This window comes from Diceros bicornis, chromosome 33 (genome assembly GCF_020826845.1).
Source record: "Diceros bicornis minor isolate mBicDic1 chromosome 33, mDicBic1.mat.cur, whole genome shotgun sequence".
Classification (NCBI taxonomy): domain Eukaryota; kingdom Metazoa; phylum Chordata; class Mammalia; order Perissodactyla; family Rhinocerotidae; genus Diceros; species Diceros bicornis.
In genome coordinates this window covers 33,790,205-33,934,383 of record NC_080772.1, presented here as the reverse complement: position 1 = coordinate 33,934,383, position 144,179 = coordinate 33,790,205, and the positions used below count along the sequence as shown (strand labels likewise).

The following is a 144,179-nucleotide window of genomic DNA, read 5'->3' as shown; positions in this document are numbered from 1 at the left end:
AGTTAGCTTTTGTTGGCCTAAACAGAATTAAATAAGTTTACCCATCATAACTGCTTTTCTTAAAATTTTTAAAAACCTAGCAATCGAGTTTTTTCCCTCAGATGTTGAATGCCTCAGAAGTCTGAGGTTTTGTCTAAGTACTTTCTGTATTCTTAACTAATGCCCCCACTTTTATTGTAATTTATATGTGTATATCCTGTCTTCCCAGGTAAATTATTACCTTTAAAATGCAAGCATACTTGGTTATGCATCTTAGCATCACATTATTGGAGAAGAAAGCTATATGTAAAGTAGGTTTTCATAAAATTATTGGCATTTCTCATCTACTTTCAGGATGGTAGGAGTGTGGCAGAATGGGACAAGGAATACCATGGGCAGTGGCTGACACAAAGAGTTAGGGGTTATCTGAAACTAGAATGGGATATAGTGTGTCATTCATTCTCAGCTGTAGACTTCAGTCATCAACTCTAGAAAACAGGAAAATATCTTACTGGGCATCTCATTTCATCCAAACAAAATAAGGGCAGCATAAATACAAACCACATATCAACTATTGCTGCACAGAAAAAATAGATAATATTCCTTTGCAGCATGACTAGAACATGCTAAAGCTGTATAAAACAGACTCTGCCCTCCTCGTATCAAATGTGAAGGTCTCACGTAATTCCACTTCTTATGAAAGTTATGTGTGTATTTTTGAACTTATCATTTTGAATAACAGAAAAGATTTTGTAATTCCATCAGATATTTCTGACAAGCCACTATGTGTAATTAGCAAGTGAGTTCAATGTTAATTTCTAGACAATTTCCAGAAATTCTGTGAGGTTTCCAAGTTCTTAATTGAGATGGGAGAGGGAGCATAGAAGGGCAATATCCATTTTCATTGAATTCCTTTTTTTTCTGTTTTTATGAGTATGTGGTATATTAGTTGGCATTCAGTAGAGGGGGAAAATATATATGTATATATATATATGGAGAGAGAGAGATTTATTTTAAAGAATTAGCTTACGCAATTGTGGAGGCTGGCTGGAGGCCCAGGGAAGAGTTGATGTTGCAGCACAAGACTGAAGGCAGTCTGGGACAGAATTCCCTCTTCCTTGGGGGACATCAGTTTTTCTTCTCTTAAGGCCTTCAGTTGATTGGATGAGGTCCACACACATTATGGAGGGTAACCTACTTTAATCAACGTTGACTGATTTAAATGTTAAGCTCAGGGCCAGCCCGGTGGCGATGTAGTGGTTAAGTTCTCGAGCTCCCCTTCGGTGACCTGCAGTTTGCAGGTTCAGATCCCGGGTGCAGACCTACACACCGTTCATCAAACCTGCTGTGACGGTGTCTTACATACAAAACAGAGGAAGATGGGCAAAGATGTTAGCTCAGGGCCAATCTTCCTCAAGGAAAAAAGAGGAAGATTGGTAGCAGATGTTAGCTCAGGGCCAATCTTCCTCACACATGAACAAAAAAAATGTTCATCTTATCTAAAAAATACCTTCACAGAAACATCTAGACTAGCATTTGACCAAATACCGGGGTACCATGGCCTAGTCAAGTTAACACATAAAATTAACCACTACATCTGACATTTTGTTATTTTCCAGTAGGACTATCTTATTTTTCTCCAGGTTCACTTCCTGAGTTGTAATGGTCTTTCTGCAGGCCCTTTTACCAAAGGAAGCAGCAGTTGAAACTAAAGTTTTCCTGGCTATGCTATTGCTGTTGATCAGTTCATACCCACTTACATAAGCTGCACTTTATGCAATAGAGGATTGACCATCTTTCCTCCTTGATTGATAAGTTGTGCAGTGAGAATTAGGAAAAGGAGAAATCAGAAGGTGGATGAAAGATAGGAATTGAAGTTAACCAATGAGATCAAGAGAAATACACTTAGAGTTTACACAGGAAGTGAAGATGATTACCTTCCATTTGACTTGTAGGAGGATAGTGTTGAAAACCTTTGGCAACGGGTAAATTGGACAGTATGAAACTTGACAAGACGAAGGGGAAGATTTCTAATGTAATCACAGTTAGTTTGATGACATGAAAAGATTTCTGAGGATTTGACCAACGTTATATATTGCAATTCAATAAATAATTATATGTATATATAGAGAGAGACTGCAGTCTCTTTTTTTTAATTTAACATATAGTGTTCTTCTCTGTGCCTATTGAGTTTACTTTGATTCAGAATAAGATGATTTTACCCATGACAGTCACTTTGAAAGGTGATTTATTACTACCAAGTACTATGATCTATATATGTATATTTTTAACCTGAGTTCCAACTGGTAAGTTTTCATGTATACACATCCACCTTTAACTTCTACTTCCACACTGATTAAAGAAATTCTCTGATGGTTTTAATTTTAGGTGTAAGAACAAATATTTTGTGTACAGGTAGATGATTTTAAATGCAAAAGTTTTGAGCAGGACAATGTCTGGAACTTTTATAAAGAAATTGCCTAGAAGAAGCTTTATAACTTATTTTTCTGAAGAAAGAAATCGAGACAAACTCTAAATTCTCACACAGTGAAATGGAATACAGGAGCCCCAGGCTTTACCCAGGAGGAGGAGGGAAGCCCGATTATGCGCTCTTCTTGCCTTGAAGTCTGTAAGGCACATCATTCAGGTTATTGAAGCTCATGGGTAAGGTCATTATTTTCTGCCCAAAGTCTGCACAAAATCATTATTCTGTATTATACTTAAATTGCTTAAACACATTTCTTAAAATAAAGCAATTCAGAAGACATTTTGAGATACTTAAGTATAACTCTGTCAATGAAATTTTATAGTGGAAATAGATCTGAGTTCTACTTTTTAAAGTATATCAGTAAATTATTCTTATTAGAATTTCATCTGAAAAGTGCTTTTTATTAAAACAATAAAACTATGTTTGACCTGTCATTTTTAGTAAAAACTTTATGAAGAATACATTATATTCTGTTCCTCATCTACATTAACGTTTTCAGTCGATCATCAAAAGCTTAAATTCAATTTCTTTAAACAAAAAAAATTTTTGAGAATCTTTGGTACATAATCCCTACGTGCCAGACACAGAAATAGGAGGATGTGTACAATAACTCCCACTTCAGGTTATGACTGAATAGCTGTGTATTAATTTTCCATTGGTGCTGTAACAAATTACTATAAACTCAGTAGCTTAAACACACCTTAAATTTATTATCTGAAGTTCTGAAGGTCAAAGTCTAGAATGGGTTAGCAGGGCTGCGCTCCTTCTGGAGACTCAAGGGAGAGAATCTATTTCTTTTCTTTTTTCTGGCTTCTAAATCTGCCCACACTCATGTGTGGCTCATGGCCACATCTCTCTGATGACTATTTCTGTAGTTATATCACCTTTTCTGATCTTCTGCACTAAATACTCCCCCAAATCTTACAGTCTATGCTAGTTATATTACATTTGCCTCAGCTGACCTCCAGCAGCCAACGTAATTACTGTTTATTCACTTATTTCCAGTGTTAATAAAAGGTTATGATATTGCTGTGAAGTCCTTTCATACTAAACTGGATGTATGATATTTCATCTGCCGAATCATCAGCAATTTTGTTCTTTATTAAATAGAACTTACAGGAGGATTAATTCCAAAACATTTCCTCTGCATTTATTCTTTGTCACCTTCTCTTTCTTTCTGTTCACAAAGAATACACGGACAAAGCAGAACATATCTGTGTGAAGTAAATTGCTCTCTGAGAGGACTGTGTGGTTGTAAAAAATATTCTAGAGACAAATGATCAGTAATGTGTTTCTGCAGTGGTCTCTAAAAATAAGAAGACTTGTGAACATTTAAAGCATATCAAAGAAAATTTAGTGTGCTGCTTTCAGATCATTATTGAACTTTTACGTGTGGGAGATCAAGATTTGGCCACCCTGAAATCTCTCTCTTTACCTTGGTTGTTTTCTCTGAGGACATTTGACCTCCCCCACTCACTGCCTAAAGAATTTGACATGGTGGCTTCTTCCTGGAACAGATCTATCATGATGGCTGTAAAGATAACGTAGGGTAAATGTTACAATAGGAAAAGCACCAACAAGCCCCTCTTATCAGAAGTTCTGTCTTTCTGGCCACATTCTCTAGATGACCCTGCGAGGAGTTGCCAGACAGTCATTTACATTTATAAGGGAAATCTCCATTTGTAAAGGTGTCTCCCTCTCTGTTTAGAGAAGAGAGGGGGATGAGCTCATTTCTAATGACTTATCACTGTGGAAGGTGAGGCCTTGAGCTACATAATAAACCTTACTCTTGTTTACTGTGCTTTAGTGGTAATCTCCTGTAACTGACTCCCCCCACCCCAAAATCCTCCTTTGTCATTGGCTGAAAATGATATTTAAGACGAAAATTTCTGCTATTGTGTTGAGAAAAGCAGTGTCCTTGCTTTCTCCCATGTATACATGTTATTAAACTTGGTATTATTTTCTCCTGCTAACCTGTCTTGTTGATTATTTGGCCAGCCAGAAGAACCTTAAGGGAAAGGGCAGAGGGAGATTCTCTTCCCCTGACATACGAAACAATTACAATTTCAAATAAAATGTTGCATGAAATATTTAAAATGTTTATGGTGACTCTAAAATATTTTAAAACCCTGAAATAAAATCTATTCCCTGAAAACAGTATAACCTTTGGAAATTTTGGTCAATGCACTAAAATAATAAATGTAATTATGTGCTGACTCTTTTTAATCCTAATTTAGTTAGTGAAAAGAAATTCTATTCTATTCTATTTTGGCTTTAATGTTATTTGATACCTATGTCTTTTTATACAGATGCTCTTTTTACTTTATGTGGAAGCTCTAGAGCTATATTTACATATGACATTTTCCAAATTGAGTTATGATGGAGTTAAACCAATATACACAATAATCTAATCTTTTGTATATTTTAACATCTTACATTTTGCTGTTGACTGCATTTTCATGCAATTCCAGCAATAATAACAAAATAATTCTTAATGTTTTTTATCCTCCCCCTCTCACCATGGAGATGCAATGAATTTATAGCATGCTGTGAAGTCTGAATTGTGCCTCAGAGCCGTGCTCGAATGAGGTCCTCCTGAAGAAACCCTATCACGCTTGACTCTCCTATCTTGTACAATATCTCAGTAAGAGCTACCTGGGGTCATATTCTGTATTAAGTAGTTTTAATTTGTTAAGACACTGAATTATGTCATGAAAACAAATTTACTTTGTGTAGTTAACATGAAGAAAGAAAATGCAATCACCCACAGCTTACAATAACCTAATCTAGAGTAAAGACATTTTGGTGGCAATGGAGGGGAAAGAGTGTGGATAAATACAATAAATCATGTTTAGATGAAAAAATATATATGAATTATAGGAAAACTCAAGAATAAGAAAATATTTACTTTTAAAGATGGTAATTTGAAAACGGTGCGTTAGCAATGAACACAAGTAACGATTAGAGCGATTTTGGATAAATATCTTAATTCTCGGCCCTTCAGTTTCCTCATTTACTAGTACATTACTTATTTTCTTTTTTAAAGTCAGGTTAAAATGAAGTAATAGAGCACCATTAAAATATTATATTGGATAGCATCTGACAATTAATTTGGCTTATTAATAATGATATGTTGTATACTTGAGAAATCAAGTCCACTCGACTTGCGAGCTTGCTCCGGGCAATCTGAGGCTTCTCACCTCCTCTCTGGTCCTTGGAATGTACGTGCTGCCTACTGTTCCCACAGTGGAAGCCATTTTCAAGGATGCAGCCTTGAGAGAGCAATGTGTTCTTGAGACCATCTGAACGGTATAGTGACTGAACACAGTCAAGGCCTCTATATAAACTTTTAAGATTCTGACGGACAAGTGCAGAAATCTGTTTGTCTTGCAGCTGCCCAAGGCAAGACTTGTATGTAAGTTTCCTTGTTTATTAAACCTGCGGCCTACCGATCTGGAGTGCCCTGCCTCTTTCTTGAATCTCTCCTTGCCCTCCGTGTACGGAGGTCAGTTTCAGATTTCACCCGGGAACCTCCCAAGGTTTCAAACCAACAACTGACAAGCCAGCCAGGAGAAAACGGGTCTTGAGAAAGAGGCATTTCCAACTAGGAAATCCCTAGTTGACCATCAACCTTTATGCGGGAGGGGCTGGCCCATAGGTTAGATGCTTGTAGACCCCCGTGAGACTACAGGAACACCCTGAAAACCCCTACTGGTCTAGTGCGTTTATTGGAGGAACCAGGCGTAGCGCACTGCAGCAAAGAAGGGAAATGAATGGCTGCTGCAGTGGGCTAGTCTCTACTGTAGGCAGTTCAGCTGGCCACTGAAGAGGCTGAGACTCCAGTTAGACAGTCGGAAGAAGAGCTGAGGTTAGAGAAAGATGTGTGGGTGTCTACATCTCTGCTGGCTTCGGGACCAGCAGACCAGGTGGGAGAGCAGAATGAGAAATTGGAGATCTCAGTGTGCCTTGTGTGAAGCTCGGAGGGCGTAAACTGCCTCTGATTAAAGTCCAAGTGCCTGTGACAAAGCCTGATTGAGATGCTAAGAGGTGGAATCCCTGGGGAAGTGAGGAGAGTCAAGAGGAGGATGTTGTGGTGATTGACAGTGAAAAGGGCAAAACGCCCCAAGCAGTCTGACCCCTAATACAAAGGAAAGGAAAAGCATAGCAACAACAGCACCGGCCAGGCCAGCAGGGCAGCCCCCAGTTCAGGAAACTTCATGATGAGAGAATATCCTCCCATTGAGCTTATTGATATAGCTGCCAAGTTCCAGCAAAGGCCAGGGAAAGTATTTAGGCATGGTTAGTGTGGCTATGGGATATGGAGGATGATGGCACTTCTCTGACAGGGCAGGAGGCAGAGAAAAGGAGCCGCATCACCTCACGCTTTGTTCTCTAGCAGCATCTGCAGGGTGCTCAGGGGCTTCAAGGTACTCACTGCCTTATAGATTGGATTATTCTAGCCTGCAGGGAGGCTTGGCCCAATGAGGGGGATCTCCCTGGGTATGCGGGACCCAGGAATTCTCTGGAGGAGGTACAGTAAGTTCTTACATGTGCCTGTATTGTTACTGTGGTATCTGCCTCCAATGCAGCCAGAGAGCCGCCAAACTAGCCACCTCCATGCTAATGAAACCCCTTGCTGACCACTCAGGATTGTGGAAGAAGAAGGGAGTGTGTAAGATCACAAGAGGCTGTGTTGGAGGAGCTCTTTGAGAGGACATGACCTCCAGTTGATCCCTGAGCGAGACCTGGGCAATCTGAGGCTCCTCACCCCTCCGCTGTCCTTGGAATGTATATGCTGCCCATCATTCCCACGGTGGGAGCCATTTTCAAGGATGCAGCCTTGAGGAATGTGTTGTTGAGACCCTCTGGACGGTAACTGAACCCAGTTAAGGCCTCTATATAAACTTGTAAGATTCTGACAGACGAATACAGAAATCTACTCTCTTATGGCTGCCCAAGACAAGCCTCATATGTAAATTTCCTTGCTTATTAAACCTGCCACCTACGAATCTTAAGTGTCTGCCTCTTTCTTGTATCTCTCCTTGCCCTCCAGGTACAGGGGCCAGTTTCAGATTTCACCCAGGAAATTCCGAGGTTTTGAACCAACTCCAGTTTCTTTAGTATTTTAAATACTGTTTTTTTAACCTAGTGGTTACAGAAATTACTACCTCTTAATGAGTCCTATTTCAAAGATTTTTGTTGTGTGATATTTTATCCCTTGTAACTATTACATGGATAGTTAAACTTTTAAAATACTTAAATTATTTTAAATAATTATCCTATATATAAAAGGTACTTTATTTAAAAAAAGGCAAAAGAGCAAAAAATAAATCTTCATATAATCACATCTAGAGATTAGCCATCATAATTTAAAATATTGTCTAAATTGTTTATTTATTCATATGTAGTACTTAATTTGAAAATTGGGATCATATTTATATACTTCTTTGAAAATATAATTTAAAAATATATTGCAAGCAAGACATTAGACATTGATTTGTAGCCTGATATTTAATCATCCAATAGAATGTCTTCACAGGAATTTGTCACAGTTTATGTAACACATCCTCTATTGCTGGCTGGTCAAATGACTCCAATATTCATTACTATTTAATAATGTTTTTAATATTGATGTAATATTCTTGAATATTTCTGTTTATTTCTTTAGTTTAAATTTTGAGTAGTGGCCTTACTGAATCAAAACTAGTGAATAATTTTAGGGCATTTGATGCAAATTACCAAATAACGCTGTAAAAACTGTAATATAATCACCCTTCTACTGCAGCATGACATTTCAAATATCCTACCATCATTTACAACACAAGATATTCTTAAGTTTATTCCTAAACTTCAGTTTTTCGGGTTTCTGGCTCTGCCAATATAATCTGTTTTTGTAACCATTTATCTTTATCAATATGTTTCAGTTGTAATAGTTGAAAAGTGAATTCTAAAATCTAGATCATAAAATCTATATATTATTTTTGCTTACTTTTCTTTTTATTGTTATTTGGATCTTTTACTTTTCCAGATATTTTTGAAGCATATTATCATGTTCCAAAAATCTCATGTAATCTCTGTTTATATCTGAAATTCAGGTGCTTAAAGGGAAAGTTTGATGTATTTATATTGGTAAGTCTTTCTTTCCAGGAATATGCTATTTTTGTAAGATAGGCAAATCTTTAAAATATCTTTCAATAATATTTTTCCTTTACATATATATCCTGAGTGTTTCTCGAGAATTTCAGTTTTAGGTCATTTTTATTTTTGTTGCTATTGTTCAACTGTTTCTGTTATTACATTGAGAAACAATTGAATGTATATATATACACATCCAATTATATATATATATAACTAAATTGCTTTCTTACTGAATTGACATTTTGTTGGGTTGAATATTTTGAGTTTTCAGTGTCGCCTAACATGTCACAAGAAAACGATGATATTTTTGTCGCCGCCTCTTCATTATTCATCTTTGTGTCTTTTATAATTACATTTATTTATATTTTCAGTATAATGTTTCATATTATTTTTAGTGGAGTCAAACTTTTCTAACTTTAACATGATGGCTTCTAATGTTTCTTTTTTTAAGTTTCACTGTAGTTTTTAGTTTAAGATGGTATTCATTATCATTTTATGGAAGTCTACTCTAGTTCTCAGTATTTAAGATGTTTTATCAGAAATGGCTATTGACTTTTATAAAATAGCTTTTCAGAGATTGCAGTTGTCCCTAATATCAGTTCTCCCTCGTGGTAATAAAATCCTTGATTCTCTGGGGACATAGCTTTCAGTATAAGAATTATATATTTTAGCACTGCTCTGAGTGTGTGTGACCATGTGACCAAGTCTAGGTCATAGAAATGTGAAGGGAAAGATGTGAACAGCATCCAGGACTCTTCCTTCCTGAGATCGGACGTGTGCCCTATTTCCTCAATCTTCCCTCTAACTGCATGGAATCAGGAAATAATAGATCCCCGATGTTGACCAGGAGTCCCATCTCAGAAAGGCTTGGCAGTGAAACTCTTGTTGAGCAGAGCCACAACCACGGCTCTGAGATACTTGCACCTGGACTGTCACAGGAGAGGGAAATAAATTTTTGACTGTTTTGGGGGAGCATCTTTTACAATAAACTAAATAGATATCCTAATCAAAGCCCATAGGACTTTCTAAATTTTATTTATTCATTTATGATATAGCCTAACAGATTCCCTAGATTGCCTCACATTAATTTATTATTGGATTCTTAGAATAAACATTTACAGGTGATGGTCTATATTCCTTCTCAAAACATCTTCATATTTTATTTATCACTTTTCAAGAATCTCAATAATTGGAATTATCTGTAGGTTTTGTTAATGTATGTATGGAAGGTAAGATATATGTTGTCAGACTTTAATACTAAAATATAGCTAGCATCAAGAAACAAGTTACATATTTTCTGCATTCTGAAAATGTATGAATACCATGGTGATGATGTTCAATGAATTTTGCAAGAACTCACTTCTTAAAATGTCTAGATGCAATATTTTCTGTGGTGATAATATCTTGAAAAATTTTGTTTTCCTCCTTCATACATGCTATAGCATTCAGTTGCTTTTTAAGTGAATTTTGATAACTAAAAATTTCCAGGAATAAACTATTCATCAAGAAACTGTTTTGAGGTCAACCATATATTTTAATATAAATGAGTGTTAAATAATGTAAAGGAATTCTTTTTCTATAAGACAATGTAATCATTTTGTAAAAATTACAGAACTGTTTAGGGACAAATATAATTAAATAATAAGTTTGCTATAAATACTAAAAAATCTCAGCATCAAATAAAAGGTTAAAAAGAGAGGATATTGGTCGTCACTGTCGGGACTGTGTTATGATGAGTCATTTTAAAATTCATTCTCCTTTGTATATCCATATCTATCTATCTCAAGATTATAGAGATATTTTAGAGATTATTATTAAAAGAAAAAAATTAATGGTAAATTAAGGATGAAACAAGACTTGAGATTTGAGTACCATTAATAAGAATGAGACCACGTTATACTGATCACAGCTCTCCTGGTTAACCAGGAGTCCTTCCAAGAAATCTGTCCAATAAAGCATGGTTTGTGACTTTAAAAAATCATTAACAATCAGTTATCCAATCCATATTTTCCTAAATTATTAGATATATAGTTATATCTGCAACAATGTTATGCAACAGACTAGCTCCAAACCTAGTGGCTTACAAGAAAAAGTATGTTTCTCTTTTTGGTGTCTCTTTTGTGAGTAGGCTTTAACTCCGCTGGGCTACTCTGGAGTTAGCTGGGCTTTGCTCAGGCTGTAGGTTGGGTTCTGCTCCACAAGCTTTCTCATTTTGTTTTTTTTGAACCAGTGTCTACTTGAGACCTTTCTTCTTACAGTGAATTCACAAGTGCAAGAGACCTAGTCAAGTCATGCAAGAATGTTTATTGCCTCTTGTTCATTGTATTTCAGCTAATACTCCTTTGACCAAAGCAAGTGACACGGCTAAGCTCAACATCACTGGGATGGAGAAATAGATACCCAAACTTCTGCAGCAGTAGGTACTGCTGAGCAATATGGCAAAAGGAATGGATGTATAATTATGTTATAAGGAGCAAATGAAGAGTGGTAAAAACAATAATCCAAGCTACCACATTATTTAGACTTGCATATTTCCTCTCACTTTAAGTTACCTTTGTTTCACTGATTTGTTGCATTCTTCATTCTCATCTCACACGCCATTTATTTTATTTTACCTCATTTTCTTGATTAGCTTTGTGAAGATTTTAATTGATAGTTGTTTAAAATGTTTACATATTGAATTATTCATAATTAATATTATATTATTTTCCTGCCATCTAAATAAATTTATTAATTTAATTTAATTAATTTTCTGTATGTCTGTATTTCTTAGAATTATGATCATTTAAAAATATTATCTAAATTGTTCAATTTTGTTTTTATTGATCAAGTTACATTTAATAATTACATTATTTATATTATTGATATTTAAGCATTGCTTTTTCTATCAAATACTGAAAAATATCTTAATATTCTTTTCTGCTGGTTTTGTTATGGTTATATTTTCTTAGATATTTAGTTTTTCCTTTACACATGTAGATGAATGTTATTAAGCACTCAAAACAAGTTTATCTTCACTGCGTATTTTCAAAATGGTCTCTCTTCCTTAGGTTGAAGCCATGGTGAGGTTTTATTAGTCTAGCTTCATATAACTTAAAGTTAATTGAAAAATTTTACTCCAAAGCTTATTTTAGGTGGTCTACCAGCCTTAGCTATTGCTTGTAATATGGATCTTTGTCATGGTCTGTATCTCCACGTGGAATTGAGTGGAACATTACTATATGATGCAACAAAGTGCTCCAAGTGTCATTTAAACCTCAAACACTAATATTTGAACACATTCCCCAATGTCTTTATAAAAGCATATATGTGTGTGTGTATGTATATATATTCATATATATGAAGTGCTCTAATAAATCATAGCTTTTATTTTATAGCCTGAATGACTTTTACTTGTTCATATCCTCCCTTACTAGTTAAGCTGTGCTTCTTTAGGAAATGAAATTAATTATCTATTTATTCTTTCTTGATCCTAGTGTTCAAACCTTGTCGTACCCATGATAAAGCCGTACTCCACATTTCCATTATTTTTCTTTGCAATCTCTAGTGTAGAACATGGTGACTTTTGTTTTTAATTATAAACATATTCAAATTCACTTTCTCTTCCTATGTTTTTCCCTTTATTGTTGCTGATACATTTTCCCATTCAAAGAGCTCTAATGGTTTATAGTTTAATAGATCTGATATGTTTCAGAGAAATTGTGTCATCTTTTCTTCAATAAGATATATTTATTCATGTTTATCTCAACAGACCTCTTTTAAAGGATGATGATAGCTCATCTTCCACATTAAGTATAAAGAGCCTTAATAAACTGTGCTCCCAAATTAGCTGCATGGGATCTATTATTTCATATTCCACTCTAAGACAGTAAAAATTATTTTATAATTTCAACACCTTATTTTTCACTTAAGCTATTATAATTACTTACTGCAAGTAAATAGTAAAATTACAATCCTTAACACAACTCTCCCAATCTTCAGTATAGTATTTAATGAACTAAGAAAATAATAAAAGCCAATTTTGACCCCAGAGCCTTTTCTCAGTAGGATGCTCCCTTTTGTCAATTGTTAATGGATCTCTTGGTATTTAAAGTCAGGCTGCCTCAAAAATGCTCGTGGATAATTAAAACAAACCCACACACAAACAAAAAGCAAATGTCAATATTAAGTTGGTGGCCTATGTTTCACTGAAAGGAAAATCACTATGTAAGATTGCTTTAAGTTGCCGGAATCTAGATGTTTTTCCAATATGCATAAAATGAGTGTTAACCTGCAGAACCAAAAGTTATTGAAGAGCAAGAAACCATTTTATTCCTCAAAATGACAGCCGTGTGTCCTAAAATAGTTAAAACAGATTCCGCTGTGCTTAATATAAAGGATGCACATCAGAGGAAATCCTTGGATTTGTGAATGAATTTATATAGTAGTATGAGGAAAGGAAATGACTTAAAGAATTGTCCCAGAGTGGTGTTCCTGGTTATATGTCTTAGACGATTTTTCAGTAGTATGTAAGGAATCGATGTCTGGTCCAAAACGAGCAAATAGCACATCACATCAAATTAAAGGACCTTGGCCTTTCAAGGCCAGAAGGCTAGAATGAACTAGTATAAGAGGAAAGAGGGAACAGGAAAAAAATGCTAGGTTTCCACATGTCTAGTTAGGTTGTTTCTGTGGATAAGATTTTGATAAGGATAGCCTATTTAGATAACCCTTGAAGTAGGTGTTTTCCTCTATCTTTAAGATTAGGGGATTTTTGAGTACTGTCACAAGATACTCATAAATACTTACCCACATTACAAATCACAATTGCATATCTCCAAGGTTACAGAATTTAAAAGCAGTAGTGTTATTTCTCCAAAGAACTCGGTAACTTATACAACTCATCAGTTCAACTTATTTATTATTCAGTGTGATTTAAAATTAGATGGAAAGAAAGCGGGACAGGATTGTCTGCCTGTCCATGATTATACTGAATTTTGCGCATAAATCTGCACATGGTTATAATGTGTCCATTCAGATGAATGCTTTTACTTAAAGAGATTGCTTTTGATTTTATAGAATATATTGCATTTTAGACTTAATTTTAACAAAAAATTCAACGTTATTTTTTAAATGTGCCTCCTGATCTATATGGAGGCTTTGTCTTTTTTCAGAATAAGGTCCCTAAAATCAGATTTCCCTGATTAATTTTTACATGTTATGAATTATTCATCATTTATTCATTATGAACCAAATAGGCTGATATTACAGAACTCATAAAACAAGATAGTAATGTAACACTAAATCAAAGCCAGCCAGTTTAAAGGCAGAGCTATTTTGCTTTCATGTGTTTCTTATTCTAGAGATGATGTCAACTGTGCTGCAACATTTGTATCAAATCAAAAAGCAGATAGAAATTTACGATATTATTTTCTTATTCTAGTTTACCATATACTCCAAGTATCATGCTTAAAACCACTGAACACACAGGTGTATAGATGCAATAAGATAGCTCTGTAAGCCAGGAGTGTGTTTTAAATAATTTTATCAGTTTTTTTATCATTACTTGAATTTCTTGTTCTTTTTGCTTCTCAAGTGAAAAATAGTACATCAAATGTTTATCTATTTATTGTTTCTGTTGTGCAACAGTCACTGAGTTTAATGAACTATGAAGTGTTGGGCAGTAGTAGCATAAAAACAAGTGCCGTTTCCCAGGTTAAAGGTAGCTTGTGCCTCAATTGGCAGAGACTCAACCCCAGGGCAGAGTTACGCACAGAGGGTGGGATTGGGACTTGGGAGACTCAGTTCTTGCTAAGAAGATGAACTCCAGACAATATGGACTTTGCGGGGGAAGGGGAGCCTGGCAAGATCTTGTAAAATTTCAGACATATTGTAACTTTTCAGAGAAAAGATTTCATTTACCTGAGTATGCATGTAGGCACGGCTATTGGAACATATCTGTACTCTATCTCATTCCAAAGCAATTTGAGGTCACTTCAAAAATTGTGTATTATATGAAGCATCCCCAAACTGATTAACAGCTAAAAAAATTATTGAGTGCTTACCAAATTCTAGGAATCATTCTTTATGTGAATTAATTCATTTAATTATACCAAAACTCAATGAGGCCAGTGATTTTATTATAAACACTTTACACACCTAGAAACTAAGACCTAGAGAATGTGTGCAGTTTGCCCAATATCACCCAGACAGCATGCTATAGGATGGGATATAAAATTAGGCATCTGGTACCAAAGATTGTTAATAAGGGAAAATAAGACGGTAATTATAAAACACATTATTTTTTTATTACAACTAGAATTTTGATAATAGTGAAGATGCAAAAACCCTTGATAACTATTATCTTGAAATATGGCGTTGGGTCAGTAGTTTAATATCTTGTCAGCTCTTCAATGGTTTTTAGCTTGATGATTTTTAAATATTTTTATCCAAATTTATAAATTATTTTCAGTATGAGTGTTGGTTCCACTAACTGTCCACTATTACTAAAAAGGGGGTCTCAATGTGTTCTTTCTGTGTATTCCACTAAAGACAGACCCCTTTCTTTAACATTTATCATGGATGAAGGAATTTTTTGCTTCCTCTTGTAAAAAAAAAAAAAAAAACTGATTCTACAATAGATGGCAGTCCATATCTGCAAAGGAATAGGTAGAAGAAATACCCGCTGAATACAAAGATTTACTTCCAATGGGAATTCTGAATCTTTTTCACTGGATGTCAAATAGGCACTAGATCATTGTTTCTAAAACTATGTTCATGGATAGCTAAGGTGCAAGTCAGGGGCAGCAAGGGTGGAATACGTGATTTGCGTGAGGGCAAAGTGGGTGAGTTGGGTTTCAAGTCTTGCTCTTTCTTTCGTTGTGAAGTTCCATTTAAGTTGTGTCATTGTGTAGAATTCCATTTAAGATCAAACTGATGAAAGAAATCAACTAATGAAGAAAATTAAATAGCTTGACATCATCTTCCAAATTCTTGGAAGGTAGTGACCAGAATGTCTCCTGACCTGAATCTACTCCCAGCTCCAACTCTATTCCTCTCACGAGCAAAGTAGATGACAGTTCTCTCAAGGCAATTGAGACTTGCAGTGTGAAAATGTGGCTTAGTGAGGTCCTGACTAGGAGAATTTCTGCAAATTCTTCTCATCCCTGGATTACATGAGATCTTGGGAACCAGAGTAAGGACACTGAGAATGAGTATTTGAATGCAGGGCTTCTGAGAAGGGCTTGGTTCAGAAGTCTCTGGACTTCACTGGAGAAGAGTGACATTTTCCCTCTTAAGTCAACTTGGTCTCTGGCTCACAAGAAGCTGAGAAGAAGGAAAACACATAGCCTGAAAGGGCCCTGCCATTAAGGAATGGAGCCTGAGGGAAGAGAAGTTCCTCCTGGTATCTAGGGACTTCATTCAAGATTAACTATTAATCCAAGGATTAAGCCATTGATGGAGAGATCATTGTATCGCAGACTATTTGCAGGCCTTTTGAAACTTTAGGTACTAGAGCTACACTACCCAAACCCCAAAGAAAAATAATGTATGTAAGAGGTCAGGAAAGACCAAGGAGAGTATTTGGAAAATGCCACTAATGAACAGAAAAGATAAAATCCAGGGGGACAAATAACTAAAATATCTACAGACGGTCCAGACAAAAATATTGTCTGCAACTAAAATATATACTCTATTTTTAAAAATCAGAAGATCAATTGAACGAGATGGTCACATTATCAATGTTTGACTTTAAATACTTGGAACATCGAATGGAACTCGTATCTCAAAGCACTAAAAGGAATACAAAGATATGGTTTAACACAAATTGCTGGTTGCCACCAATTATCCAATATTCCTTTTTCCTTAGTAATGAAAATCTCATTTTATTTAAAGTGATAAAATACCCAGTTTAAAGACTATTTTTCCCAGACTTCCATGCAGATAGGTGTGGCTATGCCACTCAAACCAGGCCACTGGAATGCAAACAGAATTGTTCTGTGGGATAATTTCTGGGCTAGAACACAATGGCCAGAGCCTTAGAAGACACTCTGGCCCATGAAGACAGAGACTGGTATTAGCATGGCAAAAAATGACCCTGAATTCCTTAAGACATCAGGGTCTCCATATCTGAACTGAACTACCTACCTTTGATCTTCTTTTATGTGAGAGAGTAATATGTTTTGTTTTATACAAGAAACTGTTATACAGCAGAAACCATTTGGAACTTATATGGTTGACAGTCATAAGAGAATTATAATAGACTTGCAAGAAAATGTCAAGAGATATAGTATGAAAAATCAGTCTTGTAGATAGAAAAAAATGGAAGACAAGAATGTGAAAGAATTAATTACAAACACAATGGAAGAAAATTCCCATAAACTGAAGAAATAATTGGGTCTGTAGTCTTTCCTGAAGAAATGAGTTACAGAAAGTTTTGTGAAGAACAAAAACAGATTAAAAAACAAGTTAAAGTCAGCTAGCAAATGGTAAAGCAAAAACTGTTAAAACAACTGGAAAATAAAATTCTAGAATAGCTTATATATATTTTTAACTACAAAAACAAGGAACAGTCAGAGGATTAATAAGTTAAAAATTTTAACTACTTAGAAGTTAAGAATGTAATCTTAGATAATACTTGATCACAGAGAATTTTATAAATTGCCATAATAAATTAAAAGAATGTTTCATGGGGTCCGCCCGGTGGCGCAAGCGGTTAAGTGCGCGCGCTCCGCTGTGGTGGCCCAGAGTTCGCCGGTTCAGATCCCGGTTCCGCACCGACGCACTGCTTGTTAAGCCCTGCTGTGGCAGTGTCCTATATAAAGTAGAGGAAGATGGGCACGGATGTTAGCCCAGGGCCAGTCTTCCTCAGCAAAAAGAGGAGGATTGGCAGATGTTAGCTCAGGGCTGATCTTCCTCACAAAAAAAAAAAAAAAAGAACCATTTCACATCAAAACATGAAAAATTGCAAAAATTTATGACTTTAAATCCCTTCTTTTTTTTTTTGGTGAGGAAAATTGGCCCTGAGCTAACATCTGTTACAATCTTCCTCTTTTTGCTTGAGGAAAATTGTCCCTGAGCTAAAATCTGTGCCAGTATTCCTCTATTTTGCATGTGGTATGCCACCACAGCATGACTCGATGAGTGGTGTGTAGATCCACGCATGGGATTGGAACCTGTGAACCCTGAATTGGAGCAGTGAATTTGACCACTATGCCTCTGGGCTGGCCCCTAAATGTCTTCATTTTCAAAGAAGACAGATGAATATTTTTTTAATTAGATGAGAGGCTATTAATTAAGATGAATTTAGAGAAAAAAATGACAGAATAAAACAAAATAAGCATGTAAATAAATAATAAAAAATAAATTAATAAACTTTGAATGAATAGTAATAGAATGTATACTAACAGTAAATATATCCAAAAACTTGTTCTTTGAAAAGACTACTAATATTTCCTTCCTTTATAGACCTTGTCCAAGCTAAAAGAATGAAGCATTAGGATTAAATAAGGAAACAAAACCACAGATATAAAATATTAAAATATTGTAAACAGATTACTATGTGTAAATTTATGGAAATTAATTTGTAAACCTGAATAAAACGGATAAATTTTAGCAAAATATACATTATGCAAATTGACCCTAAAAAGAATACAGAAACTTGAAAAAGACAAATTACTATAGAAGTGTTGAAAAGTAAAAGAGCTATCACTAAATAAGACAATAGGACTAGAAATTTCATATGTAAGTTGTGTCTAATCTTTAAAAAAGAAACTTGGAAATATTACATATATTATTCCACATTTAATAACAAAATATAATATGTTCTCTCAATTATTTTGAAGCTGGCTTCACTTTTATCCCCAAATGTTTAAATGCAGAAAGAAATCTAGAGATCAATTGTACTTATTACCATTAAATCAAAATTCTAAAGAAAATATTAATAAAAATGCCAGCAAGTATTAAAAGTATATTAATCACACTTAATTCCCTTTCACAATGTACCATGTTGGTTTGTGTGATAATAGAGTAGGGGAGACATGATGTTCCCTCACTTTTGAGATTAGGTTATGAAAGATCCTTGAGCTTCCATCTTGGTCATTATTTTTCTCTCCCTTCTCCACTCTCTTCTATATTTCCTCTTTTCTCTCTTCTCCCCTCCCTTGCCCTCCTCTTCCCTCCTCTCCCTCCACTCTCTCTCTCCTTCAATCTCTCTCTCTCTCTCCGTGCTTTTACTGAGGGTAGCCAGCTGCCATGGTGTGAGTAGTCCAATGAAGAGAGTCATGTCATGGGAAACTGAAGCTTTCTGTCAACAGCCTTGTGGGTGAGCTGGAAAGTGGATCCTCCAGCCCCAGTCAAGCTTTCAAATGACTCTGCAGGCCTGGATGACACCATGGCTATAGCCTCTTGAGAGAGGCTAAGCCAGTTGTTTCATGAGGCTGTTTGGATCATTCACCAATCCAAGGCTTAATAAATTGTGGACATATATTATGGTCATAAGACACAAAAGACAGCAACATATGTCATTTGATGACATACCTTAATAGAGGTATAGGCTTTGTTCAGAGTGGGCTATAGTTATGGGCGGGGGGGGCGTGAAGTCAAATCTAAGGACAGAAGAATTTCAAAAAGAAGAATAGAGATTTTTAAAGAGACTTTTGCAGCCCAACTTTCTTCTAATCTCATTCCTATGCCACTTTCTTGAAGTTTTATTCATCCTAAAGAACGATCTTTTCTATGTGAAATCTTCTTTTCCTTCTGCAAATTGATTTATCCATTTCCTTACTTTCACTTTAACTTGTAACTTACCTTTATTTTATTATTGGCAATATTGGTTGACATATTAATCTTTCAATTAACTGTATGATTAGGGCAATGTTGTTCCCATTACCTAGCATAGGATCTGGCACATAGCATATTCTTAGCACGTATTCCTTTAATTTAATAAAAGGTGGTATCAAGGAGGTTTGAAGCAGAGTGTGGAGATTCATCCATGAAACTCCAGCTCAGGAGCACAACTCCAGGTGTTGAAGGGAATAGCAAAGACAAGGTAGGGTCCAATAGGGAAAGGACACAAATATAAGTCACAAAATTTGGGGGTTGGGTACAGAAAGAATGTAGAAATTCTAGGTCTGAGAAGTAAGTTTGGTTAGCTGCTGAGTCATGTGAATACAGCAGTGGAGCTCTTCAGAACCCTTTACAAAAGGGCTGTATTGATTTCACACACTTCTGATGGGCTGAGTCAGCAGAAAGAGGAAGTGGGTTTAGCTGTGAGAGATTGGCAAGGGGGGAACCAGGCAGTTTGCTACACGTAGCTGAATCCGAGCAAAATAATTACAGATAGAGATACAATACTAATACCCCAAGAGATACAGATGTCCTCAATTTGAGAGCAATCCCCTCCTTCTCTACATTATATTAAGGGTTGTTACAAGAGCAACACAATTTAAGCCTCAGGTTATGCAATGTCTTTTTTTTCTCTGCAATACATATATTTTAGTTAAAAGTGAATCAACAGTAATACTTATTTTGACACTCACTTATTTTGACACTTACTTATTTTGACACTCACCAAAATAATCACCTGGAAAATCCACTTTTTGTGACAAAGTACAGAAGGCTTGGTCACATTTGAATCACCAAGAACTTGAGAGAAATATTCTTGCAAACCGTAATAGACATTACATCCACAGACATTTTCTGTCTTCATTGTAATATTGCACAGTGCAAGTGCTGCACAGCAAACTAGTGTAGCATAGAAGTAAAAGCAAAAACATGCAAACGAAAGAAAGAAAGCCTCAGACTAAAATGGTTAAACAGGTCGAGGTTCAAACCAAGTTCAAAATTAGCAGTAGAGATTTAAAAAATGGAAAGGTTTTGTTGCTACAGTGACATATTTAAATAGTCACTCTAAAAGAATAAAACATAAATATCTGGGGATCTGGTAAAATGTAATTCACAAAACAAAATAGTATTCAGTTTAGAAGTCATGCAGTTTTTTTTTTTTTCATTTAAAAGATTATTAAAACCAAGGAAAACTGGTAAAAAAATGGTTTCAAAGAGGGTATGCAATAAGGTTTTGAAAAACAGATTGATGAGATAAGACTTTGGACATGAGGCAAAGCAGAATACATTAATGAACCAAAGCATTAGAATAATTATGTATGGTTGGCAATTTTCATGACTAAAATCATTTTTCAATTCTGTAAATTATCGATTCATATCATTCACTAAGACTTTTAGTGATGTGCTTTCTAAGTTTCTCTTTTACAGGTGAAGTATCGGAAATGTATATATTTCACAAGACACAGTGCTGGTATTTTCCTAGTGCCCATATTTCAAGTTCTTCACTAAAAGAATGAAACAAAAGCATGGGTACCATTACGTGAACATCTGCTGTGGTGGCAGTAAGTCATCCCCAGTCCCACTCTTCCTTACACTTCCATCCGGAATAAAACAAGGGGAATTCAACAAGTGGATATCTGACATTTGACATGGATCTCAAGATCTCGAGAAAGCCTATTTTTGATGCAGTTGAATCTAAAAAGTGTTCAACGTGTAGCAGACCTTCCCCCCTCACTGTCATTGTCAAGCTTTTTCAACTAGATTGAAATGGACAATATATTATTCTTTTGTTTTTGGCATTATCAGTATATACATATTCCTGCTTTAATTTCTCCCTACCTTCCACCCATTAAAAAAAAGCACACCATGGCTAACTCCCATAAACTTACTATTTTGAATACATTAACAAAACATTTTTATTGTCATTTTATTGTTTGATGTTTTATAAAACATCATTTTATATATGTTTACATACATTTAAGATATCTTCTTTTTGAGTAATGAACCGCACTAATGATAAGGGAAAGCAGGAAGATTACAGTTTGCAGTGTGTATATCCATGAGATCTGTGTGGATAGACTCCTTTTTCTTAACAATTGAACCGAATGAGTCATTTGCTGTGAGGACCAGTTGTTTTCTCGTGTCCCTACTCAGATTTTAAATCAATAGATAAGTTTACTTGTCAGTGATATGTGGTTGGTAATGGTGACGGATGGTACCACCGACAATTTGGGGATTTTTTATTCGGTCTTTAAAAGCACCAGAGTAGATAGAAACTTGCTGAAATAGCACTTATAATTTAAAGGATAACTCTGGGTGAAACCACAGAGTGCAATAAGGGCCACTTTGCGTTTTATTCAGTGAACATTTCACTCCTAAAATATAGTTTAATCCATCTTAAAAACTGAGGCATAAACAACTGATTAGATCAATGAGCAACATTTTTGAGAGTTTTGATAAATCAAAGCAAATCCTCCTCTCTCTGAGGGACTCATATAATAGATGGATAGAGATTGCATGAAAATAAGTATGGGAAGTGTCTAATTCCATCTGATAAATGTTGAGGCAAATTAGAATTGATTAGAAGATAAACAGCATATTATAGACACACTCTGTCTTCTTGTGTAGTCTCAAACAAATTTTCTTTGTTACTCTATTAGAACTTAATTTCTACACACATTGATTTGAAGCATGGTTCTGCAGATCTACACTACAAAGTCTAGACTTAGTATTTAATATATTAATCTATTTATATTTTCCTTTTTTTCCTAACTCTTAGGAACACATACATCAAATTACGTTGGTGAATATATTTCAAACCCAGGGAGTTTAATGTCACATCACAAAGGAAGGTGAAAGGAAAAGAATATTATGGAGATAGACCTTCCTCTTCTGATAAATGTTGCAATAACTTTGAAAACCCAAATGATAAAATCTCAATAGAAATTTATCACAGTAGTCAATGGTATTAACATATTAATTTTTCAAATTCACTTTTCACATAATTTTCACTTCCTCTGATTATAAGCACAAGAGCCATTTCTACTACGTTATATGCTTGACTATACATGTATCCCACAGTACAAAGCATCATTTTCCAATTGTGTATATTAGAAAAGGGCTCAGTTGTAAAATAAGAAGCCTGGTTTTCGATCCTATAGACGTTCTCAGAATGTTTAATATGCTAATTTACATTGCAAATATCAAAAATTAAAAACGCATTCAATGTATCATAAAATTTATTTGGCAAAAGACATTTTATTTGTTGTGTGAATAAATTGACAAAATGATAGAATTTTGAGTGCAGTGTAATAAATATGGGGCTGTCATTTCTAATTTTAAATAATCCTTAATTTTACTTATATTTTTATGTATCAAGTTCATATGTTGTAAAAATATGGAAAAGTATTATTTGGAAGAAATAATTCCATATCATACCACTTAGAAGAAGCCAAAAATCTTTGGTTTTATTCTTGTCATACACATTCAAACTCTTCCCCACAAATATATTTAAATATTAAAATATACAAAACTATAAATATTTTATAGATATATGAATATTTAGTAGTTTTATAACCTTTCTTCTCAATTTAACATAATTTTGTAAGAATTTCTTCAGGGACTAACCTTTCAAGAAAGTGTTGTATAACTTACATGCAATGAAATAGTAAAGACTAAAATATAGATAAAATTCATTGGACAAATGTGAATAAAAATAATTCAGTGATCATACTATCAATACCACTCAGAGTAATATCAATGACTAAAAGCTTTGTTCCTAATGTCCTCGAATTGGAAATAATCCATATGCCCATCAGCTTTTGAAAGGATAAACGTATTGTGACATATCCATAGAATGAAATACTATTCAGGAATAAAAAAATTAAACTTCTTATACATGTAATAACGTGGATGAATCTCAAAAGCATTATAGTAAGTAAAAGAAGCCAATCACAAAAGACGGCATACTATATGATGTCATTTATATGAAATTCTAGAAGGGGCAAAATTATGACAAAATGCAGATTAGCATTTGTGAGGGGTGAAGGGATGGGATTGACTTTTTAGTCAATCCCTTTTTTTGGAGGGTGATATAAATACTCTATATCATGATTGTGGTAGTGCTTATATGACCGTGTATGTTTGTCAAAAGTCATAAACTTGTTTACTTAGAATTGGGGAATTTAATTTTATGTAAATTTACCTCAGTAATAGTGTTTTTATTTAAAAAATTACCTCTTCTATGTAGCATTCCTCACCAGCCCATCCCCATCTCCTGTAGTCCTGTTGTACCACACACATAGTTCTGTTAGGGTATTTGTATTTGCTCTAGTCTTTTAAAAAAATGTCTATCGGCCCCCACTAAGTTGTCCTTTTAAAGAAAGAAAAGTATTTCATCTACTTTTGTATGCCTAGAAAGGTTCCTGGAAATAAATAGTCACTAACATTTTAGAGAATAAATAATTCAGAGGAGGAAGTATCTGATGGCGTATAATGTTGTGCTGCTTGAAATGATTGATAGAAATTCCAGAGGAGTATTAGAGAACACATAGACCTTACTCACAGAATGGGTGGCTCTAGTTATGTGTGTGGGGCCAAGTACCTATAGTAAAGAATTGTGAAAAGCCCGTTTCAAAAATTTGTTACATTATTATAATTTTTAAGAATAGTCTACTTAATTGTGAATGCATATATATATACTTTTTTTCTGAAGGAAAATGTATAAAACTCTTTTAACTCCTTGTGAAATATCCTAGAACCTCTATACCAAAAAGATATGGCAGTTTACTAAATTGTTTTAAAAATGATCTTAAAAAATAAAGCCAACTGTTTATACAGTGGTTTCAATTGCTTGTGGCATCTGAATTTGTCTATCCTCAGGCCCAAGATGAAATCTTGGTAAGTCTGAGGGTCAGTATTTGCCTCTAGTTTGTTCCTGTTGCCGAGTGAAGGGTAATTATTTCTCTGCTGTCTCACACATGGATGCCAATCCAACATGTATTATACGTCCTTAGTTTTGATCAAAAGAAACCTTGAAAATGAACTCTACTTTATCAGAAGAATAATATCTATAGTATTAACAAATATAGTAATGACTATTTTTTTGTGAGGACAACAAAAACCACTATATTTAAATGATTTTAATTGTGTAAAATTGTATATGATGATTCAAATAAAGATGTATGTGTATATGTATATGTATGTATGCATGTGTATATATATATATCACAATTATATTAATAATAATTTTAACTTGAACGTATTAGGCATGTGCAATATGCCAGACATGCTGTGTGCTTTGAAGGTATAGCAAGGGAGTATTTTCAAATAGCATCTAAATTTATTTTTCATTCTGGGTAATTTTTTCCTCCATTTCAGTACCTTTTGCTGTTGAGAAAAGGCCATTAGGCTGAGGCTTATTCTCATGGGAACTGGAAAGAAAAATGGTATTTGGAATTAAAATGTCTTTCTTTTGTTTTGGTTTTGACACGATTTTTTTTCTTACCTTAGTAAAATAATAGTCTTGAAATTTCATAGGGAGAGAGATAGAGAGAGAGAGAGAGAGAATAATGCTTTCTTGGAATTCCTCAAATTCAAATTTTAAATATCATGACCAGAACTTAAAAGAAGGATCAGTGTGTAAACCATAACATAATAGAGCTAAAAAATATAATGTAAATGACATTTCTGCCTCAATGGAACAGTTCTGGGAAAAAAATCTAAGGGAACAATAAACAGAATAACAAAAAGTTAGACTCATGGATTTTGCCACTCTTCAGGTTGAAGGTTAAGGGTATATGGTAGCAATATCCAGATAGATTTGTGGGGTTAGGTAGTGAATTTCAGTGTCTTGAAAGCTTTCAAGATTTCCAGAAAATGCTCATAGTCAGTTTTGTCTTAAATCTAACATGGCCTGTGTGTGAAAGTGTTTCAATGGCTGTGGAAGGTACTAAGTAGACCAGCCTGGGTAAAACCTTAGTAGATTACACATTCTCAGTGTAGAGAATACAGTAGAATGGTGTCCCAGGGTTCCCAAGGGAAGAGATTAGTAGAACCGTAGATTTGGAAGGAGGTTGCTGCAGAATTACAGGGATCTCCCAACTGGAGTCAAAGGAATGTCTACGGTAATTAGCAACAGTGTCTGGCCCCAAATGCAAGTGACTTGGTAGGAGCTGGCACAAAAACAGCATGTAAAGGGTAAGATACCAGTGATGCTCTAGGCCAAACTCTATCAGAGTGGAAAAATAAAAGAAACAAAACAAAGCTAAATAAACATGAAACGGAGGTGGAAGAATGTAAGCCAAGTAGAATTAAAACTCTAACCAGACCTCAGGGAGAACCGATACCACTCAGCCAATACCCAGGTGGAAATTAAAGCTTCCCTGCTGCAGTACCATCGAGAAAAGAGAGACAAGGGACAGGGCAGACCTCTTGAAAGGAGGAAGCCCCCAAGGATGACTTTGTTTTAAACCACAAATACATTTAATTGGAAAGAAAAACATTCCTGCCATTCATTAGTGAAAATGGAAGTCTGAGATCAAAGAGAGTTACAAGAAGCAAAGGTTCTGCCCTCATCTGACTTCTGAATGTATGCCTATTCAATAGAATCCTTCCAATAATCTTGCCAAGTGAATGTCGTCGTCTTCCTGTCCTTGATAAAACCAAAACAAGGCTCCGATGGGTTGAGTGACTTTCCTAAGGGATCAGTGCAAAGCAAGAGGTGAAAGATTCAAAATCGTTTCTGCCAGGCTCTGAATCGTACCAGCTTCAACGGCACCTCAGTGTCTCTCTCCCCACTTCCTCTCAGCACAGTGGCTGTAATTAATGGCTGTGCTAGCATTCCGTGATCTTTCCACTCTGTGGAAATACCTGACAGAATCTCTGCAGCACAATTATTATGAAAAGATTATTTCTGCCTTCTTCCAGTAAGCCTCCAGCTATGTGGCTTGGGATTCAAAAGATCATGCAAGGACATGAAAGCCTTGGATGGTTGGGAACCATACATTGCTCCTAAGATTTAATGTCTGAAAATTTCGGTTTAATTATCGAGTCTTTGACTTCCTGGGGGTATGGACTTTGCATAATTCCTTTAAGGCTTAGGTGTTTTTTTTTTTTTTAATCTGCAATAGGGAGATGACCTATCTGTCTCACAGACTCATTACTTGGAGTAATGAATATTCCTTGGAATAGTGTGTGTAAAAGTGCTTTGTGAGTGCTACAATTCTAAATCTATATATACATATACACACATGCACACATATATACATGTGTATGTCTTACACATATATTATTGTTAAATATTGTTCAAATCATCTACACTTATTTTGTGGAGTTGATCAAGCTAAATAGGACTAAACCTAGACACTGGAATATATTGAAAAGGTAAATATTTTATGAAAATTATTTGAAGATATATTTTACTTATAGAAATCAGCAAATGTTTATGGAAATACTGAAAATAACAGGAAACTAATTCCATAACGTTAAAATATAAATTGCACTAAATAGCACTGATATGTTATGTTTTACTCATACTAATTTATATTCATATTATATAGTAGTTAAAATCAGTACCATAAGTTCTAAATATACAGAATTTAAAGGACAGACTTCAAGCTTAACTAGGGGGGATAAAACCTTGTAAAATGTAACGTGAATATAGATATATATATATTCTCCCTTTAGGCCTTACTGAAAATTGGATTCCAGTAGGACTCATGGGATAATTTAATTGTTAGCTCTCTGAATGACATTTTGGCTAGTTCTAAGAACAGGGTAAAAGTCTATACCGGAATTGGTAAGTCCTGCTTGAAGATGAGAAGTTAGATGAAATGATCACTAGGGTTTCTGGTGAGTTCTTTCATTATATTGTTTCTGTACTTTGCTTTGTCTGATTTGAAAATAAAAATAGGTGTAGAGTAGGGTACGTGGCCTGGGAAAAATAATAAACATCTAAATTTCGTTTGTAACTTCCTTAATCTTCTCCTGCCTCCCCTGCTGTACTCTTATAGATTTTTTTTTTTACCCTCACTTTCTCACATAGCTCCTTAAAGGATGCCGAAATCTGGGAATATATATGTAGGTTAACAAGCATAATTCTAAACGCCAAGCATAAACAAATTTCTATAGGCATTTTCCTCTTAATATTTAAGTAAGATTATCTATGTATCTATTTATCTATTTATCTCTCTATCCTTCTATCTATCATGGAAACATTGATCAGGAATTAGTTAATGGAATAAACATTGATTGAACTCATAGGATTTCACTAAACTCTGATCAGTGCTGGGATACAAGGATAAAAGTCATGGTACTCGACTGAAAGATTTTTATAATCACATAGATCATATAGTTGAGTGAGTCAGTTACGGTGCCAAGAGGAAAAAAGACAGCATACTCAAACAGGGTAATTGAGGAAAGATTAATGAAGCTTTTCTTCATAAGATGTGTGCAGGTTTAAAGGAAAGCAAGAATGAATGATGTGCAATAGTGGGGAGTCTACCAGTCCTAGCACTGGAGGGTAAATGGACTGAACAGTGACTGAAATCTAGAGGGAGTCTGTTGGACAGAACCAAGACCTTCAGCAGAGAAACATAGAAACTGCAAACTGTGACCCACTAGGCAAGGAGCCTGGGGAAAATATCATAATATGTCTCCTTTCAAATCTCGGATTTCCCATGTGACTCCATTAGCTGAACCACATCAGAAGACAGAGACCAAGGGAGCTCTAGTAATGCAGGTTATAGAGATGGGGTCCCCTGGTGTAGGACAGAGTGGAGGAGGTTGAAGAGCCAACTTGGAGGGACACCTGGACAACATGCAATGACTCAAAGAAACAAAGAATTATAAATACTATGTGATATATTTATAATAGAGATATAGAGAGGACAGAGATTGGATACAAAAGAGGGTGTATCAATTCTTATAAAGAGATACAGGGCAAACTTTATACATGAAGTGATACATCCACGGCTTCATGGTTGAAGGATATTGGGGATGAGTTGAGGACAAGACAGATGGAAGGGTCACTGAAATTATGAAAGGGAATGAAATTGCTCAAGGATACTGATAAGGATGAGAAGGTGTGGGGAGCAGGATGACGGGGATAGTGGTTGGGGGGAGAATGGTATTCAGCAGAAGAAAGAAATAAAAAAAAAGGTAGGTAAAAAAAAAAAACCCAGCAAGTTACTGCATATATAGGAGGGGATGATTTTGGGGGTTTGTAGAGGTATAATGTAAGGAAGTGGTGATGCTAGAGCAGTGTCAGAGGCATGGAGGGAAGCAAAACAAATAGTACTAACAAAGAAAAAAAATTAGAAATTAACAAAAAATCAGAACGTTTGGTTAAGGATAGTTTGTACCTAGGAAATGAGAAAACACTACATTATGAGAAACAGACCTTTGTTTAGCATTATATTTAGTTGATACATGACTTTTTAACTATTTATATCAGCTATTTAATCAGTATTTTTCTTAGGTATACTTAATATATATAAGAAAGTAAAAAGAAAAGAAAGTATTATTCATAACCCTACTTTCTAAGAACAACCACTTTTGTCATACTTCAATACTTAGGATTTTGAAAATTTTTATATAACATTTTATTAATTTTCAATGAAATTTAATCATCTAATCCATATGGTGTGAACTAGCATGTGTGAGATATTATAATTTGTTTAGTTTCTTTAGTTTCTTATTAAATCTAGCTCTATTAAATCTAATTACACAGCTTAAATATATAAGGATATGGAAAGATTTAAAGAAAACAATCAAAAACATTAACAAATGCAAATGTTAAACAAAAGAAAACAGTGTAGCTTTTAAGTAGACTTTATGGCAAAAAGAATTTCTAGAGATAAACGGGACTATTTTCTAATGTTAAAGGTGTCACTAAACAGTGGAGATATAATTCCAAATTTGCATGAAACCAAAAATAATGTTATGAAAAATATAAAAAGGAAAAATTGACATGACTGAAAAAAAAAGATAAATCCAAAGTCAGGGAGCCCTTAATGCATGTTTGTCAAAAGTTAATAGAGCAGATAAACAAAAATCAGTGTTTATAATAGAAAAGGACAACCAACTAACAAAATTTCCCTGTCTGATATATCAAGAACCGTTCAATCTACAACTACCAAACAAACAGGAAAATAAAAAAATTATATTATTTTCAATTACATGGGAAATATTTCCAAATGGGAGCATAAGCTGAGCTATAAAGCAATTAAAATCGTACAAAGTATGTATCTGACCAGAGTGGGATTAATTTAGGTAACAATAAAAATAAATGACTAGAAATTTCTGAATTATTCGGAAATCAAGCAATACACTTCTGAATAACCCATGATTTTTAAGAAAATCACAAAGAAATTAGTAAAATATTTCACCTAAATGATAATGAATATACAGATCATCAAAACCTGTGGGATGCAGTAAAAACCTTGAGTTGATGTTATTAACAACAAAAAAGGAAAGTTTAAGAATCAATGAAGATGTGATAAGGAAAGAATAACAAATCAGACCCAAAGTAAAAGAAAGGAAATGATAAGAAAAAATATTTTTAAATTAGAATGTGCAAATGTACAATGGAAAATGTTTTTAAAAAACAAAGCAAACATTAATCTTCATGGGGAAATATTGAAAGCTTTCTCAATAAGATCAACAAAGAGATAAAGATGCCTACTATTATTTTTTTTTTCAACATTCCATTTGAGATTTTAGGTCGTGCAACATGTCAATAAGTGAAGAAACATAGAAAAAATAATAAGACAAATTATTTTTAGATAATGCAACTATGTACATAAGTAATCCAAAATAATCTATAGAAAAACTATTATAATTTATAAGGAAATTTAGCAAAATTGATAGAAAAAAATCTGATTTCCAGAAATATGTCATATTTCTATGCACAGCCATAAACAAATGGAGAGATGAATTTAAAATTAAGGCCATTTAAAAGAGCATAACAATCACTATCTTAAAGAAATGTAACAAAACATATGCAAATTCTCTACCTGGTGAACTATGATCATGATTGAAACAATAAAGGTTATCTAAATTAAGGAAGTGATAAACCATGTTGATGGAACGGGAGACCCATTATTATAGCCATGCTGGTTATCTGCAAATATATTCAATGCAATTTCAGTCTAAACCACAGCAGTTTTATTATGGAAATTCACAGGCCGAGTCTAAAATTGATTTAAAAAATGCAAAAGTCCAAGATTCACTAAAACAATTTTGAATGAGACAAAAAAGAAGGATGTATAGTGTATCAGTACCCATTTTAAGTTTATAGTAAATAAGACAGAGTGGTATAGATGCAAAGATATGTATCTATATAAATGAAACAGAATAGAGAGTTTGAAAACAGAGCTATATGAACATAGTCATGTAATTTATTAAAAATTGAAACTGTCATGCAATGAAAAAAGGATAAATATTTCAATAAATGATGCTGGGTCAATTCCATATCCACATGGGGACACACACAAAGGGTATATCTCTTAGGCCAGCCCTGGTGGCCTAATGGTTAAGTTCAACATGCTTTGCTTTGGTGGCCCAGATTTGGTTCCCAGGTGTGGACCTACACCACTTGTCTATCAGTGGCCATGCTGTGATGGTGGCTCGCATACAAAATAGAGGAAGATTGGCACAGATGTTAGCTCAGGGAGAATCTTCCTTGGCCCAAAAAAAAAAAAAAATAGTATGATCCCTCTAATACACACATAAATCAAGTCCACATTTTATATAGAAAGTACTAAGGAATCCACAGAATCCTCTTGGAATAAATATCTGGATTTAAAAAAGAGGCACAAGGTCTGTATTCAAAAATCAATTGGGGCGGGCCCAGTGGCCTGGTGGTTAAGTTCACGCACTCCACTTCGGCAGCCCAGGGTTTACCGTTTTGGATCCTGGGTGCAGACCTACGCACTGCTTATCAAGCCATGCTGTGGCAGTGTCCCACATATAAAGTAGAGGAAGATGGACATGGATGTTAGCCCAGTCTAATCTCCTTCAGCAAAAGGAGGAGGATTGGCAACAGATGTCAGATCAGGGCTAATCTTCTTTACCAAAAAAAAAAAAAAAAAAAAAAATCCATAGTATATCCAAATAATGGATCATTTTGTTTAAAGTAGGAATAAAACAAAATTAATTATAAACAAATGAAGCACAAGATATGCAAAACCTCTACTTTGAAAAACTATAAAATATTGCTAATAGAAACTGAATAAAAAATCAATAAATAAAGTGCTATTTTAGGTTTTCAGATTGGAATAATTAATATTATTAGGACACCAATTATTTTCAATTTGATCCATGTATTCAATGTATCTCAATCAATATTCTAGCAAATTTTTTGATAGTAATTGACAAGCTTTTCTTAAAATTTGTATATGTATTTAGAATAGCCAAAAAATCTTGGAAAAATAATTTGGACAACTTAAACTACTTAATTCCAATACTTGCTAAAAAGTTCAGTGTTGTCATGTCATCAAGATAGATTTATAGAAGAAATGAACAAAAAAATGAGTCAAGAAATATACATACTTGTATAATTAATTGATTTAAATATTATGCCAAGGTAATTAAGGGAGAAAAATAAATATTTCAGCAAAAGAAGATAAAATAATTATTTATCCATATGGAAAACAATGAATCTATATACCCATCTCACACCAAACACAAAATTAGTCTAATTTAGATTGACCATTACTTCCCACACTGAACAAAATAATTGGAATTGTATCATACACCTAAAAGTAAAAATTAAACATATAGAGTATCTACAAGAAAAATATAGAAGAATATCTTCATTGCCTTGGGTAGGCAACTCTTTTTTAGAGATGACACAATTGCTCCTAAATATAAAGGAAAAAATGAAAAATAAGATTTATCAGAAATAAAAATTTTTGCTCATCAAAATACACTGTTAAAGAAAATAAGAAGTTCAGCCACAGATTGGGAGGAATTTATTGAAATATATATATCAGATATATTATGTATTAAGAATGATAAAGAACTTTAACAAATAAATAACAAAAGGAAAAACAACACAAGTGGAAATGCACAGAAGACTTGAACACACACTTCCCAAAAGGAGATAGACTATTGCCACAAACACATGGAAAGATATTCAAAACTCTTAGACATAAGGGAAATGTAAAGTACCATCACAATGAGATAGACTTCAGACTCACCAGAATGGCTTTTAAGAAAATTAAAAGAGTACGTCTCGGTGACTGGAACTCTCACAGATTGCTCATGAGAGAGTAAAATTGTACAACCGTTTTGGAAACTATTTGGAAGTTTCTGATAAAGTGAATCATGCATTTACCCTACGACATACCAAATGCAAAACTAAACAGTAATCCAAGTGAAATGGAACCATATTTCCATAAAAATACTTAAACATGGATGCTTATGGTAGGTTTTTACTTAATAGTCAAAAACTAGAAACAACCCAATTGTTCACGAATAGGAGAATGAAGAAAATTTTGGTATACCCATACAGTAAAATACTACTCAGCAATAAAAAGAATGAACTGCTGAAACATATAATTACATGAATGAATTTCAAAAACCCTATGCTGAGCAAGAAAATTCAGATATCAAAGAGTAGATACTGTAAGATTCCATTTATATGAAGTTCAGGCACAGAAAAAATTAACCCATGCGTCTAGAAATCAGAATGGTGTTTGTCTCGGGAGAGCAGGGATTGGGAGGGGGAAGTCAGTCAACTTTCCAGAGCGATGGAAATGTTCCATAGCTTGATAAGCTATTTGTTATACAATATTTTCAAAACTCATCTAACTGTATACTTAACTATGTATCTCAAATGCATGCAAATTTTACCTCAATTTTAAAAAGAGGAGTTTTTTTAACCTATAAAAATTAGTCAATTCCAGATGTATTGTAGATCTAAATGTGAAAGATGAATCAATAAATTATCTAAAAAAAGATTATAAACGTTGAAATGGCAAAGGTGTCATAATAAGGATACAAGAAGCACTACCTTTAAAGGGAAAAATATGATAAATTAGATAACATTAGATTTAAGAACTTCATTCCATTAAGGATACCGTTAAGAGATGAAAAATCAAATTCATATATATCTGAGAAATGAGTCAAATTTTGAATGTATACAGATGTGTTCTATCAATTTTTAAAAAGAGTAACCAATTAGGAGGAAAACTTAAACTTACAAATAAGATATCCAGATTTCCAATAAACCATGAACATGTTGTCAACACTATTAGTCATTCAGGAAAATACATGCTACATCCCTAGTGAAATACCACCACACAGTCACACAGATGACTAAAATTAAAATGAGAAAATTAACAAGAATATTGAGCAATTATAACTATGTTGGGAATTTAAATTGGCAATATCAAGTAACATATGTATAACCTACGATACAGCAAATCAAATCTTTGATATATAAACAAATATATACACACACAAACACACACATATAGATGGAGACAGAGAGAGAGAGAGAGAAAGAGAGACAGAGAAAATGAGAGACAGAGAGAAACATCTAGCTACATGTAGCTATTACATCTTGGCGTTATTAGTTATTCAAATTATTAACATTTCTCTGTGGTCCTATTCTGCTGTAACAAGATTTCTCATACTAGAGAGGAAACTATAATTCGGGAATTTGTTTTACTCATCTGTCACTACTGAGATTTGCTGTCACTTGTCATTAACAAATTCTTTTTAATTTATTTTTTCATGTTTTCTTATTGTAATATGTTTGACATATAACATTGTGCAAATTTAAGGTGTACAAAATGTTAATTTGATACATTTATATATTGTAATATGATTGGCATTGTAGCAATAATTAGCACCTCTATCAGGTTACATAATGACACTTTTTAGTGGTTTGAATCATTAACGTATAGGCTCTTAGCAAGTTTGATGATTGTACTACAATATAGTCTGTATTCACTACACTGTGCATTAGATCTCTAGAGCTTATTTACCACTTATTGAAAGTTTGCACCCTTAAACAACACCTGTTCTGTCCCCTCACCCCCCATGCCCTGGCAACTACCATTTTGCTTTCTGTTTTTATGAGTTTGACTTTTTTAGATTCCAACTATAAGTGATACATACAGTGCTTGTCTTTCTCTGTCTGACTTACTTCACTTAGCATAATATACTCAAGGTCCATCCTAACTTAGCATAATATACTCAAGGTCCATCCATGTTGTCGCAAATGGCAGCATTATTCACAATAGCCAAGATATGGAAACAATATAAGTGCTCATCAACAGAAGAATGGATAAAGAAGATGTGGTATATACATACAATGGAATATTACTCAGCCATGAGAAAGAACACATCCTGCCATTTGCAACAACATGAATGGACCTTGAACATATTATGCTAAGTGAGATAAGTCAACAAATTTGTATGGACTGGTTAGGATGGGATAGGCTCTGCTCTAAGGCCTGATTAACACTCACCTCAAAGTCCAATCCATTCTGGTACAGGATCAGCAGACTGAGTCTTCAATAGAGAATAATATGTTGAAAAGGTAAAAATCACTCATATATGCATAATTTTATTTTGGCTTTCTTGTAAATAAAAAGGGTCATTTTGTACAGTGTACACTTGTCATGTCTTTCCTTAAATGGCCTTGTTTATATTGATCAATATCAATACTCTTTCCATGATTAAAATAATATAAAGCTAAAGATGCATAATGCTTTAAAATTTATAAGACCCTCATATCTCAAAGTTCTGGTTTGCATTATCAGTCCCGTATTAGGGACAAGTGAAGTGCCTTGTCTTAATTACTAAAGACATGGATCTACAATTCACAGTGTTCTGACTCAAATCCCAACGAATATAAAGACAATGTCAGTAATAACAGGTAGATCACCAGAGAAAGAGACCATGTGGTGTCTCCTTCTTCATTTGTGACTCCATTGAGAGTCTTTTTCAAAGCTACCCTTTTATTTATAATTTCTTAAAAATTAAATTATTTATTTAACATAATGTAAACAATAGAGACCTACTTGAAAAACAAAAAGCATTTTTTTCATTGTGGTAAGAACACAACACGAGATCTACCCTCTTAAATTTTTAAGTGTACAATGCAGTACAACAGATCTCTAGAGCTTATTCATCTTGCATAATTGAACAGGGGATTTGCTGTTCAAAGCTACATTTTGAAGGCCTTCATGAGTTATAATATTTGGGTAGCTAACTGCCTCAATAGCACCTTGGAATAAGCACTCAGCATCTGTGCTTGGTATTCTCACAATTACATCACCACTGTCCCCTGGAACAAATTAATTTATCTTCCAACTTATTTTGTGAAAGAAGTGGGTAAATTGGTTCCATAATTCTCATATTTTATTCAACAATGAGTGCTTGTTGAATGCTCCTGTGCTTTGGGCATCATGTACATGCATGTGATAGAGGATGGAAAACAAATTTAGCCTGTCCCCATAGAGTTCACATTCTCCCTGGCCTTTTTCCTATAATTTCCATTTTTAAAATAAAGGAATGGATGAGAAAATCACAAATGCATTTAAGCCATAATTTATTGGTGGTTTTAAACGAATGTAAAATTTTGATTTTAATTTCAGGTGCTAAATGCCTCACATTCTTCCTCTGCTGACATCTGTATGTCCACTTTTAGAACATTATTTTTCTTAAAGTTTTGTGGGGGATTTATCTGGTTTGACAACTAAGCATGAGCTCTAATGTTGATGAAACACTATAAACAGACGTAATACACGAAATGTTAGCCTAAAATGAGATTTGCAGTTGTCTTACAAAAAAGACTACAATGGGTGTTCTTTATAATGCATGTTTTCCATTTGCATTAAATGTGAAACAGAAATGTATTCTTTTATGTGCATCATAACTCACATAAGCTGTAGTGATGTTGTTCCAGATTTCTCTATCACAATAAGGCAAGATTTGTAATGATACAAATGCGGTAAAGAATGCATCAAGTTTCCATTTACCAAGAACTGACATATATAAAACGAATATATCAGGAATCAACTCAACCAGCGTGTAGTCGCTGTTTCTGATACTATTACCTAGAGCTTAGTAATGCTGGGTCTCCTTTGCAGTACAGGCATACCTCGGAGACATTGTGAATTTGGTTCCAGACCACCACGATAAAGCAAATATCACAATAAAGTGAGTCACACAAATTTTTTGGTTTCCCAGTGCACATGGAAGTTACGATTACACTACACTGTGGTCTATTAAGTGTGCAATAGCATTACATTTAAAAAAACAATGTACGTACCTTAATTAAAAAATACTTTATTGCTAAAAAACACTAACCATCATCTGAGCCCTCAGTGAGTCGTAATCTTTTTGCTGGTGGAGGGTCTTGTCTTGATGGCTGTTGACTGATCAGGGTAGTGGTTGCTGAAGGTTCGGGGTGGCTGTGGCGATTTCTTAAAATAAGACAACAAGGGAGTTTGCCCCATTGATTGATTCTTCCTTCCATGAATTATTTCTCTGTACCGTGTGATGCTATTTGATAGCATTTTACCCACAGTAGAACTTCTTTCAAAATTGGAGTCAGTCCTCTCAAACCCCGATGCTGCTTTATCAACTAAGTGTATGTAGTATTCTAAATCTTTTTTTGTCATTTCAACAATCTTCACCACATCTTCACCAGGCATAGATTCCATCTCAAGAAACCATGTTCTTTGCTCACCCATGAGAAGCAACTCCTCATCCATTAAAGTTTTATCATGAGATTGCCACCATTAAGTCACATCTTCAAGCTCCACTTCTAATTCTAGTTCTCTTGCTATTTCCACCATATCTGCAGTTACTTTCTCCGCTGAAGTCTTAAACCCCTCAAAGTCATCCATGAGGGTTGGAATCAACTTCTTCTAAACTTCTGTTAATGTTGATATTTTGACCTCTTCCCATGAATCGTGACTGTTTTTAATGGCATCTAGAATGGTCAATTCTTTCTAGAAGGTTTTCAGTTTATTTTGCCCAGATCCATCAGAGGAATCACTATCTATGACAGCTATAGCCTTACAAAATGCATTTCTTAAATAATAAGGCTTGAAAGTCAAAATTGCTCCTTGATCTGTGGGCTGCAGAGTGGATGTTTTATTAGGAGGCATGAAAACAACATTAATCTCATTGTATGTCTCCATCAGAGCTTCTGTTTGACCAGGTGCATTGTCAATGAGCAGTAACATTTTGAAAGGAATCTTTTTTTTCTGACCAATAGATCTCAACAGTGGGCTTAAAATATTCAGTAAACCATGTTGTAAACAAATGTGCTGTCATCCAGTCTTTGTTGTTCCATTTATAGAGCACAGGCAGAGTAGATATGGCAAAATTCTAAAGGTCCCAGGGATTTTCAGAATGGTAAATGAGCACTGGCTTCAACTTAAAGTCACCCGCTGCATTGGCCCCTAACAAGAGAGTCAGCCTGTCCTTTGAAGATTTGAAGCCAAGCACTGACTTCTCCTCTCTAGCTATGAAAGTCCTAAATGGCATCTTCTTCCAATATGAGGTTGTTTCATCTATATTGAAAATCTGTTGTTTAGTGTAGCCACCTTCATTAATGATCTTAGCTAGATCTTCTGGAGAACTTGCTGCAGCCTCTACATCAGCACTTGCTGTTTCACCTTGCCCTTTTAGGTTATGGAGATGGTTTCTTTCCTTAAACCTCATCAACCGAGCTCTGCTGGTTTCAGACTTTTCTTCTGCAGCTTCCTCACCTCTCTCAGCCTTCACAGAATTAAAGAGGGTTAGGGCCTTTCTCCGGATTAGGCTTTGGCTTAAGCGAATGTTGTGGCTGATTTGACCTTCTATGCAGACCACTAAAACTTTCTCCATATCAGCAATAAGGCTGTTTTGCTTTCTTATCATTTATGTGTTCACTGGATAGCACTTTTAATTTCCTTCAAGAACTTTTCCTTTGCATTCACAACTTGGCTAACTGTTTGATGCAAGAGGCCTAGCTTTGGGCCTATCTTGGCTTTTGATATGCCTTCCTCATTAAGCTTAATCATTTCTAGAGTTTGATTTAAAGTGAAAGACATGTGACTCTTTCTTTCACTGGAACACTTAGAGGCCATTGTAGGGTTATTAACTGGCCTAATTTCAATATTTTCATGTTACAGGGAATAGAGAGGCCCAAGGAGAGGGAGAGATGGGGGGATGGCTGATTGGTGGAGCTGTCTGAGCACAAAGAATATTTGTTAAGTTCACCATCTTCTGTAAGTGGAATTTGTAGTGCCCCAAAACAATCACAATAGTTACACCAAAGATCACTGATCACAGATCAACATAAAAAATATAATAATAATAATGAAAACATTTGAAATATTATGTCACCAAAATGTGACAGAGAGACAGGAAATGAGCAAATGCTGTTGGAAAAATGGCACTGATAGACTTATTCGATGCAGGGTTGCCACAAACCTTCCATTTGTAAAAAACACAATATCTGTGAAGCACAATAAAATGAGGTATGCCTTTACTCTTGAGAAGCTAAATCTTTGTGCTTCTTTTGTTAAAGGAGAAATGCAAATGAGAAGTCTGACTATAGAGCTTGAATAATATACTGTTACAATGTTACTTTTCAAAGTTCAAGCTTCAGCATAATTTGAAAACTGCTTTATTTGCAACTTTAGTTTGGGAAATACGACATATGGTGACGTACATGTACATATTTTCTTTTTCTAATTGCCCAAATAAACCATAAATACATAGCCATGGCTAAAATTACAGCAATAAAAAAACATAAGGAATGAAATATAAACGTCATCTTTTACTCTCCCTCTCAGCATCACTGTCATTTGTCATCTGTCTGGTGTGTGTATCTCTCTCTAGTTCTTTTTCTACACATATTTAAATGTATATGTATGTTTATATGCATAATATTTATTCACTTTATTAAAGAAAATGTATAGTTTTATACATGTTGTTCTATGGTTCTATGACTTGTTTTTCCCTAACAATAACTTCTGAAATCTTCCAAAACTTTGCCTCATCCCTTTCTATGCACACTTAATGTTAGTGTTAATATTAATATGTTAGTATATTTATATGCATAGAATGGTATCTCTGTTAATACATGTGTAGCTTGTTTAAACTTTAAAATAATTTATGTAAAAAATGTCTCAATCAAATTCCTTGTATACACATATTGTACACTCAATTACAATTTTAGCTGGAAATGAATGTGAGATAATGGGGTGACACGCAGTTTAAACGTAACATTACTTAAGGGAAAAAAAGTGCTACACAAAGCTAATTGTGTATTTAGGTTTTTGCTTTTTTGTTTGAGTGTGTTTTCTCTTGCTTTACTGTCGATATTAGTCTAGTGAGTGATTTCCAAAATTTGATGTCTAAGAAAGACTTCATTATTCTGCAGTAAAATGATGGACAAAATTAAGGTTTTCAAATTACCCAAGAAACAGAAAAAAGTGTGTATGTGTGTGTGAGTGTGTAAGTAAGTAAATGAATAACTGAGACTGAGATTCTGTGGAAAGATGCACTACTGCCATGAATTCCCTTGACTTCAAGCTATAACTGAACAGAGGACAGAGGAGACACTAAAAAGTCTTGTATTATTGGTAATGTTTCCAAGAATGGTCATTTATAACAAACCTCATCTCTCTTCCTTTGGTTATCGCATGTACCGCCTGGAGATGAGGCTTCCATCTAAAGGACCACAGTTGTACATGTGACCATCAAACTCAAGCTCCAGTGCAGGGCTCACTTCTAAGGTGCTTGTAACCTTCAATACGGCTTCTGTGAGAACAGCATCTCTGTAAAGCTAGGAGTAAATCTGTGTATGTCATATGTCCCCCGGGTTTTTGACCCACTGACTGACTCCCACTCACTAGGTCATGAGGACCTCATAGTTACCCAATAAAACTGAGATACTATTGACAGCAGATTAAACCAACTAGACGTTCCTAACTCACTAATAGAATAAGTGGATTTTCCCTTCAATGCAGAATATCTAAGGTTTAGGCTAAATTTAGCAGACGACTTTAGGTAATTAAAAGTTTGTAAGTATTTTAATCTCTCAACTTTGCTTTGAGGTTTTCACTTTTGGATTTAATCTTGAAACATACAGGGAGAAAAAGAGGGTATCTCAAGGCTTAGCCTCTCAAATATATATGGATGCAAATGTACAGATGTTTCTTCCCTTTAAATAAAGATTACAAATTAAGAAAGACATTCTTTCACTCATGTACCAAACAGTCTTATAATGCCCGATCCTTGTGAGTTAGTCCAAGAAGCACTGTGATATACCTAAGGCAAAGGAAGCCACAGATGCAAAACCCAAGAATTTTGAGAGAGTGCAGTGCAGTACAGATATGAAAAGTGTTTTGGTATTGCAGCAGTGAAAAGTGGGGGATGAGATTGAAGGTGTAGTCAGGAACAAATCTGGTGACATCTTAGAGAGTTTGGACTTCATTCTGGACAATGAAGCCATTCAAGTTTTATGTAGAACAAAAACACGATCACATTCCTGCTTTATAATGCTCATTCTGGTTACAGAGAAGGAATGGATTTTAAGTGGGAAGTGAACTGCTGGTAAGTCAAGATCAGGAGTTACCAGAGAAATCCAACAAAAGTTGATAATAGTGTTGACTGATGTATTTTTCAGGAAGATGCAGAGAAAGAGTTGAGTTTTGAGAGACCTTAACAAGGACAGAGGAACTGAATTCATTTTTTGATAGCTAGACAAGTACTAAATCAGTAAGTGGTTCTCTTTACAACACATGGCCCCCTTTCAAACCCTAACAGTGTTTCTCTAATTATCAGACCTACTTTGGGTCCTGGGAGATGTGATTTAATTGTCTTGTTCTTGGTCTACCCAGAAAACAAATCAAAAATAATTTTCTTATCTAGCAAAGGCCTTAAGTTCCTTAAATATATATTACTGCATCCACTGTACTTGAAAATTATAAATACTGTATTATTGTAACTGTTTTAAGAGAAATGTATTGTGCCAGGCATCTTGATTATTAGATTCCAGATTCTAATTCATGTGGGAACTCAAATAACAGCAGAAAATAATGAGTTGAATCAATTGAGGGCAGCATTCAGAGTTCATGAACTTCATCTCTAAAATGGGAAAGAAAATACTCACTTTCAGCCTCTTTGCCATGTGTTCAGGATTAATAGGCCACTGATTGAAAGATGCTGGTAAAACAAAAATTGTTTCCTTATAATGATAACAATTACAGTGGTCAGGACTACTAGCTTTTCCTTTACTCAAAGAAACTTTTTGTTTTTTCCAATTGTTAAATTATCAGCTTAATAACATTTAGATTCTAGCTAATGAAATAGCAGCCTGAATTTTTGTAGCAATGTGAAATAAATTTCTTTAGAAAATCCAGTGGCAGTAAAAATACATTGAAATACAGTACTTTTCGTTCCTGAAATATGTAAATCAATGCAATGTGAACAAATGTTATAGCTGTAACATAATCAGGATTTATTTTCAATACCAGTCCTGAGGCCAGCTATTATTAAAATCATATTAGCAAGGCTAGAGTCTCATGAAAATGTTGATAGTGTTTAGAGTTTTTATTAGAAAGATTATAACTCAGGCATATAAAAAATTTCCAGATACCAATTTCCTTTGTAATTTTTTTTATTCTTTCCAATAAAGATAATTTAAAGCATTGGAACTTCAAGGTCTATACCCCTGTCTGCCTTTCCACAAAGTTATGTTGTGATATGACCTTATTACAAAGGGTGTCCTACCATCTAAAAAATGGTATTTTTTCTTTTGTTGTTGATATAATTATTCTTTCACTTGATTAATTAAAACATTATCTATTTTTTAATATTACCAGTACAGTGGAGTACTGGCACCTTCTTTTTAGCATATTGAATGACTACCCTGTTGATTTCAGATGCTTGAGGAGTTGAGCCTTTACTCAGAAGTATTCACAAATGAATTTGCCCACATTATCAGTAGCTATTTATGCCATATTAAGGGTTATTAAACTATTTGATATTAAAAAGTGTTTCTGGTGATCAAAAACAAAATGTCAGGAACCATTGTCCTAAAATTACATTACCTTTATCTCCATGCAGAGTGGTTAATTTTCTCCCAGTCCCTCTTCTCCTTTTCTTCTTGAGTGAAAGAACTGCATTGGAGACAATAACATCCAGAATAAAGACCACTTTTTCTATCCTCCTTTACAACTAGCTATAGCAAGGTTATCAATTACTGGCCAATAAAGTACATATATTAGTAGACCTCAAGAAGGTCTGTCTAGAGAGCTAATTCAACTACAAGTAGTGCCCATGTTTCCTAACTTGCTTCTCCTATACGGTAGGCGGGAATGTGTATGTGCTTGCTAGAAGTCCTGCACCTAGCTCAGATCATCACATGATCTTGAAGACAGAAATCACGCAAAGAAGATGGAGCATCCAATAAACAGAAGCAAATCACTAATGATACCATAGAGCTGCCCTAAACTGCCTAACCATAGATTTTTGCAATGAGGAAAGAAATAGAATTCTATTTTATTTAAGGCAAGGAGGATTTTATTCTTTTCTGGCAAACGATTAATTGTGGCCTGGCTCTGGAGCAAAGCTTTTGGCTGAAATAACAAAATCATGACACAAACTTTCTTATACAAGAAAGAAATTTATTATTCTACCAAATTGGAAATCCAAAGGGTCTTGGCATTGTGCGGTCAGTGGCTTGTTGATGTAATTAGGGTCAGAGCTGCTCAGTCTCTCAGCTCTGCAGTACTCCATTAAAGTGAGCGGTTCTCCTAGTGCCTTCGTCGTGATCCTAAGACCGCTACCAGTGGCAATTCGGGCTCAATGTTTCATTTTTCTTGTGAAACAGTGAGAGACAGGAGAGAAAGTCAGAAAAAGACATTTTGCCCAAATTTGTAATATAAATCTTCCCTTAATCTGGACCCATTTATGTCATATTCCTCCATGCTGAGCTTTTCAGTCACCTGGGGAATGCGTAGTCTAATTGGCTGAAACTAGCCAGCATCTCTTCCTGGAGCTGCCGATGGGATCTATTTTCCCTCAGTTACGAGGGGTGACCCAGTGTCTGAACGAAATCAGGTTCTAGGGGAAAGAAGAGTTATGTCCTTATATATGACAGTATATTGAAGTATAGTGACAGTATATTGAAGATTCGTTGCCATTATCCTGAAAGTTCAAACGAAGCCCAATATTTTTGAGAGTTTTGAATCGTGAGAATTGCAAGAAAATGAATGCAAACAGACTTAATTACAGTTTTTAGCGATTGGCTTTTGAAAACACCTTTTTCAATGTAAGTGATGGACCCCTTGAATATGCAGACTCTATCAAACAAATCTAAACATTTAGAAATTTCAGTTATATTCCTAACAGTTTATAATGTGTTGTGTCAATATTATAAAATTCCAATGGCTTATGTTGGGGTTCAATATTAATTTCTACCAAGACTGTTTATAATCTTATAAGTGAGGCGGGCATGTATGTAAGCAGCTATAAACAGTATGAGGTAGAAGCTTAGAAAAAGGATGTTAGTGTGAACCGAGAAAAGTTTTATGGTGAAGGTGAGATTTGTGCTGAAGAGCAGATGTTTTATGACTTATAGAAATATATTGGCGGGATTGGAGAAGCGGTTTTAAGAATTAGAGAAACAGCATTAATGATAACGGAAACATTAGGTATGATTGAAGATTTTCGTACTTTCTATAGTTGTATGTTTACAAGCTTAGGCAAAGAAGTACAGTGTCGTTTTTGTGTGTGTGTGAGTGTGTGTGTGAGGAAGATTAGCTCTGAGCTAACACCTGTTATCAATCCCCCTCTTTTTTTTTTGCTGAGAAAGACTGTCCCTGGACTAACATCTGTGACCATCTTCCTCTACTTTATGTGGGACGCCTGCCACAGCTTGGCAGCCAGACCAGAAGTAGAGCACCAGAACTTAACCACTACGCCACTGGCCGGCCTTTCTGTGTGTTCTTTTATCATTATTATTATGACTTTCATATTACAACTGTACTACTCCTCATGTATCCTATTTATCCAGCTCCTGTGCCATGTCAGAATTTGTGCCAGCCACTTCGCCATTTATTTTCTTCAAATAAGAAAATGGGCCTGAAAACAACCTTAAAGAATGATGCTGTATCCTCATTTTACAAATGAGTACCCTAAGACTTAGGTAAAATAACATTTCCAAGAAGTCAAAGGAAAAAGCTAGAATTTCTATCCAGATTTGTCTCAACTCTAAATAAGAGCTCTGTTATATTCTAGTAAAATTGTTCACCCTAATTTTTTATACTATATTTATTTAATTTCAATGTCTTGCTGACTGACTTCATAATAAATGTTTGATTTTCTTTGTGGAATCAGGAAACACATTTTTAATGTTTGAAGTAAAATATAAAGTGAAACATAGCTTGGACCATCTGATATATGATGAGTCATTTTAAGAAAATGTTATTTCCTTAAATTAAATAAAATAAAAACATTTTAAAACAGCTATTTTCATTACCTTCAAAGTAAATTTTTACATTGGAATATAAATTGTATCCTGAAACTTAGAAGCACCAATTTTTTTTCTGCTCAAGGAGTTAATTTAAAAATTCCTTTACTAACAATTTTGTAATATGAATTTTTTTTTTCTATTTGAGATATAAGAACTTCACTGCTGGAAGTAATAGTAAAGAACATGAATGAGTGCAGAATAAATATGTGGAAATTAATATTGAGCCCAAACATAGGCCTTTGAACTCAAATATGGAATGTTTGTAATATTGGCTTAACACAACACAAACTATTTAGAATGTAATTGAAATCTCTAAATGCCTGGATTTGTTTAATAGAGTCTGCTTATTCAAGGGGTCAACAATCTGTAATGAAAAAGATGTTTTCAAAAACTAATCACTCAAATTGTAATTAATTTTGTTTGTCTTCATTTTTTTTGCAATTCCAATGATTCAAAGCTCTCAAAAATATCAGGGTTAGTTTGAACCTTCAAGATAATGGCAACGGATCTTTACTATACTGTCACTGATATACGAGATAAGGATATAACTCTTTTTTTTTCTTTTCTTTTTCTTTATTGTGAAATTTTTGTTGTACATTATTGTTTGTCAGTCACCACATAAATGCATCCCTTCACCCCTTGTGCCCACCGCCCACATCCCTTACCTCTGGTAACCACCAAACAGTTCTATCTGTCTGTGTGTTGGTTTATCTTTCACATGTGAGTGAAATCATGCAGTGTTTGTCTTTCTCTTTCTGGCTTATTTCACTTAACATAATACCCTCCAGGTCCATCCATGTTGTTGTGAATGGGATGATTTTGTCTTTTTTTATGGCTCAGTAATATTCCACTGTGTATATATACCACATCTTCTTTATCCAGTCATCAGTCAAGGAACACTTGAGTTGCTCCCATGTCTTGGCTACAGTGAATAATGCTGCGATGAACATAGGGGTGCATAAGTCTCTTTGGATTGTTGATTTCAGGTTTGTTGGGTAGATACCCAGTAGTGGGATAGCTGGATCATAAGGTATTTCTATTTTTAATTTTTTGAGGAATCTCCATACTGTTTTCCATAGAGACTGCACCAGTTTGCATTCCCACCAGCAGTGAATTAGGTTTCCCTTTTAGGACATAACTCTTTTCTACTTTAAAATCCAAATGCAGAACTCAGTTGCCCCAAACATGATCCTAAGTAACTTCCTCTCTTTTAGGAATAAAGGCAATATTCTTTTCAAGTCAAATTTTCTAGGCTAAATATACATAAAATGTGATGTGTAGTAAATGCTCTCTAGGGAATCAAAGTAACAGAATCAAACCTGAGAGAGAGGAAGAGAGGGAGTGGGGGCGGGTGAGGGGGAGAGAGAGAGTGAGGGATGGAGGGAGACAGTGAAGGAGAGTAGGTATCTGTTTAACTTTATAAGAAACTACCAAATTTTTCCAAACGTTTGTACCATCGATATACACGAGTACACAGTTGCTCCAAATTCTCATCAATTTTTGCTATCCGTCTTTTTAATTTTTACCATTCAGGTCTATGTAAAGTGGTAATTCATTTTGGTTTTAATTTTGATTTTAATTATATCAAAGATTTTGAGAATCTTTTGTTGTGTTTATTTGCTATTTTCAGATTACCTTTTGCGAAGTGTCATTTCTTTCTTTGGCAAGTGTCAAGATATTTGCTAATTCCCACTCTTCAGCCCATTTATCTTCGTACTGACTTGTAAGAGTTCTTATACACTTTGGATAGAAGTCCTCTGTCAGATGAATGCATTGGGAATATTTTTCTTCCAGTTTGTGGCTTGTTTTTTTATTTCATTGATGGTTCTTTAGATTTACAGTTTTTCTTCATTTTAAAAAGTTTAAGGAAGACAATTTATCTTTTTTTTAAGGGTCTTTGTTTTATATGTCATCTCAAGGAAATTTTTGCCTATTGTAAGTTGATGTAGATATTTTCATAATCTACATTTATTTTTAAAAGATTTCTATGTTTAGCTTTTTATTTTCAATCTATGATCCATTTGAAATGATATTTGCATATGCTACGAAGAATAAAGTTTCAATGTTTCTATAGGTTTATCTGGTTGTTGTAGCACTTTTTGTCTTTTTTTTCTCACTGAATTCCTTTGAGAATTTTGTCAAAAACCAGTTGAATATATATGTATGTATATATATGTTTCTATGTACATATAATATATAACATGTATTGTATATATCATATATACATACATAGTTGAATGTATACGTATATATGTGTATACTATATATATATGATGTATATGGGGTGTTTGTGTGTGTATTTGTATATAACATTTTTGTGGACTTTGTATTTCTTTCCATTGATTTCCAATGATCTTGACAAAACCTTTTTCTTAAGTTCCATAGCTTTATAGTGCTTTCTGAAATCAGGTATCATATGTCTTCCATATATACTCTTGTTTTCACAATAGTTTTGACTTTTCTTTGCATTTCCCTGTTCAACTTAGAATATACTTTTATCAATTTCTTCAAAAAATGAAAAAATTTTATTGATATTTTATTTTGATTATGAATCTATATTTTAATTTCTGGAGGGATTTCATTTAATATTGAGTCTTCCAATGCAAACCATGTTATTTCTCTCTTTTATTAAGATTCTCATAGTTTCTCTCTGCACTATTTACATTAAATTTATTGTAACTGTTACATATTTTCAGAAACTATTTTAAAGGGTATTTAAAAAATTTTTGTTTTCTAGATGTTTGCTGCTAGTATATACAAGTGACTTTTGTTTATTGACCTCTTATTCTAGGACCTCATTATATTGATTTATTAATTCTAATTTTGTATTGATTCCTAAAGATTTTCTGTGTAATAAGCATGTTGAGTGTGTACAGTCATGTCTCGCTTAACTATGGGGATACGTTCTGAGAAATGTGTTGTTAGGGAATTTCGTCATTGTGCAAACATCATAGAATATACTTACATAAACCTAGATGGTATAGCCTACTACACACCTAGGCCATATGGTACTAATCTTATGGGACCACCACTGTATTTGTGGTCAATTGTTGACTGAAACATTTTTATGTGGCACATGACTGTATAAAGATACTCATTTGGTCCTAATTTTTATAAAATTTACTTCTCTGTGTTGCCTTTTCACACTGATATGGACCTCCATTACAATGCTGAGGAGAAGTGAGGACTTGGCTATCTTCCCAGTCATAGGGAGGAAGTGTTTAGATTCATGCCAGTAAGTACTGTTAGCTGTGATATTTTTCCAGATGACCTTCATCAGACTTAGAAAGTTCCTTTCTAGTTCTGTTTTGCTGTGATATCTTTTTTTAAAAAAATTATAAATGAGCATTAGATTTTGTCAAATGCTTTTCTTTGCATCTATTCAGATAATTACATGTTATTTCTTTATTTTTATTTGATGTGGTAAATAATATTGATTGAAAAATTGTAAGTCACTTTGAGATATGATTGACATGTAGAAAGATGTACATATTTAACATATATGACTCAATTAGTTTGGGCATAAGTATACACCCATGGATCTATCACCACCAAGTCTTAAACATATTCATCACCTCCCAAAGCTTCCTCCCACCCTCTTTATTATTTGTTGTGGTTTTTCTTTTTGTGATAAGTTTAGGTAACATAAGTTCAACCCTCTTAGCAAATTTTAAGTATGCAATACAATATTGTTAGCTATAGGTACTGTATAGTATAGTGGATCTCCAGAATATATTTATCCTGTATAACTAAAATTTTGCACCCTTTGACCATCACCTCCCCATGTCACCATCCCCCTGCCCTTGGCAACCACCATTCTAGTCTCTGCTTCTATGAGTTTGACTTTTCGGATTCTGAACTTAAGTGAGATCATGCAGTATTTATCTTTCTGTTCTGGCTTGTTTCACTTTGTATGATGTCCTCCAGGTTCATCCGTGTTGTCACAAAAGGCAAGATTTCCTTCTTTTTTTAAGGCTGAATGAATAATAGTCCATTGCATGTATATACACCACATTTTCTTTATTCACTCATTGATGGATATTTAGGTTGTTTCCAAATCTTAGGCTATTGTGAATAATGTGGCAATGACCATGGAAGCGAAGATATCCCTTCAAGATCCTGATTTTAGCATCTTTGAATCAATACCCAGAAATGGGATTGCTAGATCATATGGTAATTCTATTTTTGATTTTTCTAGGACAATCCATACTCTTTTCTACAATGGCTGTACCAATTTACATTCCCACCAACAGTGTACCAGAGTTCCTTTTTCTCCACATCCTTGGCAACACTTTTTATCTTTTGTTTTTTTAGCAACAGCCATCCTAACAGGTGGGAGGTGACTTCATTGTGGTTTTGATTTGGATTTCTCTGATGATTAGTGGTGTTAAGGCCTTTTCATATACCTGTTGGCTGTTTGTATGTCTTCTTCTTTGGATAAATGTTTGTTTCAGGTCCTTTGACCATTTTTTAATTGGGTTGTTTTTTTGCTTTTGAGTTGCATGAGTTCCTTATATATTTTGCATATCCCTCTGTTATCAGATACGTGGTTTGCAAATATTTTCTCCAATTCAACAGAGTTCGTTTTTGTTTTGTTGATTATTTCCTTTCCTGTACAGAAGCTTTGCAGTTTGATGTAATCCCACTTGTATATTTTTGCTTTTGTTTCCTGTGCTTTGGTGTCACATCCAAGAAATCCTCACCAAGGCCAATGACAAGGAGATTTTCCCCTGTTTTCTTCTAGCAGTTTTGCAGTTTTAAGTTTTAACATTTACATCTTTAACCCATTTCGAGTGGATTTCATGTATAGTGTGAAATAAGGGTCAAATTTCGTTCTTTTGCATGTAGATATCCAGTTTTCACAACATCATTTGTTGAAAAGACGATCATTCCTCAATTTTGCATTGTTGGTGCCCGTATTGAAGTTTAGCTGACCATATATGTGGGTTTACTTCTGGTCTCTCTCTTCTATTCCATTTGTCTATGTGTCTGTTTTTGTACCAGTAGTAAACTATTTTGATGACTATAGTTTGTAACGGAGTTTGAAATCAGAAGTGTGATGCCTCCAGCTTTGTTCTTCTTGCTCCCAATTGCTTTGGCTATTCAGGGTCTTTTGTTGTTCTATAAGAATTTCATTATTGTATTTTGTATTTATTGTGAAAATTGCCATTGGATTTTGATAGGGATTTCAGTGAATCTGTAGATCATTTTGGTATGGACTTTTAAAAATATTGTCTTCCAATTCATGAACATGAATATCTTTCCAGTTATTTATTTCTCCAATTTTTTATAGTTTTGAGTTTACAGATCTCTCACATCCTTGGTTATATATATTCCTTAAGTATTTTATTATTTTTGGTATTGCGGTATGTGGGATTGTTTTCTTCATTTCTTTTCCAATGGTTCATTATTAGTGTATAGAAATATAACAGATTTTTGTATATTGATTTTGTATCCTGAAATATTTCTGAATTTGTTTATTAGTTCTGAAAGTGTATTGGTGGAGTCTTTGGGGTTTTCTCTATAAAAGATCATGTCATCTGCAAATAGAGACAATTTAACTTTTCCTTTCCAATTTTAATGCCTTTTATTTATTTTTCTTGCCTAATTGCTCTGGCTAGGAATTCCAGTATTTTGTTGAATAAGCATGGCGAGAGTGGGTATCCTTTTCTTGTTCTTGATCTTAAAGGAAAAGCTTTTAGCTTTTCACCATTAAGTATCATGTTAGCTATGAGTTTAACACATATGATCTTTATTAAGTTGAGTTACCTTACTTTTATACCCAATTTATTGAGTTTTAATCTTGAAAGAGTGTTGAATTTTGTCAAATGCTCTTTCTGCATCTATTGAGACGATCATTTGTTTTCATCCTTCCTTCTGTTAATGCAGTGTATCATAATTATTGATTTGTGTGTGTTGACGCACACTTCCATCCCAGGGAGAAATCCCAATTGATCATGATGTATAATCCTTTAAATGTGCTGTTGAATATGCTTTGCTAGATTTTGTTGAGGATATTTGCATCCATGTTTATTAGTGATATTGGCCTGTAATTTTCTTTTCTTGTAGTATCCTTGTATAACCATGTCTAATCTCTTTTGGTTACTGTTTACGTGGAATATGTTTTTCCATCCCTTCACTTTCAGCCTCTGTGTGTCCTTAAAACTAAAGTGAATTTCCTTAGGTGGGCAGGCAGCATATAGCTGGATCTTGATTTTTTTTTTTTTTTAATTACAACTAAGCCACTCTATGTCTTTGACTTGACAATTTAATCCATTTACATTTAAAGCAATTATTGATAGGTAGAAACTTACTACTACGATTTCGTTAAATATTTTCTGACTCTTTTACAGTTCCTTGTTCCATTCTTCCTCTCTTGATGTCTCCCCATGTGATTTGAGGATTTTTTTGCAGTGGTATATTTTGATTCCTTTCTCTTTATACATTGTGTCTACTACAGAGATAAGAGATTTTTGTATACTACGAATTCCTTCTTTGTGATTACCATAAGGCCTAGATAACTCAAGTCATAATTAGATAGAAGAGATTTTTATATACTGCAAATTTATTCTTTGTTATTACCACGAGGCTTACATAACTCATGTTATAATTATAGCAGTCTATTTTAAGCTGATAAAAACTTAACTTGATCACATCTAAAAACTGTACACTTTTACTGTTCTTACTTGACATTTTATGTTACTGACTTCACAATTTACATTTTTTATATTGTGAATCTATTAACAATTAACTATAGCTATGTTTATCTATAACTTTTTAACTTTTGTCTTTTAACTTTTATACTAAACTTAAAAATTATTTACCCACCATCATTACAGTATGAGTATTCTGAATTTGACTGTATACTTACAGTGAGTTTTATATTTTCATGTGTTTTCATATTGCTAATTAGTGTCCTTTTGTTTCAAATAGAAAGGACCCTTCAGCATTCTTGTAAGGCAGTCTAATGGTGACAAACACCCTCAGCTTTCATTTATCTGGGAAAGTCTATCTCGCCTTCATTTTTGAAGGACAGCTTTGTAGGGTAAAGTATTCTTGGTCAGAAGTGTTTTCCTTTCAGCACAGAGGAGGAAAGATGCCCTTATCAAGAAATGATGATAAGATACTTATTATTCATATGAAATAAAACGGGATTTGATCTTTGTTTCACAGATCTTTATCTCACACCATGCACAAAAATCAATCCTAAGTGCTGAGATTTTGAGGTGGTTTGTTATCACAGCTTATCTTAGAAAAGCCAATTAACATATGACCCAAAAACATGAAAAGTTTTTCCAAACCTTTAGTAATCAGAAATATAAAAAAGATGAGCATCCATTTCACACTGCCACATTTGAAATCATATAAAATGCTAACACAAACTTTTGAAAATATGTAAAGCAGAGCATATCGAATAGTCTTGAACATATTAATAAAAAAAAAAAGATTAGCAATCTGTTTCTAGGTGTTTACCTTGGAGAAATTATTGTGCATGAGCATCAAAGAGAAAAAATAGTCCACTAAGCTTTTCTGTATTTAAAAAAGATCTATTTCCCTAACCAAAAATATTAATTTAACTACAAGAGTGGAAATTAAGAGGTAAAACGTTGAATAAAGTCATTCATATAAAACTGATATTTTCTCATTTTACATTTTTCATCTTATCTCTGTCTCTCTTCAAATTTTCTGAATATCGATAGCATGGAGAGAAATATGAGATCCTGTCAGTTTTTCATCATCAGTAACACTAGTTAGTATTTTCTATGTTTATTATACATGTTCTATAAGCCAGTGAAAGGAAGAACTGACAATTTTATTTCAGATTGTACTTTGCCCTTTGCAAGGTAAAGTAAAAATTGTCACAACCTCCCAGACAGGTTCATGTTCCATTTGCCCATGAAGGATAAAATCTCTATATGAGAAACAAAAGTTTATTTTGGAGACAAATGTAGATCTATTCACCACAGGATAATGCATTCCACTTCGGGCTGGATGTGTGAATATATGAATATAGATATGTGATAAATATGTGAATATGAAATATGACACAAAATTATGCTGATGAAACAAATGTTTTCTGTAAAAATGAGAACATTGTGCAAAATTAATTATATCTCAAAAAAATCTCTCTGTTTTACTATTGAAGATGGGCTTTTAAAAATTAAAATCCAGAAAACGTGTTTGCTTTTTATAAATATTTGCAATTTGTTAATGTCAGTGATGAGAAATGTAACAGTTGCTATTGGTTAATGCCTAAGTGAGGATATTTTTTACTTTTTGTTAGCAAAAGTAGTTTTTAAACTTCTTGTCACAGATGGGGAAGTGAAGATGCTCTCTCTCAAAAATCCACAAGGAGTAATTAAAAGATAAAAGGAAAAAGTCACGATCTTTAATGAAATGAATGAACCACCTTAATCCCGAGTGTACACTCTGACCACACATGGTCTGAGGGCATGGGTCAGCTTTTGTTCGTCTTCTTTTTTTATTCTGCTAGCAAACTCCACGACAACTGGATCCTTTGTTCACAGATGTGCCCCAAGTACGTAGGACACTACCTCGTACATAGTAGACTTTCAATAAACATTAGTTCAGTGATTGAATAAGTGGAAGAGATTTTATATAGTATCTTAAGAGAAAGTACCTAAAAAAGTAATTGTCACAATTAATTATCTTTATTAATATAATGCCTAATTATCACTAAAATTGCATCATTTTAATACTAGGAATTCACATACTAGAAATAAAATGTATGAGATACTCCTGAAATTAAAAACAATGCTTTTCCATGCATAATATTTCTGCATAAAGTGAAACAAAATATTCTAGACATATTTTCCTCTTGAAATTGCTTTCTACTAATTTTATGCATAGTTATTAAACTTATTTTATTTGAAGTTTTATATTTAATTGTAAAGATGTAATTAATTGTTTGCATTTAACAAATATTATATAGCTGTACGTGTATATTTATGTGTTATACACTCACAAACTTATAAATGTGGGTTGAATATTTACTAGTTAATTTTTTTACAAGATAGTTATATTTAAATAAGATAAAATAAAACTCTTACTTGTAGTGTAATTTATGTGTGATCATATTAACATCATATCCATGTGTATGCTTCTATCTTTAGAAAATACCAGAGCATAAGGGAGGTAGAAGCTTTATTTTTTATTACTATTATTTTTGGGGGGAGGTAGAAGCTTTAGAATCCTGCACATGAATCACTTTTAGCCTCTTAACTCCATCGTTTCTCTCTAACTCAGGAACTGAAAGGAACGGTTACATAGAATTACCATTCAGGTACACGCTATCAACACCCAATGAATATGAACCAATGGTTCTACCATTTCCATCCACTTCTTTCAGCATTTCCGTGGTTGCTTTGACTATGAAAAGTCCTGGCCATATACTGTTTCATAGGCAGAAAGGTGCGTAATGACTTAAGACAAATATCGCAGAAAAAATATGATTCATTTGATGATTACAAAAAGGAAAATAAAGTGCTTACAAGTAAACATACATTATCTTTTTATTTTTTACATTAACATACAAGGGTGCAGTAAATGTTACCTTATATAGATGACCAGGATTGTTTGCACTGGTACAGCTGTGTTAAAGCCTCTGTTCTGAATGGTCTGAGTCAGTGCCACAGTGGTGCTAAACATTTTTAATGTCATTTCTTTAATAAAATAATATTTTTAAATGTTTTTGAGATAACTGAATCTTTATTGTACAACTGGGTCTATTGTGTGTGTGTATGAACATATTTATTTGGAGGAATGCTCTGGATTTTATAAAGGAAGAATTAAAGAAGGTCATTCTCAAAGTGGGGCACTATAATTTCAGTGCAATAACTGCTTGGAAAATAAATAGATCTAGTTGTTTCTAATTCCTGCCTATTGTCATTATTAACTCACTCTCTTTCTTTTTTAATTGTACAATGGGGCCATCAAAAGGCCACTAAGCTTTTAATACATATTTGTTTCTTTATTGGCCAGATATTCTTAAAAACAGATAGCATTGGAAGAAATAATTGCAAAAATAAAGTAAAAGAGAAAATCACTGATAGAACATATAAAAAGAATAAGAGCAGTCATGATGAAATATTAAGGCAGGAAGAATTAAGAATTTGAAATGCAACTATGTCTTATATATTCTTCAGGATAAATTTTACCTCTTCCTGAGGATGAGTTGTTTTGTTATATACTGATTATTAGATTTAATAAAAGATGACATACAAGTAGGTCATAAATCTCAATTTACATATACCAAAATTTTTTGAAATTTAAGATAATTTTAAGCAAATTAAGTTAGGGAAAATTTTAGTGAAGATAAAGGTAAGATCTAATTTGGTTTATATGTTCATAAGATGTTAAAGGATGTTAAGTAAAACTGTGTGCTATCTCAACGTGCGCAATTCTTTCCAGAAGCCAGTGAAACTTGGGAAGTATAAAATTGCAAGCAAGTTATAAAATAAGATAAAGACAGGCTCTAAAGACATGTATGGTGTTTCTGGAGAGATGATATAGCCAGAGCTTCACAGATCCTAAGGGAAGTAGAGAAGAGGGTGAAATCAGAAGGTGGAGCACGGAGGTGGAACTAAAGTCAATTCATCACTCTGGAAATAAGCACAACCAAGACGAAAAGACACATTCTGATCCCGTGAAAATACATGCTGCCAAGAACAGCTCTGAGCACAAAGAATGTACTTTACAAATACTTGTTAGATGAATGATTTGTTCATTATAAGTTTCAGTATATTTACATCTATTGAAATGCGATATTGTAAGTACACTTTTGTTCACATAAATAAATGTGAAAAAGTTTATATATAATATATACATATTATTCAATATTATTCACAATTGTAATTACATAATAACAAGGCTAAAATCACATCTACAAAGAAAAGGGACTATATACAAAGCAGCCAAGAATAACAGAATAATCCGTTTTGGTTAGAGTTAATAATGGATCACCCACTCTGTAGAAATTTCCAAGGTTTAAATGAAAGTTACCAAACACATTCTTAACCAAATTATATTTTCCAGTTTATATGAACAAAGATATAATTTCAAATATTTTTATCTTGAGATTGTATATTCTCACTGATAGTCTTTACGAGAGATTAAAAGGCTATCATGAAACATAACTAAAGAACTCTAACCAGAATAAAGAACTGTGAAATAAAACATAAAAGAATTTTGAGACCTTAATAGTACTAAGCTTTTTGCTTTTGGGGAAAGAAAAAAGTAATTTCTCTTCGATGTCTTTCTAAATCATAAATTAAGGTATATTTCAAAAGTTCTATTTTTCATTTGTAGAATGTATTTTGATGCGACAAGTTACATATTTTTAATACAAATATGTACAATATAGAATTTTTCAAAATAGTAAAGAGCTTGAGCATAAAACAAGTCAAGTAAATGTCTTCTTTAAAATGTCTGCATTGCTCTCATTTGCTATTTAAACTTTGAAGAAATCCTTCCATGTTTTAAGTAGCATGCTAGGTTTTACTTCATTAAACAAAAAGGAAGATAGCTCTGGAATATTTAGCTTTGTTTTAAAAAAAGATGGGGAGAGACAGTTTAGTTACATGTGGAAATTCTAAACTGTACACATTTTACCAGATTGAATATATACACCCTTTCACTTATATCAGTCAAATCATCACATTGAACATTATATATTACGTGTCTGTATTAAAACTCATGTAAAGACCTTTGTAATCGTGGTCAAACAGAAAAATGGCAAAAGATTTACTTAAAATATTTTAGCTACAGGCTTATATGTGTATGGATTTCCCAGGTTTGAAGTGACTCCTTTGGACCCAGGGTTTGTCTGGAAAACAGTACCTGTAATCTCACAAGAGCATCATCTCTAAAGGATGGACATTGAATTTTCAGAAATCAGTACTTGTTATTTAATATTAATGAGGCATTTAGAGTCAAGGCCCGTGGGAATGATCTTGATGACTTTGTGGCTGCAGACCTATGTCAATGATCTAGTGTTTCCTCTGGATGCTGAGAAACTTATTTAAACTTGCCTCCTCTTGTTGCAATTATACCATTTAACATGTCAGTCTTTGAGGCCATAAAAATTAATTAGGTTTGGATTGTTAAGGACGTTGAAATAAAAAAAAAATAGTAATCAAGAACCGCAAGAAGTATTATTTATCTCAATTCATTTGAATTTGCAGCAAATAGGTAGGGTCGTCTTGTAATTTATGCGTTAGAAGGGATTCATTCCTACTAGTACAAATCAGGTTTTGATTGTCTTGTATATTAAGCAAGGATAGCTTTGAAATTTGCAGCAAGGAGCAACTTTGTCAGGTTTGGCTGCCTTGTCCTTTTAAAGTTATTTATTACTATATATTGCAAGTCAGCGCTTTGTAATACATTAGTTAAACCCTCTGAGACAAAGGATTAAGTCCAACAGTGGACACAGTGGGAACAGGACTAACATTTCAATGGTGAAAGGTACCTAGTCGAGCAATATATTAAATTTCCTTAACAAAAACTGAGTTGGATTAAATTGTGTCTTATAACAAATAACAACATCCTCAAAATTGACTTTTTTAATATATATTTCCACTTATAGGTGAATTTGACTGTACTTTTTCAGCTGACTTTGCTTCTGTTTCTGAAACAGCACAGCTTTCAAGAATACGTTTAAGGGGAAATTAATGCTTTTTGCTGTGTGCATTTTGATGACTCAGCAAAAATATTGCTGAGTTGATGACACCTCCCAGAGCTCAAATTCAGTCTTTAATGAAGTCTTTCTTAATCTCTTGGCAGAGAAAGAATAACTGAACGTTCTCCTAAGTTAACAACATATGAAAGTGGAAAATGGGTCTTCATTGTGATTTCTACTCAGATATATTTATTTTCCTGTATATAATTCCAACGTATTTTTAAAGGTTTAGAATCTACCTACAAATATTAGGTGTTGATGAAAAATTGCCCTAACCAGCATATTATATACCTATGAGAAATTCTTATTTTATTTTACAAGTAGATCAGTTATATAAAATACTGGTTCATACTATATTACTATGAGGATGAATGTTTACTTCAAATTTCAACTAACATCACATACAAATTGTTTGCAAGTTGAGTATACATGCTTAAATGTTTTGTCAAATTCTTAATACCTCATGAAACCTGACACGTCAAAGATTGAACTGCAATAATGCTTTACTTGGACACTTTTATTTGAATTATATGTGAGTCATGTTTGGTGACTACTTTTAAAGGGAGTTGGAAGAGCTTTGTTTCTATCCCACTTAGAAAATATAATGGCAATCACCTTCTACGTTAAACTACTTTCCCATTCAAAGTATCATCTCCATTTGCTTTAAGTTTACCATCCTTTATTCAGTCATTCGCTGAGCTCATACTGAATACCTACTTGAAGCAGAATTCTCTGAGAGCACATAGGAACTTGTGGCTAATGCTTTCTTGCGGGGATAAGGAGAGTAAAAGACACGCCAAGTGTTACCGAGAGACTGTCCAGGTTGAGGACAGAAAGGGATAGTTCTGTAAAGGCAGAACAGTGATGAAAAAACTGGAGAAGCATAAGGAATGAGAAGACTTGGGGGAGGAGATGGTAAAACACATCTGTAAGATTACCAAGAATTCAAGAGATAAGCTCTGTACTTTGAGACTTAATGGCCATTTGTTTTTCCGGCTCTTTTATCAGTAGCAACTGATCAGGGCTTTGAGATGAGGCATAGAGGGCGGCAGTTTTCTAAGATACGCCTTTCTCCTCCTCCACCTCCTCCTCTTTCTTCTTCTTATTCTTCATTTTCTTTTTAAGTAATAGCTTCCCAGCAGCCATGTGGAGAATGCAGATGAGTTGAAAAGACAAACATAAAAGAGAGAAGTGAGCTGGAGGACTCTCATAAGGAGTAAAGAAAGGAGATTCCGGGATCCTGGTGACTGGTCTGTATGCCTTTCCCCTCCTCTCTCAATTCTATTCTATTTGCCTCTCCTGAGCCAAGAAGCCTTGGGTTCTGTTTGGGACCTAGCAGAGAGAAGAGGTGTGGGGATTTTAGCGCTGGAATGGCAATGTGGAAGCCTGCCTCGCCCCACACCAGAAATCAATACTCAACGATCTACTAATAAAATGCGAGGCTAGAGCAGCTGTGGTTTATAGTAAAGCTATCAGAAAATGAACCAGATCATTTGAGATGAACAAACAAAAATAAACCAGTAAAGGATATGAAATGTTCTGGAAAGTAAGAGGAAAACTAGAAAGGACTGTTGTTTTTGAGGCAAAAGCTTTATCGATCCAGAAGCAATTGTCACCTGCTATTTCAAAGTCAAGGTGGGGGGAAACAAGAAAGCACCACTGGATTCAGGAAATAGGACACTGTCAGGCTACTAAAGGAGATGTTTCAACAGAGAGGCAGGGACTACGTTGATACTGAAGCAATTGAAAGATGAAGAAATAGAACCAACGAACATATATTACTTCAATAAATTTGGAAGTAAAGTGAAAGTGGTAGGTAAATTGACCTTGAAGAGGCGTAGAATAGAATGATGTTGGATTTTACTCTGGGAGATTGGAAGATGATACAAGCTACGAAGTGTGAGAAGGAAACTAGTCATGCCCCAAAATGGTTATTTAATTGCAATGGATTTACAAAAGTTAAACCTCAAAATTCTAAGTTCATAAATTCCCTAAACCTCACTCCTCAGTCCCCCATGGATGAGAGATGAAGGTAAGAAAGAGTGTATATGCTTGTTATTAAGGAGAAATGTGTGCTGAAAATAATCTATTCTAAAAATATGTGTGTATTTGTGTGTGTGTATATTTGTTTTCATTCAGAATTTTTAAATATAATTTATAGTTGACTTGGTAAGGATCTTGGATATTGTAATGGAAAGTATTAGAATACTGTCAAATTTCATACATGCAAGTCTCATCTTTGATTTAGGGAAACATTATTTTTTCAAAGAACAAACATACACTACAGTATTGGAGCTGTTAAAGATTTTCTGTTAATTTTTCATATTTGACTGAAGACAAATGTTTTATTTTCAGTTGACAGTAAAGTTTCTCCAAATGATTTGTGTATATGTTTTTTAAAAATTGAGTCGCCTTTTCACAAAGACAATGGAAGGAATGTTCAGGTTTCATTTTATGGGAGAGTATTTTATTTTTTTTGGTGAGGAAGATCGACCCTGAGCTAACATCTGCCAATCCTCCTCTTTTTGCTGAGGAAGACTGGCCCTGGGCTAACATCCATGCCCATCTTCCTCCTCTTTATATGGGACTCCGCCACAGTATGTCTTGCCAAGCGGTGCATCAGTGGGGGCCCGGGATCTGAACCGGCGAACCCTGGGCTGCCAGAGGGCACACACTTACTTACCCGCTTGCGCCACCAGGCCGGCCCCTATGAGAGAGTATTTTTCACACATGGGTTAGTGATTGACTCACAAGAAATGATAAGCACAGCTTAAATTGATATTTCTTAACACCAGCTGACTGAAAGTTGTTAAAAAAAAGACTGAGTGCACATTGTCTCCCCATGCCACCTACTTATGTCAAAAAGAATTTTTATAATATTTGCTGTGCACACTGAAAATACAAACTTGATGCTTATGTTCTTTCACAAAGTGAAATCTGTCAAACTGCTTCAATAACCACTTTGTTCCTTAAGTTTATATGAGTTTAAAATATGATAAACTCTTCCTTTGCAACTGAATTTTTACTCATGATTGATGAATTTGGGATTCAGCATAATAAAATCTCACCGACATGAAAGAAAATAATTTAGTTAAGTAGATTATCCCCAATTCTTTCACTTCCTATCATGCTCCAAATTATATTATTTGAAAAGAAAGGACTCCCTCTTTTTTTCCTGAGGTTTGGAAAAGTTCCCTTATTGGAAGTTAGATTATTTTCATCAGTAAAAAGAAATTAATTTATGGGAAGTGTTTGGGAGAAAGCAAGCAAATATATTTTATTTACTCATCCATATTTTCAGTTTATTGTTTTAGAAACAATTTTGTAAAGAAACTCTGAATACTGTGTACACTAAGAACCAACATACCATGTGTTGAATCCTTTTCTTCTCATCTCTAGGTAACCCCAAATCCAAGATAATAGCAGCAAAGAGCAGGTCTATTTATAGCTCAGCCCCTCCTACCTGGAGCCAAGGAACAATGACTTCTTCCTTTCATTCTTGCTTCCTGACTCCCTGAATTCCATTTCAAGCAGCCGTGTTGTGGAGTAGATTAGGCAATAGCCCATTTAAATTACTATAGGGTATACGACTTAACCTTGACTCTCATGAGAGTCAGTGTTGTAAGAACAGGTCATCAGGACGCAGAAGCGTTCTGCTTTCTTCTCTGAAGCATGTAGATACAAGTTCACTTTTTAAAAATTTATTCAGAAACATGTTTTCCTGTCATACTCTCATCCTCTCTCTGCATTGCACACTACTGTTAAATTACTTCTCATATCTTCTCCCAATGTAGAGCTCTCTCATTGTTTATTTAACATGATGCAGTTTTCTCATTATAGAGATTACTATAAGACTGTATCCTATTACCAGGAACACCAGAAACGGAACACGTCCACTGTCACCTGGTAGAGTTAAAGATCAACTCTCCCTCGTCATATCCTCCTATACTGTTACATACCTTAACCGTCCTGGGAAAAGAATATAGCCCATCTCTCAATTCTGAAGATTTTATCTCCAATTTTGTCTCTCTCACCTCAAGTCCTCTTCTTCCTGTTCTCCAATTTTAAATGACCTGCAAATTCTTCTGGATTTGCTACTTTGGCTACTTCTAGTAGTTAAGTTTGGGTTCGTTCACCTACTTCTCTATCACAAATTCTTCTCAGGTCAATATTTCCCACCTGTCTCCATATAACATTTATAGATCTCCACTGAACTGTGATAGAAGAATTTTAAAATGAAGTTTAGAGAAGTATGACAAATGTTAGTCTCACACAGAAGAAAATAAAGAGAAGGCAAGAAAGAGAAAGGGTTTATCTTCCAGAATCTCATGATGTGATTAATACCTGGAACTACATGGATAAATTACATTTTAGGAAAGGACAAATGAATTTTGTAGGCTTTCTGTAAAAGGTTATAGTATTCAGTGAGAAATAAATTAATTATTAGGGAATATGGAAAAATAACACTATGTTTCAAAAATATAGGACTAGTATATGAGCTTTTATACCATATAACCCTGAATCAGGGGCAATACATTGTAGAATTGCTTGCAATTAAACCCAAGACACTAATACAGTCTGTTATGGCCTTTAAAATAGATTAGAATATAATCCCAAATCCATTAATATGATGTTCAATATTTTGGTGACTATTCTACAGTTACTCAGGAAGCAATGATTGGGAGCTATGGCTATATGGTTCATTTATTTTATAAATTTTTGTATAACTATTCTGACATAGGAACAATAGAATTATAATTTTATATAATAGCAAACGTATTTAACTGCCTACTTTGTTCAAAACATTGTGTAAGCGACTAGAAATGCAGACAGGTTTCCAGTTTTCTTAGTGTTGGATTCCCAAGGGGAAGGGGAGGGAAATCCCAACTCACCAGGTCTCGGGATGACGCGGGCCCACAGACACAGAAGACCGAACTTGATGCAAACGCAAGAGGTTTATTGAGCGGAGCTCCGGGTCGACTCGTGTCCCTCGCAGGAGACAGAGGGGTCGACCCCGGGCCTTAGGGGGCAAGTTCTTTTATAGGATTTGGGAGCATAAAGCGGGAAAAGGTTGGCGCGGTTTTACATGATTGGTTAATTCAAAACATTCAGACAGTTACATTTTATGGCGCGAATTGCTACGGCGCGAAACAGCTATCAAGGTGCACACACATGTCCCCACCTGGCCCCCCTCCACCCCGACCCTCCCAAACTTATCCCTCTGTAGCACTCCCTTGTTCTCAATTTTCTCTGAACAGTTTAGGGTGAGTCTTCCGCGAACAGAGTCAGTTGGGATCGATAGACTCTATTCATAGAAGACTCGCCCCAACTGCCCCTTAAGGTGTTAACATATTAAATTTTTAACATAATTTACATCCTTCATTAGGAATTACAATTAATGTCTGTCTGCTTCAGAATATTTGAGTTTTCTCACCAAGGCAGAAAATGATAAATACATGTGTACTCACATATATGCACCAATGTATCTTGATAAACATATGTGAGTGGCAGATAACTCTTTTAAAAATTATGGTCTACTGGCAATGCATAATATTATTTGTTAGAATATTATTGTAATCCTTGAAATTTCAGATAAAATCATGTCCTTTCCTATTGTTTGATGACTCATGTAATCCCTTAGTTTAACCATCTGATTAAGGGAGGAAACACGTAATTCCTTAGTGTAACCAGTGCTACCTTTAAAAAAAATTTTTTTTGGTTAATTCTGGGAATTTTATATCTTTTTTTTTTAATATCTCCTTCACCATGACCACTCTTTCTTTCTCTTCTTCTTCTAGGAAATCTTTGACCAAGAAATTGACCCTTCTTTTTTATATCCTCTATATTTTTAATATATGTTATACCTTTTTATCTCTTTCTAACTCCTCCTTGAATTCCTTGATCTAATCATCTACCTCACTGATCTGCTATGTATATATACTACTGTTTAGCTCATCTACGTAGTGCTTTATTTTAAGTAGCTTCCCATGTTGTTTTATCCTGATCCTTTTTAAAAATTATTTCTTATTCTTGTTTGATATTATAACATCTCTCTCTATTTCCTTAGATTTTTATTACATTTATTTCTAATTCTAGGTCTGTCCTTTCTACTAATTTTGGTTCACTTGATGTATGTTCTCCATTGTGTTGATTTTCTTTTTTTCTTTTGAAAAACTCTTTGAGGTAGTGTTACTCTTCAAATATCTGTTTATTTGGTCTGTAAATTCAATTTCTCCTGAGATTGTCACCTGCTCTGCCTGGTAATGTGTCACTTGGAAAGATTTATGCTGAGGTCCTGGTTTCTATTAGTGCCAGTGGTTTGAGAAAAGGAAATGGCGTGAATCCCAGGATAGAGAGCCTTGAGCACCACAACACCACTGCTCATCATTCTTCTTTGTGGCCAACCCAGGCACATCCTTCAATCAATATTTCACTGATCAAACTTTGGAAGAAGCAGCATTTGGAAAAGGCAATAACTAACTCTGAGAGTTTTTGCCTTCATTCACAAAAGATATTTTCTCTGGATATAGAATTTGAGCTTGACAGATTTTTTTTTTCCTAATTATTAGTACTTTTAAGATCCTGTTCCAGTGTCTTCTACTTGCACAAACTTTACCAAGGGGTATACTGTAATTTTTTTTTATTTGTTCCTTTGTATATAAAGTCTTTTTATTTCTTCTGGCTGCTTTTAAGATTTTCTCTTTATCACTGGTTTTAAGCAATTTTATTGTGATGTGCCTTGGTATTATATTCTTTATATTTCTTCTGCTTTGGTTTGTTGAACTTCTGGAATCTATGACTTTATACTTTTTCATTAAACTGGAAAATTTTTAGTCATTATGACTAAAACTTTTTTCTTCAACTCCCTCCTTCTGAGATTCCAAATACCCATATGTTATACCACTTCATATTGTCCCTTATCTAAGTGTCTGTTCATATTTATTGTGTTTTTTAATCTTTGTACTTCATTTTGAATAGCTTCTATTGCAACAACTTTAAATTCTGTGAGATTTTCTTCTGCAGGGTCTAATCTGCTGTTAGTCTCATCTAGCATATTTTTTTATGTTATCTCTACAAGTCTCGTTAATATTTTTTTAAATTTCTCCCACTATTTGCCCCATCAATGCTCCCTCTTTTAGTAAATATGCTACTTGGATGTTGCCTCTCAAATCCCACCGGCACTTTAGAACAAAGATATTATATACAGCCAAGTTCTTTGGTGAAGAGTAGTATATTATACCTTTAACCATATTATTTGTAGATAGATAGATAGATATCTTAATATCCTATTTAAGATCCTTATCTACTAAATCCAATATCCCTCACATTTCTGGATATGTTTATATGAATAGTTTTACTCCTGGATAAGTAATAATTATCTGTTTCTCTGCAGTCCTGATAATATTTAAATTGGATGCCAGAAATTGTGCATTTTATATTCTTGGGTGCTGGATAGTGTTCTTTGCTAATGAACATTAAATTTTGGTTGGATGTGCAGTTAAGTAACTCATAGCTTAGTCTGATCCTTTTGAGCTTTGCTTATACATATTGGCATAACCCATTCAGAGCAGCATTTATGCTGGAACTAGTTTAGCTCTGCTACTGTGATAACGTCCTTTTGAGAAATGTATCCAATGTCCCCTGAATTATAAGTTCTCCTAACTCTGGCTGTTAAGAACACTGACTACTTCCAGCCATTTGTAAGCTCTAGGAATTATTTGACCTAATGTTTTCCAGTGGTCTTTTCTTGGTCTCAGATAGTTTCTTTTCAAGCATGTCGAGATCACTACTTAGTTAAATCCTTAAGAGTATTCTTCTGCAGATATTTGACTTCTTCCCTTTCCGGCATCCCTCTCTTCACATTACTCTGTTCCACAATTTCTAGTGACTTCACCCTCTCTGAATCCATATATCTATTTCTTTAACTGAGTGCAACTACCAGGCTCTGTTTGTTTCTATCTCCCTGTGCAGTTTCCTGGAAGCTGCCTACAAGTATTAAGCTGGGACAGTTGTCTGGCTCTGCTCTGGAGGATTTCTTCTTTCAAGCACCAGAGCCCTCCACTGCTTGTTACCCAATGTCTGAAAGCTATTGTATAATACATTCTGTTTTCTGTTTATAATGGGAGAATAATTCATCTAGCAGGTAATCATTTATGGAAATCTAACTGAGGGTTTTGAGAGAAATGAGCGGAGAGGTAAATTTCAGAAGCAACTAATCAATTCTCACCTATATTCATGAATTTCTTGTGCTAATAAAATTTTGTGCTGATCTGATATTGCCCTTCCTCATCAGCACTTTAGATTTAGGATATTATATATATCTAATGTCTTTTGTAAAAAGTAGGTAAGTAAAAATTATTTTAAGCACTGTAAAATAAAAACAATTCTTTAGGGAAGGCAATTTCCTTGATAAAGAGGAAATTAATGTATATCTCAAGGTGATAAAGGGAAAAGCATAACAAACTAATATCACCTTTTCCCATCTACCCTTTCCTTTCCACCACCCTCCCTTCCAGGCTGGTGTCATTCACCCCACAACATTTCAAGTGAACCTTTGTAGATTTCCTCACAGTGTTTTATTATCTCTTCATATCCATGTCCACTCTTTCAACGGTTTCTCTAGGATTCATTCTAGGGAGGAAGATGGCAGTTTTTTCTCATTCACCATATTGAAAGGAAATTAATGTGGTCTTTTTTTTAACTTCTTGTAACTTTATTTTCCATAGATTCTTGCAAAAATCTGAATGTTTGTGTATCCCCAAAGTTCATATGTTGAAATCCTAAACCTGAAATGTGCTGGTATTAGTAGATGGGGTCTTTGGGGGGTGATTAGGTCATGAGGGTGGCATCCTTATGAGTGGATTAGTGCCCTTATAAAATAAGAGGCCACTGAGAGCTCCTTCACTACATCAGTCACGTGAGGACAGAGTGAGAATTCTGCGACGAGATAGAGAGCCCTCATTAGAACCTGACCATACTAGGACCTTGATCTTGGACTTCTAGTCTCCAGAATGATGAGCAATAAATATTTGTTGTTTATAAGCTACCCCAGTATGTAGTATTTTGTCATAGCACCCAAATGGACAAAGACAACGCTCAACATCCTCTTTTAACTTCATCAATTATCCACCACTGGAGATTTCTGTAAATCTGCCATGGCATTTTAGCTTTATTTCTATAGTAGTTTGCAACCAGGAGGAAGTGGTGGCTAGGCTGTTAACAAAAAGGCCTTCTATGCAGAGCGTGATTGCACAGAGGATACATGGTGAGGTCAGTCTACACAGGAGACTCACTATGGATGCACTGGCACATGGACACCAAGAATACAATATGCTTTTAGGTAATGAGTAGCCTTTAAGCACTGTTTGAGGGAGAATGACTGATAGGTTCAGACTTTAGACAGATGTATGGACTGTATGAAAAATTATTTGAGGGGAGTAGAATTTAAAGCAAAGAGATCAGGTAAGTTGATGAGTGGAAAAACGAGGAGTTAATGCAAAGACGGATGACAGATGGATTTAATTTTTGAAGAATTTTTGGTATATTCATCAAGATTAGTCAATGATGAAATGTGAAAAATAAGAGAGAGAAGAGCAAAGATTGGCTTTCATGCTTCCAGTTTGGATATTAGGATGGATAAGGGCACTACTATTTGAAGTGGAGAATAAAGGAAGATGAGATTCACCAGTAGAGAGTACTTTTGGTTTGCTGAGTTTAAAGGGTTGTGAGACAAACAGATGGAATATGAGGCTTGTCTCTGCAGGTGAAATTTCAGATACATATTTTAGTTCAGTTACAATTCCTAGAGGCTATATATCAATGATCTCACTATTCATCAGGTTATTTTTACCTAATCTTACTCTCTTAAATTCAGTGTCCAATTTCTAAATATTAAAAATAGATGAGAGGAGATTAAATGTTATAATTCTGTATTAAACATGACCAAATAAGAGTATTTTATATTTCTGTAATGAAACATCATTGCATATGGTCCAAGATGAAGCTAATTTAAATTTAATTATCTTCCATAGAAAGCATGAGAGCAGGAAGATTTTACATTTCAGATATCTCATATAGAAAATGACCCTTAGTTATGTGAAGAAAAGTTCTGTTCCTTTGAGCATAAAGGGACTCTGCAGTCCTGAAAAACTTGTAACACAGGTCACCACAGGACCTTACTCAGCCAAGAGTTCCAGTCTTCTCATCTATCAGCCCTTTCCTGTGCCCCTCAGGAGGAAAAAATATATTACAAATTTCTTAGTCTTTGATTCTGCTCTTTGACATTTAAAATAGCCCACGAAGCCAAGAGAAAAGATTAAAAACCTAGATAACCACATGTGGAAAAACGGCTTGGATAATTGGGAGACAAAGTACCATGAAAACAGTAGTGTTTGCTACATACTTGTATTAATATGATTCCAAAGGTGAGCGATATTATTGAAAGGTGAGTAAAGCACAGCTCATTTTTTCTTTCTGCGTGAGAAAAGCTGACAGCAAATAACACAGCCGAAAAGGGATAGTGCTCTATTAAGAACACTTTCAAACTTCCTGTCTCGAAGTTTAGTCCTGACATGGCGTACACTTTAGAATGAGCCCTATTATGACTCTTCTGACATTGTGACATTACATCTTGCTTCCAGCTGTGTTGACTATTCCAAAAGAATATTTTCAGAAATAAGATACAATTAATGGTGCCAGAAACTCTCTCTACGTGTAGGCAGCACGGATTACAGCTTGAGAAATGTGGCCAATAATAGTTCAGTTGTATCATCCTCCAGGCCTCAGGGCTATCTGCGAAACTGAGTATCTCACCCACAGCTTAGTTACAGGGGCCTTGTTGTGCTATAACAACAGAGTTTGCATTGGTTGGGATAAAATATAGATAAGAGGTCTTTTTAGCTAAATGTTTAATTAATCACAGAATATCAGGGATAATTCTGGCATGTTTTGAAACTCACACAATTTCTGGAAGAAATACCACATTTTGCACTGTGTTCTGAGGGCAAATGCTACATGACCAGATTAATGAAACCAGACTACCAATATTTCTACATATTCAGAATCAGAAAATTTCTTATTGCTTATCCCTGACACTAAATTAGCCTGCCAGTGAAACAGCATGTACATTTTTTGTTCCAACATATAGAATTATTTTAATATACAATGAATGCATTTAAACTGCTTATCACCCATTTCTATTCCTTTGAACTCCCTTAAATTCTGCAGAAAATCACCTATATATTAATTTAAGAAAAATTTATATAATGTTTGAAATATCAAGGTGTATTCAGGATAGAGTTATTAGAACAGGAAACATAAAAATCTTCTTTTATTCCCCATCTTATTTTCCTAGGATAGGAAATGCATTGAGCAGAAAGCATTAACAGGAAAAAAATGGAATTATTACTAGAAGCCTTAAGTAGAAGTGCCAAACTCCGCTATTTACCAGCTGTTTGTGTTGAGCAACACAATTTCCAATAACTTGATTTTTATCATAGTATTATTGTGAAGACCAACCTAGGTCATGAAAGTGCTTTTCAATATCAGCAAAACATAGGAATTTAATCACTATCAGCAAGCATTCTTCTAAGTGGCAAAGGAATCTTAAATTTCTATTATTCGATACCTTATTATTTTTTGTCTTTCTTCTGCAGTCAAATCTAATGTGTTTTCTTGGTTATAAAAAATGAATATTAATCTGTACAACATTACTGCTTATTTAAAAAAACAACTTGAGGGAGTTTTGTTGCTACTATCACATTGGGAAGGATTTAATTTTCTTTTTACTCCTCTCTTTCTATGATATATACCTTTCATTAGTTGGGTAGATACTACTTCTATGGAATTCTATTAATACTACTGGCGTAATTTTTAGGGAAGACATACTTGTAAAGAGCTACCCCTGTGTTTCTACTGCAGTTCTTTTCTCCCCCCACATATAATGCAATGGTATACTGGGCAAATTCCAAGAATTTTTATTTTAGTTCTTGCAAAAAGTAAATAAAGCTCATTTTGAAAATCTTTCCTGGAGATTACCCTCCAAAAAATTTATATTTTTCTTTTCTTTCTCATGTCCTTATAGGAAATAACAGTAACAATGACATAATAGTAGCCGATATTTATTTAGGACTTACTAAGTGTTCACACTTCTCTAAAGACTTTGTGTACATTATCTCAATTAATCCAAAGGTTACATAAATACTCAACAATTTAATGAAGCAGAAACCAAGGCTTAGAAAGTTTAAATTGCCCAAGGTCATCACCACTTAAAGACAGGATTTTATTCAAGGTCAATCTGTCTCCAGAATCCTTATACTTACAATTACAGACTGGCACATGAAAGAATCACATGCCTTTAGAGAAACTGAAATATGATTGGTCAAAGGTCACAAACACATAGAGCAAACTAGAGGGGCACTGATGCTTTATTCATCAGATTGAGAAAGGCCAGAAACCATAAATGTGTTATATCAAATTTACCTTGGGTGTGATATTTCAGTACATTTCATAAATGATATTCTATTTTAGTATTATCCTTCCCATCTTTTTCTGTCTTCAGCGTTTAGTACGGATCTTGCCATGGTGAGTACTCAATAGATGTTGTGAAATAAAATCAGAACTTGATGTGCTGGTTTCTCTCATTTCTGCTGTGGGAGAAACACCTAACATAATGAAGTAGACCGGAGGGCAACATTAAATTGAACATTTACTGACTTGCAAGCACATTTTACACAACATTGCCTTTAGTCTGGACCACAAACAATGAGGTGGTTGTTTGGACCTCACATTGTATGATGAGTCATTTGCTTAAGCTAGCACATTGGGCTATTGAAAGAATCAGGATCTGGATCCAGGCCTGATTAATTACAAATCTAGTAGTTTTCCAACTAGTCTACAGAAATTTGTAGGATTTGAAGTGTTTGTTTGCCTCACTGACATGTTTTTGTCTCTATGCGTAGCTGATGGAAGCACCACAAATTTTTATTTTTCTTTCAGATAACTGACCTTGTGAGGAACGACGGGAGGGCATTATGCTTGATGCACTCTTCGTGGTCTCTCCCTGCAGTGTAGATATTTCTTACTTTGGCTAATACAGAGGACTTTCATGTGTAGATATAGCCAAGTCAGCTTTCCACCTTGAAGGTCAGAAAATCAGACTTGTCTTTTAGAATTGGGTCTGTCTGCCTTTCTCAGCTTTGCTTTGCTGATAAGGTATGAGTACTCTTCACAGAATCACCTACAGTGATTTTTTTCCCAGTTCAGTAAAAATAAGTCAAATAATAAGGGGATTTGGTTATATTTTCTAAAGGATTTCCACAATTATCCTGCTCATGCTTAGCAATGTTGCCTTTTTTTTCTTCTTGCTCAGAAGTCAAGTTTCAATAAAACATTCAGAATATCTAATTAGGGAAAAAAAACAGTTTTCATAGATGTAAAAAATCAAAGGCATATTTTCTCTTGGGATGCAAAATCTAAATTATCTGCTAAGCTGTGTGATTTTTGCTCTTTTATAACAAGCAGGTTATGTACTAAAAAGAAAAGAGCAAAAATCCCTGAAGATTGACCTTGGTTTGGACAGTTTTTTGAATATACAAAATATCGTGCATACCATGTAATTTTTTGGAAATTTGATGCAAGACCTTATTTAGTTTATACACTAAGTTATGATAACTCTAGGCTTTCTCGTCTGATTTATGCTGGAGGAGCTGCGGGAAAAGAGGACATTATTTTGTGGTCATGCTCGGTAATTGCTACATGCTGTAAAGATTGTGCTATGGTAAATCGAAATAATTACAAAGTTATCTACACAATATGACATGCTTTCTTTTCTCCTGGGATGGTGCACCAGATCAGAAATTCTAAAATTTCACTTAAGCTGATAATATCCCTCCAATTAATTGTGAAATATATCATCACAAGACAAGAGAGAACACCACTGTGCAGTGAAGTAACTATGACCTAGATTTGTGAAGCATGTGATGGATGAGAATAGACTCACCTTGGATGACCCAGGAAAGCATGATAGCTATTAGGATATATGGGAACCTGTCACACTTTATCTTATATTAACTAATACGTAATATATGTGTCTCTGTGGAAACTTCAAAAAAGAACAGTAAAATTACCAGACACTCTGCCAGATCTAGAATGGAAAATGTTTTAAAAAATGATTGTTCTGAAAATTGTCTTTTTATCTCTTTTTCATTTATTTTTCTTCACTTGTGTTGCCATTACCTATATCTTCATCGTTGATTATTTAACTGATGAACACATTGATTCTCCAAATTTTTATTGATTATTTATTTTATTTATTTTTGTGAGGAAGATCAGCCCTGAGCTAACATCCATGCCAATCCTCCTCTTTTTGCTGAGGAAAATTGGCCCTGGGCTAACATCCATGCTCGTCTTCCTCCACTTTATGTGGGACGCCGCCACATCATGGCCTGACAAGCGGTGCATCGGTGCGCGCCTGGGATCCAAACCCCGGCCACCAGCAGTGGAACGTGCACACTTAAACTCTACGCCACCTGGCCGGCCACCTTTTGGATATTTATAGGTCAAATTATATTACACAAATTTGTCTATTCTTGATGACTCTGTATGGTGCAAATGTCTAAACTTAAAGAAATATTTTCCTGAAGTTAAGCTAAATCCAATGGTAGAATAGGTATTTAGGAACAGTTTAGGAGAAACTTCCCAATATATAGCAGTTTATACTTTCCATATCATTCCTCTGCCCCCACACCCATTTATGGCATTTTGCACAAAATTCATAATTATCACCAAGGCCTACAATGCCTGTCTTGCATGATCTGGCCTTCCTGCATCTCCAATCAAAACTTCCACTCTTCTCCGCAATTTCTTTGGGTCATCCAACAACCTTCTTCCTATTGGCTGAACATGCCAATATCTTTCCTTCCATAGTCTTTGGTCTGGCTCTTCTCTCTGCTTGGAAATCTCCAGTCCTAGATTTTGTGTGATTGTGTCCTTCTTCTCATTCAGTTGTCAGCTCATCTATTACCTGCTAAGACATGCCCAACTTAAGTTCATCTCCCATCATCCCAGGACATCATTTTTTAAAAAGAATTACTGTTATATGTTATTTATATACTTATCACTGTCTTAAATCCTCACTTTTGTTTTAGTCTTGGACACACAAATATGTTAAATGTTTACATCAGTCATTTTATGTCATTAATTATTAATGAATAATAAAACACGTAGGTGAAAGTTTGATGAGATACAGGATAATTATGTAGACTCAGTCTGGCGCCTCACAAATTAATTATTAATTTCAAAGAGAAAATAGTAACTTCACAGAGAACAAATCTGGCAGACACTACTTTAGCGAATAGGTAAAATGTGACATCATCAGTAATAGAATCAATTACCATCATGATCCTCCTGATACGATGCCCTGAGAAGGATGGACTGTATTTTGATGTTCCTTAAGCCGGAAATACATACTCTGAATCTAATAATGAAGAAACACCAGACACACCCAAATTGAGGGACATACCACCAAGTTACTGTCCTGTGAGTTCTAAAAATTGTGGTGTCTTGAAATACGAAGAAGACTGAGGAGCTCTTCCCGATTAAAGTGGATTTAATTAAAAGATAACAATTTTCCCAAGGAAATGCAGATACAGGATATCTAATCAATTTTTGCCTTTGTTGTCTACCCTGAAGATCAGGAACTAGTAGTCCAATATAGAAGGGCAAAAAATTGAAGAATTTCTTCTAATTAATGGATCTGACATATATTTACTGGGTGCCTTTGCTTATCTCATTGAATTCAATTTCACTTCATCAAAATGTTTTTGAGCTCCGAACAGAACATACATTGAAAATTGTGAGACACCACATGTTTTCACGTAGGAGGAAGAAACTCTTCCTTCAAGAAGAATTATACTTCATTTATTTACCTATCTCATCGATTGTTACCATCTCATAATTGTCATCAATTGTAAGCAATTTTTCTCTTTGGAAAATAATGAAGACTAATTAGTTTCCCAAATCATATTTAAAGAGTGGTGAATTTTAATAGAGATAAGCAGTCTATAAATATCTTCCATTTTTATTTATTTATTTATTTAATTAATTAAAGTATAACTGACATATAATATCTTATTAGTTTCAGGTGTACATCATAGTGATTTGATATTTATATGCATTATGAAATGATCATCACAATAAGTCCAGTTACCATCTGTCACTCTACAAAGTTATTACAATATTATTGACTATATTCCCTATGGAGTACACTCCATTCCCAAGACTTACTGATTTTATAACTGGAAGTTTGTACCTCTTAATCCCCTTCACCTATTTCACCTGCCCCCTAGCTGCTTCTCCTTCTGGTAAGCACCACTTTGTTTCCTATGTCTATAAGTCTGTTTTTGCTTTGTTTTATTTGTGCTTTTGTATGGTTTTTAGATTCCACATATTAGTGAAATCATACAGTATTTGTCTTTCTCTGACTTATTTCACTTTGCATGGTATCCTCCAGGTCCACCCATATCGTCGCAAATGGCAAGATTTCATTCTTTTTTATGGCTGAGTAGTAGTCCATTGCATAATATATACTACAGCTTCATTATCCATTCATCTATCAACAGACACTTAGAGTGCTTCCATATCTTAGCTATTGTAAATAATGCTGCAATGAACATGGGGGTGCTTATATCTCTTCAAATTAATGTTTTTGTTTTCTTTGAATAAATACCCAGAAGTGGAATTGTTGGATCATATAGCAGTTCTATTTTTAATTTTTTGAGGACCTTCCATACTGCTTTCCACAGTAGATATGCCAATTTACATTCCCACCAACAGTGTACAAGGGTTCCCTTTTCTCCACATCGTCGCCAAAACTTGTTATTTTTTGTCTTTTTGGTGTGACCTGCACCTGTCAGAATATCTTTCATTTTTAAACCATATTAAAATATTAAAACTATAAACTGTGCCCATCACTCTCATTGCTCTGTAAAGCTATACTTCATTAGAAATTTTCAATTATATAGAGTGGAATAGGAGTCAGGTCTTCTGTCAAACATTATCAATAAAACATTTCACTAAGTGAGTAAAACACAATGCTCCCCGTCTATGTGATTAAAATTCCCTGGATTAATTGAGTTCTACTTTAAGAACTCAGTGGAAATAAAGTGAATCTAATTTGAATCCTTTCTTTTCCTCTGACTGGTTTTTCATAAGAATTAATATTTATATATTGCTTCTTGTACTAGTTTATATTGGAGTCATTCATTTACTGAATCTTTGTTGGGTACATGCCTTGTGTTAGAAGGAGAAGATACAACTGTGAACAAAACAGACACGGTCCCTGTTGCTCATCACAGCCTAGTGGTAACTCTGCTTTACAGTGTTGTTGGTCTGGAACTTTACGGGATGGTGGTTCTCAAAGCACAGGGAAATATACCATGAGGAGTGATTCTCTTTCTTCTTTGCTTTCTCTTCTGTCTTTCATTTAACCCACATGTATCAAGATCCTGCTATATTCCAAATTCTGAGGTAGGTGATTTTTGCTATCTAGAGTTTCATCCTAAAGAAGACAACAGTCTATTGGGAAAGATAAGTAAGAATATTACTAATTATTAAATAGAAAGCCTATTGAAATAGATTTCACTGTCGGCGTCTCCTTCTGCAAACATTTTCTGGTCCTATTTTTCTGTTCTATTTTTTCTCATCACTTCTCATACTTTAAAAATTCTCATGTTGGATTTTTAAAAATATATACTTTGCTATTCCATACGTGCTAAGATTGGTTGCTTAATCTTGATGTGATTTATATACATGCAGGACTTGTGTATCACTCTCACGCTTTGCTTCGTTTCAGACCAGGTAGATAGTTTGGAGGCGGGCGGGAGCACCACTTGACCAAATACTCGCTGTGGAATTTTGCAGAGACCTGAGCTGAGAGACTCTGCTGAAAGCGGAGACTTAATTCTCTGAGACTAGTGGTCAGAAAGCAAAAGCAAGGCCAGGAATGGAACAGGGTAAAAAAAGAACTGAAGTAGTTTCATTGAACACTTTTTGCTGCTGGACAGAGAGAGGGCTGGCTCAAGAGGGAGGCTGACCATCAAGCAGGGACGGAGCAGAGGGCTGGGAGGCGTGTCAAGAAAGGGCCCTGGGTGGCCTAAGAGGCGGCAAAGCAAACCGAGACAAATTCTACTGTAGAACGAAAGGGACAGGTCACTTTTGGTCTCAGAGGCACTGAAGAGTCCCTGGGATGAAGAGGTGCTGACTCCAGGTTAGTATCTGTAATGCGGACGATTAATCAGACACTAACAGGCATCAGATTGACATGGATCAGTTCCCACAAACGTAGAGCAAGGACCAGCTTCATAAATCAAGATGGGAACTACCCGCATGAGCTTCCAAAGAGACTTTAAAAACATCACGTTTCCCTGCAACTTCTTAATGTGACAAAAATGTATGCTAATATTTCCATTATGACACATTTAAATTTACTTTGTATTTAAAATTTATTGTGTTTCCATGAACAGATTGTTAACTCCCACAAGGCAGAGGGAGGTCTCTTCCTCTTTTAGAATCCATGACAGTGTTTTAAATTTGTTGTACAGCCTTCTAACTCTTCTTCCTGTTTCTCTCTTTCCTCCTCTAACCTGTTCTCCATATGGCGCATAGAACAATTCTTTTAACACATGAATGTATCGTTCCACTCTCTCTCTTTCATTCTGACTTCTGATTTCATGTATCACGATCTACACTTCTTATTATGACCTCAATGTAGAGCAACCATATAATTTATCAGTCAAACCAGGGCATTTTTAAGAGCGAACAAAGAAGCCACTGAAAATTATAAATGTATAACAGAATTAATGGATGCTCCAGGGAAACTCGAATGTGCGTCCCTCTCCAGCCTCATCTCCCGACGACCCCTGTCCCTCTGGTGTATCCACAGCACTTCCCTAGCAGTTGACATGTTGCAGGCATGTTATTAATAAACAGTTGTTGAATAAATGAACAAAGAATGAATATAATGTAAGTTCATGTTGCCTGACTCTCTAAGCCAATTTTCTAGTAACGTTGCTTAAGTTGTCTTAGGTACGTCCTCAAAGACTCTTAAATTTATTTTTATATTTTTCCTCTTGTCCTGTATTTATCATTTATTTATGTGTGTATTAGTTTCCTAGGGCTGCCATTACCAAGTACCACAAACTCAGTGGCTTAAACAACAGAGAGGTATTATCTCTCGTTTTGGAAAGATGGAAGTCCAAGATCAAGGTGTCGTCAGAAGTGATTCCTTCTGAGGGCTCTGAGGGAGAATCTATTCCATGCCTTGCTCCTAGCTTCTGGTGGTTTGCTGGCCATCTTTGGCATTTCTTGGCTTGTAGCTGCATCACCCCAATCTCTGCCTCCATCTTTACACGGTGTTCTCCCTGTCCTAGTTACCTGTCTCTGTGTCTAAATTTCCCCTTTTAATAAGAGCACAGTCACATAGGAGCAGGGCCTGCCCTAATGACCTCATCTTAACTTGACCATCTGCAAAGACCGTATATCCATATAGGGCACATTCACAGGGACTGAAGGTTAGGACTTCAACATCTTTTCGGGGGACACAAGTCAACTCGTAACAGTATGTATACAACTAGAAGAATTTTTTTTTATTTTAAAAATAGTTAATCTTGATTATAAGAATGCTTGGGGTCAGGGAGAAGTTTATCAAATGCTATTTTGCACTTGAATCCTTCATTTGCAAGCCACAGAAAGCAAAATAAGACTATATTGATTTTTTACTAAATATGTATGCACATGTGTATGTATGCACTGAGTGTGTGTATGTCGGGTTAGGAGATCCAAATAGTAAAATTGACTTCAGGTAGAGCTTGATCCAGAAACTATCAATCTGCAGCAGTTGACACAGAGGTGAAACACAGCCCTCTCCTTTAAGGCAGACTGAGTCTATACTGTTGTTCTAATTCTTCTGAGGCAGTTATAGCTTTCCTCTTTATTAGGAGATTTTCTACATGACCCTTTTACAGCACAATTTGTGTGTTTTCGTGTAGATATGCACTTTAGTTTCAATAAGATACTTCCTGAATTATCTTTAATTATGGCAAAAGAATTACCACCAAATTCTAAAAGAAGACTTTAATAGGTTCTGAAGGAGAAACTGGGAAAAGAAAGCAGTACAAACATTCTTGGGGTTGCATAGTTCCACATAGGCTAGTCAAAGAAATACAGAATGCTTGTGTTTGACCTCTGTGTGTATTTTCATGTGATGGTGCTGGGAGTCAGGGGGTGGAGGTGGAATTTGATGGTGCACTGTGAGTTCCTGGGGTGTGAGGGAGAACAGAAGAAAGAAAATAACTAATATAATGAGAAAAGGGAAACAAAATAGGAGGTAGGGTGTGCTTACATTAAACCTCGCTGAACTGATTCCTCTCTAGGGCTCTTTCACTGAAAGCGTATGTCCTGGGCAGTGTTACATATGCCCCATGGTGAGATCTTGCTGGCCAGCTCTGCTTCAAAAGATTTGTAAAGATGATGGCTATTTATATTCCTCCTCTGTGGCACTTTTTCCCCTCCAAGTCATGGCTATCTCCCCTTTCGGAGAAGCTGACTATTTGAGGCTAAGGAGACAGTTTTATTCCTCTCTCTCTCTCTGTCTCTCTCTTTCTCTCTCTGTCTCCATTGCAACAGGGCAGTACCTTACAAAGGACAGTGGCTGGTAACTGCTTTTGGAATTAAATTGATTAACCACTGTGAGCTTTCTTAAAGAAGCATTTAAATCTCAGAAACTCCTTAAAATTAAAATTTTTTGTCACAATATTTATTTACTTGTTTAAAAATTACTAACGACTTAATCAAATGCCAAGCACACACAGACACACACACACACGCACGCACAGTCCCAAGGAGTGGTGTGCTAGAGCCAGCTTGTACTAACTTATGGGAGATGGAGCCATTTGTCAAATTTTCAGATACTTTGTGGGCCAGTTGTTAAGCACAGCTGTTATTAAAATATAAATAAAATAAATGATATTTAAAACAATGATGATAAATAGTCAAATCAGTTTCCAATTATCTCCCATATATTACTAGTATATGTTATCAGTGCCCTTGAAGTTTTCACCTGTGTTGCTCACTAAGAAAGTTGTATGATGCGTCACAGGAAGTACCAGGACGCTATGCGAGGGCAGGGAGTAAGGATGGGATGATTTGTTGAGAGTAGGCTTTGGGGAATGATGTGTTTGTTTGTTTTTCTTTGTTGTTTTTTTGTTTGTTTTAAATAGACTATTTTCATTTTATATTTACAGAAAGATTGAGAAGAAAGTACAAAGAGTTCTCATACACGCCACACCCAGTTTCCCGTTATTAACATTTTACAATAGTAGGATACATTTGTTACAATTAGTGAAGCAACATTGATGCATTATTATTAAGTACACTCCATAGTTTATTTATAAACAAACAACAGACCTTGACTGTTTTGAGGAGTACTGGTCAGTTATTTTGTAGGATGTCCCCCTTTGGGAATGTTTCTAATGCTTTTGTTAAAGATATGACTGGGTTGTGGGTTGTTGGGAGAATCCAAGGTAAAATATCAATTTCAACTCATCATATCAATATATGATATAATCATATATAATCAACATGATTATAATTTGATAATGGCCTTGATCACCTGGCTGAGGTAGCGTTTGTCAGGTTTCTCCACTGTAAAGTCACTGCTTTTGCTCCCTTTGTGTATTGTTATTGTTTGGAAGGAAGTTGCTATACTCAGTCGACTCCTAGAAGTGGAAGTTATACTCCCTCCCCTCCTTCAGAACAAATTTGCTACATTAACTATTTGGAATTCTCCTGGATGGCAGAATTATCTCTTCTCCACATTTATTTGTTTATTTGATTGTTTATGTATATCAGTATGAACTCATTGATATTTACTTATTTTATCCTTTGGTTACAACCCAGTATCACCTCCTTTATTTTGTGGGTCAAATTGTTGCAACTTTGCCATTAGGAACTCTTTCAGCTGGCTTCTGTGTGCCTTGACACACCCCCATTGATGTGTGTGTGTGTGTGTATGTGTGTTTTGAACACCCTTTACTTTCTGACACTACCAGATGCTCCAGCTCATCTTGTGTATTGCTTGCCCCAGCACTAGAACTATCCATTTTTCTGAGGAGGCCAGTTCCTTTCACTGGAGAACGGTACTAGACACCAACAAATTTATGTTAGATGTGCTTGTTGCTATTGGGCCATTGTTTCTTTTAGGATCTCTCAATGGGCAAAGAAAAAAATACATATTTATACTAACCTGTGTATACCACATATTATAAGTGTGTCTCTCACTAGCCACCTGTATCTATATTAAGCTAAACGTGAGTTTATATTAATGTTTCCAACTCAAATCCATTATCACGTGGATCATTTTAGCCTCATTCACTTGCTGAAATGATTTGTTTTGTAGTTCATCTCCAAAAGAAGTTTTGATTCTTATTTGTAAACAAAGTGTAAAGTACTTAACCATGGTGAAATAGTTCAGTTGCTGGAAATGACATAGAAACAGGTCAAAGTAAGAGACAGAAAGCCTCAGAATCACAAATATTGCATTTTTCTTTAGAAGTGCATAAAAAAGATGCTAAGAAATACTCAGCAGGTCACATTAAGTGCTTAAAACAATATGCTAATAACCTCAGAGAAGTGAGGGCAGACATTTAGACTAGAACATAATAGAATACTCAAATTAGAGTCCCAGAATCTTAGATTTAAGAGAATCCAGCCTCGGACATCACCTCCACCTCTCAAATAAACAAAGTATTCTTTTGATTGTACCAGTTAAAAAACTGTTATCAGACCACAGACCACATAGTAGATCTGTAAATAATAGATGCTAACATATAAATTATTCTCTGTGTGTATATATATATGAAATATATATATGTGTGCATTTCAGAGCATGTGCCTATTCATGTAATTCTTAATAATTATTTTATCATTTTGATAAATATTATAACATGACTAATTATTAAGCCGCCCAGTTATAATAATATAAGAATATCTAGTTTTTGCCTATTATAATATTTTGATTAGCAGAATGAAAATGGTCAAGTAAGAACACTAGAGAACCCTAGATTAGAGAGGATTATTTCTGCCCATATGTGCTACATACTTAATAAGCAGGGTTTACTATAGGGAAGTAAAATATTTGGACTGGAAATTAAGAATTTAATTGCCTTAACACTTTAGTTCTTCTTGGCTGTGGAGATTATTCTAATACATAAAATATCAGCAACATCTGCAAAATAAGCTTTCCCCGTGTATGACTCGGGGTATTAGAGGATCACGCAGTTGGCTTGTCTAAACAAGAGCAAACAAGGAGAAATTAGCAGACGTTTATTTTTATCTTTGGATATTCACTGAAATAAGCGAATGTGTGTATTAAAAGGCACTAAGTAGTGAAATGCAACGTGACAGTAAGCAGCTTATGTTTGTAAAGGCAAGAGAAACGATTAAGTTTTCATTAAATATGCATATAATTCAATATAAAAGTAGCTGCCTTGATTAGGAAATAAATAATATATTTCGTGAAGCATTTTAAACTGAAATTTGTCAAAATTATTTGGATTTGTAAAAATCAACCAAGGTAAAATAGAAAATTATGCACCACTCTCATAAGATTTGATCTTCCGTATTATCATATAAAAATTGTGTGTAGAATATAGATTATATTACCAGAGTATTGAATCACTGTCTCTCTTAAATTTTCAAACCTACCCCATAGACACACACACACACACACACACACACACACACACTCCTACGTTATTTAAGAGAATGGTATATTATGATAATGCCTCTATTCAGCCTAGAGAACATATGTGAAGGAAAGTGTAAAATGGCCTACAGAACCCAAAATTGGCAAATTGAGATATTTTCCCATGTCTTTATTTTCTATAGTGGGTCTCCATTTTTGATGTATACAGGCTTTATATACAAAGATAGAGAGGCTGCCCACCCTCCATGCCCACTGCCCCTACATGGCATCATGATATTTCTGTGAGCACCATAAAATTTTCTTAGCTAGAAATGCCTCTGGGATTTTATCTTATTAAGCATTTCACATTCAAAATTAAGAAGATTCTATTTAGACTTTAGAAGACAAAATATATAGTAAAGGAGAAGGAAGCAAATATTGCAGACTTTTAGTGACCGTTATCATGCATATGAGAAAAATAATCATTGTGATAGTTTGAGATCTAGAATTTCAAATTGTTTTCTGTTGTCTCTCTAATTAATCTTCTCTCTGGTAAATCAGAGTTATGGATGGGTGTAAGATGTGAACCACAACTAGTGCTAAACATAGTGCTTGACTATATCCCACATTAGTGGGATGTCTAGATCTCCAATTAACAGTGTTGATTTTTGTTGTGTTTGTTTTAATTGCTCTACTATAACCAAGCATTGTAATATAAGCCACATGAGTCCTTCATCAAATAAAAAAATAAACAGCCACCCATGATTTTCAACACTATATATATATATATATACATATATACATATATATATGTATATACAGTATTTCCACTTTGTCCTTTGTGAAGGAGAACCTCAAAGTTTCCAGAGTCTACTGAGCATTAACTCTAGATAGAGGCACCATATGTCTCTTCCACTAAATTTTCTACTGTCCATGTTAGACCTAGAGTTGGAGGGCACTAACCGGGAATCGGATGGGGAGGAAGATATGGGATCCAGGAAGTGGCTGTCTGTTCAAAAATTTGTTAAGACGGTAGATCTCATGTTAAGTGTTCTTACCACAAAAAATCCAAAAAACAAAAAACAAAAAACAAACCACACACATACAGGGACAGAAGGAAGCTTTTGGAGGTGATGGATGTGTTTATTACCTTGATTGTGGTGATGGTATCACAAGTGTGTGCATATGTTAAATTCATCAAATTGTATACATTAAACCTGTGAAGTTTTTATTGTATCAATTATACCTCAATATAACTGTTAAAACAAAACAAAACAAAAAGATACAGTTACTTTATGCAGAAACGAGCTTCTTTCGTCCTTGTCAGAATCTTCCAGGTTATCGGAAGGTTATTGATACGAGGCTGCATTATGAGCAGGTCAAGGACTTGAGAAAATTCTGATTACGGTAGAATGCCGTCTTAATATCAAAAGTTACTATTTCTTTTGTATTTCTTGTTCTAGCAACCCTTCGTTCTTTCATTTTTTAATAATATCACCCTAACTTTCCCTTAGGGAGCTATAATTAACTTTTTTCTTGAAATGACAATCAAAGTGTTGGTCATGGTGTGGGCATAAGATCTAGGATAGACCAATATAAATTTTGATTTAGAGAATTTGAATCTCACGTTACATTAGAATGAAAATGTGTGGATCTAAGTAATTGTAATGGTGGCACACTGAAAAAATTGTTCATGGCTTTTTGCTACCCAGAGTAGATCAGGGAACTCCATTATCACTGTCCATCCTACACACTGGTGGTTCAGATTTTCCCTAAATTCTGTTAGCTATTTCATACTTTCAAGTAAGATTCAATACATTCTCTTTGTTTGCAATTGAAAATAAAAACAAAAAAAATCTTTCCTAATATACAAGGTCCCTACTATCCGTGGGTGACGTGCACGAACTGTGTTAAAACTTTTGCAAGTTTAATCAATATAAATATGGAATTAATCATTAAATATTTAACCAAACTCCTTCTTTAAATCATCTGCTTTCCCTGAATTTTTGTTTGACATTTTATTCTCATTTTCCCCTGATCTTTGGCTTTACTTGCACACCTTTGGATTTTTCATGAACTCCTTGGTTCTTTTTTGAGTTGGACCTCTTCCCATTCCAGTGTTTTATCCTGTGGTTTTGTCCTTGACTGGTATTCCCCATCTTATCTCCCTTGCCATTCCTCTGTGACCAGCTGTTTGTACAGACTCTCTATGCTGATGCTTCTCATTAATACTTATGTTTTATTGCTACTGTTTACAGCCTTAGTCTATGCTCTCAAGGGGCATCTGGGACACAGGTGTCAATCTCATACATTTATTATGACCTTTTTTTTTTTTGAAAATTATAGAAAAGCTGAGCTGCTGGTTTATGGTTCTTTCTAAACTCTAAGGCTTGGGTTAGCCAGGGGGGAAAAAAGAAATCAACTAATCTTATCGATGGATTTTAACAGCAAATGGTGAAATAAATTAGTTTACTCATTTAATAAAGCATATTTTAAAAATTGTTATAATTTCACATCCTATAAATGTAGTATCAAAATTAAAACTTCCATGAGCAAAGAGATTAGCATGCTTTGCTGACTACCTTTTCTGGGATGCATTTAATACAATGGCAGACTCTCTGAGCCAGATTGTCCTTTAACTCTTTTAGTCACAATGAGCCCGAAATTTTAAGATGTCAAAAGATAGAAACTGATTTCTTATTAAACGAAATGTAAAAACCATGTTTAAATTTTATCCAGATTGCATATTGCTTTACTTTCTCTGCATAAAGTTTAAAAAAAAAAAAAAGTGTTCATATTGTCCTGATCACCAAGCTAACAATGTTCCTTTGTGGTGGGCACAGAAAATTTGAGGCTGAGTGCATCCACAGTGGAATCTCCAACAGGGTGGAAATAGTGCCCTCAAATTTGAGTGTTTGTACTTGCTCTGCTGGGGTCCTTCCAGAGCTAAATCTCATTAGTCCTTGCTCAGGAAAAGACAAATTTTTTTTTTTTTTTTAAAGATTTTATTTATTCATTTTTTCCCCCCAAAGCTACCCCAGTAGATAGTTGTATGTCATAGGTTCACATCCTTCCAGTTGCTGTACGTGGGACTCGGCCTCGGGTTGGTCGGAGAAGCGGTGCCCTGGGGCGCTCCCGGGATCCGAACCCGGGCCGCCAGCATCAGAGTGCGCGCACTTAACCGCTAAGCCACGGAGCCGGCCCAGGAAAAGACAAATTTTAATGATATTGAACAAAAGGTTAGAAAGAAGGGAATACATAAGCAAAGACAAGGCTTCATATGTGTTCCTAATTCTTCCCCAATGCAAAAATACATAAGATGACAATATCACAAGATGAACTGCAGTGGCCAATTTACCAAAAAATAGTCAAAAATTTATCAAGATTCTTGGTTCCTATAAGTAGTAAAAGTCTTCATATGGAGGCTCACAGGGAATTCAGGGCCCCATGATAATTCTTTTAAAGAGTAAAATAATTAAAATGAAATGATATTTGTAAGTATCTTTCTTCGTTTGCTACTATATTACTATATCCTCATCTCCATTAATTATATACGATTCCACTGTTAAGAGGAGACATGAAAAATGAAGGAAAATATGCAAATCCTATATTACAGGTTTAGTGAATCTATAAGAGAAAGGACATAGAATATGGGAGTTAGAATAGGACATAGAATAGGACATAGAATATTGCAGTTCTGTAACAAAGTAGTTCACAGAAAGACAGCTGAATCTCTATCATGGAGAACCAGGGACAGTAAGGGCAGTCTAGGGGAGATGAATGTATGACAGTCTACCCATGGACATCCCTAACAAATATGAGTAGAATGTATATAAGGTCCATAATGACAGAAGAGACTTGAGTTTTGCAGAACTTGACAGTAGGCCATACCCTCCCCTTATAAAGCCTGATTCGATTTAGTGCATCCAGGTTGCTCCTCTGGTTCTCTCAACACACTTCAGAAGTGCTACACTTGGCTTCCCAGATCTATTCTAGCTGTTGGGTGTTAGTGATAATGCCCCAACCCTCTGTCCAGGTTGCAAAGGATGAATTGTCAAAGATATATTGAGTTTGGGGGAGATTGTCATATTCTAGGACAATTATAAAATACTACTTTAAAATTCTCAAAACTAAAATTACAACGTTAGAGTGCAAAACATATTTTATAGAATATCCAGCCCAATAGAATATATTTATTGATAGAGGAATTAAGTCCAAAAGAACTTAAACGATTATGAATCTAGGAAGCACAGAGACTGGCAGTGAGTCCTGAAACTACGTCCTTATGCACTTCTCATCCATCACAGGGACAAAATAAGTCAGCCTGGTAAAAGGGAAAACTTAAATTTTTAGTCGACTCGTATCTACTAATGGACCAGTTTAGCATTCAGCAAATTTTTTCTGCAAAGAGCCAGGTAATAAATATTTTAGGCTGTGGACCATACAGTCTCTGTGGCGAGTACCTAACTCTGTGTTGTAGCATGAAAGCGACAATAGACAATAGATAAATGAGCATGGCTATTTTTCCATAAAATGTACAAACACAGGCCATGAGCCATATTTCCATATATGGACCAAAGGGTGCAATAGTTTGGCACCACTGGACTTGTTTTGTTGTTTCATGTATATATGTATATATGGGTATGTATTTAACAAATTGCTTGAGTGAGGTGAGGTAAGATAATGATTTGGACTAAATGATTTCAGAGTTTTATGCTGCCTGAGAGCAGTTGAGAAATGTTGACGTCACTCAGTACAGTCATGCATTGCTTAACAAGGGGGATACACTCCGAGAAATGTGTGGCTAGGTGATTTTGTTGTTGTGCAAACATCATGGAGTGTACAAAAGGGGAACAAAATCTGCCACCCCAAAATGTGTCCCTTAACCTGAGGATTGTTTTAGGCTGATTATTTTTAAGAAACAAAAGACTCAGAAAGTTTTTCTTGTTACTGTGAGAGATCAAGATTTGGCCACCTTGAAATATATCTCTTTACCTTGATTGTTTTCTCTGACAGACATTTGACCTCCCCCACTAACTGCCTAAAAAATTTGACATAGAAGATCTGATCCAGGAAGGAGTTACTATCTGATGGCTGTAATATAATGTAAAATAGATGTTACAATAGGAAAGGCACCAACAAGCCCATCTTATCAGAAGTTCTGTCTCTCTGGCCACATTCTCTGGATGGCCCTGCAGGGAGTTGCCAGACAAACATTTACATTTATAAGGGAAATCTCCATTTGTAAAGGTATCTCCCTCTATGTATCGGGAAGAGGGGGGATGACCTCATTTCTAGAAACTTATCAATGAGGAAAATGAGGCCTTAAATCTGCATAATAACCTTACTCTTGTTTACTGTGCTTTAGTGGTAATCTCCTGTAACTGACACCCCCCACCCCCAACATCCTCCTTTGTCCTTAGCTGAAGATGGTATTTAAGACGAGAATTTCTGCCATTGTGTTGAGAAACGCAGTGTTCCTGCTTTCTCCCATGTATACGTGTTATTAAACTTGGTATTATTTTCTCGTGCTAACCTGTCTTGTTAATTATTTGGCCAGCCATAAGAACCTTAAGGGAAGGGGCAGAAGGGGATTCTCCCTCTTCCCCCACATCACCTTCCCCTTGACTGCCTAAAAGAGTTCAGATAAAAAAACCTGTCTCAGGAAGTGAGCTATCACCTTAGCATCACATGAACTAGGTGTAGACAGGGAGAAACCTAGAAAAGCCTGTTTGTTGGGCTCCCTCTGTGTTCTGTTTCTGTGTGTCCAAGAAACACTGGTTTTCCAAACGTTTGCTCCTTTTCACATACCTGTGAATTGCCTTCCTTCCCTTTGAATTCTCTGACTCTCCCCACCCCCAATATCTTCTTTTATCTTTACCTGAGCACGGTATTTAAGTGAAGGCTTTGGCCATTTTGGTGAGTTACTTGGTTTTCCTGGGTTTCTCCCATGTATACATGTCATTAAACTTTTTTTGTTGTTTTTCTCCTGTTAATCCGTCTCATGGCAATTTAATTTTTAGACCAGCCTGAAGAAGCTAGAAGGATAGACAAAAATTTCTCCCTTCCCCACAGTACTTACACAAACCTATATGGTAGAGCCAACTATACACGTATGATATATAGTACTAAGGTTATGGAACTCCCGTCATATATGTAGTCCATTGTTGACCTAAACGTTGTTATGCAGCCCATGACTGTTATTATATTTTGTTTTCTTAAGTTAATTTTCTCAAGTTATTTTCAAAATCAGAATTTCTACTTGCCTCATATATTGTTAAGATGTGTCTTTTTTCTTGATTTATTGGTATCTGACCAACTAACCACAAAATCTTTTATGGGATTATATCTACCTGAAGATACCATTTATACCAGCAACTCACTAACCTACTTGAAATAAACAAGTATGAAGTGATTAATAAGCTGAATTTCACTTTATAGTCTCAACCACCAGAACGTGAATATGGACTATATCAGGAATCTTGTGAAATATATGCACCTGAATATCGCATTTTTGAAAGTAAGTCCTATGAAAACAAAGAAGGGCCAAATCAAATTAGATTTGATACCTGCTGGTGTAACAATCTGGGCCCATTATTTCAGCTCATTAGGGCTTGGTGTTAATCAAGGCAAGGTCAGCGGTTCATTCCCCATATGAGGCAGCAAGCTTCTTACAAAGGCAGCCATTCTGTTCCATGAATTTACACTGTGTACCATATTCTACCCATGTGCTTCATAAATACCTGCAACTGGCCACAAGCTGAACAAGGGAATGAATACATAGGGCTCAGTTCATCCACACTACTCTTACTGCACACAATTGGGGTTCTCTGCCCAATGCACATAAACGAGCCAATTAATTATGGCACCAGCCTTTGAGGGGAGAAATCAGCTTTTTATTCTGCAAGATCTATCTCTAGGGAGATGGGGGGTGTGCCCTCAGATCTCTCTCTGATTCAGGATTTGGGACAAAACTTAAGAGGTTAGGGAGAACAGGTTGGCATGCGGAAACGCTGGTGGGACAGGTTTCGATTGGTGGGCTTCAGGTATTTATGGTAAGGTTTTAAACATTTATGATGAGGTTCTAAACATCTATGATGAAATTGGGAAGGAATTTTAACACCGGATTTTCCTGAATGAGGGACCCCTCGCTTCTGATACTAGTCCGGCTTTCAAGTTATGGTCACGTCCCGGTCCTTGGGTTCCGTGGAAGGAGGCCCTTTGGTTCCGAGGTCCTTTCAGGTCATGATTTCTTCTTTTGCGCATGCCCTGGCTGTGTGACTTTGCAGTTTTTCTGAAAGACAATCCTTAATCACTTTGTTGATATGAGATGGGGTCTGTTCAAACTGGCTCTAAATGGGCCCGTGGTTACACTACTGGCAGAAAAGCTATTCAAATACACTTTTCTGAAGGAAACTAGATAGATCATCTTCTCTCATAAAGAACACTGCATTATATTAGATATACATCCTCTACATACTTAATAAGTGATAGAGACAGAATGTATAATTTGTTAATTTGGCCTGATGATATATTCTACTTCAATTCCAATTTCACTGATTCATGCATTTATCTGTTGGTTACTATGCCATATTCTGGGAATATAAAAATCAGTAAGACCTCAACAATCTGACAATGGATATAACACAAGACAGGGGCAAATGCATTTTGGTGTTATCATTAAATAGTGGGCCTGTTGGAAATAACGATGGTATTTAAATACTTTTAGATGGTATTTGGCCAAAGAATGCAGAAATTCACAAATCTTATCTTGACAATCAACTTTCCTCCAAAAATGTTTCTTTGAGGGATATGCAAAGAGAAGGCACACTGGCAGAGAAAATCAACATATTATTTTATTATTAAGGAGATCTGGGTTTATAAACAAAGCAATATAGGAATGCAGGAAACTCAGATAATTTTGGCTAGATTATATTGTTAAAGAACTAAGGGACATTTTACACCTTCCCCACATGTCCATCAAAAGACTAATTTCAATGCTAACCATAAATCTTATCACACTCTTATCTGCTGAGTCCAGGGTGGTCTAAACAAGACAGTATTGGAGTGATCTGTCATGTTCTAAGGAAGTACCAAATGGGTTTACCTTTCCAGTTTCAAGGGTTAAGGAAAAAAGAGAGAGCCAAACTTATTATCAACCTTTTAACCAACAAACAGTATCAGAGCAAAGTGGGTTCAATTAGTAACCTCCAACTTTGCTAAGTAAATCAAAATTACATTCTTCTTGCAGATATAAGGAGCATAAGCTTGTTCCATTTCCTATCAATTCACATTTTGGCCCCTGTATGTCCTCTCTGTGTCACCATGGGAAAGTTACCTAACCACAAGAAACTTGGGGAGCCTCAGGTATAAGAATGACCACATGCATCAGAGAGCCAGGTAGCCAGCAGGTAAGAGTACACTTGTTCCTTTTCCTTTTCATAACAGCAAATATAACTTTTTTGGTTGTTAGAAATTAAAAGCAGGAGATGAGGCTGGTGAGAGGGAATCTCACAATGAGTAGGTGACGTTTGGGCTAGATCGTGATGGAATTTTACCAGATGGAAAGGCTGTTCTGTCAGGTGACTAGCAGCATAAGCAAAGGCACAATGCTAACGTATGTGAGATGTTTGGGGAACATCAAGAATCGTAAATTAAGTCATAAAATGCTGACATGGAATAAACATTGAAAGGGAATAAACGTTGAAACTGAATGCTAAAACTCAAAAGATAGTAGAAAAGCTCTTGCTCAACTTTTGGCTCTGTAAAGGAAGCCTGCCATCCGTGGTTCATACAGTTCTTCTTAACTTCTAATATGCAGTTAAGTGATAATTAATTATCAAATGTCAAATTCCAACATATGAGAATATTTGTAACAAATGCCAAAATAGGTCTAGAATTATGAATGTGTATGAACTTTGCTTAAAATAAACAATCAAATCAGTAAATAGACTTTTGCAAAATGTAGGAATTGCTCAGACCATGGAAAAAAGCTTCATTTTCCTATATATGTGTCTGTTTTAGTTAACATGATAATATGATTTGGTAATAACCACAGGGAGTGCTCTTAAAATTTAATATAAATCCTGAAAAATGACTTCTAGTGGCTTTGGTACTGTCACACCAACATCAAACTGGTATTGAAAATTTCATTTTCTCTACATTGCTACAATCTGTGGTTAAAAGTCCTGGGAAAGGGTGTTTAAAGAGACTGAGTAATTAGTACAGTGGCACAGTATTATCAAGGCTCATGAGGAAAAGTTAGGAAAGCACAAGGCAGGAAATGCTGGGGCTTTATCTAGTCGGCTATGTCCTGGAAGTCATCCCCAAAGGAGAAACTTGAATTAAAGCCTCTGAGTGAGAATCTTTGTTTCTTATAATGTCTTTAAATCTCAGGAACAAACAAAACCTTTAAAAAGACATCTGAAAACATGTTCCGTGCTATAAAGACTCCTCTCTATAATTTTTTTTAATTATTGATTTTTGAGTTAAAATGCTACTGTTATGCACGCTCTCTTTTTTGCTTGCATAAAGTCTAGATATTGTGACATGAAACGAGCACAGAGCATTGATTTGATTCGCAGGTACGTTTGTGTCATTAGCTGGTAAAAGCGCAAGCAGGACAACATATTTTTAAGCATATTAATGCTACGTATCCCCACCATCGCCACCAACTGGTTATCAGTTTATTCCCAAAGGAAACCTTATCCTTTCTCCCAGGGCTTCTTGCCAGCTGTCTGGCTCTTGGAACATTCTCTGTTTTTGGACTGATTTCTGATAAACATGCATTCGCACTCCAAAGCTGCATAATGCATCCGTTTTCAGCATGGGGGTATGCAGCTGTTATACGCTAAGGGTGTTATTATGTTCTTCACGATTTTGAAAAAGAAAACTTTCCATCCAGGGCTCAAATAATACCTCAAAAAGAATTCAAATCCTAGATTTTCCTTTTAGGTGAGGAAGAATTCCCTTCTTTACATCCTTTGCAATGCAGCCTTGGCGTTGTTGCTAATAGAATTCTAAGAAAGGGCAACACTGTTACTTTTCCTGCAGAACACTTTCATGGCTATAAGCCACTAAAAAGAATCTTATGGTCCCGCTCAAAAATGATTGTATTATGCTTCTATTGGTCACTTAAGTTTGGTATACAATTTTTTTTTTGTCCGTAAAGCCTGTCCTTCAGCAGAAGCTGGCAATAGAGAGAAGCTAAAGCTGGCAGGACACAAAGCAAAATTCCAAGAGGAAGCTCCCTCAGCATGGATAGGAAAAAATCTTTGTCATATACGCTGTTGTGTGCCTGGCTCTTCCCATAGCAAAAGTACAACTCTTTTAGCAGGTTAACTCCAAAATCCATCTAAGAATATTTGTCAAATCAATAATGCAGGGTGTTTAATTTTGCCCACATACTTATGAAACAATTATTTTTCTCTGACCTATGCATAAATCTCTTTTTAGAACAAATCTACACATTGATGTGAGGTTCAACTGTTCCCAAGGTAGAAATCTCAGTAGTATCCTCAAATCAGCGTAACATCTTGAATCTCTGAGTCTTTTTCTTAAATGTCTCAGGTGTTTAGCTTTTTCTTTTGATGCCCCTTGATAGTCCCTTATTATCTCCCCTTAATTATAATGATGATCTACTAACTTGGAGGTATGCCACCAGTCTCCCCAGGTTACTCCAACTTCCATACTCCTAACAAATACCTTCCTAAAGACATACTAATCATGTCACAATTCTGCTTAGAAATATCTGTCACTTGCTGATTATCTCTTCCTGTGTCTGGTCCCGATTTGTATCCTTTATAACAAAACTAGTTGAAAGTATAGTGCTTTCCTGAGTTGCATGAGTTATTCGAGAGAATGATCAAACCCAAAGGGGTCATGGGAAGCCATGAATTTGTAACCAGTTGGTCAGAAGTGTGGGTGGCCTGTGTACCCCTGAACTTGTGACTGTTGTCTGAAGTGAAGACAGTCTTGCTGGGACTGTGCCCTTAGACCTGCAGACTCAGTGCTAACCTGGGTGGTTAGCAGTAGAATATTGTATTGCAGTATCACTCTAGCTAAATATCTAGCTGATCTTCAGATATGCTTAGTCTCTCTGTGACTCCATCTCTTAGCACATAATATTTTTCTGTTTTATTGAAGCTATATAGACCTTTATTAAGTATTCAAAACTTTCAAAAATTAGGTAAACCGTTCTCTAAAGACACACATCCATGAAGTTAATGAGCTCCCATGGCTCTTGGGTTTTACCTTTGCCTTTGGTTTTGATTTTGGTTTTACATTTGGTTTCAGTCTTTGTGTTTATGTGCACATAATTGATGTAATCATACTTGATATTTTATTGTTCTCACCATCATCCATCTCTCCTAACTTTATTCCTTTGCCCACTCATAGATGTCCCTTTCAATCCATGTAGTGTATGTCCTGCCAATTCAACTTCGATATTTCCTTAAAAAAATACATAGGGTGTTGTCTATATGTTTTTAATTTAGATATTCATCTCTTGAATTGTACTTTTTTTTTTGAAAGTTACTTTTAAGGTACATCAATGGTCTCATATATAATTCTAGGCATTACTTTCTAATATATATATACATATATATACACACACTATATATATACACACACAATAAGTGTGTATAAATATATATATTTCTAAATACATATATACATATATATATTTATATATACTAAGTATATAGGTAACTTAAGAGCTCAGCACTAGGAAAATGAATAAATACAATGTAATATATGTGTTTATATGTATATAGTACATGTATATGTATATAGACATATATATGTATACACTATGTACATTATGTACATATAAACACCTCCAATTTTCTGCTGCTACAAAATATATAGTAACCAACATCCTGTATGTCTGTCCATTGTGAACTGTTTGAAAATAAACCGTGAATAAGATGCTATTTCATGGGATATACATATCCTTATTTCACCAATTACTTCCATATTCCTCTCCAAACATAGCTCCATTAGTTATGTCCCACCAGGAGTGGGACAGTCCCACCAGGAGTGCATGAATTTTCTCCTTTTCCCAACTCCTCACCAGCACTTGGTGTTGCTTAGCATGATTCTACTTTCCTGTCATAGAAAGCTCTCTAGGTACTTTAGTTTTCCTTTTTCACTGTGCTGGCAGAATCCATTTTGGTGTGAAGGGCATGTACTGTTGTCATCTGGAGTCAACCACTTGTGGCCCGTGCCACCCCTCAGGGAAGTCTGCCTTTTGGAAATCACTTGTTAACCCTGGAAGTGTGTCTGCACTGTCCCAATGGTTGTCACTGTCTCTCGACTTGCCTAGCCTAGGCCTGGGGAGAAGCAGAGGAAGAGAAAATCATTGAGGACAAACGGGTCTTTGTAAACTCAACGTTTGCTTCCCACCCCAGCACTGCCCTGGTGATACCCCACACTCATGCAGAAAAAACAACTCAATGGTCCACCATGCAGCCAGGGGAATGCTGGGAGAACTCCTCCACTGAATGCACCCCATATCTGTGGCCCTGGCCCACCCCCACGTTAGGAACCACATTCATTCCACTCCAGGATTCAGTTGTCTTCTTGCTTCCCAGGGTTTTCTGAGTTGATTTCTGGGATCTATTGAGCCACCTCTTCTATCTTTGGTATTGCTGAGATTGGGTTCAAGGGAAGGAATCACAAGTTTCTGTTAGACATCTTGTCTGGAACATGCTGTTCTTATTGCAATAATTGTTGCTAATTTGTATCTATATTTATTCATCTTTGGAACTTTCTTCTCTTAAAATTACTTTCTGTAGTTGGAACCCACTGTACAGTGGATTATCTATAAACATTCTGAACTAAAATTAATAAATATTGGGATCTTAAAAACCTCAGAAGGAAAGTCCTACCAGAAAGGCAAATTTAGACCAAAATAATAATTCTTATGCACAGCCAAGGTCACCAATATTAGCATGTCAGAGCAATCAAACATGGACATGATACACAAATAAGTTTAAGACTTCCCTGGGCTTTAATCTATGTGTGTATCTATGTGTTTGTGTATGTCATGTATGTTACATGAATGTGTATGGGTGGGCCAATGGATTTACATTACTTTAAGAAGTTTCTGTGAAGTGTACTTCCTTTATTCAGTGCAGTCACTAAAAGTCTTACTTCAGTGACAATGTTTGTGCTAATAAGATAATATTTTTATCTATATTTATTCATAAACTCAAGATTTGACTATTATACATTCAGACAGCTGGTACAAATATTTTAAATCTCTAAATAGAATTTTGAATCAGTGTACTATTGGTCTATCTTGTTCATGAACTCATAATTTATTTCAAGACTACAGCAATACTTAAAATAAATTAGTGTGGAGCTATTATTTGCAAAAAGTAGCTCACAAAATGGCTCACAAAATGTCAGTCTTCAGAAATGGGTTGATGAGGTTTTTGACTCAGTTTTTCAGCAGTTCTTGTGATCCTGAGCTCATCTAGGTATAAGATTCATACTCAGGCTGAAGGATTGCATATTTCCTCTTTCACATCAAGAGAGAGAAAAAAATCCTGCTTCACACAATAATTGTGCAAAAGTCCGGAGTTTCGTTGGATTTGATCATGAAGAAGCAATCACTGAGATTAAGGAAGTGCCACACACTTGCTGGCATAAACCTGGGACATAGCTTTTCTCGGAAACGTTGCCGTGCAAGGGAAGTTGGGGCTTCCGCTAGTCAGAGCATACTCGCGGAGTCAGGCAGGGACGAATTCCATACAAACTGCCTGGTGTTGCACAATGGAGTGGAACAACAGGGTACTTACTATTAGGAAGTGGGAAGCAGGGAACAGTGGATGGGCAAGCAACAAGTGTTCATTTCACTTACAATTTGTCATCCTTCTTTAATTTTCTTCTAGAACCCTGTTGATTTCCAATCAAACCTACCATTGATTTTATCTTTCTAAAACACTGATCTGATCATGTCGCTTCCTTTGTCTGAAGTTTTACAAAAGGTCTTTCATACTAAGGACCCACTAAATTTTAGGACTTTATAGGCTGTAATTGTTCCTGGAGAACTTTTACTTTTCATCACCAAAACTGGCCATGAACTCTTAAATAAAATCATTCCCATGATTTTATTCTCACTGTATATTCATGCTTCTTTCTCTTTCCCACCTAGAGACGTCTCACCTGTATTGTTTATGTCTGTCTCCAATATCACCACCTCTGTGAAGTCTTCCTGACTTTTCCATGACATTGCTCCCTCCTTTGTGTTTCCATGGGTTTTTTCTTGTCTTCCATACAATTCTTTTGTGGCTCCCATAATCTTTTTTTCTAATATTGGTTTGCTTGTACATAATTTTTATATGTATTCTAGTCACTTTAAACATAGCATTACTATTTCTGCTTGGCATATACAATAAAGTTAGAAAAGCATGTGAATAAACAAATAGACATTACATTTTCTAGATAACTAACAACCCCTAACCTTACCTCATTCTCTATAGATCTGTAGAGATGGTAGCAGGGGTAGGTAATGCATTATACTGTGGATGAAAGGCCAGGTATTGACATTTAATTACTGCTTTTATGAAGTTACAAAGATCCATTAAAGACCAAAGTGGCTCAAACTTGCAGGCCGGCCTAAGCCAAATGATGTATGATCGTTATAAGTAATTCTAGTATATTAATGCAGGAGAAAGATAACGCTGCAGGGGCTACAACATTTTCCAGGTTTGTTAACATATGTCAAATGTCCACAGAAGCGTCTGGCACATTTGGATGTTTGACAGATATAAGCTGTTACGTTTATACTTTTACTATTAGATAAACTAGTAGATATAACCACCTGAAAGACAGAGACTATATTCAACACGTATTTGCACAAAAAAAATCACACTATAACAAGTGTTCACAAATTATCTCTTGAGGAAAAAAAAATAGAAGGCAATTTTTTGAATAATAAAGGAAAAACAACCACCTAAAATTTTCTTAGCTAAAAAATGGTATAAAGACATAAAAAGGATTTTTGGAGACAACTATAACTAAAGAAGAATTAAGAGGAAGACAAATCAGTGAATTATTTAATGCCAAACAAAACTGTTTTAAAAATGGGTTCTGTTATTTTAGCCCTCCTAAGGCAGTGTTTCAATTACTTCTGAAAAATATAAAGATAAGGAAAATGAAAATACTAAAAGTCCACAAATATATATATATATGTTTTTTTGGTGAGGAAGACTTGCTCTGAGCTAACATCTGTTGCCAGTCCTCCTCTTTTTGCTGAGGAAGATTGGCCCTGGGCTAACACCCATGCCCATCTTCCTCTACTTTTTATTTTTTTTTAATTTTTTGTTTATTGCAGTAACATTGGTTTATAACATTGTAAAAATTTCAGGTGTACATCATTATACTTCTATTTCTGCATAGATTACATCATATTCACCACCAAAATACTAATTACAACCCATCACCACACACATGTACCGAATTAGCCCTTTCACCCTCCTCCCTCCCCCCTTCCCCTCTGGTAACCACCAATCCAATCTCTGTCCCTATGTGTTTGTTTATTGTTGTTATTATCTACTACTTAATGAAGGAAATCATATGGTATTTGACCTTCTCCCTCTGACTTATTTCACTTTGCATTATACCCTCAATGTCCATGCATGTTGTCACAAATGGCTGGATTTCATCGTTTCTTATGGCTGAGTAGTATTCCATTGTGTATATATACCACATCTTCTTTATCCATTCGTCCCTTGATGGGCACTTAGGTTGCTTCCAAGTCTTGGCTATTGTGAATAACACTGCAATGAACACAGGGGTGCATGTACCTTTACAAATTGGTGTTTTCAAGTTCTTTGGGTAAATACCCAGCAGTGGAATAGCTGGATTGTATGGTAGTTCTAGCTTTAATTTTTTGAGGAATCTCCATACTGTTTTCCATAGTGGCTGCACCAGTTTGCACTCCCACCAGCAGTGTATGAGAGTTCCCTTCTCTCCGCATCCTCTCCAACACATGTTGTTTCCTGTCTTGTTAATTATAGCCATTCTGACGGGCGTGAGGTGATATCTCATTGTAGTTTTGATTTGCATTTCCCTGATAGTTAGTGATTTTGAACATCTTTTCATGTGTCTGTTGGCCATCTGTATATCTTCTTTGGAGAAATGTCTGTTCAGGTCTTTTGCCCATTTTTTAATTGGGTTGGTAGTTTTTTTGTTGTTGAGATGCATGAGTTCTTTATATATTTTGGAGATTAATCCCTTATCAGATGTATGGTTTGCAAATATCTTCCCCCAATTGTTAGGTTGTCTTTTCGTTTTGTTGATGGTTTCCTTTGCTGTGCAGAAGCTTTTTAGTTTGATGTAGTCCCATTTGTTTATTTTTTCTATTGTTTCTCTTGCCCGGTCAGACATGGTGCTTGAAAATATGTTGCTAAGACCGATGTCGAAGAGCATACTGCCTATGTTTTCTTCTAGAAGTTTCACAGTTTCAGGTCTTACATTCAAGTCTTTAATCCATTTTGAGTTAATTTTTGTGTATGGTGTAAGGTAAGGGTCTACTTTCATTTTTTGCATGTGCCTATCCAGTTTTCCCAACACCATTTGTTGAAGAGACTTTCTTTTCCCCATTGTATGTTCTTGGCTCCTTTGTCAAAGATTAGCTGTCCATAGATGTGTGGGTTTATTTCTGGGCTTTCGATTCTATTCCATTGATCTGTGTGTCTGTTTTTGTGCCAGTACCATGCTGTTTTGGTTACTATAGCTTTGTAGTATATTTTGAAATCAAGGACTGTGATACCTCCAGCTTTGTTCTTTTTTCTCAGGATTCCTTTAGCTATTCAGGGTATTTTGTTGTTCCATATAAATTTTAGGATTCTTTGTTCTATTTCTGTGAAAAATGTTGTTGGAACTTTGATAGGAATTGCACTGAATCTATAGATTGCTTTAGGAAGTATGGACATCTTAACTATGTTAATTCTTCCAATCCAAGAGCATGGAATATCTTTCCATTTCTTTGTGTCTTCTTCAATTTCTTTCAGAAATGTTTTATAGTTTTTGGTGTACAGATCTTTCACCTCTTTGGTTAAGTTTATTCCTAGGTATTTTATTCTTTTTGTTGCAATTGTAAATGGGATGGTATTCTTAATTTCTCTTTCTGCTGCTTCGTTGTTAGTGTACAGAAATGCAACTGATTTTTGTATGTTGATTTTGTATCCTGCTAATTTACCATATTCGTTTATTACTTCTAAAAGTTTTTTGGTGGATTCTTTAGGGTTTTCTATATATAAAATCATGTCATCTGCAAATAGTGACAGTTTCACTTCTTCTTTTCCAATTTAGATCCCTTTTATTTCTTTCTCTTGCCTGATTGCTCTGGGTAGAACTTCCAGTACTATGTTAAATAGGAGTGGTGACAGTGGGCATCTTTGTGTGGTTCCTGTTCTTAGAGGGATAGCTTTCAGTTTTTCACCATTGAGGATGATATTAGCTGTGGGTTTCTCATATATGGTCTTTATTATGTTGAGGTACTTTCCTTCTATACCCATTTTATTCAGAATTTTTATCATAAATGGGTGCTGTATCTTGTCAAATGCTTTCTCTGCATCTATTGAGATGATCATGTGATTTTTATTCTTCATTTTATTAATGTGGTGTATTATGTTGATTGATTTGAGAATGTTAAACCATCCCTGCATACCTGGAATAAATCCCACTTGATCATGGTGTATAATCTTTTTAACGTATTGTTGTATGCGATTTGCTAGTATTTTGTTGAGGCTAAAGTCGGCTCAGTTGCCAGGCTGCAGAGAATCCAGTCACCAATCTATGCAGGCCCACAAGTTGCCTGAGGGCTTGTTGTTGGGTGGGGCCAGTCTCTATGGTGGGCTGCCTGCCCTGGCTGAGCTGGATTAAATCGGCTTGCGGGTGGGGCAGATCCTGGGCTAGCAGGCCTCAGGGAGAACTCCAATGGCGTCTGTGTCAGCACACCCACACCAGGCCACAACAATGGCTGCCGCCAATGTCCCAGTCCCTGGAGAGGTCTCAGCCCTCACCGAGATGCACTCAGGGCCTATTAGGTGACTCTCTTTTCGCCACAGCACTGTGCACCTTTCTTTCTGGTGATTTTAGGATGCTTTCTGAAATAGGTGAGTTTGCACGTGGGCCCTTTAAGAGCTGGTTTTACTTTCTTTGTGAACCAGCTTTTCTGGGGGTACTCCCCAATGTTTTAGTAGCAGACAAAGTCAGATATTATGCTGCTGGTCTCGATTGCGCTGGGTCCACAAAATGCCCACCACTGGGGTGCTCCCCGGCTCAGGGCCCTGCGCCTCCAGGGAGGGCTGCGTACCTGTGAGCTGCTCCTGGCGGCCGTGAAGCTGGTGGCTTGTGAAGGCGGTGTTTTTCCTCTCCAGAAGGGAGTCTCTGCCTCTTCTACCTCAGTTAGGATTGTCCGTTGTTGCAGGAGTTCCTCTTATCCAGTTTTCAGTTCTGTCTCAGGGGTAATTTTTCCACAAGTAGTTGTAAATTGGCTGTGTCCACGGGAGAAGGTGAGTTCCGAGTCTGCTTATGTTGCCATCTTGACTCCAGATGCATCTTCCTCTACTTTAAATGGGATGCCGCCACAGCATGTCCTGATAGGTGGTGTGTAGGTCTGCGCCCGGGACCTGAACTTGCGAACCCCCAGCTGCCGAAGCGGAGCACACAAACTTAACCACTATGCTACCGTGCCAGCTCCCTAAAAGTCCACAAATCTTACAGGGAAAAGATATTGTTGTAATGAGAAGATTAGCCACACATGCCTAAAAGAACTATTAGGAGGAAGAAAAGAATAAAGAGCGCGGATTCACCTGCCCAAATTAAGCGATATAAGAAGCGTAATCCATGGGACTATACACTCTGCAAGAGAAATCTTTTTCAGTTATCATCAAAAGACAGAAAAAATTTCTTTCTTTATCTTGAAGATTTCATTCAACCCAGAAAAAGAAAACAGGTCTATAGAAAAAGAAGGAGTTCATAGCCATTAACTTTTGTACTGGAAGTACAATGTCAAAATAAGGCATTATATTGTGTAGCTATATTTTACATTTTTATAAGAGAAAATGTGTGCTATTCCTTTTTTTTCTTATCCCCTAAAAGAACCAAGGAAATTAAGACCTCACAGAAGACATATAGTTCTATAATTTTTTACTTGCAAGCTTACATTAAACTGATAACACTTCTCTCTGGACTACGTTTTATAATCTTGACAAAATGATTTGAATGGCCCCACAGTGATGCTGTGAGTTTCACTATAAAACAGGTTAATATGCCTGTAACAGTGTACTCCTACATTCTCTAATAGCATGAGTATGACCAATCTATTTTTATTGAAATTATTTAATTTTGGAGGCTTGAGTTAATACCTCCTTGCCTCAGGAGGATGATATGATGTTTATGCTTAGCAACCAGAGATGATAAATTCAGCCATTAGACTCAGCCTTTACATAACCATGCATTACCTTTTAGTTGCTATGTTGCTTATCAGAGCCTTAAGCTATTTTTCTATAAAACAAATAAAGCCTACATTTACAAACTATTTTGTCCATGCTGTGTTCTTAATTTTTGTACTTGAACTCATTATATGTAGCAGAGAACGTAATTAATTCATTAAATGTATACTTTTTGTTGCTGCTGTTGTTTTAATTATCTTTTTTTTTTTTTTGTTGAGGAAGATTGACCCTGAACTAACACCTGTTGCCAATCTTCCTCTTTTTGCTTGAGGAAGATTGTCCTGAGCTAACGTCTGTGTCCATCTTCCTCTATTTGTACGTGGGACACCTCCACAGCATGGGCTGATGAGTAGTGTGTAGGTCCATGCCCAGGATCTGAACCCACAAACCTGGGCCACTGAAGTGGAGCACAGTGAACCCAACCACAACACCACTGGGCCGGCCCTAAGTATATACTTATTGATTATTGCTTAAGTACTGTGTGCCACGCCCTGTGCGTCCTTGGGGAATTTATTATCAGCGATGGAGATGTCCATTCTGCCTTCACAGTCCTTAAATCCAGGTGAGGCAGCACGCTAGGAAGTGGGCTATCACAGCATGGTGTGATAAGTTAAATGTGCTGATAGAATTGGCCGTATTAATGACTTGGGAACGTCAGGAGCAAGTCCCACAATTGAGATGTCAGAAGAATAGCTCCACATAACTGATATTCTAGGACACTAAAGCAATGGTTCCCAACAGAGGGAAATTTCATGCCCACCTCCCCCCCAAAAAAGCTATCTGGCAATATCTGGAGACAATTTTGATTGTCATGATCCAGGAGTTATTACTAACATCTAATGGGAAAAGACCAGTGATGTTGCTAAACATCCTATATTGTACAGAGGAGTCCCCCACTTCCCTCTGCCTCCACAAAGAATTATTTGTCTCAAAATGTTGATAATACCTAGATTGAGAAATCTTGCACTAAAGCAAGTATACAATAGTCTAAGGACAGAATCATTGATTTGCTCTTTTGTATAGATTTGAACTTAAGTTGCTCAATTTGGACCGTGAAAACAGAAGTATCTTCTTTGTCACCAATAACATGTACAATTACTAAATATTATATGGAGAGAGTACTTATTTTGTTAGATGCCCTTTAACCATGCTGTTTTTATCTCTAAGATGTAAATAAAGTCATAGGCAATGGTTTTTCCTTTTGTTTTGTTTGCTATCCTTATAAACTCTAGCTTGTTCTTTCAGAAGAACAAATGTAGAGTGGTCATAGCAATTTCTAGGTGATTCATTTACATTATACCTTCTGTTCTCTCTGACCTGAAAAAAAAGTGTTGGAAGTTTCTTCTACTTGTTTGTCTGAACTCTCTCTGCTAAACCTAAGTACCTTCTAGTGGTATTTGCATAGTTCCACTGAAATGATCATTGAGCAAACATCCCACAGTGGGGCCTCATGTCTTGACTAGTTAGCATCTTTTTCTCCAAATCAGCATGCCCAAAGATGTTCTGTTCTCTTCAGTCAAATCCATAAGAATCACTTTTTTCCCCTATTTAGCTTTCCGTTTCTTGCTTGGTATTGCGAGCTGTTTCGTTCAGTCATTGTACAGTCTTGGAAGGTACTTCGAGAGATGTCTTTGAATGATAAAGTACCGTATATAAAAGTGATTGTTGATTTTGATGCTTACTTCCTGCAGGGGCTCTGACATGATGGAACGCCTGGCCTGGAGCTGCCAGTTATCCCTGCCAATCATCAGCCACACTCTATCTCTGTTGTCTCCCAATACCATCAAATTATGGCAGCTTCAATAGTTATTTTTTATAAAATCCTTTTGAGGCTTATCGTAATTGTCATTCATATTTCTTTCAGTTACAAAAAAGCATAAGTCTATACAACCCTTAATAACATGAGGTAGTATTTTCAAAAATTGGAGCCTTGCATCCGACCTGGATATTTCAATTTTTCCATCTCATTATTTTTAGGTCTACAAATAATGAGGGGGGTATCTGTTTTAGAAAAAAGGAAAATGGAATAATATATTAAAATCAATATGTATTTTTAAAACACTATATGCAAAATATTGCATTGGATATTGAGAAATATTTAAAAATAAATAAGCTATTTTTTTTTTTTTGCCACACTAATTGGCTGTGATCTGGGCATGAGGAAGCCACTTCCTTGAATGGCCTTTTGACAAGTACAAAGAAGACGATCCTGGAATGCTGCTGCAAAACCTCCCCACAGTTTTACATCATCGCATGACAGCAGAAAATTGACAAAATCAGCAGGATTAAGGGGCAGCATAGTGGAGGAAAGAAAGGAGTTACAAAATGAGGTTGAAAAGATAAATTTAACTGATGTCACACAGAGCATTGAAATTCATGTTAAGGAGCTTGGACTTTTCCCTTGAAGCATAATGGTATCGTTTAAAAATTTTCACAAGGGAGCAGAATGATAGCTGTCGAAATAGGTCTGTGGCCATTTTTTGTCATGACCATTGTCAGCTGTTACATAACTTTTCCTTACCTAGAAATGACATAGAACAACCACAATTAAACAACTACTTAATATGAGTGTTTAGAATTAGGCACAGAAAATTTGTATGTGGGAAGAGAAATTATGATTTCAGTAGGAAACATAACTTTATTTTTACGAAATCTTTGGGTCATTGAACCAGCTATGAGTGTACCTAACTATGTAATCACTCAGTGCCTATTTCTTCAGATTCCAAGAATGGAATTGCCATCTGCGGATACGAAGAAGATTGAAGCAGGAAGATTTGAAAGGATGATGAGGAGTATAGTTTAGCGCATGTTAATGTCGAGATTTCTCTTAAATATTATTAACCATTTAAATAATATAATTAATGTCAAATAATCAGAGGGGCACGTAAGTGTGAATTTCAGGTGAGTGGTCTTCAATATAGAGATGGTGTTTACAGACACAACAATAAAGAGATTACAAAAGAGGTGAGTGTAAATAGTGAAGACTAGAGGGGAAATGAATAAATTCTGGGGCATTCTGTCAAGTGTAGAAGACTACAGCAGAATTGCTACAGCATAAAGGAAATGGTCCGACAAGGAGGCAAAAATAGGAATCACTTTTAAGGGGTTCCCATTACGTAATTTGAGTAAATGAGTGGATGAATAAAGAAATTATTGAATACTAATAAAAGTGCATTTGACTTAGAAACCGAGGAGTACTTGGCTTCTCTTCTTCATCACTGTCATGTTCTGACCTCCTGGTAACTCAAGCTTAGTCATTGAAAAATTGGCACTTCATTTGTGGTTTTCCTCTCTGTTCACATTTCTGTCATCACCATGAGCGAGTCTATCATCGTCACAGATAATTCATCCAACAGTCTAGCCTCCTTACTCCTGGACCTCCTTACGGTTAGCAGCTTCACCTGCATTCTACTCCATCCCCCCACAGCCAGAGTCGCATTGGGATCTTGCCATCCCTGGGAGCTGTTGCACTTCAGAAATCCTTAACTCCAATATCCCATTCTGGGACAATGGTTCATGTAATAAAACCAGAAAATGAAAAGAACCAAAGGGGTTCCTGTAAAAATACAAATGACCAGAGCAAACTTGGAGTGCCTTATGAATAGCTTTACATCCAGACTGACGTAGTACAGTCCTGTGCTTTTAATAACTCATGATTATTATCATCTTAATTGTTACTATTGTTTATTGTTATTGTTGCTATGAGGCTAGCGTACTGTGGCTAATTCTATGAAAGTCTTTTTTTTTTTTTTTTTTTTGTGAGGAGATCAGCCCTGTGCTAACATCTGCCAATCCGCCTCTTGTTTTGCTGAGGAGGACTGGCCCTGGGCTAACATCCGTGCCCATCTTCCTCCACTCTATATAGGACGCTGCCACAGCATGGCTTGCCAAGCAGTGTGTCGGTGCGCACCCGGGATCAGAACCGGCGAATCCCGGGCCAGCGCAGCAGAGCGCGCGCACTTAACCGCTTGCGCCACCGGGCTGGCCGCTCTGTGAAAGTCTTTTATCATCAATTTCCTACTGATTTGCCAGTCTTACTCTGTAATATGAATTTACAGTTCCTCCTGCCCATCTATGCCGGCTTCTAGTCTAGGGTCAGAACCACATTTTATGAAGGCAGTTTGGGTCTCAGGCCAGAGTGATGTTGTGACACCTGACCCAGGGGGTGACCCGGTCCAGCTCTTCACCGTAAGGCTGCGTCCGTGTTGTTGCAGTTTGGCAGCTACCTACCCAAGGCGGTAGTTTTCTAATAAATTCTTCAGCTTCTTTTCTTCAGACAGTGAGCTGGACTTGTTCCCCTGTTGGGCGTCATTACGCAGAGACCAAACTGGCTACTCTCGTGCCTGGTGGCCTCCACCCCTCACAGTTTTGCTTTTCCCTCTGTTTACAGTTGGCAGAGATGTCTCTCTTGCATTTTAGCTAAACTTACCTTTTGTTAAAATTGTATCTGTTTAGAGAGTACCTATCCTTGCTATTTCTTTGGAAGTTACAAAGCCATTTTATACTTGCAAGAGCCACAGAATCCAAAATACAAAAAACAAAATGAGCTGTTCAGTAGAATAATAGCAACTATTCTTGACTCTTAAAGGAGTCATTGTCATGGAGTCTAATGAAAAGGATGCTATATAGTATAATGGAAAACAACTTCAACAATAGCAAAACATTAAGTGCAGTGAGGACTCTCAGGGAACTTTTCTTAAAACATCCATCAGGATTAGTCACTGCCATCGCTTTTAACCACAACCCAGAAAAAAGAATAATTCTACAAGAGTCCTCCAGGATGGCGTTCAGGTCTGTTGTTTTCAGGACACCTACACAATTTCTTGGAAAAATATTAGAAAAAAACTACCAAAAGAACAACTTTAGTGAATTTGAACCATTTGATTCCAAAGAACTGCAAGATTGTTTTAAAACTGTTTCTTAAAGATAAAATATTCCCCTCATATGTAAGGAAAACCATATTAATTCAGTAGAGTATGTAACAGGGCTTTTTTCCTATCGAGTACCTGAGTACCTGCCAAGTCACTTAATTGATGCAAATTTCAGTTAATTACACCTTGATTAATTTATCCGTTCTCATTGTGAATAAGTCATATTTCTCTAGAATTCGTTGCAGCTTTCTTCTCACAACGGGGAAGCAAAATTTCATTTGGACATTTTTAATTTTCATTTATACCATACTTTGCTGATAACACATTTGTTTGCATAATAAATAATGTTTTCTGAAGTCTTCCTGTTTCACATTAGTAGCCTTTAGCTTTTTCAAGCACAGAAAAGCTGGATGATTTTAAAAGCAAGCACTAGAGTAAAAATGGAATATTTGAAATGGGAAGAAAATTGCTATGAATCTCAAATATTTTAAGATATATTTGCTGTCACACAAGATCACCTCTATAAACATCCTTCTCCTTGTTCTCTCTAGAAGTATTTTCTATATAAATTACATATTGTCAGACTTATATCATATTTCATGCCCTAAGAGCCTTTGACACATCTTGCAGCTGTAATAAATAACCATCAGAAGATACTGCTAAGAATATCCAACTACAAATTTAACTGGTTAACTAATGGACTCCCACTTTTAAAGTCTGATGCTCTGTTTTTCCTGGATTTGAAGTTTAAAGAAACTTAAAGATAATTCTATAGCATTCATTATTATTTTTGGCAGAAACAGTTTATGTTTTGTGAACCGAAAGTAATCTGAGGTTTATTCATGCTTAGTTTCTATAACTCTGTTCCTCTCAGGATAACTATCAAAAGTCTTTAGTATTTAGAATTACCATTAGAAGAATAAATAAATTCTCTTTTTTAAAACCAAAATTTTATTGCTTGACATTGAGCACTTTCCAAAACTTGACATGTGAAATATATAGCAGATTTATGGATTCCAGTGCTAACTTACTGCATGTTGCATTTAATTTTCCTAAAGTTATAACCAAATTGACAACTGCCAAGCTTAGCTTAAAAGAGTAATGCAAAAATGTGGGGAGCGATAGTAAGGAAAAAAATGGCATTTTTCTCTTACACTATCTTATGTCATCAACTGTTTATTCCTTATCTACTACTCACTGGCCAGTTTTTTTATGTTGGGTTATGAAGAATGGCTTCCCCAGGATATTTAGTTATTCTAAGCAGCTTTTTCTAGTATATCTTCCAGGAACCTCTAAATCCATGGGCATATCCACTGCCTCCAGATTGATTTAAATACCAAAAATAACTTTGGGGAGACAATCATGAGATGCTACTATCCTTAGAGTATAATATTGTAAATATGTGTTAAGATAGTAAATCTATTTATTTCTTTCACTTTTTTCCCCTTAGATACTAAAGGATAGGTTCTACTAACCAGTTTGCTCTGTGTTCGAAATATGTGCCAATTCATGGTAATAATGCAGTTTTTATGGTAAGAGTAGAAGTTTCATATCTCAGATCTCGACTGAGGTAAGAATCTGATTCTAGAAGAGAAGGATATGCAAATAATAAGTATCTATTTATTAAACAGTGGCTTATTTGACCTGTTCCCTCTTGTGTCTGATGAAATCAGATATCATGATAGGAGGATGTAGGAGGATGTAGGATGATATCATCACACATTTTGCTCCATATTTTTTCATTCAGTATTTCATTCAGCCAACATTCATTAGGAAGGGTTTTGTTGTTGTTGCTGTTTTGTTTTGTTTATACTTCACTTTGTTCTAAAGATGATTTAAGGTACCTAAGGGGAGGATCTTGAGAAGTAGCATGGTGTCTGAATCATCAATCCTGTGAAAATGAAACCCACCCACAGCTCCTGAACTACAGACAGCGCTTACCTCTGCCTGCGCCGGATGCCTCGCTCTGTCAGCTGAGTTCAGTTTGCAACCAAACAATGGGGCTCGGTGATTTTAGCGAACGTGCAGGGGGCAGACGAGGGGAAGCCCAGACTTGGGCCACCAACCCACTGAACTCTATACAAATCCAAAAAGTGCTGAGACCCCAGTCTTTAGCCAGGACTCCCCACCGACAGTTATTTGGGAACCCGCCCATCCCGGCCTGCAAGTCTTCCATTACTACTTCTCTCGGCCCCTCTCCGACCCACTTCCACCAGCAAGAGAAAGGGCTGACGCCCAAGGAGGAGCCAGAAGCTCGATTTTGCCCCTTTCCACTTCTCCCTTCTCACTTTTGTTCTTCCTCTCCTGCTCTCTCTCCCTTCTTCCCTTGGTTCCCATCTTCCCTTCTCTCCTCCTCACCTCCTTTTTCCCCCAATTCCAGGGCAGGTTTTATATATAAGGCACTATGCAAAGTGGTCGTGATGTGGACACAAAGGTGATTCAGCCTAGCTCATAAGCAGCTCTTATCCTAGTGAAAAGATAGACTTCTAAACAACCAGAGGGCTGACCACTTAACTTAGTGGTTAAGTGCTGGCGCTCCGCTACTGGCGGCCCGGGGTTCAGATCCCGGGCACGCACCAATGCACCACTTCTCTGGCCATGCTGAGGCCGGTCCCACGTTCAGCAACTAGAAGGATGTGCAACTATGACATACAACTATCTACTGGGGCTTTGGGGAGAAAAAAAAAAAGGAGGAGGATTGGCAATAGATGTTAGCTCAGAGCAGCTCTTCCTCAGCAAAAAGAGGAGGATTAGCATGGATGTTAGCTCAGGGCTGATCTTCCCCACAAAAAAAATAAGTAAATAAACAACCAGAAAACAAAATAAAAACTTAAGTGCAACTTAATGCATGCCATAATAGGATTGTGAAAGATTCTATGAGAACAAAGAGGGAAGTGGCTAAACTAGGCTTACTGTGAAAATAAGACCGCATTTTAGGGTGATAGTGTCTAGTTCACCTTAGAAATCTAGTCCTCCTTCATCATTACTATGCAGACTCTGAGTGGGGCAGAAAGAAAGTGGAACTGAGGGAGAGTCGTCTAGCTAATTAGTACAAATCCAGGGCTTAAATCACTTGTTAAATTTCTTCCTCTCTAGCAATTTTTACTACACTCCCTATCCTTTCAAAGCTTACATTAAGTTCAGTTTATGTTTTTACCAATGGAGAGGCACTTCCAATATATCTATGGACTGGTTTATTTTTTCCTTTGCAGTAAAGGTTAGCATCACAAATTTTGAAATAATTAGTAGGTTTTTATGATGGAAATAAATTAGTGCTAAAAGCACAATCAGTATTGTGTCTATTTACCCTACAAGTACAATATCCTAATATGTAGCCAGCTATTTATTTATGACTGAAAAATAATGAAAAATCTCAGCGACCTGAATGAAAAAAACAAAAAATCCAATGGTCCTATCATCAGAGTCCCATAAAGAGAGGAGTAAGAGAGTGGGGCTCAAATTTCTTCGTTACTGAAGAAATAATGGCTGAAAACTTTCCACATTTAGTGAAAGACACAAACCCAAAGATCTAAGGAACTGAGAAAATTTCTATGCATATATCCAAGATAAACTCAAACAATTCTATCCATATATCATAATTAAACTTATAAAAACAAAAGAAAACACTCAAAAGCAGCTAGAGAGAAATGATGCTTTCCTTATAGGAGAACACCACTTGAAATGACAGTTGATTTCTCATCAGAAATTATGAAGGCCAGAAGGAAGTAGCACACTATTTTTCAAGCATTGAAAGAAAAAAACCTGTCAATCACAAAATCTATATTCACTAAAACTATCCTTCAGAAATGAAGAATCCTTCTCAGATGAAGGAAAACCAAAAGAATTTGTCACTAGCAGACTTACCTTTAAATATGGGCAGAAAGAAGTTGTTCACGTGAAAAGTAATGATAAAAGAAAAAATCTTAGAGCATTGTGAAAGAAGAAGGAATATCAACAGAACAGTAATGTGAGCACATAAAAACCTGTCCTGTTCCACGTTACATAAATCATATTTGATGATGCAATCTTGTCCAGAAAATAGAAGAGGATGAAAAACTTCCTAGTTCATTTGATGAGGCCAGTATTATTGTGATACTAAAACCAGACAAAGACAGTATGAAAAAGAAAAATAATAATAAAAATATAGACCAATATGTCTTATGAACTTAGATGCAAAAATCCCCAACAAAATACTAGCAAACAGAATCCAGCAGTGTGTAAAGAGAATAATACAAATGACCAACGTATGCAATATTTGTTCCACATTCAAAAATCAGTGCAATCAATCATATCATATGATTTGATCAATTGAGATAGAAAAAAATTGACAAATTCCAACACTCATTCATAAAAAAAACTTAGCAAATTAGCAATAGACAGGAATTATCTCAACTTGATACAAAACATTAAAAAAAAAATCCTGCAGCTAATATACTTAATGGTGAAAGATTGAATGCTTTCCCCCTAAGATCAAGAATAAGGCAAGAATGTTCACTCTCATCAGTTTCATTCAAAACTTTTCTTCAGCTAGCCACTTCAATAGGGCCAAAATGAAATAAAAGGCATACAGATTGGAAAGAAGAAATTAAACTGTCTGTATTTGCAGATGACATGATTGTTTATGTAGAAAATCCACAAAAAAATCTATGAAAATTCTCCCAGAACTAAGAAGCGAGTTTAACGAGGTTGTGGGGTACAAAATTAACACGCAAAAATCAATTGTATATTTACTTACTGAGAATGAACTAAGAATTTAAAAACAAAATACTACTTACAATTGCTCCAAATAAAATAAAATTCTTAGGTATTCACTTCACAAAATATTAAAGATCTACCTGCATGCTGAAAATTACAAAATGGTGATGAAAGAAATAAAAGAAGACCTAAATAAATGGAGAGACACGGGTTGGTCATGGATTGGATGTTTCAACATAGTAAACATGTCAATTGATCAATATGTCCAATGCAATTCCTATTAATATCCCCATGAGATTTTCTGTAGACATAGACAAGCTTATTTCAAAATTTGTATACAAAGGCAGAGGCCATAATATAGTTAAATCAGTCTTGACAAAGAAGAATAAAGTGGGAGGAATCATTCTACTTGATATTAAAGCTTACTTTGTAACTACAGTAATGAAGACCATGAGGTATTGTTAGAAGAATAGACACAGATTAATGAAAAGAACAGAAAACCAGAAACAGACTTACTTATGATCAACTGATTTTTTTTTACCAAGTTTTAAAGTAATTCAATAGGGAAAGGATAAACTTTTCAGCAAATAATGCTGGAGCAATTAGACATCCGTAGGCCAAAAAAAAAAAAAAGAGCTTTGATCTAAACCTTGCATGTTATACAAAATTTAGCTTAAAATGGATCACAGACTTTAAATCCTGTAAAATTTTTACAAAAAATAGGAAACATTTTCAGGATCTGAGGATAGGCAAAGAGATCTTAGACTTGACACAAAATCATTATCAATAAGAGAAAACTGACAAATTAGACCTCATCAAAATTGTAAAAAGTCTTGTTCCACAAAAGCTCGTGTGAAAAAGATGAAAAGACAAGCTGAAGACTGGTAGAAAATATTTGCAAACCACATAGGTGACTAAAGACCACTATCTAGTATATACACTATTTGGAATAAAATACAAACACTCTCAAAACTTGACAATAACAAGACAAAAAATCCAATTAGCATATGGTAAAAGACATGCATAGAGCTTTCACTGAAAAAGAAGGGCAAATATGCACATGAAAATATATGCACATTATTTGCGATCAGGAAACTACAAACTAAAACCACAAAGAGACATCACTACACACCCATCGTAAATGGCTAGAATAACAATAGTGACCGCACCAAATGCTGGTGAGGATGCAGAGAAACTGGTCACTCAGACACTGCTATAGGGAATCTTAAATTGTGAAGCCACTCGAAAACTGTTTGGTCTTTTCTTGAAAAAACTAAACACACGTACCAATCATATACTCCACAATTGCACTCTTGGGTAGTTATCCCAGAGAAATGAAAATTATGCCCACACAAAAACCTGCACAGGAATGTTTATAGAAGTTTTGTTTTGGTAATAGGCCAAAGCTTGAAACAATCTATGTATCCTTCAACTTATGAAGAGTGGTCAAGGAAACTGTGGTACATGTATACCATGGGGTACTACTCAGCAATAAAAAGGAAATAATGCAACAACCTGGATGAATCCCAAGGGAATTATGCTGAATTAAAAAAACTAATCTCAAAAGGTTACATACTATAGGATTCCATTTATGTAACATTTTCGTAATGACAAAATTATAGACACAGAAAACAGATTTGTGGCTGCCAAGGGTTAGGGATGAAAAGTGGACTGGAAAGTGATGTGGTTATAAAAGGGCAACAGGAAGGATCCTTGTGATGTTACAACTGTCTAGAATCTTGACTGCGGCATTGGATACATGGAGCTAACCAGGTAATAAAATTGTATAGCATTTAATAAACACACAATGAGTGCATGTGTATTAATGTCAATACTCTGGTTATACTATTATATTACAGGTGTGTAAAATATTACCTTTGGAGAAAACTGGGAAAATTATACAAGAGATCTCTTTGTGTTATTTGTTACAACTACATGTGCATCTATAACTATCTCAATAAAAAATTTAATGGAAAGTATAATGAAGCCTCACTGTAGAACCTGGAACAAGGACTTCAAAATGCTGCTTGTAGCACCTGCTTAACTTCATCTTACTCACTGTTTTGTGCTAAATTGAATTACTGAAATTATACTGAACTGAAATCTCAAGAGGGTAATTCCATACCCAATTCATCTCTGTTTCATTAAAATCTGGTTTTGAGTTTGTCACACAGCAAGTGCTCAAGAAATGTTTAATAAATAAACGAATAAAGTAGAAAAGCCAACCTGTGAACATCCATTCACTTTACCCTCATTTTATTCTATGAATTATTCAGAGCTTTTCTAAGGATTAAGAAAAAATATTAAAATTTAATATATCTTCTTGGAACACATGTGCCAGTAGGTTAACTTTACAATTGTTTTTGTTTAGCTCAGAGAAGATGAAATTGTGAATAAAGGAACTGACTCCAAATCCACCCTCATATTTCTCCAGTATTTTTTTCTTCAGTAAATATTTGCCATGCATAATCTGCAAATTTGATACTCGGTAGTTAACCATGTCTTAATTCAGATACTTATCAATTTATTATTCCATTTGAACTCATTAAAGGGAGAGGAATCAAAAATTAATTATAATTTGGTATTTGATAACTAATGGATCCTTGTCTTGGTGATTCACACCTTAATTTGAGACTCTGAAAAAGAACATGTTAATCAATATACACAATTCTCTATGTGAAACAGGAAAAAGTGAGGAGGGGCATATTTTGCTCCTTTTTTGTCCTCTGTCACTAAAAAGGAGAAATTCAGTGATTGAATTGTTTCATTCAGCAAAAGGCAAAATAAGAAAAAGAGAAGGCAATTCATGATTAGTATCTCAGAATTCCTGGCTGATAAAAAGTGTAATGTGCTCTGTATTGGTTGATAGAGAAGTTAGTGTTAATTAGCCCCACTTGGCTCTGCTTCTCCGAAGCTGGCCTTTGTAAGCAGGGAGATACTTTATTTGGTATAATTACGACCCTTTCTCAGTCTTCATTCAGAGACAAAAATTTAAATGTTCTGGACAAGTGAAATGAGCACCTTGCCTTCCTTCACAGACGGATCACTGTCCTGGTGAGAAATAGGTAAGTTGGTGAGCTGTGGAGAAAGAATCATCAAGTGTTTTGTGACCAATGTGCTTAGAATATTCCAAGTCACAAATAAAGTTGAGCCTAAAAGGACATTTAAGGTTGAGATATACGTACTTGCCTAAAGAAAAAGAAATTAGTAATTGGGATATTTCAATCCCACCAGGCTAACTCCATCCACACGTGTATATATGGCATCAGCATATTTTAAATGAGATTTTAACCAACTACATTAAAATCACCTGGGATACTTATTTAAAAATACTGACTGTGGGTCACCTTCAGGTGTACTGGACTTGAATTTGTGCTCTGCTTTGTGTTGGTTTGCTCTGATGATGTGTGTTGATGGTGAGTGTGGGTTCAGAAACTTGTATAAAACAAGCTCAGACAGAACCGACCTTGAGAACCAACCTCAGAACCAGCGCCATTTGGTTTTCAGCTGTGATGGCTCTTTAGCAATATACCTCTCTTCTAGAAATGCAGGTTGCCTGCTCAGACGTACCCTTTGTATTATCCACAGTTGCTACTCCGCATGCTCGCTAGCCTCTAAATGTGCACTAATCATTTTTAGGGAGAAGTGCAAAAAGCAAGGTAGAAAAATCTTTGTTCTTTTCAAGTATTAGAGCCCTCTCATCTCCCTCTCCTCTTCTTCAATAGAAGCAAACAAAGAACAAAAATATCTCTCTCTCTGCCTGCTAACAGATCCTGCCATGAAGTTTCTATTTTAGCGGCTGTCACACACTGATATAGATATTTTCTAGTCTGAGGTCCAAATATATACTTCAAAATGCCCTTGAGGTTCTGCAGTACTTAAATCTCGTTTCCGGGCTATGTGCATTAAGCAACTTGCGTCCAGTGCATTTTGAGGACGTTTATAAAGAGCCCTGTGTTAGAGAGGTGTCCACTACGCCCTGCACTACATGGGTGACTGATGGAGGTGAGGTGGAAAGCAGCTAGAATCTAATATTTGCTTCCATTCAATCATTCAGCACATAGTATTGAGTGCCTACAGTGTGCCTGGGAATATATTAAGGACTGGTGATGAAAGGATAAATAAAACACTTTTCTTGTCCTCAAGGATCTGGCAAGTTTTATTGAGGAGACAAACAAGAAGACAAGTAAAATACAGTGTAGAAATACGGGAAATGTGGGCGTAAAAAGAAAGAGACAGAAAAGTCAGCCTCTTGGAGCAATAGCCAGGAGTTTGAATATAATTTGGGGAGTGATAATAAATAAAGAGCGCACTGGGGTCTGGACACACAACAATAATGTGAATGCTATGCTGAACAGTTCACGCTTCATCTTGAGGTTAGCAGCAGCAATTTGAGGAGCAGTGTGATCCTGTTTGCATAGTTGCTCAGGAGTGGAGGCGGAGGTGTTGGAGAGCAGTTAGGAGATTGCAGCAGAGAGGATAAGAGAAGTGAGTGGTTTCAAGAGCTATTAGTGAGGGACAGTAAAGAGGACCTAGTGATTAATGAGATTTGGTGCATATGAATAGAAAGAGCTAAGAAAGAAACCCTAATCTTCTCTTGGGCATTTGAGTGGATGGTTGTGCCTTCCACTCACATAGGTAACTGTAAAGACAGCCATACAGGTAACACTGGAAGAGGAGCAGTCCTACAGAATGCTGGAGTTCCAGAGGGTCCCTGTATAATCAGGGTCCTGCTACACTAAAATGCCCAGTGATAAAAGACAAGCTGGGAAGAAGGTATACTTTATAAAAACTCCAAGCAGAGAAGTTTTAAAAAATGACCAGGAAAAACCCATAACATAAGTAATTGATTTTGCTTATTTTTACTTTATCTATTGAAGTCAACAAATAACTTTCAAATAACTGATATGAAGCAGATTCTAAGACTTCTTCATAGGAAAGACTGCCAGTGTTCACTGATATCCTTCTTTTCTTTTTCTTCCAGTGCACAGAGATCAATTGAATCGCCCATTCGTCCTAAATAAGATCAGTATCATATGACTGAGTACTGGACAATGAAATCTTGGCAAAAATGATGTACACGCATGCCAGGTGTGGCCCATGGATCTCTGCTGTGTAGCTGTGTACTATGTGTCCTATTTCTCTTTTTCCCTTCACGTTTCATAGCAATCTTAAACATCATGTACTAAAGATAATGGTCCCACAGGATAGAAGAAAGTAGGATAACAAAATGACTGCCGAGCAGAGCCCCCTTGTCAATCACAGTGGTTTGTCACAAGAGCAAGTTACTGGGATAAGCCATTGAGATTTTGGGGTGTCTTAAGCAGTTAGCATTCCCTGACTGATACAGGTTTGATACCAAGAATAGTCTCCCACTGTAATAAAAACTTTGACTACATGACTTTGTGATCAGAGACTGGACAGTGAAGAAACTGATTTTCAAAGCTGGAAAATTGGTGATCCATGTTACATTGGAGCAAAACTTTTGGTGACACCATCACATGCAGTAACCTGGAAGAAAGTCTGTGCTGTGAGCTGTAGGAGAAACGGTTGACAAGAATTAAAACGTTAGTGTTGACAGTTATTAACTATATTTGGCAAGAAGGAGATAAGCTTGGAGACAGACAGTGCAATAAGAAAGTGAAAGGAACCCAGAGGAGAAAATCCTCTGCGAATTTCTGGTTTTGAAGTCTTAGAAAATTTGTGTGCTTTTAAGCAAAAGAAAACGGAAATAAGTTTGAGAAAACAGCAAAGGCCTATAAAGATCCAGGCTTTTAGTTTTTCCCCTCAAATTAGATAGCCTCAAAGTAGCAGCCATTAAGTTAATAGAGATAAATTCTGGGCAAGGATGCAAATAAATGATGCAGATTTCAGGAATATGCCTACAGAGGTATTTATATATGGTTACTGGCACCAGGAACTGACTGAGAACAAGTAGATGGGAAGCCCATTAAGTTCTGAGGGGAAGTATATTGTCAAAGAAACTATGAGTCCAGTTTCTAGAATTCTGACTCAAAAAATCTACAGCATTCAAGATCAATTTCAAATGTGTCAAGAAAGAGGCACTCCCTTCCCTAAAGAGCAGCATTAGAGTTCATGAAAAAAATGGAAAAAGACTTCCTTTCAAAGAACAGAAACATTGCTAATCAGAGAATGTCCCCCACTGCCAGGGCAAGAACCCAGTGGTGACCCCTACAGATCCCAGGAATTCTGTGGAACTGCTGAAAACCTTCCCATCTCCTCCTCTCTGATTGAAGTTTTTATGACAATTCTTTTATCCCTCTATCCCATAGTATATTAGTGAGATCTGGGGGGCTCATAGATTCAGCAAACTGAGAGGAATCCCATTTTGACTTAGCAGGAGAAAGTACTGCATGTTCTCCTTGAGATCTTGGACCGTAGCTGAAGGAAGTTACTGAATGGTGGTATTTTCGATTTTCTCCCTGTGGAGGAGTGTGCTCTACACGTGGAATAAAGAATGAAGTGATTATTTGGTGGCCCCAGAGTAGACTGGCAGAAATTGCTGGTGTTAGATCAAGCCCTTTTACTCCCCTGATTTGTGGACTGAGCCAACCTCCACTTGCCTGCTATTTTCTCTTCCACCTTAGGGTTCATCTTAGAGGCTACATAAAAGCTGGTGGTACCACAAATGGAAACCATCTTATCCTTGACTGCAAGGGGCTGAAACTCCCTGTAATCTACCTTGTAACATGAGTAAAGGTACTGTGAAGTTGGAATTGTGTGTTATAGATATCAACCTATCCTGATGAATGTATTCTCTTCTAGTAGTGTGAAGATCTTAACAACTAGACTTTTGGTTAACTACAAACTTTTATACAAACATCAGTTATTGTATTTTTATTTTCCATTACAGATTTCACTGATATGTTTGATTAATCAATATGCAGAGATTTTCCTAAAAGGAAAGACATTGAAGAATGAGGTTAATAATTTTCACATAATTATATGTTAAATATCTAATTTTCCATTAATTTCAAGAATAAGAATTGGCCAAATTAATATATGCCTTTAATTACATTAGGTAATTAGGTGTCACAGTTTAAAATGATAATTAGTACATTATTCATGTAATAGCCTTTTTGAAACTTGTTCTTTTTAGATCAGAGGAAGTAGGATGTTACACTTTAAATGAAAATTTAAGGGTGGCCTTCATCCTTGTCTTTGTTTCTTCCAAATTTTGCTACTTTTGACAAACAATTCTCTCTTAGTATCTGTTTTTCACATGTAAAAAAATGAAGTTAGAAATACCTATCTTTCAAAGTTTTTGAGGGTTTAGATAATTTAATCGATGATAAACTCCTAGTCTGATAGACACTCAACAAGAAGTATCTATATCTTTTTTATTTCTCACTGTCCGGTAACAGTTACAATCATGAATCAGATTGATTTTTATAAAAACCATCCCCCAAAAATCAGATGAAGCAATGTTGACAAGTGTGAAGTTATAGATAATCTATTTGTCTAAAACGTGAGCTTTTGGGATAGGAAGAAAATGACTCACTCAGAAACAGTTCTACCTATAACATCATATCTACATTTTAGCCCTAATACTCAGCCTTCACTAATTTGTATCCATTAAATAATTACTCTGTTCTACAGTATTCTCGAACACTTCTGTATGTACTAGGGATTTTAGTCAGACTTTAAATATACATATGGGAGTCATCTGGCTAGAAGTGATGACCATTAAAAAAGAGAAAGGATAAGATCACTGAAGCAAGAAATGTACAGAGAAGAAAACAAAATAAAAATAGGACATTTAGAGTCTAGTAATGAAAACAGGATGAAAGATGCCAAGGAAATAGAAGTACAAAATAATGCATTCTTAGCGAAGTCGGATGATCTTGAAGAGATTGGAATAAACAACAGTATCAAATATGGCAGAGAATTTATGGAGCATGAGAACTAAGAAAGATATAAAGAAGACCAGCTGTATAAATGTTTCACAAATAAAATGACCTTTGTGAATAATAAGAAAAATACTTTTTAAAATATGACACATCTTATCCTTTTTGAAGCTGCTTCTTTTATTCTGGGATTTTCCTTAACTGCTCCAGATCACATCAAGAAGTTCCATTTCAGTTACAGTTTGTACTACTTATTATAATATAAGTATACACTTGCTTTTCAGGATATTACAATTTTTTTTCCTTGACTCTTCTCTCTCTCCTCTTACCACTTGTATATTTATTGATTATTGACCTGTTAATTATTAATGTACAATTGACAGTCATCCTTCCCTTGGACATTTGATGAAATGTGCACATATTTCAATTGTGTTTCTGAAATAAGGGTTATTTCTTTGTTAGTGTGGCCTTTAAAAGCAACTTTGATAGTTTTTCCTTCCTTTTCGACATAAAGATTCACATACCACCTTAGAATCATTTCATTTTTTCTTGCCAAAAACAAGACAAATAAGAGCCACCAATTATTAATTGAAATTATATTCATGTGAATATTGAGACTTTTGAATTGATATTTAACTTTTATCAACTGCATATAAAATTTTTTTAAAAAACTAAACTTATGAAAAGGAGCATTCTCCATCTCATATTCTTTCTTCCTCCAACTTCTACTCTCAAGAGGCAACTACTTTGAATGACGTTTAGTTGCTTCTTATGCTATTTACCTTATATTTCTAAATAAGTTGCTATGCTACTATTTATTGATTTCTTTTCTCTTTTTCTCTTTTACTGTTTTAATTATTCTCTTAGTACTTCATGTTATAGAAAATGAGGATTTAGCTTTTTCACAGTACCACTCTTAGACCCAGGAAAGTGGGTTCCTGCCTTGGCCCTGTACCTCAAGGGCCCTCATGCTTTGCAGTGCCTTCCTCAAAAGTGTCTAAGTGCTTTTACTCTGCCTGGGACTCACGGGAGCTGGCAGTGCCTTCCAGGTGGGGTACCTCAAACAGGACCAGGTCTCAAGTGGACACAGATCCCAGTTTCTCCTCTTCAGGGTTCTTGCTTACCTACATCTGTGTCTAGGGTCAATCAAGTGTATCTAAGTTGCAGGACTCATGTCTACAAGGTTGCCCCAGGCCCCTAGGGCTATGTCTAGTGGTACAAGGTGCCTTGGAGTGTAGATCATTCTTGCCAGCTGACATGGTATTTCTGTCTGAGCTTGTGGAGGATTGGGCTGCTAGACTAACCTGACACACTGATTTTGGATGACCCTCACTCACTTCAAACACAGGATGACCTCAGTGCTGTGGACTACCAACGGTCCAGAACCCTAGACCCAAGGAGTGAAGGTAATCTTGGGCTTAAGCTGTATGTGGGTGCCCGTTTATCAGCTCTTGCCTACCCGTGTTTAAACTCAATTGCCAACTCTGGTTTACAGCTCCTGATAGTGGTGAGAGTGGCTGCAGGCATTCTCTACCCTGTAGATGCCAGCACGGACACACAAGGAGGTCACCCTATACCTTCTTCGTGCTCTGCAGCACAGGGTCAGACAGTCCATTAGGAGTGGCCAGCCCTAGATCTTCTCAGAGTCTTTAAAAGTACTGCTTGACGATCAGCAGGCCCTTCTGATCAATTTCCTCACTTGCCTCCAAATTATATGATGCTGTTGAGCTCTCATGGATTGCTCACAAGAGTCGCTAAAAAAGTGAAGGACAATTATTGCACTAAAAGGACTGCTCCTATCACAGTCCATGGCCCCATTGTCCATCCTCCCCACTGATGGTAGTGTGGAAGGCAATGGTGTAGTCAACATTGAAAGAGATCTCATTCCAGGAATGCAGCGACTAAGGCCTGAAGAGTTCAAAAGATAACTGTCACGATCTGGAAGAGTCTGACATTTTATTCTACTTTTGAGCTAATAAGTTAGTCTATTACTTTTTCAAGGATGGTGGCAAATAAAACAAGACTCCTCGGTCAGAGATAAACATCTTTATTACAGCACAGAGTGCAGCATGAGTATATAAATGTTTATGTCAATTCCCTGACTGATTTCCAATTCCTGCAGGATGCACAAAGAAGACCAGAGGACACCTACACACGCAGGGACCACAGACCTTTTATAACGAACAATAAGCATCCGTGCCCTTTGTTCTGAAGGGTGACAATATTTCTATCTTACAAGGTAGCTTCATAGTGTGTTCTATGTCTATGCTATAAAGTTCTAAACAGTAAATTTGATATAAATAGAGAACAAATTATTATTAATGTTTTCCTTCTGGATGAGACTTGCATATGCGATCAGCATTAAGCAAGCTCAATAGTAATCTTTGGGAGAGTCATGGAAGCCAGTATTCACTGGCAGAACCATAGATGACATAGCATCGAGAGTAAAAATGTAACCAGCATTAAGTAATTGGTATTAAGGAAATGTAGATGCGAGGAGGTTTACATTGTTTCAGTACAAACAGATTCCAAAGAGCCATAGTATTGCAAGTATTAGTGTTGCACCATTTTCTTATTTCCTGCATGTCTTAGCTTGGAGTGACACAATTGGAATTAGACAAGAGGGGGACATTTGACAACAAAGAAAACAAAGAGATGCTGCCTGGAAGCTGTGAAGACTGTTCATGCGCACAGATTGGAAAATAAACAGCACATAAGTACCTGTCCACTACTCATTATATAAATCTTTATGGGTGATATCACACATTGGCCCATGAATTATATGATGCATTATTGTTTTATTCAGTCAAAATAAATTTGCGTGCACCCGTATATTTATCATACTTATTGTACTTTGTTCCACATCTTGAACCCTCCATTTAGAATACTTTTTCTTCTGTCTGAAGAATATCTTTTAACATCTTCTTTTTTGTGGATCTGTTGGTTGCAAATTCTCTTACTCTTTATTTATCTGAAGTCGTATTCATTTAACTTTCGTTCTTGAAAAGCATATTTTTGCTGAGCTTAGCATCCTAGGTTGGCAGTCATTTTCTTCAGCATTTTAAAGTTGTTACAGTATACTCTGGTTTCCATTGTGTCTACTGAGAAATAAGCCATCAGTATAAATTATTTCTTCCTTGAAGGTAATCTGTATTTTTGGTGGTCCATAGGATTGTTTTATCTCTGATTTTCAGCAATTTATCGTGATGTCCTTAGGTGTGACTATATTTTAAATTGTTTTTCTGGGGGTTCTCTTTGGTTTTTAAATTTGTGGCTTGATGTTCACTCGTTTCTGAACTTTCTTAGATAATACTTTTCCAAACTTCCGCCCCATTCTCTCTTCTTCTTCATCCACATCATTATGTATATATAAGGCCTTCTCCTGAATTCTTTTTATCTGTTACTTTGTCTTCTGTGTTTTTCACCCTTCTTTTCTCCTTGCATTATTCTAGATATTTGTTCTGATCTCTTCTTGTCCACTCATTATCATTTTTTGCACCTAATCTGAACTGAAATATATCTTTTGAGTTCTTAGGTTCAGATATTTAAATTCAGTTTTAAAATTAACTTGTTTCTATATTCTTTTTTGTTTGTTCAGAGTTCTCTTCTTGAATACACAACGTTGTCTTTTATATCCTTTGATAAACTAATCAGAGCTATTTTAATGTCTGAAAATCAAATATTGCATTTCCCTGCGTTGTTCATCTCTTTTTCTTATTTTTGCTGTTTTTTATTTATGTCTTTAGTCTCATTGTATATATATTACTGGTTTTTTTTTAAGTAGTGATTTCAATTTTTTGAAACAGCAACTACAAATACCTCTTGTTGGGACAGAAACCCATTACCCATAAATGCTGATGAAAACACAGCCCATGCAAATCTCTCTGCCTAAGTCTGTATGTACTCACCTTCTATCTGGACACCTTAAGTGTGTGTCACCAGCATTCCTCGTAAGGCTTAGAGTCAAAAATGAAAGTACTGCAAGCATCTAGCTCAAGAATTGTCCAGTGTAGAACACTGGACAACATTTTCAGAAACCTCTACTTTAGGCCATCTTGAGACAGATGAGAAGAAAGTACACTTTGGCCCTGTGCAGAGCTGTATGGAAGAAGGATGGAGTGGGCAGTCTCTGAGTAGTGTCAAACCATCTAGGTGGGACCATCAAACCCTGTGGGACCTTGAGTCAATTGCTTAATCCTTCCTTGCCTCAGTTTCCTTGCCTGTAAAATAGGGATATGTTATCCTTACCGCAACCATCTAAAGCAGATTTCCCTAAGAAGATTACTGGTTATTCTTAATCTTGATGGGATAATATATTCCTACATTGTAGGAATAAATGAGGCCTAGGGTAATATTATCTCCATCTAAGAAGAATTTATATTGACTGTGATAGATGATTCTTATGGCTTTCTCCGTAAGAACTGCCCCTTCTCAGTCACACTTATAAATTTCCAATTCAAGATTAGAGAGGAAGGGGGGGATGGGTACATACGCACACATACCTCTTTTATTAAAAATAAACCTGCCCGGGAAAATCTAAAAAAGAAAGAAAGAAAGGTAATGTAAAGAAAATTCTAAGCTTCCAAAGAGCAAAAGATTAAAGAAAAAGATGAGGGAGCAATAAAACATTTTGTCAATCCAAGAGAAGATTAGAAATGAAAACAGAATAATTTAAAAAGTGGCAAATTAAAAACACAAAATGTTATGAGAGAAATAAGTGCATATATATTAGATATCAACAAATATGGCCTCCGCATATACAAATATATACAATGTAAAAACGTCATAATTTTAAGTTGGACAAATCCACATATATATTCATATTTTAATACACATTTAATACACATTTCAGAACACGATAAATGACTACAGCAAGGTTATGTGAGATTTCATCTAGTTAATCCAAAATGCACATAATATTCTGTACCAATAAGAGCAAAATCACATGTAGTTGAATGTAATTTATTTGATTACAAAATAAGTTTCAGCTCTCTCAAGATAACAATATAATATAATCCATGTTCCTTTAACCACAATAAAATTATAAGCATTATAATAGATTTTTTTATTGTTGTCGAATGTTCTTTGTCCTTTCCTGTAGGAGGGATTATACCTCCTGGACTCCTTACTTCGAGGTTTTGCCATTTGATTTGCTCTGGTGAATTAAATGTGAAGAGAGGTGATACGTGACATTACAAATTATGAGAGTTTTTTTCTAGCTTTATTGAGATATAACTGACATAAAACATTGCAGGTGTTTATGAGGTACAACATAATGATTTGAGACACATACCTATATACTACAAAATGATTACCACGATAAGGTTGGTTAAGGCATCCATTCATTTCACAAAATTACCTATTTTAGTGTGTAGTGTTTGGTCTCATACAAAAACATTAGTCTACAACCTCTCAATTGTTGACTTTCTCTTTTTGGTATAAGTTGGCATGAGTTTTTATCCTTGGTAATCAAAGACTTAAAAAAAGAGACATTTATCCCAGGCTCTAGCAGGTATTTGAAAAATATAATATGCATTTAACATAAAAATATAATATTTTTGAGAGCAGAAGGTAAACTTGAAGTCCCGTAATCCCTTCTACATATTAACAGATGACTGTTCTTAACCACTTTTGCAGAAGGCTTATTAAACTTAACACCAAATCACGTGCTACTTATTCACCTTAATATAGTAATAAAGTCAGACAAACAAGTATTTTGCTCCCAAACATTCATATTTATTTACAAAAATTTCCGATTATTTCTTATCTAAGGGATTAAAAAAACTGAAAAATAACTATTTCATGGAGAGACATGCTTTTTTCCCTAGTAATCTATAGTTATGTTATCAGGGTTTCAGGCAATTATTAATAATAATGCCAACAGCTTCCTAGTCACAACGTTCTGTTCTGTAAACCATAAATGTTTGCTACTCTATGAAATTATAACCCGAAAACAGAAAATATGCTTTGAACGTAGGAAAACCAAAAATGTTGGGTAGTTCCCAGAGGGCATAAATAGTATGATTTACAGTTCTTCATCAACGAAAGAAAATTTACGGATAAATATCAACATTTTAAGTAGTTTTAAATGCAACACACTGAGATTTACAAGAAGTATTTACTGAACAGTAAATAAATACTTGTGAAAAAGAAAATGTAAAGGTAGTATAAGGATAAAAATATAGACACCCATGAAAACAATATATGTCATTGTTCAGCACCAATACATACATTTTAAATAATCAATTAACTAGTAATTAACGAAGGTACTGGACCAGTTTAGCTGTTCTTACAAGTCAATTTTAGGAATACTAACAACTTCAATTAAGGTTTTTCAAATAATTAAAGGATTAACTAAAAACTAATTACACCCTTTCAATTTATTTTACTCAACATGGGAGATGGGTCACAGTTGCTTACAAAGGTACCATTAGAGGCTCTTCTCACTTCGTCTATTTACAAACATAGAATAAAAGATTTGATAGTAAAAAAAGTTACAAAGTGTAAGGAATGGATGAAATTCAGTATATTCATTGAACCCTGAATAAGGGAAAAGATACTAAAAAAAGAGTTCTTGTAATGTGTAAGGCTATTTATTCTTAAATAAGTTTAAAGTCTTTGGAGGAAAAAAATGCAGTGCTACCAAAGAGAGTGATCACACTAAAGAATCTTGGGTTACAGATTCAAAATTAGGGTGTATATGGCCAGTACTCTCTGAGGGAAAGAAATTAGCACATGAGTTACAAATACTCTCTTCTTATTAAAGAAGTGCTCTTTGGCGTGATTAAGTCATATTTTATCATATTCTTCAAAATATCTCCCTAGCTCCCACTTTGGGTCTTGGATTCTCAAATAGCTTAATACTGGTGTCTATGTAAGGATTCTATGCATTTTAATTAATGGAATGAGGTAATTATTTAATTAATTAAAGGGAAAGCATTATCCTTTATTATTTGTTTGATATTTCTTCTTTTCCTAGTGATTTTTGGCTTACTTTTTATATTTTATTTTATCATGTGATGATTTGCCTCAGTCCTAATCCAAGATTGGACTATTGAAGTAGTTATGTTGATAAACATTTGAATATTTATTTTATTCTGGTATGGATTTGACTACATTGAAAAATAAATGCTTTTGCTTCAGTATAGCAAGAGAGTTGAAATCTATCAGTACCCAAATATTGATAATCCTTCTGGGATGACATGGATTTATATGGAAAATAAAGTTAACAATAAGTGTCCAGATGAAATACGGGAAATATTGAAATAATTTATATTGCTTAAGACTGTCACCTTAAAAATAACTAATTAGAAGATAGCCATTTTCAAAGACATATCAACAAATAATATGAGGTAGTATGGAGCTTTAAAATTAGACATTTTATCTTATAACAGAAAGGTAGAGGTGGAGGAAGTAAACTAAAAGTAATACACATACAAATATATAAAAGAAAAAAGAAATTACAGAAATGCATTAAATAGAATAATGTAAAAAGAAATGTAGAAATTTATGAAAATTAAAAGGGAGAATAAGGGCCAGCCTGGTGGCGCAAGTGGTAAAGTGCGCGCGCTCCGCTGCAGCAGCCCGGGGTTCACCGGTTCGGATCCTGGGCGCGCACCAACGCGCTGCTTGTCAGGCCACGCTGTGGTGGTGTCTCAGATAAAGCGGAGGAAGATGGGCACGGATGTTAGCCCAGGGCTTGTCTTCCTCAGCAAAAAGAGGAGGATTGGCAGATGTTAGCACAGGGCTGATCTTCCTCACACACACACAAAAAAAACGGAGAATAAATAGTTCAAGATGTCAAATGTTTGAATTATAAATATGTGGAGAAATACAGAATGAATTTTAATAGTAAACTCCTTAATTTGATGAGAATTAAATATTTCACTAGACCCAAAAGACTGGAATTTAAAAATAAACATATTATTTTTCCTACTAAATAATTTATAATAAAAATTGATATGTTTGTTTTAATATATCTGCAAAATGTGTTATGTAAAAGCATGTACCTAAGGAAATAAAAATATGTTATAGACTCGTGAAACAGAGAAAAAATATGATCCAAGTTGGCTATAATCTTCCAGAGATTATCAAGAAATATGGAAACTACATAATTCCTTGAAGAGATTGATATTGAGAGCAACTGATGAAGATTTTCCCCCCTATAATCTATGTTCTGCAGCATTCGAGTTAAAAATTAAGATAGAAATGGACACTATATGATAGACAGATAGATAGGTAGATAGATAGATTGATAGATAGAGAGATTAGAGATAGATGATAGAGCATTGATATAATTTTATATTTGGAAAAGCCATAATTTCAATAGGATATTTGACTAGTAATGATGTGGTGATATTCAACACTTCAGTTTAATCCATTTTATCATGGACTTGCTAAAAATGCTACATAGGTCAATAACTAATAGTATATTATTTTCACAGGAATTTGAGTACAAGATAATTATATCAACTAAGATATTTACCTACAGTTTTCAAAATTTTACAGTGGAAAAGAATAGAGATCATTTGACCAAAATCTAACTACTTCAATTATTAACACAATTTCTTTTTTTAACTCATACAATTTTTTCTGACTTGAAGTCAAATAACTTATGATAGCGTAAGTTCACAGATTTTTAGAACGGGATATAAATTTAAAGATTATTCAATTACATGTAAGACTATTATCTTACATATAGATGAATAAAGATGAGGGACACTAAAGCTCTGAGTAGTTAAGCAAATTGCCAGTTGTCATAAAGTAAATCTGTTGTGACTAGGTGCCATAATATCCTAGGCATTGATACACATGGAGGAAACAAGCTGAATAGGCCACAGTCTTGGTTTTCAATATTCACAAACAATGCAGACACTATAAATATATACTCTAACACAATACAGTGTTTTAAGTCCTCTACTTTGAGCATAAACAAAGTCCCTGGCATGAATGGATTCATTGATTCAACAGACATTTATCCACTGCACACCATGTGCCTGGTACTAGGACAAATGCTGCAGTTAGTCTTATGGAAAGAAAGGGGATTTTCATGGAAGATGTTTTGTGAAAAAAAAAGATGACTAGAATTTCATCAGGCACGAGTAATGGGGATGACATACACTTAGTAGAAGGAAGGGTAGGGGAAGTAGGGTGTGGGGATTGGTGGGAGAACTTAGGGGTATGACATCTGTGGGGATTCTTAGGAAAATTATATGTGATTTTCATGGGGGTGGTGCAGGAAAAAAGACTTGGACTTCAGCCTTAAATATTAAAACTTTTCAACCTAGCCTGTACAGTCCTGAAAACCATTGAAATAGTTTACTCTAAAAGAAAAAAATGTTTTTATAGTCATCTCATATATTCTGAAGGGTTTTGCAACAGATTTTATAAAATAGTTCAAGTTATAATTTTCTAAAATTAATTGCTTAAAAAATCTCAAGGGGAAAAATGGATTGTGATTTGAATTCATCTCCTGCTCCACAACTTCCTTCATCCATATAACATTCCTGTTCTTGCTTTGTTTGTGTGTATGTGTGTGTGTGCACGCTCTGACTGGATATCCTGCTATTCACGGAGATGGCTCTATTTCTTTTTATGTTAGGCATCCAAGGTCTTCAATCTTAGACAAAATATTGCACAGCATTTATATAGCATTGGACTCTGGCCAGTTCCCTATCTATAAGCCAGTATATAGTTCAGAATCCTCTCTAGTAGTGTCCTTATTTTATTCTGGCCCCCATTATCTATCAATACTTTAGGTAATGAGTTCTTGGAAATTGAAGGGCACAGTGATATTAAACAGTGTATTTAAATTTAAAATATTTAAATTTAAAACTTGTTCCAGCCTTTGGTATTAGATTACTATTCAAATATAGGCGGTAAAGACAATACAGAAGCCAAACCTAAACCGATACATAGTTATATTAATAAAATAGTGATCCTGAAAGACAAGACACTGTGGGTATGTTAAGGTTTTCAATAAGCCTGTATTGCCTTCTGTGCAATTCACTTCACAACAAAGAGTTGCTTCTATTGAAGCTCATTGGAAATGTTAATATCAACCAAGTTTTGAGTACCAAAGTTTTCATTGCAGACTAACTCCTTTAATGCTTAAGACAACAAAACATATATAACCTCTATATCTTTGTTGGTTTGATGCTGATGATAATATTACACAAGATATTTTAAAGGACAAGCAAGAAGATCCACAAAGGACCTTGCTTAAGAAGGCGAATATACACCCTCTGGCAGTCTTTTGTAATGGCCGGGGAGCTAATCAGAGACCTGGATTTCACTGGTGCTTTATGAGAAGTCAATATTATACAACTATGAAAACAAAACTTCAGTAATTTAACTGCTATATAATGGGGGAATGTGATAAATCCCCATTATTTTGAAGATTTTTTTCCAAAAATTTTGATTGTGGGGCAAGAGTTTATGTTTTTTTCTTCTTTTTCCTCCATTATTAGAATCATACAATTGCTTTGGTAGAAATATTGGAAGTACTTGCTCAACATAAAATAATTTCATAAAGATTAGAAGAGTAAGAGACTTAAGAAAGAACTTATTTAATCTTTCTCAGAAGAGATTGTGAAAAAGAGATATCAAAAAGTTACATAACTTACCCAAAGTCTCACAATTACTAGTGGTTCAAAACTTCAATCAAAGTGTCTAGTGTTTAATAAGATTTAAAGATTCTTTTGATGGCAGGACATAGCACCGTGACACTTGAATAGATGAACTTGAACTCTCTAAGAGAAGGCTGCCAGGCAGGGCCACACAAGGGGTTGCACCTGGGGGCAGGATAACAGCAAACTGGAGCTGTAGGGGCAGCGGACGGATGGCAAGCCATGTGGGGTTAGCTAGGTGTCATGGGCTCCCTATGGACCGGCTTATTCGAATAATTTTGCAGGCTCGTGGTATAGAGGCTGTTCCTAGTTGTCAGATACCAGGCTCCAGGAGTGATTAGGGTGGGTGCATAATAGTCTGGTGTGTGATAGCATTGTGAGCGTAGTTGTTGGGTGTGGACTTAACCAGCTGTTTGAGTAGGGGGACTGACCAAGCCCTCACAACTGAGTCAAGACAGCATTTTTAAAAAACCCCAAAAAACAAAAAAAAAAAATTAAAAAGAACTCCATATTTACATCTGGGGCCACTCCTCACTGTTCCACAGGGCTTCTCGCATCCAGTGTAGCCTGGACACGATTCCTATAAAAGATGAAGTTCAAAAATCTCAAGAGTTTGTCATTAGAGCACTAGACAATATATTTAAATTGATGACTAAAGTCATATTCTCAAACTTTTAACATAACCGGTTTTATCAATAAGATTAAAATCTTACTGTACCTGGAAAAGGGAAATGTAGGAAATATTTTCCTTCATTTTCTTAAATTAACGCTCTTAAGACCATAAGCCATGTTTTTCTTGATAAATAATGTTTTGAGTTAGTGCTGAAAAATGACAATAATGAGGAACTCCTAATAATCTTTGTTAACATCTCCTTATAATTTTCTTACCTACCTATGGTTAAAATCATTTCTATGATATAAAATATTAACATACATAACTTGAAATGGAAAAAGTATATATATATATTTATAAGTTCTTGACCTCTGATAAAATTTGTCTATATTTTCGTATCTGCATATTGTTTAGTGTCTTGTTGAACGTATATTATAATTGATTACAAGAAAAACAAGATGTAGGAAAAAAGGTATATCTTTACTCATAATAGATCCTAGTTTTTGAATTGATGCAATATAGTCTTTTTTTTTTTTTTTTTGTGAGGAAGACCAGCCCTGAGCTAACATCTGATGCCAATCCTCCGCTTTTTTTTGCTGAAGAAGACTGGCGTTGGGCTAACATCCATGCCCATCTTCCTCTACTTTATATGAGATGCCGCCACAGCATGGCTTAACAACCGGTGCGGCAGTGCGTGCTCGGGATCCGAATTGGCGAACCCTGGGCCGCCGCAGCAGAGCGTGCGCACTTAACCGCTTGCGCCACCGGGCCGGACCCTAGTTTTTTTTTTTAAATAAAGAGTCCAATGTTATGTGACCTTATCAGAGTAAGTCAGAACAATTAGAAAAAAATCAGCTTCTTTAAGATTTAGATTTCTACAGTTCAGTTATTTTCCTTTATTTGGATGAAGTGCCATAGGCTTGCTTCAAGATTATGAAAATGAACTTGTCACAAACCAATTTTAATGAATAATATCAGAATTGTGCTTTGTCTAATGTCTTAAGATTAGAGGATAACTTACAATGCCTTCCTTACTCATATAGCCAATAACAGACTCACAACAAGAACATTTCTATTCTAAGGAATGAGGATGACCTACAGTTAGAGCATATTTACCTGTCATAGTTAGTGGGCCAAACTATAGCCAATAGACATATAGATATATAGGACTATAGGACTATAGAAGTCTGATCAAGGTCTGCCCCTACAAACAATGAACACAGTGTAAAGAAGTCTCTATATCCATTCCTGAGCCGCGCTTACTTAGTGCACATACTCCTCTACTGATGAGATCTATACCGAACAAAAGTCAGGGTTGACAAAAATTCAGTTACTTTTTGTGCTGTTATTGATATTTAGTGTATATGCGATTAATATAATTTCTTAAATTAATCTAAAGAGAAATAAAAACTACAATTTGAAATGATTAGAAACAATTATTTGTGATAAAGTAATGGTGGGTACATATCATTAGGCATTTGCTGAAGCCCAAAGAACCGTTAAGACACAAAGAGCAAATTTTAATATAAACTATTGACTTTAGGTAACAATAAGGTATCAGTGTTGGTTAATTATTTCTAACAATTGTAGCACAGTTATGCGGTAAGTTAATATTCAGGGAAATTGTTTGTTAGGGTGAGAGTTATATGAGAACTCTGTACTATCTGCTCAAGTTTTCTGTGAATCCAGTACTATTTTAAAAAATAAAGAATGTCAATTAAAAAAAAACGGCAAAAATACTGGAGAGCCATAGCCTGTGAGCTGGAAGGGAAGGTTTAACGCTGAGGGTTCTGAAGTACCAACTTTTTTGAAAGGAAAGGTTATCAATTCCAAACAGAAAAGGTGAAATGGGAAATGCTAGTTCCTAATTCTTTCCTATATTTCTAAACATTTGAGTACTCAAAAGCTCTGTCTCGGGACTTTTTCTCTTCTTTAACTCTACCCAGTATCCACATGATATAACTCAGTCTTACTGCTTTAAATTCCATCTTCGTACTAACAATTCTCAAATTTATATCTCCAGCCAAATAGCTTGAGAGCAACCTTGGAGCCGTCTTTGATTTTTCTCTATATTTGATGCCCCACAGGCAATCCATCTGCATTTCTCATTAGCTCTACTTTTGAATCTGAAAAATTCTCTCTCCCTGTATCACAACTACCTTCAGCCAAGCTACCATCATCTGCCTCCTACTTCCTGCCTGCGTTGGCACTGGCTCTACAGATGATTCTCAACACAGTAGCTGAAGTACTCCTTTTCAAATCTAATTTAGATCTTTTCACCCTCTTCTGAAGTGCCTCCAATTGCTACCCTGTCTCACTCAGAGTAAAACCCGAGTCTCCATGTAATCTCCCGCAAACTCGCCTTTGACCTCACCTCCTTCCCCAAATTCTCTGCCCTCATTTCCTGTATCACTCCCACTGCTCTGACTCACTACCCTTCTTCCTTTACCTAGAACACACCAAACACAATTGAGGCTTGGCATTTTGTTTCTTCTGTCTGAAATGCTTGTTTTCAAAGGAACCACATGATTCCCTCTTTTCCCTGCTTCAGGCTCTGCTCCAATGTTACCTGCTGGATGAGGTTATTACAGTCTTCTTATTTAAATAGCACCCTCCCTTTCACTCCCAACATCTCTTCTTTGCCTTATTTTTATCCATGGACTTTTGACATTTGGCAGATATATATACATATTTACCACACATACCTATTTATCATCTGTACCTCCCTACTAGAGTGACACCGCATGAGAGAAAATTATCTTAGCTGTTTTAAATTCTGTATGCCCAGTGCCTAGAACAGTGCCTATTACACAGAAGACACTTAAATATTTGTTGAATGAATGAATTATTGAATAGATAAATGAGTAAACCAGCAGTAGTTTGTCTTGGCTCCAGAATAATGGTCTCTAAAATGATGTACAAAGAACTCAGGATTTTCAGAACAATCCAGTGAATTTCAGGTATTTACATTTTTTTCTAAAAAGTAAAATAAAAGCCTTTATTAATATTTATAAGACAATTCGTGGTGCTACATGCTGGGGTCCAAATTTCAGAATAACACAAACAACATACTATTTATGGAGTATCCTAAAGGAAATGTGGGAGTTGTACATTATTGAGGGAGCTGATTCATTAGATCTTTGTTTTTTATCATTGCATGGCAAGTAGATGAAGGGCCATGTAATTTATTGTCAACTAGCCAGACCTGGTGGTCTAGGGGTTAGGATTTGGCACTCTCACCGCTGTGGCCCAGGTTCTTTTCCCTGTCAGGGAACCACATCACCCCTCTACGTGTTGTCACACTGTGGCAGCTGCCAGTTGCTGTGATACTGAAAGCTGTGCCACCAGTATGTCAAGCACCAGCAGGGTCACCCATGGTGGACAGGTTTCAGTGGAGCTTCCAGACTAAGACAGACCAGGAAGAAGGACCTGATCACTCACTTCCAGAAAAATTGGCCATGAAAACCCTATGAATAGCAGCAGAGCATTGTCTGACATAGCCCTGGAAGATGAGAGGATGGTGCAAAAAGATGGGGCAGTGTTCCGCTCTGCTGTACACAGGGTCACTAGGAGTTGGAATCAATTCCAGGGCACTAACAACAAAATTTGTTGTCAACTAAAATACTGACTAGCGGCTAAAAAATTCTGTGCTAAAAAGCTCAAATGAATATAATACTAGAAGCTAACATTGATTATATAAATACAAGTTACAACAAGCAGGCAGAGATAACACCTCTCCTGATCTTGGTATATAATCTCCGATTAAAATGAGTCAAGAAAAATAAAATGGTCAAGAAAACCTTTAGAAATATGAATTAACATCCTCTTTTTCATCGTGAATCTTGCTACGTATGGACACTCTTTGTTGGATATTTATTACTGGTAAAGTAAATATAATTACATGACAAGTAAATATAATGAATAGGATGTGAATCTACAGTTTTTACTTAGGGTATGATGGCAAAAACAATTTATTGACCACTGCTTAAAAGAAACTGTTTGTCTCTCAGGATATAAGAGACGAGATCTCTTTCTCCCCTTTGGCTCCCGTTCTCTCAACACTTCACCCCCAACTTATGCATCCAATATAGTCAACATTTGAACTAATCAAGAGTCAAATGCAAGTGCTAATAGTGGGAGCTACTATGTTAAGGGACGATGTGAAAAATTTTTTTGTAGAAAGATCAACTATCTATGGAATGAAGCAGTAGTTTCTGAGGGCTGATGCTAGGGCTGTAATATAATTTGACAAAATTTTAATTGAAAAATTAGGTGAATAAACTCACTCCATTACGATTGAAGCTGTTCCTGCTCCTCTCTCACCCAATCTTTGCTGATACAGATTATTTTCATTCAGTTTAAACCTGTAGTTTGAGTTTCAAGATCTCAGTTATGAAAACAGATATGATCGTCTCTGCTGATCTAATGTAATGGCGCAGTATCATCTGTTGTTTGCTTACAGACAGGTGTTTAGTCTCATCAAATGAACGTAAACTAAACATAATGTCATTCTATTTACTTAATGATACTTAAAAATGAGACAAAAATATGTAATTGCATTGTCTTCATAGACTATTTTGTCATTATTTTATATCTTTATTATATAAGCATGAATATTTTTAAACTAAGGAACTTTATATAGAAATACAAATTCCTTGAAGTTTAAAGTCTGCCCCAGAGCAAATTTAATAACATTTTCTGGGCCGGCCCCGTGGCTTAGCAGTTAAGTGCGTGCGCTCCGCTACTGGCGGCCCGGTTCCGAGCCTGGGCGCGCAACAACGCATCACTTCTCCAGCCATGCTGAGGCCGCGTCCCACATACAGCAACTAGAAGGATGTGCAACTGTGACATACAACTATCTACTGGGGCTTTGGGGTGGAAAAAAAAAAAGGTGGAGGATTGGCAATAGATGTTATCTCAGAGCCGGTCTTCCTCAGCAAAAAGTGGAAGATTAGCATGGATGTTAGCTCAGGGCTGATCTCCCTCACAAAAAAAAATAAATAAATAATAACATTTTCTTGTGAAAAAGAAACCTGTTGTCAACTCTAAAATGTAGACTATATGTTAACGTTTAAAGCCAATTACATGTAAAAAAATGACAATTCACTGCATAAAAATTCTATCCTTTGGTTTTCAGATTATTTTCTGATATTCATTACACCTATTCTAGCAAAATGTTATATTTGGTACATATCATCATCATAGAAAAATGTCTGATTGTCAGTAAAAGAAGGTAAAATCTGTAGTCTTAGGAAGTGTGTCAGAATTCTCAGTTGTGGATCTCGCTTTAAACTGAGGTTTGGCTTCCGAGATTCGAGATTCTTCTGAGAAATTTTATTTTGGTAAGTGGTCTGCATCTGAGGCCTCCCATCACCGTCACGAGATCTTACTTATCAGATCTCATGGTGCAGTAGAGTCTAAGTCCAGGTATTCTTAATAAGGACGCTTGACCCATAAAGATGCTTGCACATGTACAGAAAATATTTTTTCCCAATGCTGTTAAATTCTTTCTGAGACTGTAATAAACTAAATGGGACAAGACATAATTTGAGTCCCTCCATTTAGACTGGTGAAGTTTGTAGGGAACATGCTAACGTTTTAGCAATCCAAGCAGTGTTTAGGGTGAATATAAACTTGATTATCAATCCAACGGGACTGAATTTTACAATAGTTCTACACAGCTAATAAGAAACTTGGGAAATATGGTACAGGGTAAAAGTACACAATGGTTACAATGTGTGCTAATGATTCTAAATGAGGCTCAAATAATTTTCTGTAAAATAAATTTAGTTAATAGTGCAATATTTAAAAATAATGTAAAGTATTAGCCATTCATTCTATATGCATCAATTCTTATTTAGGGTTTAAATAAATTGTTGTTTGGCATCTAGTCCGTATATATATCAACACACACACACACGCTATGAGAGAGAATGAAATTTAATAAATGTAAGTTTGAATCTCAACTCTGCTTCATATTAACTGTGTGTTAATGGGCAAGATAATTATTCTCCACCCATTAGTGAAGTAATTTAATTGGTTGATTGTGAGAATTTAATGGAATATGCTCTGAAAATCAGTACTACAAGTTCTGGCCCTTATTATACACGACGTAAATCATCTCTTTTTTTCTACTGATTTCCTTGCATCTTGATTTTGCTATGTTGAGTGCCAACTATGTCTTTTATTAACATTCATTGGGTGCTGATAAAATTCATACATTCTTTAGATGATACAATGATATGATCAAATATGGCATCTTTTAGACTTTTTTAAAGGATGAAAAAATACGTGAAATAATTACTTACACAAGAGAATTTGATAGTTAAAAAGCATGAATTATTTACATTGTAGTCAGCACTGTTTTAAAAGTAAAATATCTTTTTTGTTCTTAAGATTTGCATTATAAGAAAGAAAAGACTGATGAGTTATAAAACTCTATCTAACAGAAAGGAAGTGTGGGGAAAATGCATCCTAAAGTAGGATTACAGTTATTTTGTTGTTGTTATTGTTTATGAATTTTTAGTTGTATTGTTTTATGCAACCTTGGCCATTTGCTTAGTACTCATATGGTGATCTTGGAGAATATTCAAGAACTACTTCTATAAGTTTGCAAGTAAATGAAAATTGTTTCAGATTTTTGGAAGACTAATTAGTGGAAATAACCAGCTGAAATAAGATTTTAGATAATGTACTTCTGAGAAGAAAAACAATGGGTGTATTTACTTTTTTTTACATATTAAGGAGGAAATGCTATTAATTAGTAGAATAATGTTCAAAGAAAAAAACACTAGGACAAATAAGAAAATCCTTGCTAATGAGCACTGACTGACTTATTTGTTGCTCAGAGTTTTTCAAGAAATATGTAATTTTTAAAGAAATTTTGGACCAAGTCATCATATTTTCCTGAACTACTAATGCCCTCAGATTACCTCTCTGACAATTCCATGAAGGTTGAAATTTACTTTAAAGGAAAATTATATTATGTTTTCTATTAACTCAAAAAGTTTCCCCCCAAGAGGTAAATGATGAGATGTTCTGACACAAATTGTAACAAATTCAAATGTTTTTTTGAGATAACATGAAAAATTATGTTCTGCTTGTTTCTAATACACTACTCCAGGGGCTTAGCAGTAAAGTTCGAGTGCTCTGCTTAGGCAGCCCAGGGTTTGCAGGTTCGGATCCCGGGGGTGGAAGGACTCACCACTTGTCAAGCCATGCTGTGGCAGCGTCCCATATAAAGTAGAGGAAGATGGGCACGGATGTTAGCCCAGGGCCAATCTTCCTCCGCAAAAAGAGGAGGATTGGCAACAGAGGTTAGCTCAGGGCTGATCTTCCTCACAATAAAAAAACAAAAACAAAAACAAAAAAACTCCATGTATCCTCACTAAACAAATGAAGATAGTGCCCCCGTGGCCAGTAACTAGTGTTAATGGGGTTAATATTTACTAGTGTTAATAACAGAGCTAAAGTTAAATTCACTGTTTTTCTTGGTATTCCTAGGTGGTTGTTAAATGAATCCCTGCTTTCTCCCCCGCCCTTCCCCTGCTCTTATTCCCTCCTGCCCTTCCTTGAGTCATCTGTTTCTTCATCAAATACTTATTGAACAGGGAGTGGAGGAGACATTGATTTTTAAAAAGAGTGTTAATGTACGAACCTCTAACTTGAATTATAGTAGTCTGTATTAGCTCTCTGTCACAAGTGAAAACAAATTGCTACTCCCTGACCATCTTTCTATCTTTTGTCTCTCTCTTTTAAAAAGCAACAAAATTTGCTCCCACTTAACTTTAAGTGTAGAAAGATAGGTCTTTAACACAATGATCTTGGAGCATGTTAGACATCAGGCATATTCTAGTATTTTTTTCTATTGGAAAAATATTGACCATTTCACTCAAAGATTTTTGCTACTGATAATATGGATATAATAATTTCAATATCAACCTTAAGAATGCATTAGTTTCAGTTATATCCTAGTTTTAAGCAAATAGACAATATTAACAGAAAAATGTCTTACAGAAAAATAAACTTTCCTATTCTACAAATTTGTTTGGTGAAAATTTATTTTATAATGTTTATTGACTTAGCTTAAATATGAAGACTTTTAATACACTGTCGGGTAAATAATGAGATTCTATACAAATTGATTTTTTAATATGCCAAAAGATTTAAAAACATCCAGAGGAATACTAAAGTGCTAAATGGTAAAATGCAATATACGCACTGTCAATTTTATTTATGCAAATAAATAAATCAGATATTTTATGCAGCAAACATAGACTATGCATACATTTACCATTTTGCCTTTTTTCTCTGAAAACAATGAAACAATATTGAAGTTCTTTCTAACATTTTATAATTTTTTTAACTTAATGATATGTCATTTTCACATTGCCCAACTAATCATAAAACCCATTATCTTCTTTCCTCTCTGATCAAACAATATTTTCATATGATCCTTAATGTGGACTATTTGTTTATTCCAAAGCAAATGTTATTGGAGAATCGTTAAAATATTGTCCTTGAAATTACTGTAAATGGTGATTTCTATATGTATAGGGAGGTGTACAGGGATTCTGACTCCTGTTTTGTGAGTTTCTATATAATAAACAGCTATTTTTATAATGCAAAGATATTAGTGATTGCTGGGACATTTCTATTTTCTCTGTCCGCTAATTTTGCATATATGATTTTTATGCAACAAATTTTAATATTTATGAAATCAGATATATGTATATTTAATTCCTTCTGTGTATTTAAAGTAAAAACAAAAACTGTCCTCTCTTGATAGCTAAAGAAACTTTCCTATCTTCTATCTTGTTTGTTTCATATTTTATGTTTAACTTTTTGTTTACCTGAATTTAGATGGTGTATGATATGATATATGGACTCAACTTTCTTGTTTTGCCAAACAGCTTATTTTAAAAACATCATTCCCTATAATAAACTTCTCACCGCACATATATGTGGCTGTATTTATCGTATATTAAACTTCCGAGCTAACCTATTTCATTTTTTAATGTCACTCTATATTAATTAAGATAATGCATCAAGTTACAAAGGCCAAATAACAGAGGTTTTTAAAATAGAGAAATTTATTGCTCACTCTTATAATGGTACTTGCGTAAGCAGCTCAGAGCTGATACGCCATCTCTATGATATTGGACGTCCAGGCTGTCTGTTTTATTGCTCTACCATCCCAAGCAAATGGCTTCATACTGGAAGTCTAAGACAACTGTCTCAAAGAAAATCTGCCAACCTTCCTGCTTTTAAGAGCACAACCCAGGAACTGCATTTCACTTCTTAAAACTCATTGGCCAGAATCTGGTCATGGAGACAGGTCTAGCTACAAGAGAAGATGTGAAATGCATATTAAGCTGAACGACCATGTACCTAAATAAAATTCCTGGTGCTAAACAAGAATCAGAGAATAATTTTTGGAATGAAAACTAGTAATCTCTGCCAGACAAAGCCAATTAACTACCGTGACGTGTTTTGTCATCTGGTAAGGAAACTCGCTGCTTAATTCTTTTCAGTACCGTATTTATTTTGGGTATTCTCCCCATTATTCTGCCAGAAAAGTTTTAGAGTTAACTTAAAATAAGAAAAATGGATATTTTATTAGATTTTCATCAACATGCAAATTATTTTGGCAAGAATTTATGTCTTTATAATATGATATGTTCCTACTCACTAAGTAGACAGGACTTGCTATTTCTCGAAGACATATATGCAGTCAATGGCAATATTCTTTTTTCTTTTTTAACTTTAGTTTCTTCATCAAAGTTTTTTACCTTTCTTCTAAAATCATTCCCATATATTAATTTTTTGTTACTTTGAGGAATGAAAGAAGTTATTGTCAAAATTTATGACAACTATTGATATTTGTATATTTAACTTATGTGTAGCTACCATTGAATACTCATTTATCATAAAATACTTCGGTTGTATTTCTTCATTATGTTATCCACAAGTAATAACGAATTTTCCTACTTGGATCTAATTTTTTCTCTGTTTTACATATCCTCACTTATTTAATTGGCAATCACGACTAAGATTATGTTAAGTATTAAATAAGAAAGTAGGTGTTTATTTCTCATTCTTGATATTATGGAAATACTTCTATTTTTTCAGCTTTCATTATGCTAGAACTATTTTGTTTGAGATAAATGTTATTTTCAATACCTAAGAAAGTAGTCTATTTCTAATCTTAATAACTTTATCAGGAAATACATATTGAATTTTATGTCTTTCTGATAACTAATGATATGATCAATCTTTAAATAGTTTTTCCATTGATTTCATAATTGTAATAGATTTCCTAATATGTAACCATCTTTGCAATATGAGAGAAATCTTACTGAAACATTTGATAAGTGTTTTCTCATATGACCAAGTTGTACTTGTTAGTATTTTATTTAAGATTTTCAAAACACAATTTTAACCGAAGCTAGTCCATAGACTTAAATTTGAATTTTATTTGATTAATGCTTCACCCCTAGGGCATAAGGGACGCGTATGGATAGGGTCACTTGGAGTTGATACAAATCACACACTTATTGGCTCAGCTAACAATCTACATCCTGACACTTAAAGTAGAAAGTCAGACTAGAGACAAGGTATTAAAAGGAAGTCTACATATAGCGTGCATGCTAGATGTGGATGAGGGGGGCAGAGAATCTCGAGAAACTTGACAAACTCTGAGAGAATCTCTGATTTAGTGACCAATGTCTCTAGGGCACTGATCTCCTATAGAAATATATCGAGATTCACGTATGTAATTTTAATTTGCCTCATAGCAGCATTAAAAAAGTAATATAAATAGGTGAAATTAATTTTAGCAATGTACTTTGCTTAACCTGATTTGGCAAAATATTATCATTTTAATATGTAATCAATATACAAATTACTAAGGAAATATTCTTTCTCTCTCTTTCTTCCTCCTTTTTCCCTCCCTCCCTCCCTCTTTCCCTCAATACCATATTTCCCTCCCTTCCTTTCTTCCTTTCTTTTATAGTAAGCCTGCAAAATCAGGTGTGTATCTTAAACTTATTGCACATCTTAATGTGAACTAAGCTGCATTTCAAGTGCATAATAGCCACGTTGAAACGGCTAGTGGCAACAGTATTGTTTTAGGTGTACTCACTGAGATACTTATCAGTGTAATACTTCACCTCTGAACCCATTCACATTGCTGTATATATTCAATCTTATTCACACATATGGACATGTTCCTTTAGAGGTTCAGAGTCTGGACATAACCTCCACATGAACTCCCTGATCTATGGGCTTTATTGCTTAATCTATAGATCACCTAGAGTCTGGCAGTCATTGTTGGTCTTGATGGATATCTGTGGATTATTTTCACATTCCATTAAATATTTCAGAAATAATTCAGCCCTTGGAGAAGTGGATGCGGATTTCAATAAATTTTTCACTTAAAAGTGGTTTCACTGAAGCTATTTACTTATCAACTGTTTATCACAAAATATCAGAGCATCTAATACGATCTTTCCTGGGACCTGCCCATCTGTAACAAGACATATCAGAACACATTTAGTGAGGCAAGGTACTAATTCAATGTTAGCATTGTTCATCTGAACACATGCAACTTACCTGTGTAACTGTGTCTGGGAGACTTATAGTCCAGACATATCCTTCATGTGGACTCACCACTAGGTCCCCTCGAAGAGTTTTCCATCGTTTTCTATGCGCTGAAATAATTTGTGTAACATGAGGATAATTCAATCTATAAAATAGATTGACAGAATGCTCCAATAAAATCTCTCAGTATGGTGTTTGGTTAGGATTCATTTTCTCTCTCTCCCATTTTGGTTGGTCTATGTAATTCAGTATCGCTTCTTGTTTCAGTTATGACATTTTTATAATATATTATGATAGGGAACATTTATGACATGATAATTTATGAAAAATTGCATTTTCAAAAGCTTTTGATTCAGATTTTCAAATCTACTACAATAGACCTGGTATTTAACAATTTCTTTACTTTTTAAGTAATCACACTAATTTTAATTTTTAAAACACTTTGTCTTAATTATCAATTCTACTGTTGTATATTTTTAAATCATTACTGATCATATTTTTAATTTCTCAATTTTTCCTAATACTATTTTTCTACTTCTTGATTAGAAATTCTCTTTTTCATTTCATCAGAAATTTTTATTTTAAGTACTAGTACTTATAACATAAATTTAAACTACTATAAATTGAAAATAATTTATGATGTTGTTAGATTTGTCAGTGTTTAGCTTTGTTGATTTATTTCTGTTTTTAGTCCATTTGTTAATTTTTTGGAATATCTGCCTTTCTATGTAGCCTAACTTAGGGCAACATGTGGTAGTACTTTATGACTATTTAGAGATCGTTTTTGCTTGTAGAAGTAAAAATATTTTTTATCAATAATTTATTTTTCAGCTTTTTGAAATAGTTTATCAATAATTTTGCATTTTGGCTCGACTGAATATTGGTTTTAAATTCTCTGTGCCCTCCTTTACTTGTTTATTTAAACCTTGATAGACAGCACCTGTATAGGGAGGTAATATAACCAAATTATGTTTTATTAAATTACTCTGCATTTCTAAAATGTTTTTAATTTCTATTGCTAGAATCTTTGGGGGTCAAAAATATTTACTTTTAGGGGCTGGCCTGGTGGTGTAGTGGTTGCGTTCGCACACACCACTTCTGCGGCCCGGGGTTCGAGGGTTCGAATCCTGGGCGTGGACTGATGCACCGCTCATCAAGCCATGCTGTGGCAGCGTCCCATGTAGAAAATGGAGGAAGATAGTCACAGATGTTAGCTCAGGGTGAATCTTCCTCAGCAAAAAAGAGGAAGATTGGCAAGAAATATTAGCTCAGGGCTTGTCTTCCTCACAAAACAAAACAAAACAAAACAAAAAAATCTTTTACTTCCATCTTTTCTCTAGATTTCACTTTTCATAAATTTTAAAATACTCTTGGATTCTAATTTAACTATTTCTCCTCTTCTTTTTATTTATGGCATTTGTCTGGCCTATAATTTCCAGTCTGTTTAGGTTTCTAAATTTTTTTTAAAATTCTTTCTTTTTAAAATTTTCTTTAGTTAAGCAGAGGTTTATCTTCTTATTAGGGACTTTAACAATTATTTTTAAAATTAATACATTTAGTCTTTAATTTATGCTTTTACTATATACCATTCATATTTTGTAACATTCATTAAGTATTGTTGAATATTTTACAAGGATCTTGGAGATATAAAATCTTTTTTCATTCTGCTGTCTGTAACTATTTAGTGTTAAAAAATTGAATGTGTCATCAATTTCAGGCATGAAATAAAACTATCAGCTCATGTCAGCTCAATTTTAGAAAATAGATAATTATATGTTTTTCTTTTTTTTATTTTATTTTTTATTTATTTATTCATTTATTTTTATTTTTTTAAATTTTTTGTTTATTGCAGTAACATTAGTTTATAACATTGTATAAATTTCAGGTGTACATCATTATACTTCTATTTCTGCATAGATTACATCATGTTCACCACCCAAATACTAATTACAACCCATCACCACACACATGTGCCGAATTATCCCTTTTGCCCTTACTCTTTAGTAAGAGTAATTTTTTTTAGTTTTGTGCTTTTTTATATCTTCAGAACAATGATCATTTTTGCAACATTTTATGATCTATTCAAAATGCTTTACATTTTATTTCTTGTTTAGTCATTTTTTAAAGGCCATTAGGCCTTTCAGATCTAATATTTGCTATTTGAAAAGAATTTGGATTCATTGGTCTTTTTCTTTTTTTTTTAATCTACATGTAGGTACTGCTAACATATCTTTCTCAATTTTCCATTATAAGATGTGGGGATATTCTCTAGGGCAGTTGAATAGCAGAATTTTAAATGCTTAATATGACTTTACCTAATACAGCATCTGCTGGTGCAATCTCTTTTTCTCTCTGTATTAAAAATACTTAATTCCTTCATAACTTAAAGCAGTCTGCAGGCAATATTTTTTTCTTTTCTTTTTCCAGCTTTATTGAGATATAATTGACATATAAGATTGTGTAAGTTTAAAGTGTACAATGTGATGATTTGATACATTAAATATATATATAAAATGTATCATATGATATGATACATGTATATGATATACATATATGTGTGATGTATAGATATATATATATAGTGAAATGTTTACCACAATAAGGTTAGTTAACACATCATCCCCTCACATAGTTATCATTTTGTTGTTGTTATGGTGAGAACATTAAAGCTCTACTCTCACAGCAACTTGCAAGTATACAATACAGTATTGTTAACTGTAGTCACCATGCTGTACATTAGATCCTTGGAACTTACTTATTCATCTTATAACTGGTTTGTACCTTCTGACCAACATCTTCCTATTTCCCACACCCCCCAAAAGGAGATAGCGATTTCATCAATATTTAGAAGTGGGATTGCTGAATCATATGGTAGTTCTATTTTAATTTCTTGAGGGACCTCCATATTGTTTTCCATAGTGCCTCTACCAATTTATATTCTCACCAACAGTGTACCAGGATTCCCTTTTCTCTACATCCTTGCCAGCATTTATCTCTGGTCTTTTTGATAATAACCATTCTAACATGTGTGAAGTGATATCTCAATGTGGTTTTGATTTGCATT

General features: G+C 35.2%; 1 long non-coding RNA gene across 1 annotated transcript; it reads left to right on the top strand.

The window, feature by feature from the left end:
* Positions 1-58,749: 58,749 nt before the first annotated feature.
* LOC131396596 (uncharacterized) lies at positions 58,750-117,120 on the top strand. The gene is made up of 3 exons (XR_009216598.1): positions 58,750-59,659; positions 115,390-115,496; positions 117,014-117,120. It is a non-coding gene; the product is annotated as an uncharacterized LOC131396596 (long non-coding RNA).
* Positions 117,121-144,179: the final 27,059 nt, after the last annotated feature.